Source organism: Astatotilapia calliptera, chromosome 11 (genome assembly GCF_900246225.1).
Source record: "Astatotilapia calliptera chromosome 11, fAstCal1.2, whole genome shotgun sequence".
NCBI lineage: Eukaryota > Metazoa > Chordata > Actinopteri > Cichliformes > Cichlidae > Astatotilapia > Astatotilapia calliptera.
The window spans coordinates 4,613,210-4,757,388 of NC_039312.1; the positions used below are offsets into that span (position 1 = coordinate 4,613,210).

General features: G+C 39.9%; 6 protein-coding genes and 1 pseudogene across 8 annotated transcripts in view; 4 read left to right on the forward strand and 3 right to left on the reverse strand.

The window, feature by feature from the left end:
* The first annotated feature begins 18,560 nt into the window (after positions 1 to 18,560).
* tgfbr2b (transforming growth factor beta receptor 2b) lies at positions 18,561 to 60,915 on the forward strand. Of its 2 annotated transcripts, XM_026183942.1 has the most exons (11): positions 18,561 to 18,842; positions 29,437 to 29,575; positions 29,696 to 29,886; positions 30,522 to 30,548; positions 48,239 to 48,555; positions 48,632 to 48,880; positions 48,974 to 49,087; positions 49,754 to 49,891; positions 51,776 to 51,917; positions 58,231 to 58,358; positions 59,826 to 60,915. In XM_026183942.1, exons 1-11 carry the CDS (start codon positions 18,758 to 18,760, stop codon positions 60,084 to 60,086), a joined length of 1,791 nt encoding a protein of 596 aa, XP_026039727.1. In that variant the 5' UTR covers positions 18,561 to 18,757; the 3' UTR covers positions 60,087 to 60,915. The 2 variants fall into 2 exon arrangements, with proteins under 2 accessions (XP_026039727.1, XP_026039728.1); XM_026183943.1 differs by lacking the exon at positions 30,522 to 30,548.
* A 5,562-nt stretch (positions 60,916 to 66,477) lies between these two features.
* Positions 66,478 to 70,843, reverse strand: LOC113032355 (potassium voltage-gated channel subfamily G member 4-like; annotated as a pseudogene).
* An 8,775-nt stretch (positions 70,844 to 79,618) lies between these two features.
* On the forward strand, positions 79,619 to 83,605 carry LOC113032035 (acidic amino acid decarboxylase GADL1-like). The gene is made up of 5 exons (XM_026184676.1): positions 79,619 to 79,659; positions 79,759 to 79,905; positions 81,343 to 81,521; positions 82,660 to 82,786; positions 83,508 to 83,605. The coding sequence occupies exons 2-5, from the start codon at positions 79,887 to 79,889 to the stop codon at positions 83,603 to 83,605; spliced, it is 423 nt and encodes a 140-aa protein (XP_026040461.1). The 5' UTR covers positions 79,619 to 79,659; positions 79,759 to 79,886.
* A 14,792-nt stretch (positions 83,606 to 98,397) lies between these two features.
* LOC113032324 (potassium voltage-gated channel subfamily G member 4-like) lies at positions 98,398 to 104,837 on the reverse strand. Of its 2 annotated transcripts, XM_026185190.1 has the most exons (3): positions 104,629 to 104,837; positions 101,966 to 102,745; positions 98,398 to 99,419 (listed from the first exon to the last, which is right to left on the reverse strand). In XM_026185190.1, exons 2-3 carry the CDS (start codon positions 102,692 to 102,694, stop codon positions 98,541 to 98,543), a joined length of 1,608 nt encoding a protein of 535 aa, XP_026040975.1. In that variant the 5' UTR covers positions 102,695 to 102,745; positions 104,629 to 104,837; the 3' UTR covers positions 98,398 to 98,540. The 2 variants fall into 2 exon arrangements, with proteins under 2 accessions (XP_026040975.1, XP_026040976.1); XM_026185191.1 differs by lacking the exon at positions 104,629 to 104,837 and having other exon boundaries at positions 101,966 to 102,764.
* A 6,851-nt stretch (positions 104,838 to 111,688) lies between these two features.
* On the forward strand, positions 111,689 to 119,113 carry LOC113032597 (acidic amino acid decarboxylase GADL1-like). Its single transcript, XM_026185589.1, has 15 exons — positions 111,689 to 111,840; positions 113,278 to 113,456; positions 114,598 to 114,724; positions 115,446 to 115,536; positions 115,655 to 115,764; positions 115,880 to 115,995; positions 116,579 to 116,658; positions 116,772 to 116,826; positions 116,920 to 117,036; positions 117,131 to 117,195; positions 117,540 to 117,621; positions 117,870 to 118,069; positions 118,314 to 118,365; positions 118,468 to 118,557; positions 118,758 to 119,113. Exons 1-15 carry the CDS (start codon positions 111,822 to 111,824, stop codon positions 118,929 to 118,931), a joined length of 1,557 nt encoding a protein of 518 aa, XP_026041374.1. The 5' UTR covers positions 111,689 to 111,821; the 3' UTR covers positions 118,932 to 119,113.
* A 2,268-nt stretch (positions 119,114 to 121,381) lies between these two features.
* LOC113031965 (acidic amino acid decarboxylase GADL1) lies at positions 121,382 to 131,106 on the reverse strand. Its single transcript, XM_026184546.1, has 15 exons — positions 131,070 to 131,106; positions 129,270 to 129,460; positions 129,052 to 129,178; positions 127,885 to 127,975; positions 127,673 to 127,782; positions 126,964 to 127,079; positions 126,529 to 126,608; positions 126,295 to 126,349; positions 126,092 to 126,208; positions 125,933 to 125,997; positions 125,745 to 125,826; positions 122,794 to 122,993; positions 121,976 to 122,027; positions 121,765 to 121,854; positions 121,382 to 121,658 (listed from the first exon to the last, which is right to left on the reverse strand). Exons 1-15 carry the CDS (start codon positions 131,086 to 131,088, stop codon positions 121,485 to 121,487), a joined length of 1,569 nt encoding a protein of 522 aa, XP_026040331.1. The 5' UTR covers positions 131,089 to 131,106; the 3' UTR covers positions 121,382 to 121,484.
* Positions 131,107 to 140,098: 8,992 nt separating this feature from the next.
* Positions 140,099 to 144,179, forward strand: part of LOC113032769 (dolichyl-diphosphooligosaccharide--protein glycosyltransferase subunit STT3B-like) — a 78,559-nt gene continuing 74,478 nt past the window's right edge. The window contains exon 1 of the mRNA XM_026185860.1: positions 140,099 to 140,787. Coding sequence (XP_026041645.1) covers positions 140,516 to 140,787 — 272 coding nt within the window. The 5' untranslated portion in view covers positions 140,099 to 140,515. The remainder of the gene's footprint in view (positions 140,788 to 144,179) is intronic.

A 144,179-nucleotide genomic window follows, 5' to 3' on the forward strand; every position in this document is an offset into this window, starting at 1 on the left:
TTCATTAGTACTGTTGAGTGAATTAGTGTTGCTTCCAGCAAGTATAAAATTATGACATCACATCTTGCTCCCTCAATACACTCCTTTGTCCTTCAGGGGTGGCAATAGATTATCGACTAATCAGAAAATTGCTGGTTGCTGGTTCAATCCCTGGCTGCTCCAGTCTGTGTGCCTATGAATTTTGGGGCAAGATACCAAGTTGTTGTCATTGGACTATGAATTTTAGATTGAAAGCACAAAAGAAAAACATGTTTGCATAAACATATGTGGGAATGCCACACATGTCTCGGAAGCTAAACCAACACATGGTGTATTTCTCACAAAGAAAAAAAATCATAGTGTATTAATAAGCTCTCAGAGAAGGAGAACATTGTAAGAAACAGAGGAAGATAAAACAGTGTTTTCAAAGCCAAGGACTGGTCAGTAAGTGACATTTGATCAACTGGAAATTTAAAGCTTACTTGTAATGTTCTATTTTATTTTAGAGCTTTTATTTTGAAATCATATCCTGGCAGTCATGTTTTTTTGTTTTCTTCATATTTTGAAACAAACTTAAGTGTAATAACTTATTCACACTATTCACAGATTAAATTAACAGCTAGGCAATTTTGTGCAGTTTTCTAGAAGAAGTAGTTTGCAGTTTGCTAGAAGAAGTAGTTTGCACTATTGTGGGGAAGTCTAACATAATGCATGTTGGGCTGGTACAGAGCAGACTGGTGTAAGGTTGCATTAAGGTTAACAGACAACTTAAAGAGATGATGCTGATTAGATTCACTTTCATTTTCTTACTATCTTTCTTACTAATGTCTGGCTGTTGGAAATCAGCTATTATAGCTTGTGAAATATCCACTTACATCTCATTGGAGCTCACAGTACAAATTATTGAGCAATTTCTTTCTAAATGGTTATTTTCCCTACGCCTACACCCAGTCTTAGGGTTCCTTCACCTTCCAAATCACCCTTTTACCCCTTGTAGTTAGAAAGCCACATGAGCATGAGCTAAATTCCTGCTCACGAGCTGTTGAGTTTAGAATTGTTTAATATACTTAAACCATGCTTGGATGCTTGCATGCATGTTTGTTTGACTTCCTAGCAAGAGAAGGTTTGAATTCAAGAACTGTTATCTTATATTTTCTGTCATATTCTAAATAAATTAAGCAAAATACTCTGAACACTAGGAACATCACAGAAAAAACATAGCATGATGCAATGGAGTAATATAGTTGAGGGTTTTGGAGCATATTTCTAAACATACTGGACTGATGATTACACATCACAGTTTATAATGATGATATTACAAGGCAGAGACGCGATGGCTGTGACAGTCTAGACTCATTAGACATGATTTACCAACCCAGTCTCGAAGCAGTTTGTGAAATAGTCATGACCTTTAAGTTATTGATTCACACGGACAGACACAAATATTTACCCGTTCTTTTTTATGTTCCTCAATACAAATTTCCCAACATTGTTTTGTGTCCCTGAAAATGAGTTGTCAACAGTACGCTCTCATACCCACATAGCAAGCAGGTCTGGCCCGGATCTGGTATCAAGCCGGCACTGCTGGCTGACTTCTGGCATGATAAGATGTATGTCATCCAGATTTGGGCCGGACCTGGCATAGATGTGATGGCATGCCATATCTGGCTCGATTGTGGTTTGGTTTATGTGGCCCAAGCCCATAGAAAACAGGTCTAGTCCGGATCTAGCATCAAGCTGGTACTTCTGACTGACCACTGTCATGGCAGGGTGCATGTCAACCAGATGTGGGCCAGGTCTGGCAATGATGGCACTATTTATGTTCCTATTTTCCTATTTTAGTTAGAAGACCCAAATGCAATGTTGCAATACTATACTGCTATGGTAGCCAACGTTTCAAAGGCAGGTTTGACAGGTTTGTGAGTGCACACTTTATCCAAAACCTAAAGACGGTTTACTCGTCTTTGCCAGTGAGTGGCTGTAGCTCAGGAGGTGGAGCAGGTCACTTACTGATCGGAAGTTTAGTGGTTTGATCCCTGGCTCCTCCAGTCTGCACGTCAAAAGTATGAATGTTGCTAGGAAGCACTCAGTTTAGAGAAAGTCTGTGATTGGGTGAATGTGGCATGTTCTATAGAGCACTTTGAATAATCCGGGAGACTAGAAAAGCATTATGTAAGAGTCAGTCTTTTCACTGTCTGAATAGAGTGTCGTCATGTTACTTTTGATGTTCTGGCACATGTTGTTATTACATAGCTTGATTAAGGTACACATTAGGCTGACATCTGGGGCCAGAGCTGAAACTGTTCTGGGCCAGCACAGGACCAGCAGTGTGTCTACAACTGGTCCGTGGCTGCACACAAATTACACACGGCCCACATACCACAAAGAATGACGGCCCTTTGGTGGCCGAGATCAGGTTTGTCAGACGTAGTCCACACATGGGCCAGCACAGGACCACCAGTGTGTCTGCACCTTGTGTGTGGTGGAGGAGTAACTGATGTTGACTTTCACACCACAAAGTCAAGTGGTGAGTTAAAGTCATTATTTGGCCATGAAAAACTTCTTGATTAGGTTTGGAGAAATATATTAGGGGCTACTCTTTTAAAACTTTGCTTTTCTGGTTGCCATGGTGACATTTCCCCACTTTTTCTACACTTTTTGTGACATGAAATATATATTGAACTAGACCAATTTTAGTGACTCAGTACGCTAAAAGAACTATTTTTATTCTGTCTCTGGAGGGTGGCCTGGACATCTGCCCATCTTACTGATCCAACACTGAACAGCACAACAGGAAGAGGCTGAGGAAGGCCCAGACCAAAATGCAGTTTTATAAGTTTAAATTAAATTACTGCAATTTTTATATATGTTCTTAACATATTTGAAAGTGGATGCATCAAGTAAAAAAGCCAAACTATTGCTGCATGTTTTGGGAAATTATGCAAGGCCATGGCAATTATTTGGCTTAAACACATGCAATCCTAGGAATGGTCCTTCGAGCAAGTATTATTTTTTTGGTTGATTAACAGAACTGCAGGTTTGTCTGTGTGTCTCAGAAAGCACAAAAACACATCCTGACAAATGCTCACGAGTTCCTGTTTTCTGGTAATTACTATGGTGCTCTAATCCCATCAAAAAAGCAACAGAGGAAGGAAAGACGATCCCTGGATTACTTTTCAGGGCTTCTGTGGAGACAGCTGCAGTGTAACAGTTCACCATGTTTTACCCAGAACTAGAAAATGGGATTAAACCATCTTTTTTCCTTTACGGGACTAAATAAGTTGTAGATAAGTTTTTCTATAAACAAACTAAATCAGAGAAAGTATTCTCTGACTGTTAATATTTTCCTTATTTCTTTTCCTCTTTACCTTCTTCCTCTTCAGTCTTTTGTTTCTTTGCTCTAGGTCTTGCCCTTCCCAGCAGAATTTCATACTGAGTATTCCTCCTGCATATTATGGTTTCTGTGAAGAGAAACAACTTTCTTCCCTGGACAAACACTTCCAGCAAAATGGGGTCAGATTACAAACAAAAATCTGTTTTCCCCTCTGAATGGAAATAAAGCAAGAGAATGTGTGTGAACATGGAATTGTACCAAAACATGATGGTAGGAATAGCATAGCTAGCTTGTAGTTTTTCTGAATTGAAAGAGGTAAAGTCAGAGGGGACATCCTTGACCTTTGACCTATGCCATTTTCTCATTCTGAAACGTTGTGTATTGGCATGTGCTTGCTCTCCTGGCCTTTGTCCAAGCACCACCTCCTCAAAGAAGACTTAGTGTTATGACTGACCTTAATTCGCTCCATGAGATTAGACCAACATGATTTGTCATGTTACTGCCACAGACAGATCATCTACCTGCATTCATCATGTTAATAACAATAAATTAATAAAGAAATAAAGAACATTTTGTCCTCAAATGGGCAAGTGTAAGGATTTAAGCAAGTTTGAAAACAGGCCAAACTGTGATGGCTAGATGACTGGGTCAGAGCATCTTCCAAACTGCAGCTCTTGTGGGGTGTGGGGTGCCTTATGAGAAGAGTCATTTAACTTGTACAATGCTTCGTCCTCAACCCTGCTGGCTGGAGAATACTGCTGGATAGGAGAGGATTTAGGTGTGGGGGTGAAGGGTACTTCCCAAAGCTCTAAGAGCTGCTGAATGAGGGTATAATGAAAGGGTCTTGAGTTTCCACTGAGGCCAATGTGAAGTGAATGACCTCTATATCCTTATGGAGAATGACTCCTTTCTGGACTCAAAACACTGGTATAAACAATGGATAGAGAAGCAAAACATGGGGGAACAGAGCAGCAAGCCTGTGATGGCCAGTGTCAGCTGAATGTAATTGGATGGTAATGACCTTCGATTATGGTGTTCTCCTTCATAACATTGTTCCTTAAAGTCAGCAGAAAGGGTTAAAAGGTTGAAATATGTCTGGGGATGAGCTGTGTCTACAGCTTTATCAGTCATTCATTCTTTTCTTAGCACCTTGTGTTGTGGTTAATTTAATGAACATCTCAGCACAGAGCCATATGCTGAAACATTAGCTCCCTCTCAGTCCAGAGGAGAACAGGTGTACATGCACACATGCACGTTTATCTGCAAAGAGCTGTTTTCAATTAGTATTATGCATGTGTGTGTGTGGTTGTGTTGGTGGGTGCATGCGTGCGTGCATAAGCGAACGCAGACCAGGACTTGTGTACACTCCTATTTTCATAATCTCGTGTCAAAATAATCAGCTCGGGATGTAAACGTCAAAGAGTGACAGAAGTGTGTGTGTGTGTGCGTGTGTGTGTGTGTGTGTGTGTGTGTGTGTGTGTGTGTGTAGTGGATATTGGTGTGTGAGTGTTTTTGTGTGTATGTGTCTGGATGAGTAATGGAGCCGCGGTAGGAAATTCTGGTGGAAACAGAGCTCTAGAGTCTTTTTACACGATCCCACTGAGTTAGGAGAACGTTCATGAATGAACCTGAGCGTGTTCACTTTTCACTGTTTGGTAATGAGATTTTCTATGTCTTTAAGCTGATAGTTAAATTCCTTCAAAACTATCCTAAATTCTTTTTTTGTTCAGAGTGAGATGGGACACTGCACTGCAAGACACAATGGCATGTATGTACATGTCAAAGAGTCAAACTAGGTAAGAAAGAGCTGTGCTTTAAGTTGTTTTGGTATTTTTATTTCTGTTTCCTGTGAAGCTTTTGGTAATTTGCTAGTAGCCCCCAAAGTAATTAGAAATGATGAATCTCTTTGTGTGAACATATTGAATCCAATAATCAGACAAATGCATTTTTTCCATTGCACATTCTACATATGTTGTTTCGATAATAATTTAGATAATAAAACAATCTGAGATAAAGAGGTTGTTGCAAAGTAAAACACAATCTCAATCCACCACTCTTTGCTCGTAAAATGTGAAATAGCAGCACTGATTATAATAAGACTGAAAGTCAATATTTGGGATGAACATGTGATTATTCCACACAGTTTGAACTCTCTGATGCAGCTTTCTTGTGAATTCATTAAGCAGTCTTCAGAAATAGTTCTCCAGGCTTCTCAAAAGACATTTCAAATCTCTTCTTTGGATGTTGCCTGTCTTTTATTACAATCTCTGTCAGGACGATCCCACACTGCGTCAATAATGTTGATTTTCGGGCACTGTGGAGGCAAGTCCATTGCTGATAGTGTTCCACTGTGTGTGTTCCTTTCCAGTAATACTTTCACTGTCCTGGCGGTGTCTTGGGGATCATTGTCATGGCAATTAAGTCATTGCCAATCACACACTTTTCAGATGGTATTGCACTGTAGATCAAAATCTGATGGTACTTTTCCTCAGTATTCATTTTTCTATTACAACACCACTTACTGGCATTCAGCCTGAAACTATGACAGTCTCCACTGTGTTTTACAGGTGGCTGTAAACACTGTACTTCTCTCCTGATCTCCTTCGTACAGCTTGCAGCAAAACGTTTAAATTTGGATTCATTACTCCACAAGAACTGTTCCCACTAGTATAAATTGGCACCTCAGCCTTTCATCCCTATTTTCTTCCTTAAGAGCGGCTTTTTGTCAACCACTCTTCCACTTAGACCATTGTATTATTAGGCTTCAGTGAACAGTAAACGAATCAGATGGAGAACCAGATACATTCCTGAGCCAGGTCTTTGTCACATTTTTTCTTCTGTTTCTTAAGGACATGACTTTCAGATAAAGTTAATTTGCAGACAGTTTTTCTGAAGGAGGGCTGACATTTCTTTTATTCTCCATCTTTCCAATTCCTCAAATTTTTAAGGACACACTCAACATACCAAGTATGTCAATGACTCATTGAGAATCCAGTTATTGGCATGGTTTGGTATTATTATTCTTGAATCATTCATAGGTAGGGATGGAAATCGTTTAAGGTTTTATCCGATACTGGTGCCAAACCGGTACTTTTGAAACGGTGCCGGTGCTTAAACGGTGCTCGAACCTAGGGATGGGTACCGGTGTCCGGTACCATGATGGCACCGGTTCTGACATAAACGGTAGTAACCAGACCGAAAAGCAGCGCACATTTCGGTGCTTTATTTCGGTGCTTTTTTTTCCTGAGCTGTGATACACTTTAGATTCTAGCCAATCATTTTACGTTTCCGAGGATAGTAGGCGGGGCCAGGTACGTACGTTCTTTTAGAGCAGAGCTATAGATTAAAAATGACCAAGGCGAAGCGGTCAAAAGTCATTCATCTGCTTCCTTTAGATATAGTTCTCAGTGAATTAAAATGAATTGAATTGCCTCATTGTGTCTGTATTTCGGTCCATAATTCTTCCCTCTCTAGGGCACAGGGTGCAACATCAGTTTATAGACACATAATTTTCTGTTTCATGTTAGACGTAGATAAGCAACAAATAGACAGATGGTTGTTCCTTTTAAATATTTAAACAGTTGTTTTCAGTCTGTCTGTCTGTGTGTGTGTGTGTGTGTGTGTGTGTGTGTGTGTGTGTGTGTGTGTGTGTGTGTGTGTGTGTGTGTGTGTGTGTGTGTGTGTGTGTGTGTGTGTGTCAGATACCGTTGTGAGCTTAGGTTTCTATGTAAATTCTTTCGATCATGTCCACAGCTGTTCTCAACATTCCAAACTAGAGTCTGGTGGACTTCCTGGAGCTCACATGCACATACACACAAACACATTTCTGCATCATGCTACTGTGAACAAAGGTCATCTGTGTTCTTTGATAGCTTTAGTTAAAGTAGTGTTAATGCTATGAATTATTGTAAGTGTGTGCTGCCTTTTGAGCGAGCAGTGAAACACTGAGCGCCTATGCTCTGAGGGATTACAGCCACAGCTAGCACATACAGGACATTATTCAAAACCAGGGGTCAGTAAGGCACTACTTGTTGAGTAGGTTGCCTAGGTGACAAACGATAACGACCTCAAGGAATGCAAGTGTGTTGATAGAGACTAACACAAAGGGGGGGCTGGTGGATCTGACTCATTTGCAGTCGCTTCTGTAATGAGCAACAAATGTGTGTGAGTATTGGATTGTAGCTGTGAAACTGTCAGTGAGTGCAAGTGTGATGGTTGTAGCATAATGAGTAGCACAAATAGGGACTTTACAAATCAATTTGAAGGCACCCACATCACACCTCACATTTAGTATGAGATTAAAAAACGCTTTTGTAGCACATTTCAGGCAACATGAATACATAAGCTGCAGTTTCCTGTGGGCGGGTTTTTCTTTGAAATGTTGCTCAACTCTACAAACTCTTTTGGCTTCTCTGAAAACAAGTTAATCACCATAGGTATCTATTATATAGTATAGTGTCATATCACTGGTTTGCAAATGGTGTTCCAAGGCAAACTGGTATGCCATGAAGCAAGTACAGATAAACTGTGGAATTTGACATTTGACAATGACAGCTGCTTACTATATTACCATATACAAGTAAAGAGAGTCCAAATTTTCTGTTTGTGCCTCCAGATACTCCAGCTTCCTCCCACAGTCCAAAGACATGCATGTTAGGTTATCTGATCATTCGATCACTTTTTTGTGCAAAGCAAACCACAAACACCACCTACAGAAAAACAAAGAATTGTCACTAAAGTCTGTTAGAAAAGCTACCTGTTTTGGCTTCAGCTGAACCACAGATGCTGCCAGTCTTCGGCCCGAGTACATCATCTGTCAGCAGAGGCTGGGTAAATGGAGCGAACCAAACATTTCTTCCGAGAGAAACCTGCCCTGTTTAAGATCACTAGATCTCCACCAGAGAGAACAAAAATGTTTTTAGATTTTTCTGTAAGTGTCTGGTAAGAGAGTGGAAACAGATCATATGCTTGTGGTGTGACAACACTGCAGAAAAAATGCAAGTACATGCTTGCTACAAATATTTTACCTTGAAAAAGAGGTCAGAGGTCCAAAATAACATATTTCGTTATACTCTCCTTTCAATATGTTGACAATACACACCACACCTGTAAGAATCAGAGTTTCTAAGTTACAAGGCTTTGTGTAAGTTTTCGACCTTGAAGACCTTTGTGGATGTAAGCCAGATTTTAATGGATTGTTAACACAACCCCACTCTAGACCCCGGCAACTTTTTAATGAGAATTCATTCTGAACTTTTCAAGCTATTTTATTTAGAATGAAAGAATGATGCAAATGCTACCAAAGATACAAAGATAGATTTGTGTTTGCTCCCATACGTAACAACAGAGTGAATGATGTGCTTGGCTTGCTGGTGGTGTCTCTGCTGGGGAGTGACTCTAGGCTACAACTGTGCGACTTGGAGGGGCTGATGATGCATTACGGACAAACTTCAGAATGCTATGTTATAGGTGAGCATACTTGGCTCTTGCCTACTCTGGGTCCATTGCCATCTGTCCAAACTTGGACCTAAATCAATAATGCACAACCTGGTTTCAGCTTCTAGAAATTGTTACGAAATCAGTTTCACCCTGGTTCTTTTTATTCCTCTGGCATCCAGAAACGGACCGGACTCAGTAGTCATTTTCACAAAACCTTTATTCATCTTTATTCATCTTCATTTACGCATGCATCTTCTAGAAGGGGAGACGTGCAAGGCCGGTGTTCCTCTGCAGATCTTCACTCCTTTGTCTGTGAAACACAGTTTTGTCGGGCGACCCTATCATTAAACCCCCATGGTGTGCTGCAAACTCTGTGTCTGTGTGTGTATGCACGAGCACGTGAGTGCCTGTATGTGCGCGTACCCGTATGTCTATGTGAGTACACGTGAGTGACTGTATGCGTGTGCCTGTGTGTATGTGTGAGTGCACGTGAGTGACTGTATGCGTGTGCCTGTGTGTATGTGTGAGTGCACGTGAGTGAGTGTGCATGTACGTGTGGGTGCGTCGTAACAGTCAAAGCACTGTGTGTGTGTCTCTGTGTACTCAATCTACACCAAATTCCTTTACACAACAGAGTTAACATATTACAAACACTGAGACCCCCACTCTGCATCCACTGGGCCTCTTGTTGTCTTACATTTACATTTAAGGTGGAAAGTCTCCTGCAAACCTACTTCTAAGTTTATAACAATTATGAGCTTTTATTAAAGGTACAAGCATCAGCATCAGCAATCCCCAACTGTAGCTTCCTGTGTCCTTTTATGACAGGCAGACCCCCAGTGTCCATAAGATTCCTTTCCCTCTAAACAATTACACACACACGCCAAACTAAAACACGCAGACAAATCCTTCCCTATTCCTCTCATCTACTGCTGGACCCTCTTCTCTAAGCAAATTTAACACATTGTATTCTAATAATTGTTTTCTTGTACTCACAAATTACAGGTCTTGATGATGTGCTGCTCAAATAGGATGACATCCACAAAAGCTGTTTAATAAATGGTCAAGTTTCAAATTCTTGATAATCCAAACTGGAACCAACCTAGAAAAGCAACAATATTGTTTTCTCCTTCATTCAAAACCAAATGTCAGGAGTACTTTCAAGTCTTGTGCCAGTGAAATTGGACACTGCTTGGAAGAAAGCTCAGTGTTAAAATGTCAAACTTGCACTTATTTACATGATTGGAGGCCTCAAAGTGGCAGCAGCTGGTTGTGAAAGCATGGAAATCCTGGATTTAAGTACATTTCAAATCAAGTAAAATATTATATATTTTAATGTAAGTTGCTAAAATGTAGTGCAATTTGAAGTGCAAGTAACAATCCCTATCCTTAGAGATTTGACTAGTTTAAGGAAAAACTCTCCCAAATATGCAAAGGTCTAGAAAACACAAGAAGACAAATTTTAATTAACCAGGAAAGAACCTTTTAATATTCACATTCTCTCCTGTGAAAGTACACACTGCATGCCCTCACTGTGGTAAGAAACCAAACTCCCACACAGGCAGAGAGGTAGGGGGTGAATACTTCCTGCAAGGTCTGCACTACAACAGAACATGTAGCATAAAACAAAGCAGAAACAAACCAGATCCTAAAAATATAAATATGTAAGCCCGAATCTTTCAGATAAGCTGAAACATACATACACAATGTTTTTTTCTATTCTGCCTTCACTGGGAAATCCCTTTCCCGGTCGATTTCACCTAATCCATATTTAAGAAAAAGGCCTCCTCTCATAATGTCACCATGAAAGCATTTCGAACACATTCATATGTGAGCAAAGAATGGCTGGATTGGGTTACAAGGATCTAAATCAATGTTGACATTTAGTATAAATAAAAAAGTGTGCTCAAAATTGTTCTGAAAGCTTGCTTGGCAAGCATGCACTTATGGTTGCTCAACAGTCTGATAAGGGAGAGTAGCTGGGACCAACAATTCTGGCCTCTATTACACTGTACAGGGTGGGCCATTTATATGGATACACCGTAATAACATGGGAATGGTTGGTGATATTAAAGTCCTGTTTGTGGCACATTAGTATATGTGAGGGGGCAAACTCCTCAAGATGGGTGGTGACCATGGTGGGCATTTAGAAGTCGACCATCTTGGATACAACTTTTGTTTTTTCAATAGGAAGAGGGTCATGTGACACATCAGACTTATTGGTAATGTCACAAGAAAAACAATGGTGTGGTTTCAACGTAACTTTATTCTTTCATGAGTTATTTACAAGTTTCTGACCACTTATAAAATGTGTTCAATGTGCTGCCCATTGTGTTGGATTGTCAATGCAACCCTGTGCTGCACATCTCGTATCTTCACACCATAGACAATTGCCTTCAGATGACCCCAAAGATAAAAGTCTAAGGGGGTCAGATCGGGAGACCTTGGGGGCCATTCAACTGGCCGACGAAGACCAATCCACTTTCCAGGAAACTGTTCATCTAGGAATGCTCGGACCTGGCACCCATAATGTGGTGGTGCACCATCTTGCTGGAAAAACTCAGGGAACGTGCCAGCTTCAGTGCACAAAGACGGAAACACATCATCATCAAATATCCAGTGGCCTTGAGGTTTCCATTGATGAAGAATGGACCCACTATCGTTGTACCCCATATACCACACCAAACCATCACTTTTGTTGTTCCAACAGTCTTGGAGGGATCCATCCAATGTGGGTTAGTGTCAGACCAATAGCGGTGGTTTTGTTTGTTAACTTCACCATTCACAATATAGTTTGCTTCATCACTGAACAAAATCTTCTGCGTGAACTGGGGGTCCTGTTCCAATTTTTGTTTTGCCCATTCTACTACTAGTGTATATTATGTTATCCAAACTTTGGTAAACTTACAATTTGTTCCTGAAATCTGTTGATTACCAAGCTGTCACATTATGGTGTGATATTTCAAACATTTTAGTTTCTGATACAGAGAAACAGAGTAGGCCAGATTTATTTCAACTCAGTGTTACAACCAAATATGTAATAGACACGATGGTCAACTGTGTCCATTTCATGCTTTGTCTCTCCAAAACACGAACTGGATACATATGCAGAAGTTGCATCACCAGCAAGGGGAAATTATATATTTAAAGCCATGAAGTTGGTAGTGAGCAAAAATTACATGAATTGCATTCCAGAGTGCTTAATCATCAGAAACAATTTAATTACTGCTACCAAATAATTAAACTGAGTCCTTAATCTCCCTCTGCTGTTACAGCAGATTACTCCAACTTAACACTACTTCTGCATACATGTCCTGCATGCACGCTTTCGAGAGGCAAAGCATCAAATGGACACGATGGACCAGCATGTGTATTTCACGCTTTGATAAGAGGTTGTCTGTTTTCACCTTGACTACTGGGATGTGGTTTCTACTCCTCTTACCAGATGTACCACCATGAGTCAATCCAGTTCCAGCATGGCCAAAGGTGAAAGTTGAAAGGTACTTGCCTGCTCATAGGAACATACCAATTTCTTGATAGTTCCTTGCTCTTTGTGCCCGCTTAAACCCCTTTCTATGTATTTTGATTGTATTTGACTGTAAGACCAGAGTCTTTCTTATTTGTTTTATTAGAACGGGGTTGTCAAAACATGAACTCGAACAGGGAACGTGTTAAAACATGGCTGTATTACAAAAACATGGGAAGACTGTGTTTCTGATATTTTCATTAATAGTGTAATTATGCCAGTCAACTCATATAAATATATAGATCTTCAGAAAACAGTACAGTACATACCGGACTGTGTGGAGTTCAACATTTTGATTGCTTTTGTGTAATTTTACTGAGTAAAGCAAAATTAGCATTCAGATCTGGATCCAAATGAACTACAGGGCTAGATTTTGTCCCAGTGCCAGGTCCTTAAACATAGCGTATCTGCTTATAAGTCTCCTGCGGCAAAAGAAACTAAACAGATACCACATGAATCAAAATATTCTTTTAATAGCGCTCCAAAAAGTCTGTCCCATCTGCATCCAAGTTTCCATTGTTGCAAAAATTCCCCAGTCCAGAAAACCGGGAAAACATGATGAATCTGTTCTGTTGGAAACCACATAAGGTTTTAATGTGTTGTCATTTAGTATCACGTACAGCTTGGTATTGAGCTTTTTGGGCCTGTTGTACATGACAGTTGGAATTAATACTGAAGAGATTAAACACACCAACACCTACACATACTGACTCATCCTACACATCACTGTAGTTCTTGGGAATCAATTTACCACAAATAACCTCTTCGCCTGAATGCACTCCTGTGATCTCAGAGGACAAGTTTGCCTTATCTACAGTTAGTTTCCATGGAAATACATTTTTCCTTGTTTTCAGACTCTCTGACTGATAACTGAATTTTAGATATTATACTAGTGTCATGATCCGAGTGAGCGGAGGCCGTATCTCTGGGGCAGCTATGTTTTCCCGTGATATGCTTGTCTATGGAATTTGTGATATATCGTATTAAATCTAGTAGTGCCAGTGATGTTGATCTGCTTGATATGAACCCGTACTGACTCTCTGTGAGTGGTTTATGTTTATCTGTACATTTTTCCAGTCGGTTCTTAAACAGTTTTTCAAGAATTTTTGAGAACTGAGGTCGCAAAGAAGCAGGCCTGTAGTTTGTGAAATGGTGTTTGTTGCCAGACTTGTATGGAGGTACAACGTTTGCTATTTTCATTCTGTCTGGAAATAGAACAGTTTGAAATGATATGGATTATAGATGTATGTAAATGGTTTTAAATAGCCTCAATGATGTTTTTAACCACTATCATATCAACATCTTTACAATCCAAGGATTTCTCACTTTTACATTTATTTTTTGTTTAACAATTTCAAAAGCTTCTATTTTCATCAACAGCTGTGAGGAACACTAAATAAGGATTTCTGTCTATTGAGGTATCCAGTCTTTCCTCTGCTTTCCCAGGATCAGTGATTGTTCCTGCTAAATTTGGTCCAGCAGTTACAAATTCTTTTCTTCATGGTCATTATCAATGAAATTCTCCTGTGGTGCAAACCCACTGCTTCAGTGACTCTCTGCCCCAGCACTGTGACAAGCCAGTCACCTGTGTTCACCTGTAGCCCCAGTGTTCCCCACACTGCTTTGTAAAAACGGTGATTAGCCAAATGTCACCCCAGTGATTTCCCTCGCAAAATTGTGTGGTATTCTTTGTTTAAAATAGTGTGTAGAATAAAGAATTGTGAATCTGATCGCTATTTGCACATTGGCATCTGGATTTGGGTCTTTCTCTTGTGGTGGTCAGAACAAGATGCATTTCTGGAAGTGCTGTAACCAGGTTTAAGAAAGTGATTTCTCAATGCCATGTGCCAACACAATGCAGAACAGCTAACTCAACGCTACTCCCACAGACGTCAATTATCACATTAATAGTCTTACTGTGGTTCCTCTAAAAAAAAGAGGGCAAAGCAGATAACGTGTAATTTAGACTCATTTAAAAAATATTTGTTTGATCTGGAAAAGTAGTGTGTTACGTCTTTTTAAGCCCCCTGTAAAGCTAGGACTATTTCTCATTAATCAGGAAAAACAGGAACAGCCCCAAGTTTCTCTTCAGAGCTGTGTCGAGCAGAGTATTCATTTAACGTTAACTAGCATTGACTTCATGAATCTCTTGACAGATGAAATTTTAACCACTGGAGAAAAAATTAAACTCTTTTATTCTTTCAATCTTTCTGAGTTAACTTTAATAAGGTTTTCCTCTAAACCATCAATTTACCGTTGTCTACAACATGGGGGTAGTTTTTAAAACAGTTAACTAATCATTTGCAGAGGAATGGTTCATTTCAAGTATTTCAGTCAGGTTTTAGGATTTTTTTTGCAAGCTACAAATGATCTGGCTCTGACAGTGGGCTCATTTCTGTTCTTGCTCTGCTAGATCCCAGTGAAGGACTGGATAGCACTGATTTTATTACAGATATTAGTAAACATCATTGTTGTTAAAGGCATTGCTCTACAATAACTGGAAGCATATCTACTTAATATACTTGAATTTGTGCATGTAAATGGGGAGTCTTCCCTGCAGACAAAGGTTAATCAGAGGCCTACAGGCATCCATGCTAGGATCAATACCTTGGACAGTATTATTACCAAACACTGGATACATTTTAATTGCTATGTAGACGACACTCAGCTTTATTTATCCATGAAACCAGATGATATACATCAACTAGTTAAACTATAGGCATGTCTTAAAGAAGTGTCTGCACATAATCAGACTTTTTTCCACTCTTGTGTTCTTAGTGTTAGTTGTAGATCTTTTAGAATGAAAAGTCAGATATATTAATTGATTCGCGTCTAGAATACACACCTTGCTGAGAACAGAGGAAAAAAAGAATCTTCCCATTTAACTTTTTTAGATTTCCTGCCTCTTCTGAGATAAAAGAGGCCACCCAATCACATGAGATATTAATGGAAAGCTCAGGATGTCCTCCATTTAGCACATCAGGATTTAGGGTAGCTAAAATAAGAACAAATGTCCATTACACAGGACATAAATGAATAGTCTGGTTCTCAGGAGGATACAGAGTTAGTATAAATCAAAAGATTCCCCCCCAATCGAGAAAGTTTGCTTAATATTGTTTGGGTCTGCATCAAGCCTTTCTATGATTACTTAAACTATGGAAAATATTGATATTTTTGGAACGAGGTCATAAAGAAAAATTGAGTCCAAAGGTCATATAACATATTTTCGGACTTTTTACAAAGGAATGCGTAAAACACAAACAACTGCAGTTTTGGAGTAGATACCAATGTCTAAAACACATGAAACAATAGTATAGTGTAATAAACAGCAATACAAGAGAAAAGACTGCTGGCCAGAATTATCATACCAAAATAGGATTCTGGTTAAAAACCCAGAAAATTCCCACTAACTAAAAAAAAGAGAGGAAAAAAAATCTATTTTTAGACATTAAGGGAAACTCACTGTATTTGTACCTTCTGCCTATAAAACATATTCTACTATTGCTGTCTCGTGGGATCTCAAAACCAAAGGCTCGCTGGGCCCTGACCTGTGGCTTTAGGAGCAAGACTCTGGAGCACTGGTAGAGAAGAGGGGTCGAGAGGCGGGCTGTGAGACTCTGGAGACTGTAAGGCTCGGTTCCAATGTTGGTAGAGAGCAGCATGTTCAGACTTGAGCAGACAGATGGGCTCAGCTTCATTACCTCTCTGTCACTGGGCTCAGTGTTTGTGCTGCAAACAGTGCCACACGTCTGTCAGCAAGCTCATCAGTCTCACACACACACACACAAACACACACGCACAGACAGCTCAGTGTTCCGGTATTGCCATATGAATACATTCATTTTAAAGTTTCATAGTCAGTCACTTTTGGTTACTTAACTGAAAAATTGTGAAGTGTGTGTGTGTGTGTGTGTGTGTGTGTGTGTGTGTGTGTGTGTGTGTGTGTGTGTGTGTGTGTGTGTGTGTGTGTGTGTGTGTGTGTGTGTGTGTGTGTTAATCTTTCATCTAGTAGCATGAGTTGGACATACAGACATGCAGTTGTGAAATAATCTCAGAACATCTTCTCAATTATTGTGCTTATAATGAGTTTAAAATGCTCGTTTCCAGTTCCATAGTTTTGCTTATGGACTCTAGAAAAGGTCTGCATGACTCACAGTACCAAATACTCCTTGTTTGTATTATGCTGGGCCTTGTTGCAGCTGCTCAACTTGTCACTGTCTGAAACAAGTTGTTTTAGCTCTCAGCAATGGTTTCAGAACCTGGTGCTCTGAAACCATGCAAGGTGTTACCACCTCCTCCACAGGCTAGAGTGAAGGGTCGAAAGGCAAAGTGTAAACCTAACCACCAAAAAAGAATCTCATTCTTTACTGGAAATGGCAACTACACAGTCACTTGTTTCAAAAAGGTGAGATCATTTGAAGTAACTGAACACGATTTATGGGATGACATGAAATACAGAGTTTGAGTGATACACTATTTGATGACTAGATTCTGTTGAAGCTCCATAGCAGAAGATAGAGACTCCAAAAACTTATTTTTTTATTGAACTTATGCATACACACTCCAGCCCTGATGAGAATGGACAACATAAACATCTGCAACAGAGATTACAACTGGAAGTCTCTGTTTAGTAACTATTACCTACTACCTACTGTGGGTCTTACAGCCGGTTTAGTCTTTTTATAACAATCAGTGCACAACAGTGTCAATGCTGTCCCTTTTAATAGCTGCATAAAAAAATGCACTGAAATGCTGACTGGAGTGAAAAACCTCAGCCGACAGGAAATATCTAAGGTAAGGTACACTGTTCACTTCAGAAGACACAGAATTGTTATGTATATTATAGAATTTCTTACTGAATCCCTTGCAAAAAAAATGCTAATCAGATTATTTCCAGGTGATCAAAATCAGACACTGATAAGAAATACTATTCTGTATTCATAATTCCAAGATTTTCAACACCACTAATGCAAAGGTGTAATCTGGGATGGGGTGTAACACAAAGTGAAAAAAAAAACCCTATTAATCACCGCATAGTTAACGTCAGTAAAACGCCATTTATTTTAAGATTAAGGCAAACCAACCAATTAGGATACAAATAAAACACAGGGAAGCGTCAGAGTCTCTGAAGCCAAAACAACAAACAAAACACAACTTTCTAGCTAAAAAAAAAGACCACTCTTTCTGCAAGAATACAATCTAGACAGCATACATACGAGTGGTGTAGATAATGTGATAGCTGATGTACCTTCCTGGTGCAGTGTTGACCTTTCCCGATGAACATGGTGGTACTTCTTAAAGGAGTTTCTGTTTTACTCTGTGTGATGACACAGCCTCCACCATGTAAAAAAAAAAAAAAGGTAAAATGGCCTGCATTTGTATAGCGCTTTACACTACATTCAGTCATTCACCCACACACTGGCAGTGGCAAGCTATATTGTAGCCACAGCTGCCCTGGGGCGCACTGACAGAGGCGAGGCTGCTGGACACTGGCGCCACCGGGCCCTCTGACCACCACCAGTAGGCAACATGGGGTTAGTATCTTGCCCAAGGATATTTGACATGCAGCCTGGGATCGAACCACCGACCTTTTTGCTGCTGTTAAATGAGCATTTTTGTCATTTTTGAAATATAAATTACTATAATCTGTTTCTTAATGTATTTTCTTTTAAAATACAGTGTGTGTATTTTTTAATATTGTAATTATACAAATCTGTAACTATGTGGATATTAGATAGTTTTTAGAAAAATAGAACCCATCTAGAAAGGCAGTGAAAGCCCTGTAACTTACTTTAAAATGAAATATGTTCCTTTAGTCTTATCATAAGGTGGCATAAACAGTGACTGATTTAAATATTCTCATATGCTCATATAATATAAATGGTGTCCCTTACAAAATAGCGATCCAAAAAGAGAGGTCTGTATTTTTTGTATGTTGTAAGAAAGAAGAAAAAAATTTATTTGTGAATGTAAAATATGTAATTTACTGTGTCCTGCAATCTTTAAATGTAAACTTTCTGGCAGTTCTGTATAATTCCAGAACATTTCCTGGCGAAGTTTCACAGATCACACACTATTTAAATATATAATGACTTGTTTACTGTTCCGATTTCCAGTATTTGGGTAGGCGGTTACACGCACACACACACACACACACACACACACACACACACACACACACAGAGAGAGAGAGAGAGAGAGAGAGAGAGAGAGAGAGAGAGAGAGAGAGAGAGAGAGAGAGAGAGCCCCTCCTGCCTCCTCCGGTTTCCTGTCAGAGCAAAGTGAGTGTGCTTGCTTATAAACGGTGTGAGAGAGTGTGTGTGTGAGTGTGTGTGTGTGTGGATGGTTCAGCAGTGACTCTCCAGCTGCTGAGCGGAGTGGAGCGCACAGCGTAGCGGACGCACAAAGCCAACTCCCTGGACTCTCTCGTACTCCGCGGCTCGTGTGACTGAGAATCTCGGGCAGGGGGACACAGAATCATGAAGGCACGGCGCTGCTCTCTAACTTTCCGCGGAGTTGTATCAGCCTTTCTCATATCTGTGCTGCTGGAGCCCGGGGCTGCCGGTGAGTTACACAAACACCGAAGTTTAACAAACTTTCTGCTTGTTCGCTGTCACGCGCTCTGGTGTCACTATATAACGTATTTAACGCGAACTCGGAGTTCTGGAGCTGAAGGGGGCCGGGGGAAAGCTTTCTCTCTGGCGCTGTTCGCGTGGCTCTCCGCAGAGCCGCGAACAGCGAGGTGTAACAGGTGACTCAGAGCGGGCAGAGACGCTTCTCAGCTCTGCTGCCCGTGCAGCCTGAAGCGTACCCACAGAGCGCCTCAGAAAACTTTCCCTCTCGCTGTCAGACCTTTCACTGCTGAGGATCACAGGTTTTAGCAGACCGAACGATTATTTTAAACAGGATTAGGAACAATGATAAAAGGTGTGTGTGTGTGTGTGTGTGTGTGTGTGTGTGTGTGTGTGTGTGTGTGTGTGTGTGTGTGTGTGTGTGTGTGTGTGTGTGTGAAAATAATGGTGCAAAAGTAAGCTGCGTTGTACAGAATCACATTTCTGCCTCTTGCGCATCCATAACGTCAAGACTTTTACTTAAAAGGGTCACTCCACCTATTTTAGGCTTGCATACAGCCTGAACAGGTTTAACGTTTCTTGTAAAACGCACTAAATAGTTATAATAGCATTATGGAATCTGTCAGCTGGAGACCTGTTAGTGCTAAAAGGCAAAAAAATGTGTGCATCTTCTGAGGTGTTCCGGTTCCTCGCTTTGATCAGAGTGAAGAAATGTTTTCATCCATTAGGAGTTTGACTTTTCTCTTTAGCTGTTTGCTATGCAGTAGTGCTTCTTTCCCTCCCAACATGCCAATTAAATAGATCTGGCCACTTTCCATCTGTGACACCATGACAGTTGTCATGTTAGTAAACCACAGAAACTTCCCCTTGTTGACAAGCGGTTAGCTCAACTGTAACAATGTTGACAAGAAGATGAAAACTGGAGTCGTGTATTTTGTTGTCCTCATTACACTTCTCCTTCCCTTCTCCCCCTCTCTCCTGTTTGTTCCTGCCCTCCTCCCACAGCAGGAGCCTATTTTGAACCTGGAAATCCCGCATACCACAAGGACTGTGTGGTCCTGCTGCATTACGTGTCACAAATAGACACACATGCACACAAGAGCAAGAAGACATACAAACTTGTACCCACATGAAGACACAAGCTCACACATAAACTTATTCCATGCCATTCCTCCAGAGCTCCTTGAGCTGCAGGAAGCTCCTCGCTGCTCTTCCACTACTGGACCAGCTTGACATTTTTGGTTATCCAAACAGCAGAGCTGGACTGTTTTTTATCTTCTCCTACTTTTTTTTGCTTCCGACTGATGTCAATAACAATCCGCTCAGCAGGATTTCACAAGGTTTCGTTTTCCTTCATTTCCAGGGAATCTTCATTGTGTTGAGGCAAATGTCGCTGTGCATTTCCTATTTCTTGTGCACAGTACTACGTTTAAGCATGGAAAATATAACTTTAAGCTGCCTGAGTTATGCTCCTTTGATTCCTTTTAACCATATTTGTCAAGTCTTCATTCTCAATACGCTTCACTGGAGCGTTCGGATTCTTAGAGACGAAGGAGGGATGGAGGAAGAGGGGAGGCCGAGAGAGGGAGTTAAACAGGAGGAAGATAAAGACAGGGAGGAATGAGAGGATTAGGGCCAAAGTGGAGTGAGGGGTGGATTAAAAGAGGTGGGAGGATAACTTTCAGGAGCAAAGGGGGAGAGCCCAGCCGCCTGCTGTGGCAGTTATGTGGCCCCGAGCTGCCTTCTGCCAGTTGTCTTTGCACATTTCAGTGACAGCGCTGCAGGGAAAAGAAGAAGGGTTCTTGTTTCAACTCAGATTATTTCACATTTTTATTTCCTGTGTTGCTCCAGAAAAGTGTCAGCAGTAAAATCTCTTTCAGGGTTTTTTTTATAGGATTACTTCTGAAAGCGCTGTAGCTTCACATTGAAATGTGAGCTCATTAGGCCAGGCAATGCTGTCATACCTGAAAGCATAGTTCTAATGTCATTATACTAAATGTCTTAAAATGTTGTTTTTTATTAATTATTTTACAATTTTTTACACATGAAACATTCATAAGTGAGTGTTTGAGCACAGAAATCTTTCACTTCTACTCACAGTAAGAATGCATTTAATTTGGAACAAATTAATTCAGAGCCTTGAAGTGATACAAACCTATTAAATGTTTGCCTGGTTTGCAGATTTTTCCCTTTTTCCAGCAGTCCTTCCTGTATAACGGTGATGAACTGCAGTCAGGTTTCCTGCCTGTCCTCCTATCCACACTAACGTCCTCAGTCCTTTGGAAAAATGGGGAAAAGAGGAAGAGAAGCAGGGAGGAAACAGTTTAGCTGATGTGATAATGTGCTCTATATCCTTTAAGTTAGCATTTCTGTTTCTATATATATTCAATTCAAATTATTTCAGTTTTATTTATATAGTGCCGAATTGCATCAACAGTCACTTTAAGGGTAAAGACCCTAGAATGATATGGAGAAAACCCCCCAACAATCAAACCATCCCCTATGAACAAGGACTTGAACATGGTGGTACTTCTTAAAGGAGTTTCTGTTTTACTCTGTGTGATGACACAGCCTCCATACACAGATTTACTGTTGTCCAGATAATGTTAGAGACCACTGGATGTTATGGGATGCTGGATGTTCTTGCTCTAAGCAAAGAAGAAATATCAGTACTATAAAGTAGTTAAAATGATTTACGTCCATCACACCAGTGTACAAATATGTTTAAAAATGTTCATGACTTGTTAGTATTCCTGCCAAGGCTCACAAGAAGACATATCCTGTATATGCCAGTCTGGATGAAACCTTACACGAACATCATCACACAAATAGCAATTATTAACAGAAGTTAATAACCACTGACTCAGCCACTAACAATTTTACAGATGAAGCTCATTGATTCTTAGTGCTAACATTTTCTTCTGCAACATAACACTATTTAACATGCAAATCTTTAACATGTCAAATTGTTTGCCAAAAGTGAACAGTGATGAAGTGGCTCCTCACTAGCACCAGTGCAGGCACTGACAGGGACAGTGCATTTTTGGAAATGCAGTCTAAGATTATAGGTGGAGCCTTCCGCCACCAATTGATGGTTAGCTCGTCTCAGTACGTAGTACGCCAGTCCTGCCATTAGGCCATTGAAGTTGCTCAGGTCAGTTAGTGGCCGCATTGTGTTGGCTGATTGAAATGGATTTTAAACACCATATCATTTATGCCCTTCTAAATCATTAAGCACAGTTGCTGCTAGAAAAACTGTTTAGCATCCAGAATTTTATAACACTCTTATTAAAAAATGTGTACTTAAGCATACTCCATCTGGATAGTAGATACTTCTCAGTCTTTACTTTCTCTGCCACTAACGAGTAGGTATTTATTGTGGTTATTCATTGGTCTGACTGCCAGATGGAAGTCAGTCACAGTAGCATGATTTCCCTCCTGCAGCACAGAGAGATATTACATTTCAATTACCGCTCCTTCAGAAGCCATCAAGAGCATAGTTAATGACAGCCCACACTTTTCCCCTCCACTTTCTCGAGACGCACTGAGGTCACTTGTGTTTTCATACTATAATCCTTGCACAAGGACTCGCAGCAGGGAAAGAGTGCAGCAGTAATAAAAAAAGACGCTTTAGAAGAGCTTTAGCAGCTGGAACAATGACCCAAATCACAATGCAGACCTTCATGCACAGTTACCCTTTAACTTGCTGCACCAGTCTGCTGAAACTTCAAAGTTAAAGCTCTAAGGCTGCCAACACCACCCATCGAAGATCAGAAGTGCTGGTAACCTAAATTCAGAATTTAAAGTGATTTTTCTTTCCTAATCTTTGTTAAGGATTCTGTTATACCCTGTGCAAAAATAGACCTAAAGTCACTGTTAATGAGCTCTTGATGTGTAGTCAGTATTGCACAAGAGCACAATAAAGATCCATCACCATCGTAAAATATTTGTGCTCAGCGTGTAACTCTAGCTGTGTTACTTATTCGGATTGATGTAGTCTCGGTGGCACTTTGCTGCACTAAATCAGCCACTTTTATTTGTCTCTGAGGTTGTGTGTGGGTGTGAGCGCTCTGCTATTTCACGCTCCCTGTCCTGTTCCAAACTAGGCTCAGTGTGATGGAATGTGCCTTGAAAATATATTAACTGTGCTTCCTGTTAAATGAATAACCCAGTCTGTGCAGACTATGATCGAGTGTCACCCACCCATGTGAACACACACTGCGAGTTGAGGCCTTGCAGTTGGTACTGCATAGGGAAGGTAGCGAGCATCTGTGCATCTGGAAGCCAAATCCCTACTCTGGTCTGGTCGGGTTTTACACTTTGACTTTGCAGAGTTGATCTGACGATAGTGCAGACTGCAGTTGTTTTGTCTGTACCTGAGATTTCAGGCCTGTGAGGGCTGTTGTTGTTTGGAGCTGGGGGCCCCTTTCATCAGATGGAATTGGTTATCTATCATATCAGTCGTCATCTTTCTTTACTCACTCTGTGAAGGAGTCTTTTAAGGATGTGTTTATCTGAAAAGTAAGTAAAGGAAGTAATCTAGGAATTCTTTACAGCAGTGTGGATCATTAGCTCAGGTAGAGAGCTTAAGTGGAATCTCATGACCGGCATAAACTGCTTTATTTGCACTTCTGAGTCAGTGATTGTGAATGATTGACTCAGAAGTAATTGGACAAATACACATGATGTCAAAGTAAATCATGATGCTCTCCCGCTGCGACCACTCTCGTGCCATCCTGTTGTAGCATCCATCTGCTTTTAGTCTGTTTCTCGGTAAGCAGACTGCACTGAGTTCAGAAGACTGACTACCTCATCTGGTGGTCAGATTTTCGAGCTCTTCCTCCCTGAAACCTGCTATTGAGATATATATTTTACATCTTTGACCTGCTGGAGAGCAACCCATTTCCACCAGTAATTCAATTACATTTTCAATTCAATTTTATTTATACAGCACCAAATCACAACAACAGTTGCCTCAAGGTCCTTTATATTGTAAGGCAGACCCTACAATAATAGAGAGAAAACCCCAACAATCATATAAGCAAGCTCTTTGGCAACAGTGGGAAAGAAAAACTCCCTTTTAACAGGAAGAAACCTCCAGCCGAACCAGACTGAGGGAGGTGTAGCCATCTGCTGCGACCAGTTGGAGGTGAATTGATGAAGACAGGACAAAGACATGCTGTGGAAGAGAGCCAGAGATTAATAATAACAAATAATTAAATGCAGAGAGGTGTTTAAAGACATAGTGAGTTACAAAGGTGATTGAAGAAGAAAAACTTAAGCTGAGCACCTGAAAGATGAAGACTCTGCCTCCCATTCTACTTTTGGTCATTGGACTCATTCCTATATAGCGCTTTTCTACTCTCCCGGAGTACTCAAAGCGCTGTATACAACATGCCACCCATTCATACCCACTCATACAAGCACTTTCTTCTATACTTAAGTGCAATCTATGCATTCACACACAGTCAAACTCCAATGGACGCATCAGAGAGCAACTTGGGGTTAGTATCTTGCCCAAGGATACTTGGCATACAGACTGGGGAAGCCAAGGATCAAACCATCAACCTTCCAGTCAGTAGCTGATCTGTTCTACCACATGAGCCACAGCCACCCTTTTCACTAGCTGGGCTCACAACCTCAGGACGGCGCGGCACGAAAACAAGAACAGGTGTCATATATAGACAAGAACCAGAAGGGGAATGTTTGGAGGTGTGGTCCCACTCCTGAAATTCAGATAATTTATGTCTAATCAAATACTCAACAAGTAAGCCCGCAGTCTAAGAGTGAAGTGCTCTAATGGGGTTATATGGTACTATAAGGTCATCAAGATAAGATGGGGCCTGATTATTTAAGACCTTGTATGTGAGGAGCAGGATTTTGAATTCAATTCTGAATTTAACAGGGACCCAGTGAAGGGAAGCCAATATAGGAGAAATATGCTCTCTCTTTCTAGTCCCTGTCAGTACTCTTGCTGCAGCATTTTGGATCAACTGCAGGCTTGATCCTGATATTAATGAATTACATTAGTCCAGCCTAGAAGTAATGAATGCATGAACTAGTTTTTCAGCATCACTCCCATAAGAGTTTTTCTCTCTCACTGTTACCAAAGCACTTGCTCATTGGAGGTCATATGATTGTTAGGACTTTCTCTGTTTTCTTTGCATTATTATAGGGTCTTTACCTTAGCCTCCTAGGACCTGGCGTCCACATATGTGGACATCACAAAATACTCAATTTTACTCTACAAGCGCCCCGATATCCACTTACGAGGACATTATACTGCTACTGTTCTCTCGAAATTTTAAACGAATATCCTCATATGTGGCTCTCATTTTTCTTAGAAACAAAAATTAGGTAAAAAAAAAAATCTGGTAATTCTTTGTTTTTACATTCATCGGGCCCCAATCAGCCCAAATATCAAAGAGAAATTAAAAATGCATGCCGTGGAAGAGTTCGGGTCTTAGGAGGTTAGAGTATAAAGCAAAAAAGGTAGAAAAAAGAGGGAAGAACCCCCCCAATTAAAAAAAAAAACCCAAATAAAACTGAATTGAATTGAAAATTGACTGATAATTCAAAAGAAGGGCACCTTTGTTCAAAGCCGATTAGTTGCCCCTCATTAGCAGCCAATCTCAACAGCAGTGTGTACCTGAGATAACCCAAAGAGCTGTGGATTCATTATAAGTTTAAATGGCAAAATAAGGACAAGTGTAGGAGAGCCACTAAAAGCTTACCAAGGAGCATACCAAGTATCTTGTGCTGAATCCTCTGAGGTTTGAAATATTATCAGTTTTTGACGATTGCTACGTTCCCCCATGCTGAGGCATGATCTGGATTTTCTGCACACTGTTTGTTTACTATGATAAAGCTTTTTTGAGAATCCATAAGACTTTTGCCAAAGGCAAAATGCCTTTGACGTGTCTGTAGTTTGAAGTCTAGTTTCACTATGATCAATACTAGCTACATTGCCCACAAAGTTTTTAGTGATAAAGAAAACATATTCAAATTAGAAACATCAGAAAGGGTCCAGGCTGCAGTAACTTGGGTTTTTTTGAATTTTAGAAAATAAATAATGGGTATTGGGTATTTTATTACGAGTCAGATTCAAGCGGCTCCACTGCAGTTTTTGGTACTTCTGCTCATGAGTTCATTTTTCAGCCCCAAATCTTGGTTTTAACCTGAGGTGTAGGAAAAGATTAAAAGTTCAAAGTTCTGCTCAGTGAAGCTGAACCATGACAGCCTTAGGAGCAGACCTCCCAGCAGAGGAAGGCTTTCAACAACACTAAAACCATCCATGTGTACCACAACACCTGCACACTATACACAGAGCTTCTGTCCCACCCAGAATCTAAAGATTATTTGAACACGAAGCCACACAGAGAACTCTTCCTGCCCTTCCCAGATTTCAAAATACAGCCATAAAGCCTAAAAAGCCCTATGTCGTCTCAGGAACTGTCATATGACATCGTGGCTTAGCTTTGTTTTTTACATTTTCTCCCAGGCCAGCAGTTTGGCAGCTTGGAGCAGACAGGTCTGTTCATGTCACGAAGCAGGGAAAGATCAGAGAGGCGTAGGCGGGTCGAGCCACGCAAAGGAGAACGGCAGACTGTGCTGATTACACGAGCCACCGTACCACATGCAATACTTCTCAGATAACAATCATACAGAGATTAGATCAAACAATATCTGAAAGCTGATTGGGTTTTTTTGTGAAGAAGAAATGAAGACAGAAGAGGCTGCTGTGGACGTTTGTCAAGACGGAACATGAAAACCGATCTCAGCTCAAACTTTGTAAACATGAAAAACACATCTATTAAATGACAAACGACATCACGTGACGTCATTACCACTTCTAAGTCTGTGGCCCTGTTTCTAATGTCGCTACATCATGCGTCAGATTCTTTGAAAACCTTGTGAGTCACTTGCACAGTTTTTAGTCACAAATTGATTCTTTTATCTCTAACTTCCTATAAAACTTAACCGTTTACAACATAAAAGTACAAACTGTTTTTCATTCATGGATTATAATTTAAAAAAGACTTTGATTTATCACTTTTGAGTGCCTTTCTTTTAGTGTACAGTGTCACATGTACCTGGCAACAAAAATGCTCACATGCAAGTTTATGGTTATGTATCTGAAGCATCTAGAGGAAAGAAAATGCTGTCGCTTGATAAAGGCTGACTTTTCATTTAGTTGTGGTTGTCTGTATTGGTGCTTAAGTGTGGTTTTGACCTGTTTCTGTATAGCTTCCTGGTTTCTGTAGGACTCATTTAGCTCATTTGTGGTGGCTGATCCAGGTACAGAGTGTGGCTGTGAGACGGAGATGTTTCCCTGCTAGTGGCTGTCTATGTTGACACTTCATGGTTCAAACCTCATTTAGGTCAGGCAGATGATGCTTTCATGTTGCTCCGCCCTACTGTTTGTGTAACTAAACTTTAAAAAAAAAAAAAGAATAAAGACCTTACATACCAGATGCATAAAATCTGTGCAATTATTTTATGCGTTACAAATGTTTTTCAGACTCACCTATTCTTAATGTAGTACTAGTGTCACAGGACAAATGTAAATAAAAACGTCCACCACTACTGAAGTTGTCAAACTATACTACTACTAGTTGCTGCTCCGGGTCAGTCACCAGTGTGTAAATATATTACATGCCAAGTTCGTGCTCAAAAAATTTGGAAATGCGTGTCGTTTTTTCACAAACATTCAGTGTGTAAAGGTGTTTATTCACCAGCCTCTGATATGTGAAAAGCTCCATTGAGGAACCCACAATATTAGCAGTGCAGAGACCATTACAAACATGAAAGAGGAGTGAATAGTTTAAGTAGCAGGAAAAATAATAATATGAAATAGCTTGCTAACATTTCCCTAATGTGAACTATTCTTTTTTTATGCCTGAGACAAAAAATTACCAGTCAAATACTACTAAAGAACAATATTACCGAATTCTGTTTCAGTACTCATGATATTTAAAAATTTTCAGCTGTAGTTATTCATTTAGATCAGGGGTGGGGGAACCCCAGGCCTCAAGGGCCGGTGTCCTACAGGCTTTCGATGTGTCCTTGATCCAATACAGCTGATTTAAATGGCTAAATTACATCCTCAACATGTGTTGAAGTTCTCCAGAGGCCTGGTAATGAACTAATCACTCAGGCGTGTTGACCCAGGGTGATATCTAAAACCTGCAGGACATCAGCCTTGAGGCCTGGAGTTCCCCTACCCCTGATTTAGATTGTATCAAAGATTCTGAGCACATCTTCTGTGTGCCATTTATGTATATTGTTTTTCCTTTATACTCAGACCTGCTAACCTAGGGAATGCACTCAACTTTACTAAGAACACACTGGTCCCCCTTTGCCTTCAAAACCACCTTATTTCAACCATGATAGAGAGTGAATATACTCTCATTACCTCCATTTTTGTCGTAGCATTTGCTTTCATGTTAGTAAAAACACGATAGCTTAAAAAGTTTTGAATGAATTCTCATAAAACTTTGTTAACAACACAGTAAACTTTGCTACCAAGGTCTTCAAGGTTGACTTAATGAATTATTGGTCAAAAACTGACAAAAAGACTTGTGTGTCATGTGTATTGCGAACGTATAGAAAGTACTGTATAAAGATTTAAAATCGTGTCACGTTTGACCTGTGACCTCTACTTCAATGTCAATAGATATATCTGGTCAAAGTGATAATAATCCTAGAAAGAGCTATTTAAAACAATGTGTCTTACTACCATTGTTTGTAATTACAACATACAGGCATATAAGGGGAATGATATGGGGAATTCTCAATACCACCTTATTTTAAGACCTTGCTGTGTAAATTAGAGTAACAGGTTATAACCTGTTACTCTAATTAGAATACGTGTACAATGTTAATAAATGAGTATTAATTTTTTGGAAGACAGGATAAACTGCACATGTACAATATATACATATTAGTTTTATCAAAATTGGTTTCAACAGGTCAAATAACAAAAACCTGCACTCTGCGATTGTTTTTACTGAACTACAAACTCCTTAAAGTACTTTTCAGTACTGCTCAGACAATGAGCTGCCTTGGCAGAGGTTTGCACTCTCTCAGTGCTTCTTGTTACTAATATATTAATTTGTTTTGTCTTGACTTTTTAAACTGCAGTCTTATTCTATACCTACTTTTCTCATTTGTTAATCATGAGCTCTTGTTTAGTTTTGGTTCACGTGTAGCTTGGTTATGTGGTGCATTTTGTTTCAGTATATCATTATTGTCCTTACACTGTGCTTACAGCACATCAAACATTTTTTTTGTGAATCGATTTTTCAAAAAAGTTTGGCTGAAACTTTAGGTCTTTAGGCAGAACTTTGGTAATGTTTGGAGAGTACAATTCCAGGAATTTGCTCCAGCAGTCATAACAATGTCAATGCTCTGAACATAAAGCCCACAATGTGATTTTGTTCTAATATATATAAAACAATATATCAAATTTGTGATAGTGCTTGTGTTTCTTGTACAGGCAAAAAAAATTTGTGACTTGCTGTATGGGACAGCAGCACTTGATGAAACATGAAACTAATGCGTGTTGTTGTGTGTGTTATTTGCAGGTCTTGTTTTTCAACTACATGAACTTTGTAAGTTCTGTGATGTGGAGCTTACCTCCTGCAATGGCACAGGTATCTGCAAGACCAACTGCAGCATCTCATCCATATGTGAAAAACCAACTGAGGTCTGTGTTTCTATCTGGTAGGTATCCAAGAGAAGTAAGCAATCTTCATCTCTTAGATGTGATTAACTAAGTGGATGGTATCCTGATAGTTCTTAAGGTATACACTGTTAAACATTATACCTCAATGTGTGTTTAAGGAGAAGAAACGAGACAAACTTGTCCATCGAAACTCTCTGCCACAACCCAGCAGAGCCATTGTACGGCATTACCCTGGATGACTACAACAGCACCACCTGTGTGATGAAGGAAAAGAACACAACAACGGGGTTGGCTCATTTCTGCTCCTGTAAAGGAGCAGAGTGCAACGAAGAGCTAATATTCTCCCAAAGTGAGTACCTAAAATTTTGAAGAAGCTTAAAGCTGTAATTAGATTTTCCTGAAGCCAAGGAGAATAATTCCTGGAGTTCCACAGTTTAGAATGTTTCAGCTCTTTGCTTTGGTTTCACAAACTCCAGCTTCAGTGCTCACATCTACTTCTTGCAAAATGCTAGCCAGTAACTGTTAAAAGTAGTGGTTTGCACTTCCATTTATCAGAAAATTCCAAAGGACTGTAGCTTCCGGTAACTGTTTGCTAACACCATTAATTTCACAACATGTGCCTTGAGACAGTTGTTGTTGAGAATTGGGACTGAACTCTGTGTGTGACAGTGTTTACAGCTACCTCAGCTCTTTCCTGAGGCCCAAAACCTAATTACTGCTGCTTTCAAGTCTGATACTACTTCTTAATGATCCAACCCTGCAATGCCTTCCTTACCTGGTCTGTGACACTTATCCCCGCGCGCAGTTATACCTGCAAAAAGATCACCAAAAACTGTTTACAGACATGCAGGCTCAGCAGCTGTAGGGACCAAAATGTATTTTTTCATTATTGTTCTGAGTCACATTTGTCACGATGGTGATATCAGTTTCTAGTAGTTGCTACAATGGGTGTGGTTTCACCTTATTTACCTGGTTGCTCAACAGGTGATAGGATCATTGAGGATGGAGAGGGTAAGTAGGGCTCAGGTATTTTCTGCTGACCGTCTCCTCTGGTCCTGTTTTCATCACTCATTGGCTTATGGCAATGTCTTGTTCACTGCCAATTCATTCATTCATTCATTTATTCTGTTTCCTTCGATAACATCATCATCCGTCAATTCGTAACTTGTTGGAAACTGTTGTGTAGTGCTGTCACAAAAAAGTTTGGTTCCTTCTCTTGGACTTCTTTTTTTGGACAGCAAAAAAGTACAAAGTACAAAAGTACATTCTTTGAAAAATGCGGTGTTTTATATTCTGGTCTCAGTATTTGACTACACAGGAAAAAACACCAGCTTTCAGCTAACCAAATGCAGTTAAGTGTGACACAGTTAAGAGAAAAAGACGCATTTAGCAGATAGATTATTTTATAGTGGCTGCACAGCCCTTCCTGCTGACATGCTTGGCCAGTTCTAAAATGGACCGGCTGTTAGAACAGCACATCTGTATTCCTTTGTCAAGTGTGTCAGTAGCTCTTTGATTCTCCACATTATTTGTTCAGTCATTCGCCCATCCCTGGTACTTTCATTTATTGATACCCGTTCATTCTGTCATCTTATCACCCCCACCTTCTTCTCCTCCTACGCTAAGCTTGTTTCCAACCACTGACAAGGAAACTGCTGTGCGTACCTTGGCATGTACAGTAAAGCTGCTTGCGAAGTTCAAAATGTTGTGGGCCTACTTTTTTTAGGGTCTCATTACGGTTGCTACTGTCTTGTGGAATGATTTGAGAATCCACCGTCACCGCAAACAGGAAGTGGAAACGCAATACTCACACGTAATGATGTTTGGGGAATCCTCAGTGTGGTCATAGAAACACAGCTGGGTTCTGTGTGCCTCTCACAGTGCTGAGAGGAAAAAGTGGGTCTTTCTCAGTGTGTGTGTGCGCGCGCATTGTCGTGTAGGCCAGCCGCACTGTAGAGCTCAGACATATGGTTTCCTGTCTGTGTTTAACTCGAATCAGAAACATCTCTTGCACATGGTGAAAGGCTGCGTAGACTTGCAGCACCTCTGTGATGAAGTACAGCTGTTTACTGTTCTCCTGCGTCAGTCTTCTTCTTCCCACCTTATTGACTAAACCGTATCTTTAAGTTGCTTTGTGCACATGCTTCAGCTAATGTGGGCAGGATGGTTACAAACTGAAACACATCAAAACACCTGCGAGCTGCATTTGCTAAGCCTGAGCTGCTGCTTTGTTTCCTTTAAATTCTCGCTTCATTTGTGTCCCTAACATGTAGCAATACCATGCAGAGGCTTTTGGATTCATGAGCTTTGACAAGTCTCAGCCTCCTGACATTCAGTTGTCTACCTTTGTTGCATTGTGTCTGTATCTAGTCACTTTCAAAATCACAGCTTAGACAGGCTACACATGCCATCTTCATTAGGTAAGACTTGAAAAGTGCTGTACAACATCTGTACCTAAGTGCTTTCGATCTGAGATTCACACTCTCATGAAAAGGTTGGAGACCAACTTGTGCCCAATGATACTTTGATCAATCCATGTTTTTTACTTTCATCTCAACATTTGAGGTTTGGCAGGTATACTGTTAGTTATATAACCATGTTAGACCATTTATTGATTTTTAAACAACACAAGTGGATAAAAACAGGGAAAAAAAGAAGTTAAAATGTGTGCTGCATTTGAAAGTAAACCTAGCTACAGTCTACAGCTAGGTAAAGTAGACTTTCTACTAAAGTTTATTAAATGTCCTGGTGGATTGGCTCATGATAGGAAAAGAAATGACTCTGGGAAGTGTTATGCTGGAATTTTCTCATGCTTAGATAATTTCAGTAAAACATGCAAGTTTATGTTTTGGTCCCTTACAGTACATCAACCATAAGTACCTTCTACCTGGGCCTGTGATGATGAGCTTCACAAATCCAGCAAAAACATACTTGTTGCCACGATTTAGTGGGTTTTTGTTTCTACTCGAGCAAAACATGACGTTCACGGCCTCCTCAACAAACAGCAATTCCCCGGGGACAAAATGAGCTCTCATTTTTCACTCACTGCACACGTTTCATAAACATGCTGAGATGCTCATTTTCTCTTTAGTAAGTGAGAATGTTTTCTTCTTGTGTGCGGTCTGTGTGGGTTATAAAGCTGTCTGAAGTCTGATATCTGAATTCATCAGCTCCTCCTTCTGATTTTGGCAAGTTCAAGTGTTCTGTCAAGGATGTATACAGCACTTTGTGTAAATCGTAATCAATCTTTCTGAAACACACCCGCACACATACACACACACACACACTGAGTTCCCATAGGGTAAGGGTTGTGGTTCCTTCCTCCCATTGAGGATGCATGCAGCAGGAAGTCCTTGTTTGTTTGCTGGACCGCTGCCATGGCTTCCTCCCCTCCAAATACCTCACATTGTTCTGCCCCTGCGTTACATTCTTGTGACATGCTTGCAACAGCATTTGTGCATCTGGTTTATTGCTTGAGAGCAACACATGTGGATTCTCCCGAGTGAGAGTGAGCGTATTTGTGTCACAGTGAGGGAGTGAACATTGTGATCCCACAGCAGCGAACGCAAACAGGGCTCATTGTGTTCAGCGAGAGGCCTGTTAGGAATAAATCAGATGGGGAAGTGTTTGCTGTGTTGTCACTGACACAGTGTGGTAAGATGACAAAATAGATCAGTGCTGCTGTTCATCAAAGCCACTTACAGCGAGATCCACAGCTGTGTCCACTTTAGAGATTTAGCCACGGGGTATTAGCCCTGCTAATCTTTCATGTTGGCTAAATAAAGCTTTAACGCTCCACTAATCATTATTTTTATAATAATAATGGCTCACATAGCTATACTGAGAGGTATTGCCTATAATAAGGAAGCCACAGAAAATTATCACCTAAGGTTACTTAATTTCTCGATTCTGCAGAATTTTATATTCCTCATGATTGTATTTTTTGGGGGGGCTCATATTTTTACACTTCTCTGCATTCTCGCTAACCTTGTGTCCACATTCAACACCCAGCTGAAACAGCATAAAGATGTATGCGAATGCCAAAATCTACCCAACACTGACAAAGGGAAGCATTTAGAGGCAGATATTTTGCTGCTGATGGTGAGGATTCAAGGAGCTTTATTGTCATTTCCTTCCACTTCATGTAAACGTGATGCAAATGACAATAAATAGGGCTGGGCTATATCATACCATTCACGATAATACCGGTGTAATTTTGGGCAACGATAGGAAAATGACATATCGCGATAGAATATGGGTAAAACACGCATGCGCAGTGCCTTTGTTTACATACGCACATGGCGGCGACGCAGAATGAGAAGAGCGAAAGTGGATCGTTAAATGAAACGGATGAACCAGAATTGGTTTGTAAAAATGCTGCAACTTCAGTGGTGTGGGACTGGTTTAGCTTTTGTCCGTCAGATGCACAACAAAGCACTATTTTTGGTAGAGCATGCTAGCGGGCCGTCGTTATTACCGTGTTTTTTGGAAAATACGGCACACTTAAAATCAATCCTTTGATTTTCTGAAAATCGACAGCGCCCCTTATAATCCCGTGTGCCTTATGTATGAACTCTGGTTGTGTTTACTGACCTCGAAACGATTTTATGTGGTACACGGCGCTCAGCAATCTGTCAAATGTTTTAGTGCGACTTTGCTAAGCTACGAAGCCGCACCGCTTGATGGATTGTTGGAGCATTACGGCATCGTAGGCAGGAGCCTCGCGGAGTGATACGTACTGTGCTTCAACATAATATTACCGTATTGTGTGTGTATAACCTCTTTTTAAGTTTTGTGGATATTATACATGGTTATGCTGAGGATATGTCGGCCAATTTCCGCTGGAAATACCTTTTGGTTAGACTGTCAGCAAGGAATTTGCACTGTTACATTTTTATAGAACTTTAATGCACATGAAAAACAGCTGCTTGTTTAAGTGAAAATACATTGATGGGGTTTTTTGCACTAATAAAGTTGTGGAGTTGTAAAGTATTTTGTCTAGTGTCAATTATATCGTCAGTTATATCGTTATTGCAAATTTTCAAATGTATATTGTGATAAATACTTTTGGTCACATCGCTCTGCTCTAACAATAAAGCCCCTTAAATCCTTGAATCAAAACACTAAAAGGAGAGCAGATATTAGAGTACCTAAGTTCAAACAAACCAGACACAAGTCCTAATATAGATAAATGGACATATCCTGTGTCCTGTGTCATTGGCCACCCACTGTACAACCAACAAACCAAACAGAAATGTAGCACTTTGGTCGGACACCAAACAGGATTTAAGATTCAAGACTTCTTATTGTCATTATGCAACCATAACACTGTATTATTGTAGGGTATTTACCTCACAATATAAAGTGCCTTAAGGCAGCTATAAGTATAAATACAAAACATGACATATTCAATTCAATTCAACTCAATTTTATTTATACAGTGCCAAATCACAACAACAGTTGCCTCAAGGTGCTTTATATTGTAAGGTAGACCCTACAATAATACAACAAAGAAAAACCGAACAAAAAAAAAAAAAAACTGTGGCGACAGTGGGAAGGAAAAACTCGCTTTTAACAGGAAGAAACCTCCGGCAGAACTAGGCTCAGGGAGGGGCGGGGCCATCTGCTGCGACCAGTTGGGGTGAGAGAAGGAAAACAGGATAAAGACATGCTGTGGAAGAGAGACAGAGATTAATAACAGATATGATTCAGTGCTGAGTGAGTGAGAAAGGTGACTGAAAAAGAAACACTCAATGCATCACGGAAATCTCCCAGCAGCTCACACCTATTGCAGCATAACTAAGGGAGGATTCATGGTCTCCTCTCTCTCACACACACATACATATACATATATATATAATGTGTGTATATACACACATTATATATATATGTATATGTATGTGTGTGTGAGAGAGAGGAGACCATGCAAACGACACACACAAAATCCCTGGCTGGACGGTGGATTTGAATCCAGGTTCTTCTTCCTGTAAAGCAGTAGTGCTAACCACCACACCACCACCCTCTTTGATTTCTATGATTCAATAGCACTTGGGAAAAAAGACACATAGTAGGTAACTGTCCTCTTTGGTAAATCTTAAAGCACGTTTACAACTTTTCTATTCTTCGCATTAACATTTCTGTAATAATTTCACCCACTCATTTTTTTTTAAATAAATCAGCCACATTACACCATTTTTAACATTTACGTGTGGGGTAGATGTCACAATTTTCAAACAGATTTAAATGACAGTGTCTCCTCAGATTCAGTGTTACAGCAACAGTGGTTTGAGCATGACTGATCACACTCTACCATCCAATAAGTCTGACTGTTTTTAACAAAGCCCAGAGAGAAAGCCTATTTAAAACCAACTCAGTTTAATTGGTTATTAATAAGTGTATATTAAAGACTGGCTTCCAGAAAACAATAGCCTTATGTCTGGTGCATTTTATTGACCTGTAGTAGCCTGGTAAAAAAACAACAACAACAACAACAAAAAAAACGCATCAGTTGTTTCAGGAATTGGCCCAAAGCTATTGCAAATCGTACCAAATCTCACTTTTGAATCCTCATTTTGACTCCCTGCATTTTCTCAGTCACTGTGTCAAGAGCATAAAAAGTGGTCAGAGATGATCCCTTGCACCCTGACAAGGCTGAACTTCTTTATCTGAAGTGACAGTTGCTTTTAATTAGGAGCCTTGTAAAAACGATTCGGCATGGACTAACGCCGCCCTCCAGTCAGTATCAGCTGCACATGTGTTTTGACGCTTGTGGATTCTTTTGAGTGAGAGGCGAGGATAGTAAATACTGCCTTGCCATAATAACGTGCTATTTTTTATGCTGTATTCACAGCTGTGTTCTTGTGAAGCTACAATCAATTGATTTTTTTACTTACGGTATATTTTTGCACAGATGTCGCCTGGTCTCTTCCAAGTAATCTCTTCCTTTATTTTGGCATCGCTCATGATAAACACTATTTCCTCATGACATGGAGAGGGGATTTTTGGTGCCAGTGAGGTCTCTATTTTGATGACAACGAATAACAATAGATAACAGTGGGAAATGGAAAAAATAATGATAATTACAACGGCTTCTTTATCCAGCTTGAAAAAAAAGGAAAGAGAAGACTGACCTTTTTTCCAAGATGTACTTTTTAAAATCCTTCCTCCTTAACTATGGAATCTTGGCTTGTCATCAGTGAGTACATCAGTCATTCAGTTACACAGCAGAGCGCTTTATAGAGAAATGACTCAAGCAGGCCAACTCTTAGACCCATAAAAAGAAGGAAATGGGAAGGACAGTGTGAGACTAAAAGAATGGTAGCCAGAACAGACACTGAGATGGGAAGATGAGATGGAAACAGAGCAAGTTGGAGGAAGGGGATGTTGGAGCTAAAGAGATATGAACCATGTTTATGGTGTAGTCTGAGCTTTGGAGCCTGCTGTTACCATAACAAGTAAATAGTAAGTATGATACTCGGTTTTAGTTGGTGTTACCAGCCTGTCTGCGGCTGGTGAAGCATGGCCACAATCACACACACACATAATATGATACCAGCCTGGATAAAGCCAGGTTATTTTTACACATTTGGGAGGATTCAGACTCCACCAACAGTTTAAGTCTCAAATCAAATATTCTGACGTGAATATTTATTTATTAAATGGACATGTGACTCTAACGCCAAAGCTACAGTTACTTCTTTTTTTGGTTTGTTTGTTTTATTCTGTTGAGGAAGCAGACGTCCATATCAAAAGACAAATTATCACTGTACAGGCTGAGCCATTTATATGGATACACCGTAATAAAATGGGAATGGTTGTTGATATTAAAGTCCTGTTTGTGGCACATTAATATATGTGAGGGGGCAAACTCCTCAAGATGGGTGATGACCATGGTGGGCATTTAGAAGTCGGCCATCTTGGATACAACTTTTGTTTTTTCAATAGGAAGAGGGCCATGTGACACATCAAACTTATTGGTAATGTCACAAGAAAAACAATGGTGTGGTTTCAACGTAACTTTATTCTTTCATGAGTTATTTACAAGTTTCTCTTTGTTCACAGCCATTGGCATGTCGAAGAGGTTAACACGTGAGGAGCGGATCGAAATTGTGTTGATATCTGGTGAACGCAGTAACCGGGTCATTGCAGCAGATTTCAATGCAAGACACCCTACGAGACCACCCATCTCCCATGCTACAGTTAGCAAACTGCTTGCTAAGTTTCGTGAAACTGGTTCAGTTTTGGATTTGCCAAAATGTGGACGCAAGAAAACTGTCACTAATTAAGAAACATCAGTGGCTGTCCTAGCTTCATTCAGCAAGAGCCCACAGCGTAGAACTCGCTGCATGTCACTGGAGAGTGGCATTAGTCAGTACAACTAATGGACCCACTATCGTTGTACAACGATAGTGGGTCCATTCTTCATCAATGGAAACCTCAAGGCCACTGGATATTTGAAATTGCTACATGATGATGTGTTTCTCTCTTTATGCACTGAAGCTGGCACATTCCCTGAGTTTTTCCAGCAAGATGGTGCACCGCCACATTATGGATGCCAGGTCCGAGCATTCCTAGATAAACAGTTTCCTGGAAAGTGGATTGGTCTTCGTCGGCCAGTTGAATGGCCCACAAGGTCTCCCAATCTGACCCCCTTAGACTTTTATCTTTGAGATCATCTGAAGGCAATTGTCTATGGTGTGAAGATACGAAATGTGCAGCACCTGAAACTACGGATACTGGATGCCTGTGCTGGCATTTCTCCTGTGTGAAGAGTGGGAGAAGAGGGTTGCACTGACAATCCAACACAATGGGCAGCACAATAAACACATTTTATAAGTGGTCAGAAACTTGTAAATAACTCATGAAAGAATAAAGTTACGTTGAAACCAAGCACACCATTGTTTTTCTTGTGACATTACCAATAAGTTTGATGTGTCACATGGTCCTCTTCCTATTGAAAAAACAAAAGTTGTATCCAAGATGGCCGACTTCTAAATGGCCACCATGGTCACCACCAATCTTGAGGAGTTTGCCCCCTCACATATACTAATGTGCCACAAACAGGACTTTAATATCACCAACCATTCCCATTTTATTGCGGTGTATCCATATAAATGGCCCACCCTTATAACACAATGCAAGTGTATTGTAATATTGAGTATTTTTAATCTGATAAATATTGCATACAGCTGGAAATGTTGGTCTCTATTATAATGTGTTATAAATATTTGACTAATGACATTGTATCATTTCAGGATATCAACCATATTTTCTTTTTAACCCTTTAAGACCTACCATAGAACCAAGTCCGCCAGAGCTTATATTATATTTTTACATGTTGTAGTGCCATTTTTGGGAGCATTTCAAGTTGCTATACATCAATACAACCACTATAGCCCAAATTTTAATAATATGTATGCATTAAGTGCATAGTAATTACATAAATTGCAAAAAAGTGAAATAAACTACAAAAAAATTGAAAATAGTTTTGTCTTTTTAACATATATTTCTAGTTAGAGAAATTTAAGAGGCTTATCCCTCAAAACTGTAAATACAAAAAAGTTGCACAAAATAGTTTCCCACCACAGGAAATTTATTTTGAGTGCCTTCATAGTTTTATTTTTGAAATACACCAATTTTTATATACTGCAGAAAAAACGAAAATAAATATTATAATGCAAATTTGCAAAAAAACAGCATTTGCATCAAAATAAACTACTTCCAGCAGTGCAATTTGACTTCTAAGCATCCCAGAAACGACACAGAAAGTCATAAAGTCAAACACAACCTTTAAAAACACTAGTAGTAACACTACTAGTAAATAACACTAGTATATGCTTGTATCGGCCCTGGAGGTAAAAAAACAAAAACAAAAACAACTACATTTCCGTGAAAATGACGTCACTTCCGGTTTCGGACGGGTAATGGCGGACATGTGATAGTTCGCGCTGACGTAGCGCTGACGAAAATAAAGTGACAATTATGAATCACTTAATATGATAAGGAGATTCTGCAGGTCATTAATCAATGTATAAAACTAAAATAAAATGTATTTTTAGTGACACAAGATACAAATATGGAAGCAAGATGTATAATTAGAATTATTTATAATAAATATGAATAAATCATTGCAATTTCTTTAACATAAAGAATAACTAAATCCTTCAGGACAATGTCACATCAATGCACTGAACTCACTATGTTATCCACCTAACAGTCTCCACATGTTCTCACTGTAATTTCCCCTCATGAATGAATTTATGCTGCACTAATGTGAATGTTTGCAGGGAAATCAAACGCATTTCACACGCAGTACTCGAGCTGACTTACCTTTGTTTAAATGACGACTTGTACGCGCTGATTCCACAGATAAGGTACGAAAATATGTCAGGCTACGTCAATAGCGGTTGGTCTTCAGGGTTTATACTCCACGGCCGTATTTCATACGGGTCCACATTTCCAATGCACGCTATTTTTTGCAAGTACCGCTGCTTCACCTCTGAACGAAATCGGTCTCTATACAGTCCATTCTCTTCTGAGTTGCTTTTAAGCATCTTGTAATCGTCGTTCCAACACAGTGTGTTTGTTTTGATTCGTAGACCCCGAAAATGGTGCCGCACTCCAACAATGCATTGCGGCGTGACGTCAACTCCAAAGCCCTATCCGGTTGTTAAGTGATGACGTGACGAATCCTACTTCCGGTCCTAAAGTAGTCTGCGTTTAATATGGCTTTTGTGTTGTTAACATGTTTAATGTTTTGTATTTTCTATTTAATCTCAAAAAGCTCCTAAAACAGTCGGTGATCACTGTTGACCTCCCTCGGCTTTTATTACCGCTAATCATTTATATAAGCTCAGTTTTTAAAACCTTAGGATGTAACTACAGCCCAGCCCATGCAGCAGTATATGAATGACTAACCTCGTATTGTGGATGGATTATCTCAGTTGTTCTCCTGGCTGAAGTTTGGTCCTTTTACAGCATCCTGCCATGCGATTACATTTGTTCCTGACCACCGAGAACATTCACGTTAACTTTTATCGAGTGGAAAAAAAGTTAGCTTGTTTATATTATGCTAACTTAGCTGTGTCACTAGCAGTCATGTAGCACATCATTATATACCAGCTAGCCAAACTTCAGTAACCCTACAAACGTCACTGCTGTTTAGTTTTCTGTCTTCATTTATGTCGGAAGTGATAACAGAGCTGTACGTTTTAATTTGTTTCCAAAACCCCGCAGTCAGGACATGCTATATTGTATTTAGATAGAAGCTAGCGACCTAACTTCCTGCTAACTTCTAACTCTGTTAAATGTCATAAATTCCCTTTTCATGGATGCCTGGATGTTAAACTCAATTGTTACACCTGGTAGAGCAGAACGCTGATCATTTTATTAAAGATGATAATAAAATGATCAGCGTTCTCATTACTCTCAGTAATGCCATAGTGATCGTTTGATATATGGACCTGCAGCGGAGTTTAGGCCCAGACACGGCTAGTGACGTCAGACTTAACGACCGGATTCCAACGTAGGAAGTGTTATGAACAGCTGATCAGATCGGCAAAGTGTGTTTCTGGAATATTATGTTTTTGTTGCTGCAAGCGCTTTTTATGCAATTTTTGCAAAGCTATATGTGGAAGGAAACCATGACCTAGGACAAGCTAATGGCTTGGTTTCATATGCAAAAAAATTATTGCGCTAGCTCATGTGGTTGCAGTGCTACCGGGATTTAAAAATAGTTACGCAAAACGGAGCGTCCCTGCTCCGACTGGCTTTAAAGTTAACCCTTTAAATAAGACAGAATAATACTTTGTTAATAAGCATTTCATAAGGATTTGTAACTAGCATCTTACCTTTTGACATTTTAACACAACATATATATATATACTCATTATTCACATAATAGCATAAACTCTTTAATAATAACAAAAAACTTAATGTTACAAAGCACTCAACCAAACAATAATGAAAATAGATTTTCGTATGATATAATGACATAACACAGATATTGTGGCTTAATGCTGACCCAGACAAACTCTGCCTAATGAGGTAGAGCAAAACAGCAACGCTGAGCATTGTAAACCTAGTCCTGGAATTAAAAGATGCGAAAATGGTTGGCAGTTAAGTGGGTAACTACCTAAAACAAGGTAGTTGCAGTAGGCTAACGCTAGATTTTAAAAAAGAACTTACTTCCTTATGTTTCTTTCGGTTGGAGGTGGAATTGTTTGACGCTGAGAGCAGCTTGGTTTGCATTGCACGGTCAGATTTCGTCCATCCCTTACTTCTTTAAATAAGAAGTAGTGTCAGAATTTCCAAGTAAGAAATGTATTCCTTTCCGTGCACTGGTGGTTCTGTTGTGCTGGCTCCGGGTCCATTGTGTAGCTGACTCCACCAACATTTGACAGGACGCTTACATTAGAGCCTCTTATTTCGTGTTTTGTTACGGTTTCCAGCAATGAGTGGAAATGCCAACATGAGAGAGGGGATAGCCTAACATATGAAAAAACCACCATGTAATCCATTAATTTCAACAAAGCAACTGTATTCTAATTATCACCTATTTAAGCATTAACTGTAATGGCATACAGCGGGCAGGGATAGCTCAGTAGGTAAAGCGGTTGCCCCATGTTAGGAAGGTCAGGGGTTCGAATCCCCTGAACGGCTACCCTGAGGTACCCTTGAGCAAGGCACCATCCCCACACGCTGCTCCCCGGGCGCTGCACTGGTGGCTGCCCACTGCTTCACTGAGTGAATGGGTTAAATGCAGCGAAGAATTTCCCCACGGGGATCAATAAAAGTGTTCATTATTATTATACGGTTACTCATATTTTGTATTTTAAATACGTCACAGTTACTCCCCAACACTGGTGCTACAGTATCAATCATAAACCTACTGGAGCACTCTCTTATCAGTTTCCGGCCAAAACTCCCTTGTCTAGACATCATAAAGCTATCACTTGTTAAACATTACATCATCCCTCACTCGATACCTGTTATAGGCTCCATACCTGTGTTATGCTTGGTTCAGCAAATGCATTAGGAACAGGCAAAGCTGGGAGCTTTCTTTCAGAGAGCGGTGAGGAGAATTTACACCACATTTACTTTTAAATCTGAACCCTCAGCTTTCCATTACGTGACCAGATAATTACCAAAATCAGGGGCTATGAATGGAAATGTTCAAACAAATCAGGATGAATACTGATATTTAAAGTGTTTTGCTGGCACAGTAAACAATCTGGCACAGTGGAAGCCCTGTTGGAAGTGTGCTTCTGCTTACACTCTGTTTATAATGGCTGCCATCTATCCACCCATCACCTGTTTTAAACATGAAATCATGTCTGGCTCTGTCTTTTTTCCAGTGAAAATAGTTCCTCTTTAAAATCCAGCTCGTAACTTCACTAAGCGTAGTAAGCAAGTAAGTAATTAGCAATTGGTCAAAGCATTAAAAGTGTGATTCAGAGATGGCAGGTTCAGTAATCCCAGAATTCACTTCCTGACACATGAATACACACTGATGATGTGAGTAATTACAGGCCGGAGGCAGGGATGCCTGCATTTGGCCAAATTATGTGTCAAACCTCTTTAAACGCCGCCTGAGAACACTTTGGCATCCTGATTGGAAAAGGCAACATGATTGTAATTGCCAGTTTGTCTTGGCACTGCGTGATTGGCTGTTTCTACCTGAAACACACACCCTTACACACTCCAAACATGGCTGCAAGACAACAAGGAAATAAACTTAAAACCCCAAAAACCTCTAAGCAGTCTTAAAACCCTTAAAGCATACACACATGTACAGACACTAGGAATTTGAGTAGAAATGCCATGTCTGACTGGCTGGTTGGCTTATTTTGCAACTAACTTTACTACTGGTCTTTTGAAGTTGTCTCAAGCCTAAAAAAAAACCACTGCATGAGCTTGTGTTGGGTATTTTTGATTCACTGCATCTGCGGTTTTGCCCGAAGTGATCTCAAAAAGTTTTAGTGCTGTATGCCCACATACACAAATACACACCTACATGCTCACAACCACAAAAATGAACACAATACTCGTTCCTCTTTTACTTTGCTGAAGAGAAAGCACATCAGGCAGTTTAAATCGGACAGTTAATGACGCTCTGTGATGTGGGCCCAGCAGTTCGTAAGTCACAAAGATCAGAGTGAGCGTTGACATGACAAATACAGTCTTACATTTTTATCTAATGTAATGGTTTCATTTTTGCTAGGCGACATCACAAATAATATGTGTGTTTATGCAGCTCTAAAGCTGACAAAATACAGAAGTGTAGGCTATCAGATCAGTGTCTGTCTGAACTGAACTGAAACCAAACCAGACATTCCAGCAGACAGCTGTAATCTACTATCTGTAGCTAACAAAGTGAGCTCGTTAAGACTAACTACAGGTTCACAGATGGCAAGCTTGCATTTTTGTAGCATTATTATTGTCTTTGTCTTCTTTGGCAAGTTCCCTCTTCAATGCTTGGGACAAAGACAAGGGTTTTATACACTGTTACAAAAAACATCGTAAAACAACGGTAATCTTCCGGCAGCTGGGGCGCCAAAATATGACCGTGAAATAACAGAAAATAACTGTCCCATAAAAATACGGTTATTTCCAGTAATGAAAATACAATTAGTTGCGCTAATTTGACATGGGATCTCGCCTTTTTCAAGTGCCGCTAAACATTAAATCAGGAATATGTTAATGTGATTAAACAATGAAATCATCTATAAATAGGAAAAAAAACATCTTAAAAAAAACGGTAATATTCCGGCAGCTGGGGCGCCAAAATATGACCGTAAAATAACAGAAAATAACTGTCCCATAAAAATACGGTTATTTTCAGTAATGAAAATAGAGTTTGTTGAGCTAATTTGACATGGGATTCTGCCTTTTCCAAGTGCTTTTAGACATTAAATTAGGAACATTTTTACGCGATCAAACGATGAAATTACCTATAAACAAGGTGAATGAATGTGGAAATATGAATCATAATACGTAAATGTACAGAAATATACAGTTAACAGTTGGTTTAAATAATAATTGATTGCATGCCCTGGGACAGAGGCGAGGCTGCCATATCGCACCATCGGCCCCTTTGGCCATCACTAGTAGGCGGTAGGTGAAGAGTCTTGACCACGGACACAACGACGGAGAGCGTCCGAGCCGGGGCGCGAACCGGCAACCTTCTGATCAGAAGGCAAACTGCCAACTCTTGAGCCACGAACGGCCTAACTAGCAGCGATAATAATACTTATGTGCTGTAACACAAGCTTATAGGGATCATGTTATATACTTTTCCATAGCATTACATTTGAATTCAACAGTTCAATCTTTCAAATAACGGACAGATATTTGTGAGATCATGATACATTTGTGAATGTATTTTAACAATCTAAATATGCATATGTACAGACAGATACATTTAATAATCATGACAATCATGTTGTATTACATTACAGTGATTTAACATTTTACATTCAAAATGTGAAGTCAAAGTCTATTTACGTAACTTTAATGATATTCTAGAAGAACAGAACATTACTGTAAAATGCATTAAAATACCTTCATATTAGGGTTTTTTTCCTCTGGTCGCAGCGTTACCCGCGACCTTGTTGTTAGTTCACATTCATTGGCCGATGCTTAGCGTCATGTTATTTATATTAATTGCAATTCCTACCTCTACATTTCTTTTTCAAAATATATAATTAGCACAGCGTGTCCGTTCAATGTTTTACATTGTGGCATGCAGAGAAATCTTAACAAAGAAGCTCACAGAGAGAGATTGAGCTTGTTATTTAACCCCAAGCTGGTAGGGGGAGCTCCTTATTAAAACACTTGCTGTGCTACAATGTGCCTCAAGGATCAACAACTGCACAACAGAAGTCACTCATGGTACAGCACTCTCTCTACAAAACAACAACTGTCAGTGACGCTGCACCACGGCGTAAACACAACATTCAAGATAACAGTTAAAAGTAACGTAACCATAAACAATAGAACAAGAACATCTAAACAGCAGCACATGTCCCAAGGCATGATGGGAGACATTCCTGGATGTATTTTTACGATCTAAATATGCATATGTACAACAAAATATATTTAACAAACAAGTAAATTGTGTTTTATTACATTTACAGTGATGTTATGTTATTTTACATTTGACGTGTCAGATCACAGTCTACTTATGTAAATGTAATGATATTCTAGAAAAACAGTACACAACTGTAAACTACACAGTAAAGTACTTTGACATTACTATTTTTTGGAACAGTGTAGTTTTGCCTTTGTGCACCACCACAGTGGCTCTTAGGTCAAACTATTAATGTGTGATTGAAGTGGCTTTGTGCACTTGGCTTTAATTCAGTTAATTACAAAAAATTACATAAACTCCTTAAGGCTAGCATTTTTAGAGTTTCAACATTCATAACATAAATTTAAAGAAACTTGAATGGAAAATGTTTGGAGCCTAAAGTCTAGAACCCATAGACATCACTAAATGCTCAAAAGTCCAGCAACTGGTTCAATTCAATACATTTCTATTTATATGTCACAAAATCACAATGCCAGTCACTTCAGGGCACTTTATAGAGATAGAGGAAACCCCAAGAATCAGACAACTTGGCGACAGTGAGGGAAAAAAAACATACTTTGAAGAAACTTCCAGCAGAACCAGGCTCAGTGAGGTGCAGCCAAACAAGACGGGATGCTACAGAGTGGTCAACATGGGCAATTCCTAACTTTTTTGAGACATTAGTAAAAAAAAATGGTTAATTTTCTCATTTTGAACATTTGATATGTGAATAAATGTTTTCAAATAATTGCATTTTCTTTCTATTTACATTTATACAGCATCCCAACTTTTTTGGAATTTGGATTGTAATAAACAATAGTTGTAGCTAGGTAGCTTGCTAAAAAGGCCATTGCATAGTGCATTTAACTGTATTTAAATGGACAACAGTTCTCTGCTTTCCAGATGTGGAACCATTCTTATTCATGGCCAGTAGGGGTAGTCAGTTAGTGTCTGGTTTAACAGAAGTTTCAGCTCCCTTGTTCTATGACCTCAGTACATACTTTCCTGATAAGTTTATTACCCAGTTTCAAGTATTACTGAACACAACAGTGCGTTCTGTGTGTAAATGATGGTCCCCAGTAGAGCCTAAAAGGGCAATAAAGTTTATGCTTAGATGGACATGCAGTATCTTCGAAATCTTGGTTGTCAGACAAAACACTGAGCAGACTTCACAACAGTTAGATTCAGTCATGTGTGGCTGAGTCTACATTTTATACATAGTCAGTGATTACATTCAGTCTATGATATACAGAAGAATTCACAGAGTATCAAAGCTCGAAGTTTTTATTTTTGCTCTATATGCTGATGTTTGCTTTGTATACTTTGAGCCTCTATAGTGCTCACTAATACATGTACTGTAAGTGGAAAATCTTACTGCAAAGTAGATGTAGGGTGGAGCATTTTCTTCAATGGTCAGTCCTTGGCCTGACCTCCTTCAGCTCGCCAATGTGGCAGCTTTGCTCAGGAGGGTAATGTTCCCTTGGGACTATGAGTGAGACACTCTTTGAAAAGGTGCCCGGCTAGAGCAGATCAGTCCAGGCCAGGCCAACGCAAGACAGACAAGCGTTTGACTGTTCTTTCACTGCCGCTGGAGCTCCGAGGCTTGGCTGCCATTCTGTCCCAGCTGGCAGTCAGAGTCAGTGGATGGAGTTAATGCTATAGCTCACAAAGCTATAAAGCCTGCTCAAACTGTGAACCTTCTGACTGCACAGTTAGGTCCCTGAAAAGATCAGAAACCAAAAGGTTCAAACTTGCACTTCTTGTTATGATGGACAGTAAAAGATTTCAAGCTGTCTGTGGAGTGGGGAACACAATGATGTTTTTATAGTGCAGGGTGAATGATTTCCCTGTGGTGTCCTCAGTGTGGTGGCAGTGGGAGGAAACTGACGTGTGCTGCTGTTGCATCCACCGCACAGAGCACAGAAACTAGCCTGCGTGTCCTTTTCAGCAAAGGTCGACCCCGGCTTCATTTTAAAGAAAGATCTACTAATTAGTAATAGGTGCCGAAAAAGTTGTGTGAAACTAACATGAGCTGTAAGTACAAGCTGTTCAAATGCAAAAGTTACTTTTCCAGAATCCACTGATCACTGTAGGTTGTTAATGCATCTCACCAAATCAACAATACCAACTAGAATCACATCAGCATCATAAAACAGTCTACTGAAAAACTGACTTTGCATTAATAGCTTCATGACAGTCCCGAGAAGACTATTATGCTCATTCTTTAACAGAGCTCTGACTCACGTTGGCGGTTTCAAAAATATCTACATCTTCCCACCTTAGCTTCAGATAGCTAAGGAAAACTCTGAGCAAACCTGAAGGCGTTTTGTGCAGCAGGGAGAATTTTTTTTTGTTTTAATAACATGACAGCAAATGATGGTGAGTCATTTTTTAACAATATTCTTAACGTATCCTCATAGCTGACTTTCATGATTCAGTTCAAAGTCCACCCACGAGCAGTTTAGCTCTTACATGGGGAATTTTTGCGTTCTGCTACTATCTCGATACATTTCCATTTCTGATGTCACACAACCTTATGTTATCGTTGTGCGTCTTCTTTCTCAGTTGGGACTCATTAGCTTACGCATCTCATGCTCACACTTTTTTCATGTTTTTCATCTTCTCTCCCCAGCTGTGGATCCAACTCCAGATCCACTGGAGTCCAACCACTCTTTGATATCTGCAGTTCTGGTGAGCATGCTGCCCCTGCTGGTGATGGTGATCGCGTTTTTTGGAATGTTCTACTGGTGCAGAATCCATCGGCAGAGGCGTCCCAACCGCCAATGGGAGAGCAGCTTTAACTTTAAGCGTAAGCCAATAGCCGGTGGGCTGGACTGCAGTGACGCCTGCGCCATCATGACAGATGACGATAAGTCCGACAGCAGCTCGACTCATGCCAACAGTCTGAACCACAACACAGAGCCGCTGCCTATAGAGCTGGATCTGCTGGTATGCAAACATATTTGATACATATGTGGAGCTGTGCTGCTTCAAACTCTAATCTTAACTTTTGCTTGTGTCCCAGGTGGGAAAGGGTCGCTTTGCTCAGGTATACAAGGCTAAATTGAAGCAGACTACGTGGAATCAGTTTGAAACAGTAGCTGTAAAGATCTTCCCCTACGAAGAGTACGCCTCCTGGAAGAACGAGAAGGACATTTTCTCCAACACAGACCTCCGACATGAGAATATCCTCCACTTCCTGACAGCTGAGGAGCGGAAGGTGGAGAAACAGTACTGGCTGATCACGGCCTTCCACCCCAAAGGAAACCTACAGGTGAGTGCACAAGTGTCCGGAATATGAAAGTGGTATTACTTAGGTTTGTAACTTCTCAAAATGCTAATACACTGTCACATCTCTGTCTTCTAGGAGTACCTGACACATCACGTGATCAGCTGGCAGGAGCTGCAGGTGTTCAGCAGCTCTCTGGCACGGGGTGTTGCCCACCTCCACAGTGATCGCCTCCCCTGTGGAAGCCCTAAGGTTAAAGATCACAAGTCATATTTAGCAGTAGGGCAGCAATCCATCCATGTGACTGCTATTAGCCACGTTAGCAGCATTCAGATGACACTTGTTCCAATAAAAACACTTCAGCCTGTATTCACCTGTTATGAGTACTGCTGTCCATCAAGTTTTTAGCAAATATTAACTGGATACATCGAATTGTTATAGTGAGACGATGGCATTAATTCAGTTCAGTTAAATTTAGTTTATGCAGTGTAGAAAGTACAGATCCTACACGGTACAAAAAAAACTCATAATCTCTGACAGGAAGAACTCCCTTTAAACAAACAGAAAAAAAATACAAAGTACAGGAGGGAGCAAATAACAGTGAATAACATGCAGGGAGTGAGATGAAGGGAGGTCCTCACAGCAGCCCAAACCTGTAGCACTCTTAGAATTAAGTAAAAATGTCAAATGTAAAGCCAAGAGGGACTTTCTCAGCAACAAATTACAGCTAGATTAAGGTTTTCTAAAAGACACAGGACACAATGCTTAATGCCTGGTGACACTAGGGGAAAAGTCAACAGATCAACATCCTGTAACTCAGGCTACATACATCGTATTATCTCTTTACCATTTTGATCTCTGCTTTCATGCTTATTATTTTTATTCATTTGGACGATCAAGTGTCTGTTATTCTCCTAGGTGCCGATAGTCCACCGAGACCTGAAGAGCTCCAACATCCTGGTGAAAAACGACGGGACGTGCTGTGTTTGTGACTTTGGCCTGGGACTCTGTCTGGACAGCAGCCTGTCAGTGGATGAACTTGCCAACAGTGGACAGGTTAAATATCATTATGGATTCCTCTTTTTAACAAATGGTCTTTAAACACAACTGCCAAGAGATATCAAAAGCATAACCTGCAAATATCTGCGGTAATAGATTTGTAGCTGTCATATCTCACCATATCTGATGAGCGGGTTGTGTTTGTTTTGCCTTCCTCCTACTTCTCCTGAGAATGTGTTTGATTGTTTGCTGACAAAAGAAAACTGACAGACTGATCAGTAATCAAGTGATGAAGGAAGAGGTGCAGTGAGTGCAACCACAACAAAATCCTGGCTGTTCAATCTTTTCTTCCTTTTTGGGGGGGTTTTAACCTCAGCTCATGCGTAGGCCGAAGTATGATTGTTCAATGTCACTATTGGTTCCACTCACAATTAAAAGTTGGAAATTCCCAGCTAGTAGGTTGTAATTATAACTTCCGTGACTGTGTGTGTGTGTCTCTGTCAGATATTATCCTGAGCTTAGGTTTCGGTGTAAATTCTTTTCAATCATGTGTGCGCGTGTGGTCGAACTTTTCTTTGCATAAAAATGCAACTCGTGCAACCACTCGCAAAACCATGTCAGCAGTATTTTTGCATATACAGCACATGGGAAATTTGATGTTATGTAAATCTCAGATGTTTTATGGTTATTAAAGCAGCAGTGAAAAGACAGATTTGGAAAATGCTCATGGTAAGCACTAATGGAACAAATGCATGTAAATGCACTACAAAGCTGTTGAACTGACAGAGTACCTGTGGTGGAAAGGACATAAGTCTTGCATTAGCATTGCAAGAATGAATTTGCATATACAGTCAGCTAGCTTATTTGACCAGTTTGCACATCTAAACTCAAAGCCATTTGGATTACTGCTTGGGTTACTGTGGAACAGTACAAGCCACCGTTTTACTCGTGGGAAAGTAGATGGAATGCAAAACGGTTATGCTAATTGACTTTGATTGACGCACAAACGTCACTTTTAAAGGCAGAAAACTGTTCCACTTTCACTTTCAGCTTATACGTTTCCATTACAGTCCATGATGACTCCAAACTCTACTTTACAAAATCAAAAGAGTCCCAAGATTTGCAAGCATACAGTTGCAAAGACGTGCAAACTATTAGATTTGACGTGCAGCGACTTGATGAGAATGGTATCCCTCTACTTTCAGTAAAAACTGGGAGAGAGTATGTTCTAAATATTCACCTAAGCCACTGAGTTTAAGCTGAGACTTGAAATAATACTTAAATAATTCAACATTGGACTTTAATCTTGTTTGGTTTGAACTCAAACTGATTTCTCCTGACAGGAATTTGTGATTTTGACTTGGAAGTCATTGATTGTCTTGACTTGTGATTTAACGTGAGGCTAAAGATCTTTATTCTGGACGTGACCTTGAATTGAGTTTGTCTTCAGCTGAGACTTAATTTTCTATATCTGCTTTTAGTTAAAACTTTGACAACTTGTTGATCTTGGCTTGGAGGTTGACTATTAAATGTAGGACTCTGCAGACTTGCAAAAAATATATATTGTTCCATGTCTGGCTGTGAAGAAATGCATCTGGAGTATACAGAAACACTGCAGCATAACAGCAACATTGAAAGTTGTCTGGAGCAAACAGTGCAGTAGCTACTATGTGTAATTTAACAGCGCACATCAAACAGATGAATGGCTAGACTAGAATCTCTCTGTTTTATGATGTCAAATGTCATTTCTTTTTCTTACCTGTTTCTGAATGAAGCGAGGAGTGAGTCAGGTCTTCTGCCACTGAGCCAGTGCTTTGATTTATTGCACCAGCACCATTAATCAGGCTTTGAGAGACAGTGTAGTGATAAGGTGATAATCTGTTTAATGCTTGGGTGTGCCTGTTTGTGTGTTAACCCCTGTTTGCTGCCTTTGTTGGGCAGGTGGGCACTGCGCGCTATATGGCACCAGAGGTGCTGGAGGCCCGACTAAATCTGGAGAACATCGAGTCTTTCAAGCAGACTGACATTTACTCCATGGCTCTGGTCCTGTGGGAGATGACGTCAAGGTGTGAAGCTATTGGAGGTCAGTGCACACAGTGCACACTGCACACACATGTAAACACACAAACGTGTTCAGTAATTACCAAGCTGTGGGAAGTATGATGTAATGTAACACATAAGCGCACACTCACTCTCAGAATAAAACAAATCTGCTCAGGTGAAGTGTCTCAGCAACTGAGATGACTCTACAGTGACAGCATGCTCTGTGAGTTTTGGCCTGTCAGATCAAGCTCAGCAGGAGAAGCAGTTGGGCAGAATGATGTTAACATGTCACATAATGAAGGTGTGTGTGAGGTCTAACTCAGTTTGTGCCGTGTGTAATGCAATGTCATAAAAATGACTGCTTATCTTCTACCTTCCTTTCTTTCCGGTCATGTCCCTTCAGTCATGAAACAACTGGAAGTATTTGGCTATTTCCTATACGTCACAATTACTAAAAGAAAAGGAAAAGGTCACTTTAATCAGCTGACTTCACGCAATACGTTTGAAGGCCAATGTGTTGAAAGCTGCTTGAAACTGCTACCGTGTGTGTGTGAGACCTACATAGTGTAGACAGTAGTTTCAGGACTACTGTTTACTGTTAGGCTTTTGTTTTTGATGGGGGCAGCAAGGAGGCTGATGGCCTCATCTGTTGCACTGCACCTCAACCTTCAGCTTTAGCAGCAGGAATTTGAGGAATGTCTGATGTGTGAGGGAGACAATCTGAACCGTGCGGTTGCCCTTCTTTGGGCAGGAAATCAGGGGGAGAGAGCTGGAGTGGTTACTGTACCTGCTTCAGCTGTGTGTGTGTGTGTGTGTGTGTGTGTGTGTGTGTGTGTGTGTGTGTGTGTGTGTGTGTGTGTGTGTGTGTGTGTGTGTGTGTGTGTGTGTGTGTGTTTTAATTTATTTTTGAGGCTCAGAATGTGGTTTTAGTGTAAGGGTTACAGTTAGATCCCTGAAACTTGTTCTGGTCTTGTCTTGCTTTTTCTGCCAGTTGAAAAAAATAGAAATAGAAACTCCTAATCCACCAAGCAATGAACTGCAGTCCAAGCAATCAGATATTCGTGGCCTAAACAGGGAACCGGTGACACACAACCGAGCTGTTTCACATTTGGCTGCATGCTGTATAATGAATAGTACCAAATCATCAGTAAAGAACAGAAAGGCAATTCTTAAGCCACCAATTCAAATGTCAGTGGAAGATCACGAGAATCGAGGACAAGGAACAATCTGTAGGGCAACAACACAACAACACACTACTACCTTACAGTAGCTAAACACGCACACAATTAGGAAAGGGAGTTTTGATACCACCAGTTTTGTTTCAGTGCTGGAAGGGAATCATTTCGCTCTTATGCACATGAGGGTGTGTGAGTCCGGTATTAATGCCACTTTGATCAAAAATCTTTCTATCAGTAATTCTCACCTTGCAAAATTAGATTGTACTATAGACTTTAAATCTTAGAGAGGACCTTTTAATGAAGTACAGCTCACACAAATTTGTTTTTGTGTGTTTTATTCCAGTCTCCTTAGAGTAGAGAGGGACTCTCTGTGGTTTATGTTGTTCCCTCTGTCTCTTGGGCTTTTCTAGACAGTCTGAGATATTTAGAATGAGACAGTCACATTCCAGTGTGTGTGTGTGTGTTTATTTCCTCTGTCTACACAGAGTGTGTGTATGTGTGTGTGTGTGTGTGTTTATTTCCTCTGTCTACACAGAGTGTGTGTGTTTCTTCAGAGTAAAGAGAGTCACCTGGAGACAGTGGAACAGAAATGGAGGTCTTAGACAGATGCCCTCATCTCATCCTGTTTCCATGTCTCAATCTGGGAGTGTGTGTGTGAGCGTGTGTGTGTGTGTGTGTGTGTGTGTATTTCCTCTGTCTCCACCGCAACAACAGGGGTCAGAATGGTGGATCGAAATACTACCCTGCTCTGGCATTGTTGTTGTGGTCACTTATAGTACATTCTCCGTGGGTCTCTGAGCATTTTATTTACTTATCCTGAATTAGCCTGCAGGGCGCAGCAGGGCCCGCATGTTCAGTCTGAGCTGAGGGTTATGCAGAGTAAATGGAGCAGGGAGAAAGGTTTGCACCATGCCAAGCAAAAGCCTTGTGGGCCATGTAGGGACACTGCCATTAGCAGCAGCTGGTGAGGGGTTGATAAAAAGCTAAAAGAACACAGAAGTTAATGATCAACATTTTGGAAATACGCTCACTTTTTACCTTAGACAAGACTGAGACCACTCTCTGTAATTACTGTAGGGTTATTGTAATCTCAGTTGCCAGTTCATTCGACCCGTTTAGCTAAAAGTAACGTGGTTAGCCCTTAAGAACAATCCTGCCCTGATGATGTTTAGATTGAAGAATTTCTCGACACTGAGTGTGTAGGACTTAGTTTGTGACTAATTTTAAAATTATTACACGTACGGTGAAGAATATTTACAATTTTATTACAATGCAATTTTCTACTGGGAAATCTTGGATACATGTGTGCTGCTTTCTTTAACAGTTAACACCCCTCTAACTGTTGCTGTACCTCTGGCAACAACAGGGGTACGCCATGTTCCCTAGCAGGATATTTTCTTCAACATTTCCACAGGAAGTGGAAATCTTAAGATATACCCCTTTTCTCATTTCTTAGTTTGCACGTCCTCCCTTTCCTCTCATCCTCTTCTCATGTCTTACTCCCTCTTATCAGAGATGCAAAGTAAGGAGGGGGAGAGAGACACACAAGAAGAGAAGAGTTGAAGCAACAGGTGTTTAATTCAATGAAGCATCCTTGCATTGGAATCTCATTTTAAACGGATGTATAATCAGTAGGAAATGGATGGTTGGGTGAACAATAAATGCACCAGGTGCAGGAGAATGAGCTTGACCCACTTAAGCCTTACAACCAACAGACTCCCACAGGACACCCTCAAAGGACCCAGGTCCATGCGCCACATAATTTTGATGTCATAGCTGTGCAATATACTATTTTATATTACTATAACATCTCTGTTGGTGGCTTTTTTTCTTTTGTTTTTCTCTAAATTCTCTAAATAGCTTTTAGTTATTTTTAGCTAAGTGTATCTTACATAAACTGGCAGCTGAGTGTAAACATTTCAAGATAACTAAGTGTGTCATCTCCGGTCAGATACTAAATTACCCATTAAAATAAAAATAACGCAGATAAAGAGCAATAACAGTAAAAGACAAGTCAAATAAGACTAAACAGACAAAGAGCTGAAGAATACAGTAATTCCAAACAAACCAATCAAATGAGAACAGACATGAAGATAGGACTGACTGCTTCTTTCTTTTAAGTTTCAGGTATTCATTTGGAGGGAATCTGCTATTTCAACTTGTAACACCCCCCCCCCAATCAAAGTACTACTAACAGCACTGACATTAAACTTCACAGCACCCCAAGTGCTAGCCACAAACCTGCCACAGGAATTCAGCCCACAACTTTCTCTAGAGATGGGCGGATTCTTTGTTTCTGTGGAGAGGAGATTTTGTTTCGATGACAGTGTGGTTCATTAGAGTTTACACAGGTTCATTTCTTGCAATGTAGTTTGTTTTGCATCAGTGTGGGATCAGTTTCATGTTATACTTCTCTCGAGAGTCTGAAATCTCTCAAACGCCAAACATGGAGATGTTTGTCTGGAGATAGCAGATCCCAGACAGCGTAGCCAGCCACGGGGTTTCTGCTAACCTTCAGGCCACAAAGGTTTCAGACAGATAATCTGAAAAGGAAACTGTCGTAAACCACTTTCCAGCACTTAGATTGAATATATCGGGATTTTAACTGCGGGCCCCAGACAGCAAGAGGAAAGTGAGACTGAAGCTCTGGTTGCAGTCTCTTTTGAAATCTCCTCTCAGATGAAATTCTTCTCATAGCTTTTCAAAGGTCCAGAGAAGGAAAACAGGCCCCGCCTCATGTAGACCGCACGTGTAGTCCCCATGTATCATTCACAGAAAAAGGACAAGTGTACAAGAGCCAAATCAGTAATGGAGCATGAAATAGGACCTTTTCCACTCTGTGATGTCTTGATGTTTAGAAGGTACTCCACCTCTTTTTATTTCTGTTTTCAACTCTGTGCTTCAGCTGTATGCAGTCCAGGAAAATGTGTGGTATTTATACCAGCTCCACAGCAGGAGATCTAAACAGCAGAAAGCTGAGGACAATACCAGGCCTGGCATAAATAGCCCTGCAGGGAATGGGCCATGCCCGGCTGGGTCCTGTTTTAAAATACTAAAACTGAGGGAACTTCCACATGTCAAAACAGGAAGTGTGGGTCTGTAGAGTCAGCGTTTCTGCACATAGTCCCAATCCTAGCCCTCCAGTTTCCTGTCTGCGGGATTTTACCCCAACCTCCTAACTTCCTGTATTTGAGGATAAGCAGCAGGGCTGCACGTGGTTATATGAGACTGCATCACTTATCATATATTTCACCGCATCATTCTGCTAACCACTACATCAAAGCATCTAGTTGATATGGAAATATACATAGCTATGTAGACATTTACTAAGTGCTTTGAGATTAAATGGGAATTTGAACAGCTACAAGTGCCGCTTTCTTCAACTCTGGTCTTTCTGAATTCGTGTTTCCACTCTCTCACTGTACATAAATAAATTTAAAATGGGGAATTGACACTCATCACCTAAAGCTTATTCAGATAATAGGTCCTTTATTAAAGATACATGCAGAAAAAAACACTGGTTAGCTTGAGTGACAGCTGTGTGTTAGCCTAGCTTGCTCTGGTAGTGCTTCATAATGCAGCCCTTGACTTCCAATGTAATCTCCCATCATTTCTAGTGTCATTTTAAACAAACAAGGGAGTAACATTTGTAGCTGTAGTTTTAACGGTAATAGCAAATTATAGTATAGCATAATTTATACTGTACCAAAAATGTTTAGGTAGTGAAAATATAGAAAAATGTATGTAGATGGTAAATATTGAGAAATGACTTCTGTATCTCATAAAGGATATTGAGTTTGGAAATTTAGGATTTTACTATAGGTAGTGACATACCAATGACTGCATCTTTGGTCAAAGGTGGTAAATACACTTTAAGTTTAGAAAAATTTCCAAGTTCTTAAAGTGCTGTTGCAGACAATGTGAGATGATTTGAAGGTTCAGAGGTGCCAGTTAAATGGTTGTGAGGCTGTTGAAAGTTCACGAACGAACATTGAGCAGCAGGCGTTTAAGAATTGCAATCCAAACTAGTGAAACTTAACCAAACATGACTAATATTTTGGAAAACGAGAGACCGAATGTAAAGGGAAACCGAGTACTTAGCCCAAATAGAGTCAAGGATATTTAGACCTGGTCTAAAATGTGGTCAGCCTCAACTGACTAAAACACCCAGAGATCCACCCAGACACTGGACTGAGTGTGACCTGTGTGACTCACCAGGTCAGGATTTAGTTCCCTTTAGAATCAAATGGACTTCCAAAGACCATTGGTTTGGAGGCAGCAGAACAGAGAAAAGCAAACTGCAGCAAAATGTAGCACAAATGACAGTTTATTAGAGAATAATACCCAGTGTTTGACAGGTTGGGAAGAACACTTTGTTATTAAGCATAAGAACACTGACGTCCAGGGATAGATTATTTGCTAATTATTTGTGCATCATTTCCGGTGTCAGATGGGCAAACAGAAATGAGTTTGCAGTGATTAGTATCTCATTACACAGCAACTGTGAGATCCTGGGAGCCTTCCTTTCCGGGGTTGGAGGCAGACTGCAGCTGTTGTGAGTTCGGTTTCATGAGGTTTGGACCCAATCCCAGAGCCTTGTTTTTCATTTTTCATGGTTTCAACATGATGCCCTTCCACCCCCTGCACCCCAGCTATTTTTTGAGCATAAAAGAGTAAAAAAAATAACCGATTGTTATTTTGGTGTTCTTTGCTCTGAGGTTGCAAATAATGGCTTGTTAGCGGAAGCTGATTTGTTTGTTTTTAGACACGATCGTCATTTGAGTGCCAAAGTGGGCATTTTTCCTCCCGCCAAGGCTTCATAAAAGCAATTCTTTCCCACTGTCAGCATTATTGGTGCCAGCGTACAAGGCTCAAAGCTCGGGTGGAAATTCAAGCTCAGTGGTTTTGGGGTGTAATGACCTCATACCAGGATGCTTTTGCACTTTCTAGTAAGGTTAACTCAGCCACCTGTCACACTCAGTCTCCCTCTCCCTCTCTTTCCTTTTCTTCTTTATCTTAAAATTTTCACATATCATCATACGCACCTTTCAAGATTTTGAAAATGACAAATACTGGTACATACAAGTGGCTGTAAAGAAGGATGTGGTTTACTTGCAGCTCAGTTTAGGGTCTGCAGTCCATGTCTGATCTGTGAGTTGTGCTTGTGTTTTGCAGAAGTAAAGGATTACGAGCCGGCGTACGGCTCTAAAGTGCGAGAGCACCCCTGTGTGGAGAGCATGAAGGATAATGTGCTGAGAGACAGAGGGAGGCCTGAGATCCCCGACAGCTGGCTCAGGCACCAGGTGAGTGCATTAGACTGCAGTACTAATCAAAATTGTAGATGCAGCTTTCTACAATGTAGAACAAAAGTTAGGATGAAAATTAAAATAACACAATCAATCAATTGAGTGTGAACACTCAAATAAGTTTCATATTTTACATTAGTAAATATGTATCTATTGTCACGATTTTTTGCACACATAATTTTATATAACACAAGTGTACATTTTGAATGTAATAGTATGTTTAACTAATTTATATGATAATGTATCCCCTTTTGTACATTGTACTTGTTGTAGTTTATTTATTTTTCTATGCTTATTATTATTTTTCTTTGGTTTAGTTTAGTTAGTTTACCTGTGTGATGGACTCATAGCTAATAAGCACAATGGAGTGAGAACAAGTTTAAATAACTAATTTTTGCAGTAAAAGAGTAAAAGCCGGCCTTTGACACTTGAAAACATTTTTCAGCATAGGCTGTGGCTCGTCTCTTTGCTCTTTAAACAGTTTTGCATTTAACACTTTCCCTATATTCAATCAATCTTTTTGGTAAATCCTAATCATAAATTGCTTTGCTTGTTTGTGTGAAGACAGCAGAGACAGAGAGACATGTTAATGCTGACATAAATGCCAGTCACATAAGTGGAAGATTCAATTCAGCGCCAAATCACAATAACAGTTGCCACAGGATCTTTATATTGTAAGGTAGACCCTACAATAATACATACAGGGAAAAATCCAACAATCATATGACCCCTGTGAGCAAACACTTTGGCAACAGTTGGAAGGAAAAACTCCCTTTTAACAGGAAGAAACCTCCGGCAGAATCAGGCGCAGGGAGGGGCGGGGCCATCTGCTGTGACCGGTTGGGGTGAGAGAAGGAAAAAAAGAGCATTGCTCTCTAACAAATGTGATGCATTAAAGTTGAAGTACAATAAATACTACAACCATTTTAGTCACAGCGGTTCCAGGCAGCCTCTTTGCTGACTGTGCTACAGTCAGCCACCTTCTAAATACGGAGACAGGTTTGGTTTTAATAACAGTTTAGTCTCAGTAGAGGTGCCTCCAACTTTACTCTGCTCACTGTAAAATGGCAATTAGCTAAACTTTGGTTTAATGAGGTGAAAGCTGCCTTATGCATTTGTAACATCTAAAACCGACTGAGTTCACTGCTTCCAAATAATGAAAGTGTTGCTTTTAATTTGCTTTTTAACTTCAGTGCTTGTACATTTATAACTTCTCTTAGAACCACTATAACCGGTTTGATTTCATATGTAAGAAGTTTTAACTAAACTAACCAAGTCTCAGCATTCCGTGACTATCTTGGAATTATCTGACTTTTATTTCAGTGGTCACTGGGATATAAAAACTACATATATAGAATAGTTTTATTTCTGCACTCATCTTTGCTTTTGTAGAATTCTCCTAGCACTCTCTCTCTTTTAAAAAGTTTCTATCTGATAACACATGCTCTCTGCCTCCCTCTACAGGGCATGGCAGTGATGTGCGCCACCATTAAGGAATGCTGGGACCACGATCCCGAGGCCCGCCTCACTGCACACTGCATTGCCGAACGCATCTCTGAGCTGGAAGACGAGATGGGCAAGCTGTCCAGCCGGAGCTCCTCGGCGGAGAAGATTGTAGAGGAACTAAAGATCCCAGTAGAGGTGGAGATCCCAGAGGAGGAAGTGAAAATTACAGAAATACAAAACATCATAGCTGTGGACTGCTCCATTAGCGACAAGAAGTGAGAAAAATGCCACTTCCTGGGATGGGACTGAGGACTAAACTCTGAATAGTGTCCTGGAGCTCAGCTCTTGTAGGACTTTGAGCCAAGCCGAGTGTGAGTCGCAGCGTCATCTGTCATTGTAGCCCAGCAAAGATCAACTTTTGGATGCTTTTGGTCTTCGCCACATTTAAGATGTGGCTCGACATAATCAGCTGGTAGCTACAGAACCAAAAAAGATAACTGGAAGCTTCTCGAGATACGCTGAGCGTGGCGAGTCTGACGGGCTTCTCTTCAAGGTCTCTCCACGAGAAACAAACTGGGCAATACATCCTATACCAAAGATATTCAGTGTGCGCTTTACCACCTACTACTTATTACAGATGTTTTTATGTACTCTAACGTGCCTTTTGCCTGAAAGTGCCTTTGTGTGTTCAACTTTGAGCCAAACTGTCAGCAGCGCCTTAACACTAATGATGCTACAGATTCCATCCTCACCAGCAGGAAATTAAAGGAATACGTGTCTGTGGGTGTGTGAATGTATGTGTGTGTTCTTTTTCTTTCTACCAAGCTATGCCTTAACTTTGTTTTCCAGATAAGCAAGCACGTTGTACACAGAGACATAAACTGTAATACAGATGACAAATCAAAGCTAAAAGGGAAAGTCTTCCTTCTACAGCGCTTATGCAGAGATCAAAAGACTATATAAAGATGCATTTTTTACAACTGTGTATGTTTTCTGTCTGTATCACCAGGAAACTGAGTGTGCCAAAGATCGTTTATCCCGCTTTTCAATATGTACCATATGTAAGATATTGTAAATCTTTTAAGAATTAAATATATCTGTATGCTGATTCTGTTGACACTGATTTTTTTTTTTCAAAACTGTTAATTAAAACTGTGTCATGTTTCCTTTTTATGACTGTTTTGTTCACATCTAACTCCAACTGTATCATTAGTTTATGAGACTTCTACATCATCAGTGTCCTTTCTCTGGCCATAACACACTTATATGTTTTTGTTTGCTTAAGATCAAAAGCTGTAAGCAATAAACTACACAAAACATGCCAGATGTAGCAAAAAACTATAAATCAAATATGTAAATTTATGTTAAATTTTTTGGGGTCAGAAGTACAATAAATGTAATTTTAGTGGTTTAGGCTTTAATATATTTGGATCAGGTAAGTGAAACTAAAATGATTTAAAAGTGAAAGCTGGATTTATTCATGTTTGACCAGTTAGAGGCAGCAGAGCAATCCCCACCTCACAAAGTTATGGTAACTACATTAGTTATCAGCTGACCTATTTAGATGCAGAGCTACTTATCTGTTTGTTTCACTTTCAGCTTGACTTTGTCCTCCACAACTGAGGAAATATCTGCTCTTTAGTTGCTAACTGCAAAGGCTGCAAAGCTTTATCATTTATATATGCATGCAATGCCGAGATGTTGAGGTTTTCTGCAATTGACAATACAAGGATTCCCTTTCATATACTATAAAGAAATCTAATCCACTGCAGATGCATCAGTATAAACAAATGGATTAACAGTGGTCAGTGTTGGGGAGTAACGGAATACATGTACTGACGTTACGTATTTAAAATACAAAAACTGTTTTCCGTTACAGTTACCATTTAAAAAGGTGGTATTTAGAATACAGTTACTTTGTTGAAATAAATGGATTACACGGCGGTATTTTCCTGTTTCACATTGTTGCAGGTCAGGACTGTTTGGGTTTTGTTTGACAGCTATGTTCTGTTGTTCCAGGCAGCAGCGTTACGGTTACCATGGTTACAGGATGACGCGCGCTACTGTGTGTTTCCTGGGTGAGAGAGCGCCTTTTTGTTGTTGTTGTTGTTGTTGTTGTTGTGCTAAGCTAATAGGCAGAATGCTACAGGCATAGCGCTAAAAAATGTAGCCTGATGGGCAGTGTAGTCCGTGCTGCAGGGAGAATGGACTGCCATACCCGTTATGTGTCTGTGAGCGAGGGAGGGAGAAAAAGGAAAAGTACGAGCTGTCATCAAGCAGAAACGGGAGCTGGAAGCATGTAAATAATAACCACTGCAGCCAAAAAGAGTGCCTGACGAGTCCAGTTTTAAGTAAGCTATTAAGACTCGACTGTACGCTGTGTTCGTGTTTTCGTCCGAAACAATAAGTTCCGTTGGAGCAACAGATTCCCATGATGCATAAGTATTTTATCCAGTCTTCCTTCTCTCTCCCCAGCTGGTCCTGGCAGATGGCCCCGCCCCTCCCTGAGCCTGGTTCTGCCAGAGGTTTCATCCTGTTAAAAGGGAGTTTTTCCTTCCCACTGTCGCCAAAGTGTTTGCTCGTAGGGGGTCATATGATTGTTGGGTTTTTCTCTGTATGTACTGTATTATTGTAGGGTCTAGCTGATATAAAGCACTTTGAGGCGACTGTTGTTGTGATGTGGCACTGTAAAAATAACATTGAATTGAATTGAATAGGATAGAAACACTGTTGGGAAAAATTCCATAGGAATTTAACAGGCTATATTAAATTTCCTCATTTATTTCAGGATTTTTAATCACACAATGGGCCTACATATGATATTGTTCTGAAGTTGTGTTTTTTAATTTAGTGAAACAACCTGCAGAACAAACAGATGTCTTACAATTTTGTGTTATTCAAAGGTTACATCAAATTACCAGGAAGTGTACCGCTAAAGTGTTTAGTTTGTATTACTGTGGTAACGTTAACAGTGATGTAATATATTGGACTAGTGCTGAGCAGCAGCGGTGTTCATGTCAGTGTCACAGAGTCATTAAATTCCACCTTTATATACACTTTGTCATCTGTAGGGCTTGGAGAATCGCCACGATAGCTCTTGTAACATCGATTGAATTTGGTTCGCTAAATCCACAAAGAGCAGCAGCACACTGGTCAGCCTTGTATACAAAGAAAACATCCTGGAGCTCACAGTAGAAATTATTGTGACTTGTATAGAAGTTTTCATCACCTAATCTGTCTTTGTCACTTAGTCACATCTTGTTTTTGTGTCACTCTGTTTTCTATTCTTGAGAGAAATTTGTGTGAAAAGAAATCAAGCATAATTTAAAATTGCATGCTAAGAATTCTTTTCCATTCACTTCATAAGACTTTATAATGTCCCTTTCCAGACTATTCGTAGCAGTACTACATTTCATTTTTTTGTGCTGTAATGCTGCTGTGGTTACTGCTCCTGACACCTTGTCAGGAGCTGAGAAAAAAGCAGTTTTCACATGCAAATGCAGAGTAGGTCCAGTGTTAATCCACTTTTAGCTCTAGTTTTGATCTTCACCCCGTCTTATTTGACTCTTTAACTTCTAAATGCTCCACTAGATCCATAGTAGAATCTAACTATGTCTGTATGTTTGCTTATTAGAGGCTTTCACTGAAAACAGGTGAAAGAATCAAAGAATTTTGGATGGAAAAACAGCAAAATATACTTCCCAGAACACAAAATGAATGAACTGAAAGATGCTATCAAGTTCTGCAAACTTAATTCAAACTAAAGAGCTGTGTGATCATTTCCTTTTCCTATTTACATTTAAACTACTCATTTGATCCATTTTTATTATAAAATTAGAATAAGTAGTGGTTCAGGTTCTGTTTTTTTACGTTTGACTTGAATTCAGGCCCCAGAGCTGTAGCTTAAGATCTATTTTGTGATTATTTTAAATAGCACACTCTGATTTGGAGCACAGCTGCTGTTGCTGTTACTGGAACTTTGTTTTTTGTAGTGCAAGCCCTGCTTTACCTTTAAATACACAGTTACAGTGACTGAGAGCAGTCAGCAGCTTCCAAGCAGCCGAGGGTTGAGGGTCAGTTGAGCAGACAAGCTGTTTTTAGTGCAAGAGGCTTTTAGGGGCAGTGTGGAAATGGTTTTAGTGGGATGTCAGACACAAAGTGTGTGAGTGTGGTGCAGACATTCCTCTGGTTATTTTATATCAGGAAAAAAAGTAATGACAGGCTTGCGATTCCCATGAACCAGAGAACAGAGGGTACCACATCACAAGTAGTCATATAAACACACGTGCTTACATGTTTCTGTCCCTCCAAAGGACCTAACCAAAACGTCACCCCAACCTAAACATAAATCTTCTAAGCCCCCAAAGATTACGTCATTTACGATTTTCTTTTTGCCCTCAATATAATGCTATGTAAACAGATTCATGTTGAGGCGACAAGTGTACAAAGAAACACATGTACATGCCTACAAAAATTCGGGTAACCTGGGGTTATTAAATATTTTAAAATTATAACTTGCATAAAATAATGGCATTAATCTGTCTTACAGGTTCCTATATCTTTAACTCTTTGCCTCTTGAAGCATGTATTTGCATCAGACATTAGTGGAGGTGATCTCTACTGATATATACTGAGGTGTCAGATCTCATCATTAAGGATACAGGGGAGATCGTCAAATGTCACCTTTATGAAGGAAAAAGTTTGGGTTTTCATTCACGTTCCAGTGGCTCAGCCGAGAAGCTTTAGTGTATTTTTGCCTCACTATATAATATCTGTCTGGACAGCTTCCAAGCTACTCATTGATACACAACCTGAGAAACCTGAGAAGACAATAGGTCAACTTCCATGTTTAACAGCTGGTGAGGTGTTATTAATTGTTTTTTGTTTTTTTTACCCCCATTTTAAACCCAACATACCGTTACTGATTATGGCTTATTTTAAAGCAATCTGAGTCATCCAAATGTTGCTCCACAGACTTTAGGCCTTTGTGATTAAAAAAGGTCCTTTTGATCTCTTTTGGTAATGAGATGTGGTTTCTGTTTGTGCAAAACTGCTGCTCATTGGAGTGGACAACTACTCAAGTGTCAGCAACTACTTCCTGCAGCTCCTCTGCAGTCAGGTTAGGTTGCCATGCTTTTCCACCTTGCAGACATGCAGTTTGATCTTCAAGCTTTTTGATCATGATTTTTTTTTTAATGACATTTATTACTGACATTTTAGTCGGTGCGAATGTTGACCTGGAAGTACTATGACTAGACAGCTGCCCCAGAACCATTCCCAATGATCAAGAGTCCTTGGTAGCCATTCATTGTCTGTTTCAATGCAATGATACTCTGCAGGCCAAACTATTCTGAAAGAAAAAAAAAAAGCAAAGTTAGTTTTATTTGTTCAAGGTTGGCCAAACTTTTAAATCCAACTGGCCTTCATTCCCTCCTCCGCCTCTGTTTCCCCTCCTTCTCCCTGGCTCACTCCTGTTCTCTCCATCTTAAACCTCATGCCACTCTTTGTTGGTGAACTCCTGGCATCCCTGTCTCTCATCAGAGGCAAACATTCTGCATCCAGAATTAACTTTTTTCCATTCTTTTACAGGCCTCTGTAGTAATCCAGGGTTTTGTGCATATCCCAGAAGCCCAACTCTGCCTTCCTGTTGCACTCAAATCACCAGACCGGATCAGTCGCTGTCAGATCATTTCCAGGCGTGATGCACCTGCGTGGCACAGACTTTAGTGATAACAGCTTCAAGAGTCCACCTTGTATTAAGACTATAAACTAATGTGGGCATATCTTAGATTTATGTCTCCCTTCAGGGTATAATCACTGAAACAATTACTATGTAATTATTGTACTGCAGTCTGCAGCAGAGAAAATCCTTTCCACAGTGACATGCTGTAGTTTTCTTCAGGGCTTGTTTAATGAACATGTCTGCCCTTTGTTGGACAAAAAGTGGTTTCTGGTTAATAGCATTAAAGCATTAAAACACACTGATTTTCAACAAACAGTGTTGCATCAGCATTTTGTCAGTAACTATTGTTAAAGGAGTTGTCTGCCTCTAATTCCCACTATCAAATGTAGGTCTATCCCCTTTTTGACCAAGAAACTAATGAATTTGTGGATCGTTTTGTCAGAAGGCTGAAAGGCCGAAGCGAAAAGGCGCACCCAAACACAGACTGAACAGATAGGAAGTTTCACAGAAATTCAAGGTTTAACATAACACTTCCCCGGACCGTGACATGTTTCACAGCACATATAAATATGCATACCCAAAGTCTATATAAGTTTAGGTAATGTATATTACAGTAAATGTTCACAGTACTCAAATAATAAATCAGTTATACACTACATTTACATTTAAGCAGACGCGACAAAGGTAGGTGAACAATGTTGGGATGATTACTCAAAAAGTAATGTATTACACACTGTTAATATAAACCTTAAGCTACAGTCCCACACACCAACACAAATCCCTGTCCTACTTAGGACACATGATTTTTTTTGTACCATTTACATATGAACACTACTGTAGGAACTTGAAGAGAAAAAAATAAAGGCTGCATTGCAACAACCCTTACTGCTCATCACTGCCTTAACATTAGTTTCGGTTCTTGGCTAGCTTTGTGTTAGCATCTGTCTGTGCAGATGCTTCCTGAGAACGGAAGTTTTGTTATCAGTATAATGCAGCTGTTTCTGTTCTAGGTGCAGTTTCCAGTTTGCTATCACAATCATCACAAAAATAATGTCCATATCCATATTTTCTACCTCCTACAGCTTTTCTGAGTGTACACCAAGTCCCATCAGGAATGTATTTTCATATAATCAAAATGTAGCAGGAGCAATAAGTGGTTGATGGCTTGTGTTCTTATCCAGCATTTGAATGTCTTTCATGGAGAGGTAATAATGATCATCTAGATCAGGCAGAAAATCAGTTTCAGGCCAATTATCAGGCCATGTTTCTCTTTCTTTCATGCTTTCTTCAGCCCCAGTGGCAAGCTCAGCACCCCTCTCTTCCTTCCACAGCCTCTTGTGCTCTTCTTTAAGTTCATTGTAAGTGCGGTTAAAAGTGTGGAAGATAGATGTGGAAGGGAAGGACAGGATGAGGATCCCTGCTAAGATGATGATTAGCGCCCCCACTTGGCCGGGAATGCTGCGTGGCACCATGTCTCCATACCCCACGGTGGTCACGGAGATGATGGACCACCAGTATGATGCTGGGATGCTGCTGAACATTAGCTGGGGGGTTCTAGCAGCATTTGGAGCCAGCTCACTTTCAGCAAGGTGGACAAGTGGAGAAAAGAGGGCCACGGCGACACAGATGAAGAGCAGCAGCAGGCCAAAGTCAGTCACGCTTCGCTGCATGGTCAGCCCCAGAGTCTGCAGACCCATAGAGTGACGGGCCAGCTTCATGACATACATGATACGCAAGGCCCTCATCACACGCAGGATTAGACCCAGTTTATCTAGAGTGCTCTTCCCTGCACCAGCAACAATATCGTGCACTGTTTCGTCCTTAAACTCAAGAAACAGGGAAACATAGTAGGGCAAGATGGCGGCTATATCAGTGATGTTGAGTGGTCCCTGAATGAACTCCAGCTTGCTCTGTGCATGGAAAAATCGCACCAGAAACTCCAAAGTGAACCAAGCCACGCAAATCGACTCTACCAAGAACATGTTTCGGCACTTCTGAGAGCATTCACCCTGCAAGAGTAACAAAAGACAGAAATCCATTGGTAAATTTAATTGATCTAAATGTACACAATTTAATAATTATCTTGTAGGCTGATAACCAGCATTGGTGCAAAACACTAGTTTAGTACCTTTCTTCCACCAAGGTTATGATGATGGTTGTGCTAATATGTAGCCTGTTTTCCCTTTGAAAACCAGACCACATTTTGACCGGTTTGAGAGCTAATTGTTACATAGTGTTGGTCAAGGTAATTTCCATCTGTAAAAAATTGCCACAAAATTGCTGATGCCAGTGGTTCCAACTGTGAGCCGAGCAATTTTGTGGTGCCATACACGTGGCAGATTGCAGCTATATAAATTCTTTTTATATCTACCTAGTAGCAACAAATAAATACATGAGCAACTAAACAAGGATAAAACTAAAAACTTATAAATACTGTCAGAAACTACAGAATCTAATTCATTGGGTCAAATTTGAAGTTCCACACATGGTTCAACTTAGAAACATAACGAAAGTACAGTAAGTACTGACTGATCAAAGAGGTCTAACTGAATTTATTTATCAACTCTCTAAAGGTTGTTCCAAATTTTAAAGTCACATTAAATTGACTGGTGGTTAAATAGCACTTTTCTACTCTGACTGATCAATCAAAGCACTTTTTACTCAAAGCCTCATTCACACAATCATACATCTATTCATGTAAGAGATTTTTTTTATACCTAAGCACCATCGCAGTCTGATGGATGCACCGGGGGCGGTAGGTTCAGTATTTTGCTCTTGGATACTTTGACATTCTGGCTGGAGAAGACAGAGTAAACCACCAACATCTAGTGATGTGCGATACCACTGATTTGCTTTCTGATCAGATACCAAGTAAAATTCATGGTATCGATGATACTGATGCTGTGTACAAAAACTTAATGTTTCATTGTACAGTATTTCATAATACAATATATAATTGTATTATGTAATTGTAATAATATAGCTTCATAATGATTACAGGACATCAGACTACTTGTTTTTATTGCTTAATAATGCAGAATTATCATATAGAAATAAAAAAAACTGAAGTTGTGCGCTATTTGAACACATTGCCTGCCTGCAGCACTAAAGGACTCTGCGAGAGATGTCTGTCTTGCCCCAGCTGCACCTGTCCCTCTCCTCCTCTTCAGTTCGCCTCAACATAAGCTCATCATATTCTGTGATAGGATTTACCCTGAGGTGTTTAACAACACCTCACTGTCTTGCCACATGTATGGCAAACTGCGTCTTGGCTTTATGTGGAGGTAAAATACGTCCACACATGACTCCGTTTACACTCAGCCATTGTTGTGAGTGTGCACGCCAGGGGCCGCGACACATTTATACAGGCATATTACGCATATGACCATGAAAGGCGTAAGCGGAAGTAGTTCCATCCAATTTAGACGACCTGAATGATATAGTTTCTTTCCAATTCAATTCAATTCAATTTTATTTATATAGCGCCAAATCACAACAAAAGTCGCCTCGAGGCGCTTCATAGATACAGAGAAAAACCCAACAATCATATGACCCCCTATGAGCAAGCACTTTGGTGACAGTGGGAAGGAAAAACTCCCTTTTAACAGGAAGAAACCTCCGGCAGAAAGACATGCTGTGGAAGAGAGCCAGAGATTAATAACAGATATGATTCGATGCAGAGAGGTCTGTTAACACATAGTGAGTGAGAAAGGTGACTAGAAAGGAAAAACTCAATGCATCATGGGAATCCCCGGCAGCCTACGTCTATTGCAGCATAACTAAGGGAGGATTCAGGGTCCCCTAATCCAGCCCTAACTATATGCTTTAGCAAAAAGGAAAGTTTTAAGCCTAATCTTAAAAGTCTCCCGAATCCAAACTGGAAGTTGGTTCCACAGAAGAGGGGCCTGAAAATTGAAGGCTCTGCCTCCCATTCTACTTTTAAATACTCTAGGAACAACAAGTAAGCCTGCAGAGCGAGAGCGAAGTGCTCTAATAGGGTGATATGGCACTACACTGTGTTCCTGTTAATGATAAACTACAAATTTACCAGAAAGTACTAAAATATTGATATTTTAATATGAGAATCAATTCTAGAACATAAATTACTAGTATCAGAAGAATCGATATTTCAATATCGATCTGCACACCACTACCAACATCCCAATTTGTAGACAATTCAAACTACGTCCTGAGTCACAGCTGCACATTAAGACATTTTCCCTTAAAATGACCCCACTGGCCAAAGTGGCCAATACTAACAAAAAAATATGCTTCCACTCCGACTGAAGCATTAAGCTATAGTATTGCAATACAAGCAATACACTAGAATATTGCAGTTCAAACTTAATATCTAGTGTACCAGGGCTGGTAAAATGCAGATAATACCAATACGTACTGTGAGCTTTAAATGGGACTTTAAAGAGTAGCTTTGCATGATTCACAGTTCAAAATGACCCTTATTTATCATAAACTGTGCCACAGTGCAAACTCTCATTTCATATTTGGAGTTAAAAAAAAACATGGTCGTGCACACCATTGCTTTGGTTGGTACATACCATAGATTCTTGCTGCTGCTGGTCTGGCATGGTGCTGATGCACAGGCTGACTACAGTGACCACAACCATCATGACAGACATGAAGGCAAACACTTTGCCTGCAAAACCAGAGTGGGGGTTCTCCACTGCTTCTCCCAGCTTGTGGAAGAAGCTTCCCTGCTCTGCATTTGCTCTCATCACTCTTCTCCTCTCCCTCCACTCTTCCTCCTTGCGCTGGTGCTGCACCACCTCATCCACTGAGCACATCATGCGGTGGTGGCAGCAGGGTGCCATCTGTCCTACATCAATGCCCCAGTACAGCAGCTCAGTATGCAGAGCTACATTGCAGACATCCTGCAGCACGCGGAGCTTCCCACGGCCCAGGAAGTTGAAGATCATCTGAAAGGCTAAAGGGTCTCGATCAAAGAGAATTCATGACACAAGGGGTCGTAGTCATCACAAAACTCTGCTATCTCTCTCAGGGTGGTGCAGGAGTGGAGGTGACTCAGGCGACTCTGGGGGAAATCTTCCAAAGTACTCCAGGGAAAAGCATACCGGATACCTCCCACATTGATGAGGGCCCGCAAGGAAGATCCACAAACCAAGAGGCATCACGTCCACGGAGCAGCTGACCACGCTGGAAGTACAAGCCTTTGACTTCAGTGTTCTCTGTATCTATGAAGAGGTGGTTGTAACTCTCATCACTGCTAAAGGAATGGTCATCAAAGCCAGCGCCGATGATAGCCATGGTGGTACGTGGGTATTTGGCTGAAGAGCTGGACTGTAGTTATGGTAAAGTCTGAAAAGATTGATTACATTAAAAATTCATACATGGTGATCGATGAGTGGCCTACCCTCTTATATTAGCTGTATATTAACCATCATACACTTCAATGCCAGTATGTAACTGAAACTGCTCTTTTAAAGGTCTACAATGATCTTCTAATGGCGCCTAATGTAGGAAATTGTTCTGTACTCATACCGCTTGAATTTAGTGGTGTCTTTGATACTATTGATTACTATTCAAGATTTTGGCTTCTATCTCTGAATAATCAGTAGATTCATCATCCTCCTTTTCTTCTAGATCAGGGATGGGGAACTCCAGGCCTCAAGGGTTGGTGTCCTGCAGGTTTTAGATATCACCCTGGGTCAACACATCTGAATTAAATGACAGGGCTCTGGAGAACTTCAACACATGTTGAGGAGGTAATTTAGCTATTTAAATCAGCTGTGGTGGATCAAGGACACATCTAAAACCTGCAGGACATCGGCCCTTTAGGCCTGGAGTTCCCCACCCCTGCTCTAGAAGGACATTTTGTTCGCGCGTACACCTTCTCCTCTTAGATTGCTTGTTTAACCTCCACAAGGTTCAATCCTGGGTCCACCGTTATTCTGATTTTACATGCTTTCTTAAGTAGGTATCATTTAATCTTTGTGCCTGCCGTTTTTTAGCATTTCTATGCTAATGACATTCAACTGTATGTGTCTTTTAAGCCTCACCAGCTGCATAGGCTATACACCCTAATTGACTGTTTATCCCGAACCAGTGAGTTTTCACTTTTCTGTTTCTTTTAATTTAAGGAATATTTCAAAAATTGTGAATTATAGTCTACTCTTCTGAAATGTTAAGGCTTTTGTGTCACTGCACCTAGATTATAGCAGATAAATCTCAGCCATGTCTCCAAGCAACACAAAATGCTACGGTCAGACTCTAACAGACTCTAGCAAGCAAGCTGACATTTTATTCTCTTTATTGACTCCCAGTTTATTTTAGAATTAATTTTAATATTCTCACCCTTGCATGGGACAACCTCCAGACTACATGACTCATCTTCTTGTAAACACAATGCTGTTTACTGTCTTCGCTCACAAGCTCAAAATCTATTAGCTGTCCCTCATAAGACTGAAGACCAGGGGAGACAGGGGAGCTTTCAGTCTGTGGGCTCCAAATGTTTTGGAACAGTTTAGCTCCTTTTAGCTGAATCTGTGGAGTTGTTGGAAAAAAACTGTTAAATCTTTTCCGGTTAACCAGGTTAATCTGCTGTTATTTTGTATAGGCTTATTTTTATTCTGTTTTTAATAATAATAATAATAATAATAAATGCATGCAGATTTAAAATCTATTTATTTCTGTTATTTTCTTTCTCTTTTTGACCTTTGAGTTTGATGTAGCTATTGATGTAGCTGGTAATCATTCTAACATCAGACGCAACAACAATGGTGACAGACATTAAGTAGCCAAGTCAGACATTTTTTTTTCCATTACTCACTTAAACTTTACATCTTGAAACCGTCCCTTATAGAAGTCTGCTACAAGGAAGGTGTTTCAGATTCATACACTACTGTCAAATTTAATTATTGGACAGTTTTTGTTGTAGCCCATACAAATTCCAACAGGTGGTTGTGTTGTTTAAATAATAAAAGAAATTATTTTTAGAAAATCTGCTAGAAAAATTGCTTTTACTGGGTATAACCAGTTTCTAAGAAGGGTGTTGTAGGATGGCCACTATTGGCCCTCTCTTTGGCTCTGTGCCTGCAGTTATTTCCCTACTTAAATATCATTCAAACACTTGGGTTTTTTTCTCACATAACTACAATTTGCTTAACCAACATCTCTTAGCAAAAGCACAACACGTTTTCTGGTAAAATCCACCACTTTAGTCATGATAGGATACGAAACTTACCTTAAATCTGTGTTGTGATACCAGTCCGTTCAAAATGCCTCTAAATATTCCAAATATTGCTGCTGTGTGTGAAACATTTAGCACTGAATTTCATAAAAGTAATGTCCAATTACTGCACGGAAATTTGTCATTAATTCTTACACGTCTCAAGTGTAAGAGAAGCTCAAGCCCAGAATGAACAAAGCCGTCCCAGATGATCCATCTGTTTATCTTTTCCTCCCTCTCTCTCCTCTCAATGGTCCACCGTTTGGGTGACTAATGCATGACCTGTAATCAGCCTGAACATAATCACGACTCTTTGAGTCTGATCCAAACATCATCCATTAACTTCTGTCACACTGCATCTCTAAGCTTTGGGCTTAAATGTCGAAATGCCAACTCATCTACAGAAAGTGGGATTAATGAGATATATCAAGAGGATATAAAGAGAATAAAGAGCCAAACATGCATTAAGTGTCATCATAATACCAACTGTAGTCAGATTGTGCAGTTGAGTTTATGCTGTATACATGTGTGTATGGCATGAATGTGCACAACAAACTCATCATTTACAGATACATACAGTTGGAGAAATAAGTATGTTGAATTTGTAAGTCTGCTTAGTTACAAAGAAAAGAACAGTCTCTCTCAGTGTTCATTTTAATGGGAGGAGATAAACCAAAATTCCACAAAAAAACTCAAAGTTATGAATTGAGTATTTGATCCCTTACAACCCAGCCAGAATTCTGGCTCAGACAGATTGGCTGTGTCCTAAGTTGTCACGGTCCTGGGTCTCCTGACCCAGCGTTTTTAGTTCTTTGTGATGTTTGTATTATTGTACTTGTGTAGTTATTCTATGGATTCTAGTTTCGATCCCTTGCCCTTCATGTTTCTCTGTGTCCTCTCTGTTCTGTGTAAGTCTGTGTCTGCATGTTTGAGTTCCCCTCTGTGTCTCTCGGTTCTTAGAGTCCTCTGCCTTATGGTTTATGTCTCTGTTTCTTAGTTGCTGTCTCCACTGTGTCAAGTTCGCGTCTCTGTGTGATCCTTCCTGTTTTACTTTGAAGGTCCGTGTCTTATGTGAATGTGTCCTGCTTTGCTTGTCTCTCAGTCCTGATTTCTCCCAGCTGTGCCCTGCTTCTGTGTCTCATTCCCCTCGTTACTCCCCAGTGTATTTAAACCCTGTGTTTCTCTGAGTCAGTGTTGTGTCGTCCCTCATGCTGTGTGTGAGATTCTCCCCGTGTCTTCTTGTATGTGTTATAATTAGCTTTTCCCAGTTTAGTTTTGTATTGCTTGTGTTCTATTTTCCAGCAATAAAGCTGTGCTTTTGAGTTCAAGTTCTGTCCCCGTGAGTTTGCGTTTGGGTCCAATCCCTGCCTGCCACACAGCCGAAACATGACAAAGGTGGCATGTCTGGGACAAGACTGTAGACCTGCACAAGGCTGCATCAGCAAGAAGCTTGGTGAGAAGGTGACAACTGTTGGGGCAGTTATTCAGAAATGGAAGAAATATCAGTCGTTGTCTGTCTAGAACTCCATGCCTCATGGGTAAATGATGAAAGAACTGGTTCTTATACAGCACTTTACTACACTTCCGGAGCACTCAAACAGCTTTCTGTCACACACATTCATATTTCAATTAATCCATTGGAGAGCAACTTAGGGTTAGTATCTCGCCCAAGGATGTTTGGAACGGAGACTGGAGCACACAGGGATCAAACCACCGCTACAGCGATGAGGTGCAAACGGTCACAAGAAAGCTGGTGGGTCAGCTCAAAATGGGAGGAGCATGTTATTAATATCAAGGTATCTGGGGCCACAGTCAGTAGGAACACCATTGCTAACACACTACACCGTAATGGGTTGAAATCTTGCAGATCCGCAAGCAACAATTTGATAGATAGTTTCATCCCACTGCAACAGTCAAACCTGCAGCTACAGTTTATCCAAGCTGCATCCTCTGCAGCAGAAATGCAAGAACTGCATTACCTCTGAAAGAGTCATCTCCATGGATTCCCACACTTTAAATATCCAGCAGAACCAAGAGTATTTGCAGCCTCATACAAAAATAGCTGTTTTCCTCTTTAAACAAATTTACAGTGGGTGAAATCTAATGACTTACTTAAACTTCATTAAGGCTTAATTTTAGGAACATAAGCACGCTGATATACAGGTGGATGCCTGCTATAGCCAGCAGTTGTCTTCTAGGCTTTAACTATATTATTTTGAGACACTTATGATGATGGTGATGCAAATGGATTGTGTGACAGATAGAAAGGTTTGTGCTCCAGTTTTAGTGAGTAAAATTCTGCCCTTTAATCTGTCTATTGCTCAGCATAACTAGCAACTAGCTGTGCTTTTGGGATGTACCCAGATCTGTGGATACACCTCGTTATCCAAGATTGCCAATGAAACTCCACCCTCTTTGTCAAAGCTTGTCACCTGTGGCTCTAAATACCAACATGGCAGTGATCAAACACTGAAACCTTAAAATGCGTTCCACCAGAGTCAATTAAAGGAGACACGTTCAAATTCCTATTTATACCATTGCACGGCACAGAGGTTGCTCACAGGATAATCCTGTAGGAGTAAGCTGAGAAAAACAACTAAAATAATTATTAACACTAGCATCTAGACAAAAAATGACAACGTTTAAATGTGAACTTTGGGGGACGCCTTAGCCCCTAGCTTACTTGAGTCCCTGTGAAAGTGGTATTCTAGAGAGTGGCTTCACAGTGGCTAGTTCATGAGTCTGTCTCGGTGAGAAAGCTGGTTTACCCGACTGGACATATGACCTGCAGTCATAATTCTAAGTAAAAGCAAGGAAGTATTATTACCTTAATGATGTGCAAGTAATAACAGAAAATAGCAATAAACATAGCAGTTCTTGCGTTGTGTCTGACAAAGAAAGGTAAAAGAAAGAAAGACCTCCAAGTAAATAACTTGCCGCTCCAGCTCCTCTCCCACAGGAAAAGGGCTGCATTTATTTTTACATTAAACATAAAGGATGAACTTACATGGAACATATTTGACATAAGATTAAAAGAAAAACACCAACACAAATCCGACATACCTGACAAAGAAAGGTAAAAGAAAGAAAGACCTCCAAATAAATAACTTGCTCGCTCCAGCTCCTACGACCAAATACAAACAGTGGGGAAGAGGGTTAGCTCAACCCATCACAGCTTCCAAGCTAGCCAGAATTATATATTCATCCTAGCATTAATGGCCCCTAAAACACATTTGTGGCACACACATACTGCACATTTCTAGCATCTAACAAAAACAGGCACAATGATGACAATAACTGAACTAAAATCACAATCAGAAACAGGGTGGATAAATATACATTATATGAGCATTTTACAGTGTTGGGAAAGAAATGACACCAACCTCTCCTACAGGGGAATTGTAGAAAAGGGCCAAAGGGGTACACTGTATTTATATGGTTGCACCGAAGAAGAAGAAGAAGAAGAAGAAGAAGAAGAAGAAGAAAAAAAGATGAGGAGGAGCTCTAACTGATAATGAATCCGGTCTTTAAGTGATGACCTGATGAATCCTGCTTCCGGGCCCAAAGTAGTCTGCATGTTGTGTGTTGTGTTTTTAACATGTTTTAATGCTTTGTATCTTGTTCTATTTAATCTCAACAAGCCCCTAAAAACAGTCAGTGATCACTGTCGGCTTCTCTCGGTTTTTATTACCACTAATCATTTTAAAGCTCAGTTTTTAAACCCTTATATGTAACTACAACCCAGCCCATGCAGCAGTATATTAATGACTAACCTCGTATTGTGGATGGATTATCTCTGTGGTTCTCCTGACTGACATTTGGTCTGTTTACAGCATCCTGCATTTGCCCCTAACCATTGGGAACCCTCACATTAACTTTTAACGAGTGGAAAAAAGTCCTCCGTTCATTAGTGTTTGTCCTTCAGCTTTACTGTTTATGTTATGCTAACATAGCTTTGTCACGCTAGCGATCATGTAGCACATCATTTTAAACCAGCTAGCCCAACTTCAGTAACCCTACAAACGTCGCTGCTGTTTACTTTCCTGTCTTCATTTATGTTGGAAGTGATAGCAGAGCTGTACGTTTAAATTTTTTCAGAATCCCTCAGTCAGAACATGGTATATTATATTTAGATGGAAGCTAGCGAGCTAACTCCCTGCTAACTTCTAACTCCGTTAAATGTCATAAATTCAGTTTTCATGGATGCCTGGATGTTAAATTTAATCCGGTCGTTAAGTGATGACGTGAGGAATCCTACTTCCGGGCCTAAAGTAGTCTGCGTTTAATATGGCTTTTGTGTTGTTAACATGTTTAATGTTTTGTATTTTCTTCTATTTGATCTCAAAAAGCTCCTAAAACAGTCAGTGATCACTGTTGACCTCCCTCGGCTTTTATTACCGCTAATCATTTATTTAAGCTCAGTTTTTAAAACCTTAGGATGTAACTACAGCCCAGCCCATGCAGCAGTATATGAATGACTAACCTCGTATTGTGGATGGATTATCTCAGTTGTTCTCCTGGCTGAAGTTTGGTCCTTTTACAGCATCCTGCCATGCGATTACATTTGTTCCTGACCACCGAGAACACTCACGTTAACTTTTATCGAGTGGAAAAACAGTTAGCTTGTTTATATTATGCTAACATAGCTGTGTCACTAGCGGTCACGTAGCACATCATTATATATCAGCTACCCAAACTTCAGTAACCCTACAACATCACTGCTGTTTAGCTTTCTGTTTTCATTTATGTTGGAAGTGATAACAGAGCTGTACGTTTTAATTTCCAAAACCCCGCAGTCAGGACATGCTATATTGTATTTAGATAGAAGCTAGCGAGCTAACTTCCTGCTAACTTCTAACTCCGTTAAATGTCATAAATTCCGTTTTCATGGATGCCTGAATGTTAAACTCAATTGTTACACCTGGTAGAGCAGAACGCTGATCATTTTATTAAAGATGGAAGACTTTAGACAGTTTTTCAACTCTCAGTAATGCCATAGTGATCGTTTGATATATGGACCTGCAGCGGAGTTTAGGCCCAGACGCGGCTAGTGACGTCAGACTTTACGACCGGATTGTTACACCTGGTAGAGCAGCCACACTGATCATTTTGTTACAGATGAAAGAATTTAGACAGTTTTTCAACTCTCAGTAATGCTGCAATGATCATTTGACTTAGGGACCTGCAGCGGAGTTTGGGCCCAGACATGGCTAATGATGTCAGACTTAAAGACATAACTACAGGCTTGGAGGTCCTAACAGTCATGAAGACAAAGAAGTGCAAAACGAAAAAAGATGAAAAATAGATGAGACTGCAGCCAACAAAGTGGCAAAACAGCTGTGGACACTTTTTTAACAGGATCAGTGTGTTTGGAAACATTTTTTAACCCTCTCAAGGCAGGCGTTGCAGATTTGCAACAATTAAAAACTAACAACCTGACTACCCCACATACATATTTTATGAGTTTTTTTACTCAGAAGTACCACTGCAGGACTTGGTTGTGCATGAGAGGGTTAAAAGTAAATGGCATTTTACATTTTTGCATGAGCTCCCAGGACTATAATTAATAGTTAATGATAAATCAATCTTTTCCATTTAAAACTTTGTCTCTGGATTGCGTTAAGGGATATTGATGCCGCTTATTTCTTATCTTATCTCTAAGATGAAGGCTCCAGTTTCTAAGAAGCCCCTCCTTCTCTCTAGGAAGGCAATAAATCAGTAGCAGAGGATTTAGGATGGTTGTGGGTCTGCAGCAGCATAAACCTGTTACAGTGCTGTACTAAAGCTGCAGGGCTTTATTGCTCAACTGCTCCACGTTGCATGTAGGTTCAATAATGGGTAAGGGTTACAAACTGTATGAACTTTATCATTCTTTAATGATTTTTTTCCCCAAATCAGCTGTCTGATAAAGGCAAGAGGTTAAAGGGAAAAAAACTGCTACTGGACTTTTGCTATGCATGGATCCAACTCAATGCATGCCCGGCAGGATATAATGCTAAGTAACAGACTAATAAAATACTAGAATGCTGCTCACCAAAACTCCCATTAAAAATTATCCAAAAGGCGCCAACGCCACAAACATGGTTGAGACGTCCACATCAGTGACTTGATTTAGAAGGAGTGAAACACCATGGGTTACAACTGCCAGTGCTGGAACACCTGTCAATCAAAGGAGCCGCAGGCTTAACTGAAGGCCTTATCAGTATAACTCTGTGATGATTTCTTTTCACCCGCCTTACAGTTTCTATGAAGGAGAGGTTGTCCATACACGCTGTAAACGTGCTGTTTAATGCTGTAAAGTTGGCCATTGTGTGAGTCCACACTCATTGGAGCAATCCTCAAGTGGCAGCTTGAGGAAGTGCAGTTTTTGGCTTCATTTGTCAACCCAGTTGAAGCGAATGCATTCTGTAACTGTCATTATCATCCTAGTTATAATCATCGCTGTTTCTGCCACTTCTGAGCATCCTTGTAATGCACACGCCACCTTGGCCAGAAATGTGTTTTCATTATATTTTAAGCTAAAGATTAACCACTTGGAGTCCTTTTCCAACACACACAAAAAATACTCCTTCTCATGTCCTGTCTAGGACTTTTTGTGCACATCATTTTGCTTTTTTTGCTGTTGCTAATTGCTGAAGCTCATGCATTTAATTATGTTTTTTGTTTTGTTTTTTAGCTATCAATAAAATACACCACATAACCGAAATTGAGAGATTCTGTAACTTTCCACAGTAAGGGCAGTTTCAGTAATTTTCCACAACAGGGGTAAAAGGACAATGTTCAGTCCAGCAGTTTGGTGGTGCTCAGCTGCATGCAGCTACCTAAACGTTTGTTACACAACCTTGAGATCAATTGCACTTCTCTTTGATGCACTTTTGCACGTCTATTTCTGTGTTTCACGGCCATAACTGTACAGCTGCATTGTGCAGGGTTTCTTTTTTAACCTCCAATCAAAGAACAGTAAGGTACAGTAAAAACATAAGTCAGCATAACTATCAGTGGTATTAGCTGGTAAGTTTGTGTAGTGGTGCAGATGTTACTGATTACTGTGCATCCAAACCCAGATCTGGGAAATTCCATGACATCAGAAGAGTCCGTCCTTCTGTGTATAAATAGGACGGCTTAGTGGTAATGTGCAATAAAGAAGAGGCACAAAATAAGGCAGCATCACAGCTGGGAAATTTCATCAAATATGGAGAGACACATTAATGGTAAGACTTTTTCAGTGGAACTTTTAGTTTAGTTTGCAAAAGATCACTTATAACACTTATGTTATATGCACTTCACTTAGCACAAACTAGCACATGCTGCATCTTTTTAGGCGCTATAAATTATATTCTTTCATAAATGTAATGCTCTGATATGTTTAAAGTCATTTTGTATTTTTATTCTTTATATTTTATTCATGCACAGTAGAAATCAATCAGTATTCCTGCAAGAATAACAACTAAAAATGATGTTTTGAGCTTGATAACCTCATCAAATTTTGGAACAACACTCAGAGGGAAGGAAAAACATTTTAAAAAGTAAAAAAGTATTTTGAATTCTTTAACTCAGTTCCTCAGAAAGGCTTCCACACATCTAAACTTGTCGCTTTAAAGACCTTTAAATATTCTATTTGTTATCTCTCTGCACTGCTCTGTATCTGCTGGAAATAGCCCGGCCTTGAGATAACGCTAAAAGGAAAAAAACTGAATTTGAAATTGTTCTTTTCAAATTGAAAAGTAACATTTGTCTTTAATTGAATTACTGGAATGGAGTTCAAAAGATAAGCAGCAGTTTGTTTTGAGGGTGACTGAGTTCATTAAGTCCTACAATTTGGACTGTTGCCATAACTGACAAGGCCAGAGGTCAGTCAGCTCAGAGGTCAGGTGACAACTTGGACAATCATGCCAAAGGAGTGCAAGAAAGATATGACAAGACATGAGAGGGCATAGCACAGTGAGATTTTAAAGTTACACTTACACAGGGAAAAGGTAACGTAAAGTACAGTTAAGTGGCAGGTGACGCTTGAGCACAGGGTTAGTTCAAGCAATCCGCAGAGTCAGGAAGGGCTGCAATCAGCCTATCAGCTCATCTCAGTGCCAGCCCACATTATCTGATGACTCGGCTGATATGTTATGTGCATCCTATTGGCAAATTAGACATGGTGTGTGCTATTTATGCTGCTCCAACCTGCATGGAGTCGCTGCTGCCTCGACATGCTGCTTTGCAAACCCACCTCCCTCCACTGTTCCTTCTTTTCATGTTTTCTGTGCTCTCTCTGCCTTTTTGGTTCCCCACATGTGCATTTAGAAGGGCAGAGCAGATGGATCCTGCCAAATATGTGCATTTATGCAGCTGCTTTATTTTTTTATGATAATTATGCAACATTAAACTGGAAGTAACATTTGTGTAAAATCACAAATGTATAAAGCTGCCATCACATGAAAGCTGTTTCTTTCATTCATGATCTTAATGCCTCGAAATGAATTTGAAGTGAATCAAGAAATCGTTGGAATCAGAGGGAAAATTAAGAAACTAGAAGCAGGACTGGGTAATGAAGTGACATGTGTTGTTCCTTTCTTTTATTTTATGCAACAAGGGGACAAAAAAATGTTGTACTTATGAGACAGAGTAAGGCCCATTTTTTTCTTTTTTCTTTTAAGGTGTGAAGTCCTGCGAAAGCCAGGCCCCTGTGACACAACCTGAAAAATGTTCTCCAGCTGGCAGCTTTGATGTGAGCAGCTCCACTGCAGATGAACAAATAGCAGAGTCCTTTATCAGACAAGCAATGGAAATCATTGTGGACGAGGCAGTGAAGAAAGCCACCAACGTCCAAGAGAAGGTAACGCATTGTTGTATTTATTTATTATTTGAAATCCAGGGTATTTAAAATGGATTTAAAACATGGAATTCCAACTACTTTCTTTGAAAGTACAGTGCAATTATATTTACCTATAAATATTTAAAAGTTGGCACTCTAGAATAAGGGGATAACAAGTTTGTTTTTTACAAGAAACAGTTATAGTGTAAGTAATTTTACACAGATGGCAGCACGGTGGTGTGGTGATTAGCACTGTTGTCTCACAGCAAACATTTGAATTTCAAAAGGAGTTTACAGGAAAGTGCAGCGCACTTACAATGCATGATGTTATTCCAAAAAATTACCAAAAATTAGCTTGGCAGTACTTAAAACGATTATAATAATTTGTTACACTTGCTGTAACACACCTGAAGTTATGCAAGACTTAAAATTACACATGTACCACCTAAAATTAATTATGACTATTTAAAGACTACATACACTTACTTACAGTTTAAATATTCTTTGTTTCGTGTAGCAACCTGACATATTTATTATAGTGTACCTACATTTAAGTATTTGCGAATTTGCATGAAAATATAATTACATTTTAATTATTCATTCAAATTCCATTTAATTGCAGGGGATTATAAAATCCTTGATTATTTTATCTTACACCGTGCTTTGGCACAGCCCTTAAGTTTGAGCTGTATTAGCTTGTTTTTGTTTACTTGTTAAACCATATATATTATAGACCAACTTACCTGTGATTGGCTGGCCCTCCCTAACAAAGGTTGGTGTTCTCACATTTTAAAGACATCGACCCGTCATACAGAACAAAGACAAAGCTGTGAGCTGACACTGTAGTTATATTTAATATAAACATCCATCACTGTAACAGTATGTAAATGACCAATAAGGAAAAGCACTGGTTAGTGGTTGCATTTAAAATCAGCAGCATTTAAAAAACATTAACAACAGAACTGAATCTTAAAGTTATAATTATATTGTTTGTTTCTGTCTAAAGTAATCAAATTATATGTATATATATTTATATTTAATTTATATTTAACATGCTTTTTTTTAGTTTTGTCTCTTTAGATGGTGGATAGTGTAAAATATGCTTCAAGTATGGTTATTGGTTGACCTTGACAGTGACACCTCTGTGCCTGTTTTCCAGGTTTGTGAGTGGCACTCCCCCGAGCAGCTGAAGAAGCTGCTGGACCTCGAGCTGAGAGACAGAGGAGAGCCGGAGTCTGAGATCTTGCAGAGATGCAGAGATGCCATCAGATATAGTGTCAAGACCAGTGAGTGTTCATAACTTTCAGCGACTGCCTACAGTATATAACGGTGTGTATTTATGTTATGTGCATTTTTAAGCACCTGCTTTGGAGGAAAAACAACTAACATGATGTGCCCAAACCAAAAAGAAACAAACCAGAACTCTTATTGTAAACTTAAACTGAACATAAATTTGAACTAAACATTTTCTTGCCTTTACAATTTGTCATACTGATTTCTAATGATGACAGCTTCACTTTTGGTGCTTCTTCTGTTTCCCACAAGCCATATGCCATGCAATATATACCTGATTGTGTAATAATAAGCATCAGTGCTCAATGAAGCAATCTGTTCAATGCCCCAGTTTACAGGACATGAAAAAGCACAATCAGTCAGTAACTGAAGACAAAATGAATATCTCTGGGCTCTACAGACAGATTTGATGTAAGCTGTCTATATGCAATGCTCTTGGATTTAAAATTTAAGAGGAGAAAGTGTTAAGATCTGACAAATTTGACGACTTCCCAAATTTCAAGATCAGAGGAGCCTCTAAGTAGGTCTCCTGACAGCCAGATACATAATTGTTCATCGATGTGCTTGCATACTGAGTGACTGTGACACAAATTTGCATTGCACCAATATGAAGTGTATGATTCAGCACAAATGTTATCAAATTAAAAGGAAAGCCACACTAATAGTTAGTATATGATCCTAGCTGTGTACTGTATTTCTGTCCCATCTCTGTAGGTCATCCCCGTTTCTTCAATCAGCTGTACGCAGGGATGGAGCCCTACTCTATGGTGGCAAGCTTCATTGCTGAAGCAGTCAAAACCAATCTGGGCTAATTTATTTGTTTTACTTGAATCAAATGTATTGGTTTATATACCTGAAATAAAACTTTTTTTTGGGAAACCCGTTACATTCAAATAAAACTTTCTTGGAAAAGCATTGCAAGAATCAATCGAGTTATTTGTTTTACCCCATTCAAATCTATTGGTTTCATTACATCAAATTAAATAATTTTGGAAACCCGTTACATCAAATAAAACTTTCTTGGAAAAACTTACAAGAATCAATGTAATTATTTGTTTACTTGAATCAAATGTAATGGTTTATATACCTGAAATAAAACTTTTTTGGAAACCCTGTACATGAAGTAAAAGGTTTTTGATCTTGTAAGTTCTGGCTTTAATATTTTCAGCTGATAAAGTGAACTTCATTACAAACTCTGTGTTAGAAAAATCAAACTGTGTCTCGTGCGGGTGTATTGTGACTGCTCCATCACAATGTTAATTTGACTTGTGAGGTACACACAACAAGGCCAACAAGAAAATAGTGAATTAGAGATATCATTAAAAAAAAATAAAATAAATAGTGCACAAATTTAAAACAAGCAAAACACCTATGCAAGAGTAACTACTAATGATTTACAAATACTTGTCATATACAACCAATACACTCAGAGAATTTTACCATATCAGTATAAAGCGCTCTGTAATTCCTGGGACAGTTCGTGAAATAATTTAAAATTAAATCTGCACTTCAGTTTAACTATTCTTTTTTAACAACAGGTTTATGTCTTAGATCTACGGATACAGCTAAAACACTCTGCTTGTATAATGCTGTATTCTCTCCCAGCTTATCCTTTTCTCACACAGGGTGATTCCCAAGTACGAGTCAATAAAACAATCACTCTAAAAACCAGAACAGAAAGATAAAGTTGCAAAATAAAAGATTAAGGATTGTGTTTTTATAGCATGTAGTAAACTATCCCCTTTTTCTAACACAGAGTTTGTATGAAGTCACTTTATCAGCTGAAATATTAAAGCCAGAACTTACAAGATCAAAAACCTTTTACTTCATGTACAGGGTTTCCAAAAAAGTTTTATTTCAGGTATATAAACCATTACATTTGATTCAAGTAAAACAAATAATTACATTGATTCTTGTAAAGTTTTTCCAAGAAAGTTTTATTTGATGTAACGGGTTTCCAAAATTATTTAATTTGATGTAATGAAACCAATAGATTTGAATGGGGTAAAACAAATAACTCGATTGATTCTTGCAATGCTTTTCCAAGAAAGTTTTATTTGATGTAACGGGTTTCCAAAAAAAAGTTTTATTTCAGGTATATAAACCAATACATTTGATTCAAGTAAAACAAATAATTACATTGATTCTTGTAAAGAGTTTCCAAAAAGGTTTTGACTGGCAACAACGCTCACCTGCTAAATCCAACAGAACACCACTGGGACATTATGTTTCACTCCATCTGACTGTGCAGGAGCTCAGTGTTGGGTATGGTAAATGGTCTGTTTCATATTTAGTGCTTTTAGACTCTTCCTGGTTGTTGATGTTTGTTTCTAAAGATGTTGTTGATGAGACTTTGCAGAAAGCAGCTTCACCTCTGATCACACACACACACTCACTCACTCACTCACTCACTCACTCACTCACTCACCTGGAGGATCAACACTCAGGCTAATGATGCTGATGTGGTTATTGCTCTGGGGATTTAGCAGGTGAGCTAAATCATGTGTAACATGTGAATTTCCTGAGTGTGGCATTAATAAAGTCTGTGTCTATGTCAAAGCTGACGTTTAAATTCCTTTTTAAATTTACCAACATTTCTGATTTGCGGTTAAGACTGTGACATGTTTTCACCATTTGAAAGCCAGAAGAGTGATCACTCTTGAAGCCTGGTTGCTGCAGAATACTAGGACTACTAGTACTAGTTCTAGTACTACTGCTACTCCACAAAGCACATTGTTCAGGAATTTCACAAATTTGCTTACGTCTAATGTGTTGGCTTACAGGTAAACTTGTTTGCAGGTGGATAGGATGAAAACTTCCAGCATCACATAATGTTTTCCGATCAGTAGGTTTGGAGTAAAAAAGAACTGGACATATATTTGTCTTCTTTGGGCTACTTTTATGTCAAGAAAGTTAACTTATTTAGAACTGTGATCAAGGATAACACATAAACCCTTGCAAATGTGATGGTAAAAGAGTCTAACATCTAGGTGTTACATGGTGTTGCAGGTGATAAAGATCCATAAACTACTTCCATTTGTTTAGAGGTGATTGCCAGTTTTGTTGGGATTTTTAGAGATACAGAGATCCTGTTCTGCTTTACTTAAAAAAAAAAAGGATTTTCAGAGCTGTTGATATATTAATCAGTGTTCATAGAAACATGGATCAACCATGTTTTGACAGTGAGAGTGTTACATTGTGACAGTTTCCATAAAAGTCTGCAATTTCTCTGAACAGGTAGCCATGAAGCAGCCTTTTTTTTTTAAGATTAATTAAACTTAATATTATTTGTATGGCCATATCACAACAACAGCATAGCCTTAAACCAGGTTTGGAGTAAAGAGAACTGGACATATAGTTTCTTTTTTGGGTTACTTTGAAGTGAAGAAAGTTAACTTGTTTAGAACTGTGATCAAGGAGAACACGTAAAACGTTGAACGTTTCAATATAAAAAGTGTACAAACTCCAGAAAAGTGGCAACTGAGGTGGCAAAATTGCAGGCAATTTTCACTTAAGTAGAAGTACAGCTGCTAGTGTCAAAAACACTCGAGTAAAAGCTTGATAAAGTATCGGGTCAGAAATGTGCTCAAATTGAGGAAGTCAAAGTAGTAACCTAACTGAACCTTGTGCTATAATAAAAAAATAAAATAATATTAGTAGATAGGAGTACAAACTTAGTCTGGTGGTAAAAGGCACAAAGGCCTCAGGGGGACATTTGGCAGCCAGGGTTAGAGCTCAGATACCTGGAGCCTGGGGGTTGGGGCTAACAACACTGACTGGTAAAAGAATCTAACATCCAAGTGTTACATGGTGTTGCAGGTGACAAAAAGCCATAAACCACTGTTTAGAGGTTGTTGTGGAAGTTTTCCATTTAATAAAGCCTGCAGACAAGCGATGAGCGGTAGCTAACATTCTTTAATCAAGACAAAGAACAGAAATCAAGCTTGGTGAGGGACTGCCATCGCTGGGGCAGAGGGTGAGCAGAGTCTCTCACTGAGCCTAGCATGGCTCTCAGTTTTGTCTTTCCCGCAAAGAAAGTTTCACACTGCCTTGCTATCTTTTACAGTGGAGAAAAGACAAAAAGACTCTTCCTGTGGAGTTGTCTGCTTCCCCCCAACTTCCTTACCAGACCCCACTATCTGTTAAACTGTTTAAATGGAGTGTGAGGCAGACATGCTAAAACAGTGACCTAAAAGCATTACCAATAAACAATGGGATCAATACATAAATGAAAGAAATGCAGCTGATAAAAAAGCCATAAACTACTTTCATTTGTTTAGTGGTGATTGCCAGTTTAGTTGGGTTTTTTTGAGACACAGAGAGTGAGAGATCCTGTCCTACATTACTTTAAAAAAGAAGATATTTTCAGAGCTGTTGATATATGAAGCTCTGAGCATTGAGTGTTGCATTGTGAGAGTTTCAGTAAAAAGCCTGCAAATTATTGCATTTATACTGGAGAGCAAAGAAAAATTAAATTCTACTTGTACTATGGAAAATCAGTTTCATAAAAGCTACATAAACAGAGCTGAAGAAGACTGCGTTTGTAAAACTAGCGGTAACGTGTGAGAATTATAAGTTATAAGACTGTTTCTGCTATCGATACAATTTGTGTTGTTAATCCTAAATGATTCACGGTGACAACATCATAAGAACAAGGTCATTTTACTCCACACACACACACATTTGGAAAATCACATAGTTTGACCATAAAAATTCCCAGAATAATTAGTATTTGAGATTGCTGAAGCAACATCACTAAAGAAAAATATCCTTGCATGTCACTTTCGTTTAAAAATATAAAAAATGTGAAGTTTTTTTTTGTAAAACATAAAAACAACAAAACTTAAGACCTTAAGAATCTCCTTATGAATTTTGTGAATATCTAGATCATTGGTGTTTGGATTTGAGGGTCAACAGGGCGAACACTGAGGCTGGGTATTAGAAATACAACATGGCAACATGAGACATGTTAACTCTGAGAACACTAACATCTAGATTAAGGTGTGAGAGGTAAATACATAACAGAAGCTAAAAAGGAGTTGCTTGTCTCTAGATTAGTTAAAATAAATTGAAAATAAACTGATTTGAACACGTTTGATGCATTATACAAAAAAAGGTTCATGATATAGTTCACATGATCTAAGCAAGAGTGACTCGGAATCTCAAATGTTAAAGTACACTTACTGATTGTACTTTTACTACATGAGCTAATGTAGATGCTCTAAAAGCACGCTGGCTGAAAAAGAACCACACGTTTGGAGAAACTGTGCTGTAACTTCTCATACTGTGAAGTTTTCTGACAAAAGTGAATTGAAAACTTATGCTGTACAGCTTACTAAGGGGTCCTTTGCTGGGCCATGTGCAATTACACAAAAGAACAAGTTAAATTTCACCATAACACTGACTGGAGAAAAGCCAAATTGGGATTCTAATTGAGATTACAACTGAAATCAGTGCTGTGATAGTTAGTTTAAGATCACAACCTGATTCAAAACACAGTCTAACATCAACATTCTTGCCCCTGAAAATAGGTCAGGGTGGCCGAAAAATGTACTTTAAAAATGAGATTTTCTTTTTGTTTCATTGGAACAGTAAAGTACCATTACAAAGAAATGAGTACACCTTTGTAGATATCACTGATATGGAGTTTTTCATGTTTTACATACAGACTTTCTCATTTAAACTGGTGACTTAAAAGTTTAGCAGCAAGACACTTGTTTCCTTTGTTCCATCAAACATTTCTTTCAGCCATCTGTGTTTATCAGAGCGATATGTGACTAATTTTTTATTGAATCACCAGAAAGTACACAAATACAAGATTAAATATTTTATTTATTTATCAAAAGATACATAATTACACATTGATACAATGAATAAGGTGTCTATAAAAATTACACATGGTGTAAGAAAAACATTATAACATACAAATAAGTGTTTTAAGATAATCTGACATACTTTAAAAGCATAAGAATAAAAGTTTTTTTTTTAAAAAAATCATGTTCTTTGATGATCACATTACATGTATCACATTTTTTAAAGCATAACGTAGGGTGTTCACAAAAACAGTTTTATGATTACTTTTTCCACAGTGCTTGTATGCCTCTTGCAAAACTATGTACTTATCACCATATGACATAATAACTCACGATTATGCAAGACCAGCCATGAAATGTCCGTCGCTTCATTACAATCATTTGTCCCCGCTGCTGCCCTCAGACCCAGTCTGTGGGGTAAAATTGCTTTTTTTGGTGGTTCATAAAAAATATCTCAAAAAGCGATGTTAGTGAGGGGACCAGAAACACTGGGTTGCAGAGCAGTTGGTAAGGACTTGTATATTTCTGGAGAGTCTGCAAAAGCTGTCTTGCTCGTGCTCCTGATTGGATATGTGGAGCCCGGCTCTGATATCTCACTGGTGGCAGCTAAAGGTAGGCATGCCTTGGAGGCGGAGTTGGTCTCGGGCGCAATCTTTCAAACGAGCCTCACGGCATTTCAGGCAACCTCAGGCCGGAAACAACATCCGGTCACTCGCGGTCAAAATCCACGCAGAGCTGGTGTTTCGCAGGGATCAGGTTAACACATCTGGGTCTAAAAATATAAAGAAAAACAAAAAGAGTTTTAAAACACGCAAACTAGCAAAATATCAAATAACATAACAATAACAAGATGATATGAGATACCTGATGAGGCCATGATAGGTGATGTAGACATGTAATGTATAAACTTTTACGGGAGTTAAAAGTGGAGCTTATATATATTTTAAAGTGTATTGTACGTGGGATAGGCTCCAGCGCACCGCGCGAGCCTAAGAAAAGGATAAGTGGAGGCGAATGGATGGATGGATGGTGTATTGTACCTGTTACAAACCATTGTGATATTTATTTATTTTTTTAAATGAAAGGATTGACAGAATGGTAAAAAGGAAAATGCAAAAATGTAGTTAGAGAGGAAGATTAACACTTACCGAATGATATGCGGATAAGGAAAGAGACGCAAGTTGCTGTTGAAATCGGCCGCTCCCTATGCGAACTCGCAAGCAGTCTGAGCGGTTCCAGTTGTTGATATGGCTGAAGGCAGGGGTCTTCTGGGAGCTCGGGGGTAGTCTTAACCTCAGCGGGAGAGCGAGTAATCGAGCCTGGAGCGGATTGGCTAACCGGGGTGCGAAGGGAGCGGTGCAAGGGTTATGTGATTGGCAGCGGGGCGCAGTGAGGCGGAGTTGGTCTAAGGGGGGAATTTTCAAACGAGCTTGTTCGCTCCCCGCTCTGGTCCCGAATGCGCAGCGCATTCGGGACCAGAGCGGGGAGCGAACAAGCAGGAAAAAATTGTGCTCTGGAAGCTGTTGCGGGATCGGTGCGATTAAGAGCGAGGTAGAACTTAGACTCTGCGTAGAATTTTAGAGGTAGCTAGCAAGAGGCAAGTTTTTGAAGAAAAAAAAAAGAGTAAGGAGCTTTCCCAATGTTTTTGGATTATAGCGCTTTTTTTGGGGGAATAGAGGGGTAGCTAACAAGTTATTCTAGGGGTTTTTGAGAAATCGCGGAGAAATTTTTAAAAGGAGTTTTGGCTTTGTTTGGCTGAGCATGAAGGGAGCCGCGGGGCGCTGAATTTGAGAAAAAAGACTAAGGATTTTTTCAGGATTTTCCCTGTTATCGAATATAAGGTTTTGGGAATAGAGGGGGTACCCTAACAAGTTATTGTAGGGTTTTGGAGAAATAGCGGAGGGTTTTTTAAGGAGTTTTCCCTGCTTATGTATCTAAGGATTAGGTTAAGGGGGCTGCGGGGATCGCGAGTTGTTTTTTCTGAGTATGAGTTTTATTCTAAATCTACAAATGCATATAAATCTAAATAAAGTTTTCCCCCAAGGCATGCAGCATGTGTTTGTGGCCATACTGAACGTTACAAAAGCACAAGTTTAACTAAACAATTTTAATATGGTTTAATACATTTTTAAACACATGAGCACGGAGCCCGAGAGAGCACGGTCCGGAGACACGGGCGCGCCCCCGCGCGCCCAGACACACAGCCTCGGGCGCGCGTGGGCGCGCGCACACACTGACCCACCACCAGATGGCGTTTTTTGAGCATAAAAAAATAAATAAATTTTTTAATTGCTTAAAGAAATAAAAGAATGCTATTTTTTGATATATAAGAAACTTTCTAAATAATCAATTATATTTTTATGAATATCATATTTTTATGAATATCATATTTTTATGAATATCATTTTTTTATGAATATCATATTTTTATGAATATCATATTTTTATTATTTAATTACTTCCTACTTCCGGACTTCCGGAGCTAATTTAATTAGGGGCTAATTTAATTAGGGGATAATTTAATTACTTCCTACTTCCGGACTTCCGGAGCTCATGAATAATTAATGAGCTCCGGAAGCAACCTGTCACTTTTTTTGACGAGAGGGGTATAATATCACTCTCTAGCCTCTTTGCTGACTGTGCTACAGTCAGCCACCTTCTAAATACGGAGACAGGTTTGGTTTTAATAACAGTTTAGTCTCAGTAGAGGTGCCTCCAACTTTACTCTGCTCACTGTAAAATGGCAATTAGCTAAACTTTGGTTTAATGAGGTGAAAGCTGCCTTATGCATTTGTAACATCTAAAACCGACTGAGTTCACTGCTTCCAAATAATGAAAGTGTTGCTTTTAATTTGCTTTTTAACTTCAGTGCTTGTACATTTATAACTTCTCTTAGAACCACTATAACCGGTTTGATTTCATATGTAAGAAGTTTTAACTAAACTAACCAAGTCTCAGCATTCCGTGACTATCTTGGAATTATCTGACTTTTATTTCAGTGGTCACTGGGATATAAAAACTACATATATAGAATAGTTTTATTTCTGCACTCATCTTTGCTTTTGTAGAATTCTCCTAGCACTCTCTCTCTTTTAAAAAGTTTCTATCTGATAACACATGCTCTCTGCCTCCCTCTACAGGGCATGGCAGTGATGTGCGCCACCATTAAGGAATGCTGGGACCACGATCCCGAGGCCCGCCTCACTGCACACTGCATTGCCGAACGCATCTCTGAGCTGGAAGACGAGATGGGCAAGCTGTCCAGCCGGAGCTCCTCGGCGGAGAAGATTGTAGAGGAACTAAAGATCCCAGTAGAGGTGGAGATCCCAGAGGAGGAAGTGAAAATTACAGAAATACAAAACATCATAGCTGTGGACTGCTCCATTAGCGACAAGAAGTGAGAAAAATGCCACTTCCTGGGATGGGACTGAGGACTAAACTCTGAATAGTGTCCTGGAGCTCAGCTCTTGTAGGACTTTGAGCCAAGCCGAGTGTGAGTCGCAGCGTCATCTGTCATTGTAGCCCAGCAAAGATCAACTTTTGGATGCTTTTGGTCTTCGCCACATTTAAGATGTGGCTCGACATAATCAGCTGGTAGCTACAGAACCAAAAAAGATAACTGGAAGCTTCTCGAGATACGCTGAGCGTGGCGAGTCTGACGGGCTTCTCTTCAAGGTCTCTCCACGAGAAACAAACTGGGCAATACATCCTATACCAAAGATATTCAGTGTGCGCTTTACCACCTACTACTTATTACAGATGTTTTTATGTACTCTAACGTGCCTTTTGCCTGAAAGTGCCTTTGTGTGTTCAACTTTGAGCCAAACTGTCAGCAGCGCCTTAACACTAATGATGCTACAGATTCCATCCTCACCAGCAGGAAATTAAAGGAATACGTGTCTGTGGGTGTGTGAATGTATGTGTGTGTTCTTTTTCTTTCTACCAAGCTATGCCTTAACTTTGTTTTCCAGATAAGCAAGCACGTTGTACACAGAGACATAAACTGTAATACAGATGACAAATCAAAGCTAAAAGGGAAAGTCTTCCTTCTACAGCGCTTATGCAGAGATCAAAAGACTATATAAAGATGCATTTTTTACAACTGTGTATGTTTTCTGTCTGTATCACCAGGAAACTGAGTGTGCCAAAGATCGTTTATCCCGCTTTTCAATATGTACCATATGTAAGATATTGTAAATCTTTTAAGAATTAAATATATCTGTATGCTGATTCTGTTGACACTGATTTTTTTTTTTCAAAACTGTTAATTAAAACTGTGTCATGTTTCCTTTTTATGACTGTTTTGTTCACATCTAACTCCAACTGTATCATTAGTTTATGAGACTTCTACATCATCAGTGTCCTTTCTCTGGCCATAACACACTTATATGTTTTTGTTTGCTTAAGATCAAAAGCTGTAAGCAATAAACTACACAAAACATGCCAGATGTAGCAAAAAACTATAAATCAAATATGTAAATTTATGTTAAATTTTTTGGGGTCAGAAGTACAATAAATGTAATTTTAGTGGTTTAGGCTTTAATATATTTGGATCAGGTAAGTGAAACTAAAATGATTTAAAAGTGAAAGCTGGATTTATTCATGTTTGACCAGTTAGAGGCAGCAGAGCAATCCCCACCTCACAAAGTTATGGTAACTACATTAGTTATCAGCTGACCTATTTAGATGCAGAGCTACTTATCTGTTTGTTTCACTTTCAGCTTGACTTTGTCCTCCACAACTGAGGAAATATCTGCTCTTTAGTTGCTAACTGCAAAGGCTGCAAAGCTTTATCATTTATATATGCATGCAATGCCGAGATGTTGAGGTTTTCTGCAATTGACAATACAAGGATTCCCTTTCATATACTATAAAGAAATCTAATCCACTGCAGATGCATCAGTATAAACAAATGGATTAACAGTGGTCAGTGTTGGGGAGTAACGGAATACATGTACTGACGTTACGTATTTAAAATACAAAAACTGTTTTCCGTTACAGTTACCATTTAAAAAGGTGGTATTTAGAATACAGTTACTTTGTTGAAATAAATGGATTACACGGCGGTATTTTCCTGTTTCACATTGTTGCAGGTCAGGACTGTTTGGGTTTTGTTTGACAGCTATGTTCTGTTGTTCCAGGCAGCAGCGTTACGGTTACCATGGTTACAGGATGACGCGCGCTACTGTGTGTTTCCTGGGTGAGAGAGCGCCTTTTTGTTGTTGTTGTTGTTGTTGTTGTTGTGCTAAGCTAATAGGCAGAATGCTACAGGCATAGCGCTAAAAAATGTAGCCTGATGGGCAGTGTAGTCCGTGCTGCAGGGAGAATGGACTGCCATACCCGTTATGTGTCTGTGAGCGAGGGAGGGAGAAAAAGGAAAAGTACGAGCTGTCATCAAGCAGAAACGGGAGCTGGAAGCATGTAAATAATAACCACTGCAGCCAAAAAGAGTGCCTGACGAGTCCAGTTTTAAGTAAGCTATTAAGACTCGACTGTACGCTGTGTTCGTGTTTTCGTCCGAAACAATAAGTTCCGTTGGAGCAACAGATTCCCATGATGCATAAGTATTTTATCCAGTCTTCCTTCTCTCTCCCCAGCTGGTCCTGGCAGATGGCCCCGCCCCTCCCTGAGCCTGGTTCTGCCAGAGGTTTCATCCTGTTAAAAGGGAGTTTTTCCTTCCCACTGTCGCCAAAGTGTTTGCTCGTAGGGGGTCATATGATTGTTGGGTTTTTCTCTGTATGTACTGTATTATTGTAGGGTCTAGCTGATATAAAGCACTTTGAGGCGACTGTTGTTGTGATGTGGCACTGTAAAAATAACATTGAATTGAATTGAATAGGATAGAAACACTGTTGGGAAAAATTCCATAGGAATTTAACAGGCTATATTAAATTTCCTCATTTATTTCAGGATTTTTAATCACACAATGGGCCTACATATGATATTGTTCTGAAGTTGTGTTTTTTAATTTAGTGAAACAACCTGCAGAACAAACAGATGTCTTACAATTTTGTGTTATTCAAAGGTTACATCAAATTACCAGGAAGTGTACCGCTAAAGTGTTTAGTTTGTATTACTGTGGTAACGTTAACAGTGATGTAATATATTGGACTAGTGCTGAGCAGCAGCGGTGTTCATGTCAGTGTCACAGAGTCATTAAATTCCACCTTTATATACACTTTGTCATCTGTAGGGCTTGGAGAATCGCCACGATAGCTCTTGTAACATCGATTGAATTTGGTTCGCTAAATCCACAAAGAGCAGCAGCACACTGGTCAGCCTTGTATACAAAGAAAACATCCTGGAGCTCACAGTAGAAATTATTGTGACTTGTATAGAAGTTTTCATCACCTAATCTGTCTTTGTCACTTAGTCACATCTTGTTTTTGTGTCACTCTGTTTTCTATTCTTGAGAGAAATTTGTGTGAAAAGAAATCAAGCATAATTTAAAATTGCATGCTAAGAATTCTTTTCCATTCACTTCATAAGACTTTATAATGTCCCTTTCCAGACTATTCGTAGCAGTACTACATTTCATTTTTTTGTGCTGTAATGCTGCTGTGGTTACTGCTCCTGACACCTTGTCAGGAGCTGAGAAAAAAGCAGTTTTCACATGCAAATGCAGAGTAGGTCCAGTGTTAATCCACTTTTAGCTCTAGTTTTGATCTTCACCCCGTCTTATTTGACTCTTTAACTTCTAAATGCTCCACTAGATCCATAGTAGAATCTAACTATGTCTGTATGTTTGCTTATTAGAGGCTTTCACTGAAAACAGGTGAAAGAATCAAAGAATTTTGGATGGAAAAACAGCAAAATATACTTCCCAGAACACAAAATGAATGAACTGAAAGATGCTATCAAGTTCTGCAAACTTAATTCAAACTAAAGAGCTGTGTGATCATTTCCTTTTCCTATTTACATTTAAACTACTCATTTGATCCATTTTTATTATAAAATTAGAATAAGTAGTGGTTCAGGTTCTGTTTTTTTACGTTTGACTTGAATTCAGGCCCCAGAGCTGTAGCTTAAGATCTATTTTGTGATTATTTTAAATAGCACACTCTGATTTGGAGCACAGCTGCTGTTGCTGTTACTGGAACTTTGTTTTTTGTAGTGCAAGCCCTGCTTTACCTTTAAATACACAGTTACAGTGACTGAGAGCAGTCAGCAGCTTCCAAGCAGCCGAGGGTTGAGGGTCAGTTGAGCAGACAAGCTGTTTTTAGTGCAAGAGGCTTTTAGGGGCAGTGTGGAAATGGTTTTAGTGGGATGTCAGACACAAAGTGTGTGAGTGTGGTGCAGACATTCCTCTGGTTATTTTATATCAGGAAAAAAAGTAATGACAGGCTTGCGATTCCCATGAACCAGAGAACAGAGGGTACCACATCACAAGTAGTCATATAAACACACGTGCTTACATGTTTCTGTCCCTCCAAAGGACCTAACCAAAACGTCACCCCAACCTAAACATAAATCTTCTAAGCCCCCAAAGATTACGTCATTTACGATTTTCTTTTTGCCCTCAATATAATGCTATGTAAACAGATTCATGTTGAGGCGACAAGTGTACAAAGAAACACATGTACATGCCTACAAAAATTCGGGTAACCTGGGGTTATTAAATATTTTAAAATTATAACTTGCATAAAATAATGGCATTAATCTGTCTTACAGGTTCCTATATCTTTAACTCTTTGCCTCTTGAAGCATGTATTTGCATCAGACATTAGTGGAGGTGATCTCTACTGATATATACTGAGGTGTCAGATCTCATCATTAAGGATACAGGGGAGATCGTCAAATGTCACCTTTATGAAGGAAAAAGTTTGGGTTTTCATTCACGTTCCAGTGGCTCAGCCGAGAAGCTTTAGTGTATTTTTGCCTCACTATATAATATCTGTCTGGACAGCTTCCAAGCTACTCATTGATACACAACCTGAGAAACCTGAGAAGACAATAGGTCAACTTCCATGTTTAACAGCTGGTGAGGTGTTATTAATTGTTTTTTGTTTTTTTTACCCCCATTTTAAACCCAACATACCGTTACTGATTATGGCTTATTTTAAAGCAATCTGAGTCATCCAAATGTTGCTCCACAGACTTTAGGCCTTTGTGATTAAAAAAGGTCCTTTTGATCTCTTTTGGTAATGAGATGTGGTTTCTGTTTGTGCAAAACTGCTGCTCATTGGAGTGGACAACTACTCAAGTGTCAGCAACTACTTCCTGCAGCTCCTCTGCAGTCAGGTTAGGTTGCCATGCTTTTCCACCTTGCAGACATGCAGTTTGATCTTCAAGCTTTTTGATCATGATTTTTTTTTTAATGACATTTATTACTGACATTTTAGTCGGTGCGAATGTTGACCTGGAAGTACTATGACTAGACAGCTGCCCCAGAACCATTCCCAATGATCAAGAGTCCTTGGTAGCCATTCATTGTCTGTTTCAATGCAATGATACTCTGCAGGCCAAACTATTCTGAAAGAAAAAAAAAAAGCAAAGTTAGTTTTATTTGTTCAAGGTTGGCCAAACTTTTAAATCCAACTGGCCTTCATTCCCTCCTCCGCCTCTGTTTCCCCTCCTTCTCCCTGGCTCACTCCTGTTCTCTCCATCTTAAACCTCATGCCACTCTTTGTTGGTGAACTCCTGGCATCCCTGTCTCTCATCAGAGGCAAACATTCTGCATCCAGAATTAACTTTTTTCCATTCTTTTACAGGCCTCTGTAGTAATCCAGGGTTTTGTGCATATCCCAGAAGCCCAACTCTGCCTTCCTGTTGCACTCAAATCACCAGACCGGATCAGTCGCTGTCAGATCATTTCCAGGCGTGATGCACCTGCGTGGCACAGACTTTAGTGATAACAGCTTCAAGAGTCCACCTTGTATTAAGACTATAAACTAATGTGGGCATATCTTAGATTTATGTCTCCCTTCAGGGTATAATCACTGAAACAATTACTATGTAATTATTGTACTGCAGTCTGCAGCAGAGAAAATCCTTTCCACAGTGACATGCTGTAGTTTTCTTCAGGGCTTGTTTAATGAACATGTCTGCCCTTTGTTGGACAAAAAGTGGTTTCTGGTTAATAGCATTAAAGCATTAAAACACACTGATTTTCAACAAACAGTGTTGCATCAGCATTTTGTCAGTAACTATTGTTAAAGGAGTTGTCTGCCTCTAATTCCCACTATCAAATGTAGGTCTATCCCCTTTTTGACCAAGAAACTAATGAATTTGTGGATCGTTTTGTCAGAAGGCTGAAAGGCCGAAGCGAAAAGGCGCACCCAAACACAGACTGAACAGATAGGAAGTTTCACAGAAATTCAAGGTTTAACATAACACTTCCCCGGACCGTGACATGTTTCACAGCACATATAAATATGCATACCCAAAGTCTATATAAGTTTAGGTAATGTATATTACAGTAAATGTTCACAGTACTCAAATAATAAATCAGTTATACACTACATTTACATTTAAGCAGACGCGACAAAGGTAGGTGAACAATGTTGGGATGATTACTCAAAAAGTAATGTATTACACACTGTTAATATAAACCTTAAGCTACAGTCCCACACACCAACACAAATCCCTGTCCTACTTAGGACACATGATTTTTTTTGTACCATTTACATATGAACACTACTGTAGGAACTTGAAGAGAAAAAAATAAAGGCTGCATTGCAACAACCCTTACTGCTCATCACTGCCTTAACATTAGTTTCGGTTCTTGGCTAGCTTTGTGTTAGCATCTGTCTGTGCAGATGCTTCCTGAGAACGGAAGTTTTGTTATCAGTATAATGCAGCTGTTTCTGTTCTAGGTGCAGTTTCCAGTTTGCTATCACAATCATCACAAAAATAATGTCCATATCCATATTTTCTACCTCCTACAGCTTTTCTGAGTGTACACCAAGTCCCATCAGGAATGTATTTTCATATAATCAAAATGTAGCAGGAGCAATAAGTGGTTGATGGCTTGTGTTCTTATCCAGCATTTGAATGTCTTTCATGGAGAGGTAATAATGATCATCTAGATCAGGCAGAAAATCAGTTTCAGGCCAATTATCAGGCCATGTTTCTCTTTCTTTCATGCTTTCTTCAGCCCCAGTGGCAAGCTCAGCACCCCTCTCTTCCTTCCACAGCCTCTTGTGCTCTTCTTTAAGTTCATTGTAAGTGCGGTTAAAAGTGTGGAAGATAGATGTGGAAGGGAAGGACAGGATGAGGATCCCTGCTAAGATGATGATTAGCGCCCCCACTTGGCCGGGAATGCTGCGTGGCACCATGTCTCCATACCCCACGGTGGTCACGGAGATGATGGACCACCAGTATGATGCTGGGATGCTGCTGAACATTAGCTGGGGGGTTCTAGCAGCATTTGGAGCCAGCTCACTTTCAGCAAGGTGGACAAGTGGAGAAAAGAGGGCCACGGCGACACAGATGAAGAGCAGCAGCAGGCCAAAGTCAGTCACGCTTCGCTGCATGGTCAGCCCCAGAGTCTGCAGACCCATAGAGTGACGGGCCAGCTTCATGACATACATGATACGCAAGGCCCTCATCACACGCAGGATTAGACCCAGTTTATCTAGAGTGCTCTTCCCTGCACCAGCAACAATATCGTGCACTGTTTCGTCCTTAAACTCAAGAAACAGGGAAACATAGTAGGGCAAGATGGCGGCTATATCAGTGATGTTGAGTGGTCCCTGAATGAACTCCAGCTTGCTCTGTGCATGGAAAAATCGCACCAGAAACTCCAAAGTGAACCAAGCCACGCAAATCGACTCTACCAAGAACATGTTTCGGCACTTCTGAGAGCATTCACCCTGCAAGAGTAACAAAAGACAGAAATCCATTGGTAAATTTAATTGATCTAAATGTACACAATTTAATAATTATCTTGTAGGCTGATAACCAGCATTGGTGCAAAACACTAGTTTAGTACCTTTCTTCCACCAAGGTTATGATGATGGTTGTGCTAATATGTAGCCTGTTTTCCCTTTGAAAACCAGACCACATTTTGACCGGTTTGAGAGCTAATTGTTACATAGTGTTGGTCAAGGTAATTTCCATCTGTAAAAAATTGCCACAAAATTGCTGATGCCAGTGGTTCCAACTGTGAGCCGAGCAATTTTGTGGTGCCATACACGTGGCAGATTGCAGCTATATAAATTCTTTTTATATCTACCTAGTAGCAACAAATAAATACATGAGCAACTAAACAAGGATAAAACTAAAAACTTATAAATACTGTCAGAAACTACAGAATCTAATTCATTGGGTCAAATTTGAAGTTCCACACATGGTTCAACTTAGAAACATAACGAAAGTACAGTAAGTACTGACTGATCAAAGAGGTCTAACTGAATTTATTTATCAACTCTCTAAAGGTTGTTCCAAATTTTAAAGTCACATTAAATTGACTGGTGGTTAAATAGCACTTTTCTACTCTGACTGATCAATCAAAGCACTTTTTACTCAAAGCCTCATTCACACAATCATACATCTATTCATGTAAGAGATTTTTTTATACCTAAGCACCATCGCAGTCTGATGGATGCACCGGGGGCGGTAGGTTCAGTATTTTGCTCTTGGATACTTTGACATTCTGGCTGGAGAAGACAGAGTAAACCACCAACATCTAGTGATGTGCGATACCACTGATTTGCTTTCTGATCAGATACCAAGTAAAATTCATGGTATCGATGATACTGATGCTGTGTACAAAAACTTAATGTTTCATTGTACAGTATTTCATAATACAATATATAATTGTATTATGTAATTGTAATAATATAGCTTCATAATGATTACAGGACATCAGACTACTTGTTTTTATTGCTTAATAATGCAGAATTATCATATAGAAATAAAAAAAACTGAAGTTGTGCGCTATTTGAACACATTGCCTGCCTGCAGCACTAAAGGACTCTGCGAGAGATGTCTGTCTTGCCCCAGCTGCACCTGTCCCTCTCCTCCTCTTCAGTTCGCCTCAACATAAGCTCATCATATTCTGTGATAGGATTTACCCTGAGGTGTTTAACAACACCTCACTGTCTTGCCACATGTATGGCAAACTGCGTCTTGGCTTTATGTGGAGGTAAAATACGTCCACACATGACTCCGTTTACACTCAGCCATTGTTGTGAGTGTGCACGCCAGGGGCCGCGACACATTTATACAGGCATATTACGCATATGACCATGAAAGGCGTAAGCGGAAGTAGTTCCATCCAATTTAGACGACCTGAATGATATAGTTTCTTTCCAATTCAATTCAATTCAATTTTATTTATATAGCGCCAAATCACAACAAAAGTCGCCTCGAGGCGCTTCATAGATACAGAGAAAAACCCAACAATCATATGACCCCCTATGAGCAAGCACTTTGGTGACAGTGGGAAGGAAAAACTCCCTTTTAACAGGAAGAAACCTCCGGCAGAAAGACATGCTGTGGAAGAGAGCCAGAGATTAATAACAGATATGATTCGATGCAGAGAGGTCTGTTAACACATAGTGAGTGAGAAAGGTGACTAGAAAGGAAAAACTCAATGCATCATGGGAATCCCCGGCAGCCTACGTCTATTGCAGCATAACTAAGGGAGGATTCAGGGTCCCCTAATCCAGCCCTAACTATATGCTTTAGCAAAAAGGAAAGTTTTAAGCCTAATCTTAAAAGTCTCCCGAATCCAAACTGGAAGTTGGTTCCACAGAAGAGGGGCCTGAAAATTGAAGGCTCTGCCTCCCATTCTACTTTTAAATACTCTAGGAACAACAAGTAAGCCTGCAGAGCGAGAGCGAAGTGCTCTAATAGGGTGATATGGCACTACACTGTGTTCCTGTTAATGATAAACTACAAATTTACCAGAAAGTACTAAAATATTGATATTTTAATATGAGAATCAATTCTAGAACATAAATTACTAGTATCAGAAGAATCGATATTTCAATATCGATCTGCACACCACTACCAACATCCCAATTTGTAGACAATTCAAACTACGTCCTGAGTCACAGCTGCACATTAAGACATTTTCCCTTAAAATGACCCCACTGGCCAAAGTGGCCAATACTAACAAAAAAATATGCTTCCACTCCGACTGAAGCATTAAGCTATAGTATTGCAATACAAGCAATACACTAGAATATTGCAGTTCAAACTTAATATCTAGTGTACCAGGGCTGGTAAAATGCAGATAATACCAATACGTACTGTGAGCTTTAAATGGGACTTTAAAGAGTAGCTTTGCATGATTCACAGTTCAAAATGACCCTTATTTATCATAAACTGTGCCACAGTGCAAACTCTCATTTCATATTTGGAGTTAAAAAAAAACATGGTCGTGCACACCATTGCTTTGGTTGGTACATACCATAGATTCTTGCTGCTGCTGGTCTGGCATGGTGCTGATGCACAGGCTGACTACAGTGACCACAACCATCATGACAGACATGAAGGCAAACACTTTGCCTGCAAAACCAGAGTGGGGGTTCTCCACTGCTTCTCCCAGCTTGTGGAAGAAGCTTCCCTGCTCTGCATTTGCTCTCATCACTCTTCTCCTCTCCCTCCACTCTTCCTCCTTGCGCTGGTGCTGCACCACCTCATCCACTGAGCACATCATGCGGTGGTGGCAGCAGGGTGCCATCTGTCCTACATCAATGCCCCAGTACAGCAGCTCAGTATGCAGAGCTACATTGCAGACATCCTGCAGCACGCGGAGCTTCCCACGGCCCAGGAAGTTGAAGATCATCTGAAAGGCTAAAGGGTCTCGATCAAAGAAGAATTCATGACACAAGGGGTCGTAGTCATCACAAAACTCTGCTATCTCTCTCAGGGTGGTGCAGGAGTGGAGGTGACTCAGGCGACTCTGGGGGAAATCTTCCAAAGTACTCCAGGGAAAAGCATACCGGATACCTCCCACATTGATGAGGGCCCGCAAGGAAGGATCCACAAACCAAGAGGCATCACGTCCACGGAGCAGCTGACCACGCTGGAAGTACAAGCCTTTGACTTCAGTGTTCTCTGTATCTATGAAGAGGTGGTTGTAACTCTCATCACTGCTAAAGGAATGGTCATCAAAGCCAGCGCCGATGATAGCCATGGTGGTACGTGGGTATTTGGCTGAAGAGCTGGACTGTAGTTATGGTAAAGTCTGAAAAGATTGATTACATTAAAAATTCATACATGGTGATCGATGAGTGGCCTACCCTCTTATATTAGCTGTATATTAACCATCATACACTTCAATGCCAGTATGTAACTGAAACTGCTCTTTTAAAGGTCTACAATGATCTTCTAATGGCGCCTAATGTAGGAAATTGTTCTGTACTCATACCGCTTGAATTTAGTGGTGTCTTTGATACTATTGATTACTATTCAAGATTTTGGCTTCTATCTCTGAATAATCAGTAGATTCATCATCCTCCTTTTCTTCTAGATCAGGGATGGGGAACTCCAGGCCTCAAGGGTTGGTGTCCTGCAGGTTTTAGATATCACCCTGGGTCAACACATCTGAATTAAATGACAGGGCTCTGGAGAACTTCAACACATGTTGAGGAGGTAATTTAGCTATTTAAATCAGCTGTGGTGGATCAAGGACACATCTAAAACCTGCAGGACATCGGCCCTTTAGGCCTGGAGTTCCCCACCCCTGCTCTAGAAGGACATTTTGTTCGCGCGTACACCTTCTCCTCTTAGATTGCTTGTTTAACCTCCACAAGGTTCAATCCTGGGTCCACCGTTATTCTGATTTTACATGCTTTCTTAAGTAGGTATCATTTAATCTTTGTGCCTGCCGTTTTTTAGCATTTCTATGCTAATGACATTCAACTGTATGTGTCTTTTAAGCCTCACCAGCTGCATAGGCTATACACCCTAATTGACTGTTTATCCCGAACCAGTGAGTTTTCACTTTTCTGTTTCTTTTATTTAAGGAATATTTCAAAATTGTGAATTATAGTCTACTCTTCTGAAATGTTAAGGCTTTTGTGTCACTGCACCTAGATTATAGCAGATAAATCTCAGCCATGTCTCCAAGCAACACAAAATGCTACGGTCAGACTCTTAACAGACTCTAGCAAGCAAGCTGACATTTTATTCTCTTTATTGACTCCCAGTTTATTTTAGAATTAATTTTAATATTCTCACCCTTGCATGGACAACCTCCAGACTACATGACTCATCTTCTTGTTAAACACAATGCTGTTTACTGTCTTCGCTCACAAGCTCAAAATCTATTAGCTGTCCCTCATAAGACTGAAGACCAGGGGAGACAGGGGAGCTTTTCAGTCTGTGGCTCCAATGTTTTGGAACAGTTTAGCTCCTTTTAGCTGAATCTGTGGAGTTGTTGGAAAAAAAACTGTTTAAATCTTTTCCGGTTAACCAGGTTAATCTGCTGTTATTTTGTATAGGCTTATTTTTATTCTGTTTTTAATAATAATAATAATAATAATAAATGCATGCAGATTTAAAATCTATTTATTTCTGTTATTTTCTTTCTCTTTTTGACTTTGAGTTTGATGTAGCTATTGATGTAGCTGGTAATCATTCTAACATCAGACGCACAACAATGGTGACAGACATTAAGTAGCCAAGTCAGACATTTTTTTTTTCCATTACTCACTTAAACTTTACATCTTGAAAACCGTCCCTTATAGAAGTCTGCTACAAGGAAGGTGTTTCAGATCATACACTACTGTCAAATTTAATTATGTGGACAGTTTTTGTTGTAGCCCATACAAATTCCAACAGGTGGTTGTGTTGTTTAAATAATAAAGAAATTATTTTTAGAAAATCTGCTAGAAAAATTGCTTTTACTGGGTATAACCAGTTCTAAGAAGGGTGTATGTAGGATGGCCACTATTGGCCTCTCTTTGGCTCTGTGCCTGCAGTTATTTTCCCTACTTAAATATCATTCAAACACTTGGGTTTTTTTCTCACATAACTACAATTTGCTTAACCAACATCTCTTAGCAAAAGCACAACACGTTTTCTGGTAAATCCACCACTTTAGTCATGATAGGATACGAAACTTACCTTAAATCTGTGTTGTGATACCAGTCCGTTCAAAATGCCTCTAAATATTCCAAATATTGCTGCTGTGTGTGAAACATTTAGCACTGAATTTCATAAAAAGTAATGTCCAATTACTGCACGGAAATTTGTCATTAATTCTTACACGTCTCAAGTGTAAGAGAAGCTCAAGCCCAGAATGAACAAAGCCGTCCCAGATGATCCATCTGTTTATCTTTTCCTCCCTCTCTCTCCTCTCAATGGTCCACCGTTTGGGTGACTAATGCATGACCCTGTAATCAGCCTGAACATAATCACGACTCTTTGAGTCTGATCCAAACATCATCCATTAACTTCTGTCACACTGCATCTCTAAGCTTTGGGCTTAAATGTCGAAATGCCAACTCATCTACAGAAAGTGGGATTAATGAGATATATCAAGAGGATATAAAGAGAATAAAGAGCCAAACATGCATTAAGTGTCATCATAATACCAACTGTAGTCAGATTGTGCAGTTGGAGTTTATGCTGTATACATGTGTGTATGGCATGAATGTGCACAACAGAACTCATCATTTACAGATACATACAGTTGGAGAAATAAGTATGTTGAATTTGTAAGTCTGCTTAGTTACAAAGAAAAGAACAGTCTCTCTCAGTGTTCATTTTAATGGGAGGAGATAAACCAAAATTCCACAAAAAAACTCAAAGTTATGAATTGAGTATTTGATCCCTTACAACCCAGCCAGAATTCTGGCTCAGACAGATTGGCTGTGTCCTAAGGTTGTCACGGTCCTGGGTCTCCTGACCCAGCGTTTTTAGTTCTTTGTGATGTTTGTATTATTGTACTTGTGTGAGTTATTCTATGGATTCTAGTTTCGATCCCTTGCCCTTCATGTTTCTCTGTGTCCTCTCTGTTCTGTGTAAGTCTGTGTCTGCATGTTTGAGTTCCCCTCTGTGTCTCTCGGTTCTTAGAGTCCTCTGCCTTATGGTTTATGTCTCTGTTTCTTAGTTGCTGTCTCCACTGTGTCAAGTTCGCGTCTCTGTGTGATCCTTCCTGTTTTACTTTGAAGGTCCGTGTCTTATGTGAATGTGTCCTGCTTTGCTTGTCTCGTCAGTCCTGATTTCTCCCAGCTGTGCCCTGCTTCTGTGTCTCATTCCCCTCGTTACTCCCCAGTGTATTTAAACCCTGTGTTTCTCTGAGTCAGTGTTGTGTCGTCCCTCATGCTGTGTGTGAGATTCTCCCCGTGTCTTCTTGTATGTGTTATAATTAGCTTTTCCCAGTTTAGTTTTGTATTGCTTGTGTTCTATTTTCCAGCAATAAAGCTGTGCTTTTGAGTTCAAGTTCTGTCCCCGTGAGTTTGCGTTTGGGTCCAATCCCTGCCTGCCACACAGCCGAAACATGACAAAGGTGGCATGTCTGGGACAAGACTGTAGACCTGCACAAGGCTGCATCAGCAAGAAGCTTGGTGAGAAGGTGACAACTGTTGGGGCAGTTATTCAGAAATGGAAGAAATATCAGTCGTTGTCTGTCTAGAACTCCATGCCTCATGGGTAAATGATGAAAGAACTGGTTCTTATACAGCACTTTACTACACTTCCGGAGCACTCAAACAGCTTTCTGTCACACACATTCATATTTCAATTAATCCATTGGAGAGCAACTTAGGGTTAGTATCTCGCCCAAGGATGTTTGGAACGGAGACTGGAGCACACAGGGATCAAACCACCGCTACAGCGATGAGGTGCAAACGGTCACAAGAAAGCTGGTGGGTCAGCTCAAAATGGGAGGAGCATGTTATTAATATCAAGGTATCTGGGGCCACAGTCAGTAGGAACACCATTGCTAACACACTACACCGTAATGGGTTGAAATCTTGCAGATCCGCAAGCAACAATTTGATAGATAGTTTCATCCCACTGCAACAGTCAAACCTGCAGCTACAGTTTATCCAAGCTGCATCCTCTGCAGCAGAAATGCAAGAACTGCATTACCTCTGAAAGAGTCATCTCCATGGATTCCCACACTTTAAATATCCAGCAGAACCAAGAGTATTTGCAGCCTCATACAAAAATAGCTGTTTTCCTCTTTAAACAAATTTACAGTGGGTGAAATCTAATGACTTACTTAAACTTCATTAAGGCTTAATTTTAGGAACATAAGCACGCTGATATACAGGTGGATGCCTGCTATAGCCAGCAGTTGTCTTCTAGGCTTTAACTATATTATTTTGAGACACTTATGATGATGGTGATGCAAATGGATTGTGTGACAGATAGAAAGGTTTGTGCTCCAGTTTTAGTGAGTAAAATTCTGCCCTTTAATCTGTCTATTGCTCAGCATAACTAGCAACTAGCTGTGCTTTTGGGATGTACCCAGATCTGTGGATACACCTCGTTATCCAAGATTGCCAATGAAACTCCACCCTCTTTGTCAAAGCTTGTCACCTGTGGCTCTAAATACCAACATGGCAGTGATCAAACACTGAAACCTTAAAATGCGTTCCACCAGAGTCAATTAAAGGAGACACGTTCAAATTCCTATTTATACCATTGCACGGCACAGAGGTTGCTCACAGGATAATCCTGTAGGAGTAAGCTGAGAAAAACAACTAAAATAATTATTAACACTAGCATCTAGACAAAAAATGACAACGTTTAAATGTGAACTTTGGGGGACGCCTTAGCCCCTAGCTTACTTGAGTCCCTGTGAAAGTGGTATTCTAGAGAGTGGCTTCACAGTGGCTAGTTCATGAGTCTGTCTCGGTGAGAAAGCTGGTTTACCCGACTGGACATATGACCTGCAGTCATAATTCTAAGTAAAAGCAAGGAAGTATTATTACCTTAATGATGTGCAAGTAATAACAGAAAATAGCAATAAACATAGCAGTTCTTGCGTTGTGTCTGACAAAGAAAGGTAAAAGAAAGAAAGACCTCCAAGTAAATAACTTGCCGCTCCAGCTCCTCTCCCACAGGAAAAGGGCTGCATTTATTTTTACATTAAACATAAAGGATGAACTTACATGGAACATATTTGACATAAGATTAAAAGAAAAACACCAACACAAATCCGACATACCTGACAAAGAAAGGTAAAAGAAAGAAAGACCTCCAAATAAATAACTTGCTCGCTCCAGCTCCTACGACCAAATACAAACAGTGGGGAAGAGGGTTAGCTCAACCCATCACAGCTTCCAAGCTAGCCAGAATTATATATTCATCCTAGCATTAATGGCCCCTAAAACACATTTGTGGCACACACATACTGCACATTTCTAGCATCTAACAAAAACAGGCACAATGATGACAATAACTGAACTAAAATCACAATCAGAAACAGGGTGGATAAATATACATTATATGAGCATTTTACAGTGTTGGGAAAGAAATGACACCAACCTCTCCTACAGGGGAATTGTAGAAAAGGGCCAAAGGGGTACACTGTATTTATATGGTTGCACCGAAGAAGAAGAAGAAGAAGAAGAAGAAGAAGAAGAAGAAGAAGAAGAAAAAAAGATGAGGAGGAGCTCTAACTGATAATGAATCCGGTCTTTAAGTGATGACCTGATGAATCCTGCTTCCGGGCCCAAAGTAGTCTGCATGTTGTGTGTTGTGTTTTTAACATGTTTTAATGCTTTGTATCTTGTTCTATTTAATCTCAACAAGCCCCTAAAAACAGTCAGTGATCACTGTCGGCTTCTCTCGGTTTTTATTACCACTAATCATTTTAAAGCTCAGTTTTTAAACCCTTATATGTAACTACAACCCAGCCCATGCAGCAGTATATTAATGACTAACCTCGTATTGTGGATGGATTATCTCTGTGGTTCTCCTGACTGACATTTGGTCTGTTTACAGCATCCTGCATTTGCCCCTAACCATTGGGAACCCTCACATTAACTTTTAACGAGTGGAAAAAAGTCCTCCGTTCATTAGTGTTTGTCCTTCAGCTTTACTGTTTATGTTATGCTAACATAGCTTTGTCACGCTAGCGATCATGTAGCACATCATTTTAAACCAGCTAGCCCAACTTCAGTAACCCTACAAACGTCGCTGCTGTTTACTTTCCTGTCTTCATTTATGTTGGAAGTGATAGCAGAGCTGTACGTTTAAATTTTTTCAGAATCCCTCAGTCAGAACATGGTATATTATATTTAGATGGAAGCTAGCGAGCTAACTCCCTGCTAACTTCTAACTCCGTTAAATGTCATAAATTCAGTTTTCATGGATGCCTGGATGTTAAATTTAATCCGGTCGTTAAGTGATGACGTGAGGAATCCTACTTCCGGGCCTAAAGTAGTCTGCGTTTAATATGGCTTTTGTGTTGTTAACATGTTTAATGTTTTGTATTTTCTTCTATTTGATCTCAAAAAGCTCCTAAAACAGTCAGTGATCACTGTTGACCTCCCTCGGCTTTTATTACCGCTAATCATTTATTTAAGCTCAGTTTTTAAAACCTTAGGATGTAACTACAGCCCAGCCCATGCAGCAGTATATGAATGACTAACCTCGTATTGTGGATGGATTATCTCAGTTGTTCTCCTGGCTGAAGTTTGGTCCTTTTACAGCATCCTGCCATGCGATTACATTTGTTCCTGACCACCGAGAACACTCACGTTAACTTTTATCGAGTGGAAAAACAGTTAGCTTGTTTATATTATGCTAACATAGCTGTGTCACTAGCGGTCACGTAGCACATCATTATATATCAGCTACCCAAACTTCAGTAACCCTACAACATCACTGCTGTTTAGCTTTCTGTTTTCATTTATGTTGGAAGTGATAACAGAGCTGTACGTTTTAATTTCCAAAACCCCGCAGTCAGGACATGCTATATTGTATTTAGATAGAAGCTAGCGAGCTAACTTCCTGCTAACTTCTAACTCCGTTAAATGTCATAAATTCCGTTTTCATGGATGCCTGAATGTTAAACTCAATTGTTACACCTGGTAGAGCAGAACGCTGATCATTTTATTAAAGATGGAAGACTTTAGACAGTTTTTCAACTCTCAGTAATGCCATAGTGATCGTTTGATATATGGACCTGCAGCGGAGTTTAGGCCCAGACGCGGCTAGTGACGTCAGACTTTACGACCGGATTGTTACACCTGGTAGAGCAGCCACACTGATCATTTTGTTACAGATGAAAGAATTTAGACAGTTTTTCAACTCTCAGTAATGCTGCAATGATCATTTGACTTAGGGACCTGCAGCGGAGTTTGGGCCCAGACATGGCTAATGATGTCAGACTTAAAGACATAACTACAGGCTTGGAGGTCCTAACAGTCATGAAGACAAAGAAGTGCAAAACGAAAAAAGATGAAAAATAGATGAGACTGCAGCCAACAAAGTGGCAAAACAGCTGTGGACACTTTTTTAACAGGATCAGTGTGTTTGGAAACATTTTTTAACCCTCTCAAGGCAGGCGTTGCAGATTTGCAACAATTAAAAACTAACAACCTGACTACCCCACATACATATTTTATGAGTTTTTTTACTCAGAAGTACCACTGCAGGACTTGGTTGTGCATGAGAGGGTTAAAAGTAAATGGCATTTTACATTTTTGCATGAGCTCCCAGGACTATAATTAATAGTTAATGATAAATCAATCTTTTCCATTTAAAACTTTGTCTCTGGATTGCGTTAAGGGATATTGATGCCGCTTATTTCTTATCTTATCTCTAAGATGAAGGCTCCAGTTTCTAAGAAGCCCCTCCTTCTCTCTAGGAAGGCAATAAATCAGTAGCAGAGGATTTAGGATGGTTGTGGGTCTGCAGCAGCATAAACCTGTTACAGTGCTGTACTAAAGCTGCAGGGCTTTATTGCTCAACTGCTCCACGTTGCATGTAGGTTCAATAATGGGTAAGGGTTACAAACTGTATGAACTTTATCATTCTTTAATGATTTTTTTCCCCAAATCAGCTGTCTGATAAAGGCAAGAGGTTAAAGGGAAAAAAACTGCTACTGGACTTTTGCTATGCATGGATCCAACTCAATGCATGCCCGGCAGGATATAATGCTAAGTAACAGACTAATAAAATACTAGAATGCTGCTCACCAAAACTCCCATTAAAAATTATCCAAAAGGCGCCAACGCCACAAACATGGTTGAGACGTCCACATCAGTGACTTGATTTAGAAGGAGTGAAACACCATGGGTTACAACTGCCAGTGCTGGAACACCTGTCAATCAAAGGAGCCGCAGGCTTAACTGAAGGCCTTATCAGTATAACTCTGTGATGATTTCTTTTCACCCGCCTTACAGTTTCTATGAAGGAGAGGTTGTCCATACACGCTGTAAACGTGCTGTTTAATGCTGTAAAGTTGGCCATTGTGTGAGTCCACACTCATTGGAGCAATCCTCAAGTGGCAGCTTGAGGAAGTGCAGTTTTTGGCTTCATTTGTCAACCCAGTTGAAGCGAATGCATTCTGTAACTGTCATTATCATCCTAGTTATAATCATCGCTGTTTCTGCCACTTCTGAGCATCCTTGTAATGCACACGCCACCTTGGCCAGAAATGTGTTTTCATTATATTTTAAGCTAAAGATTAACCACTTGGAGTCCTTTTCCAACACACACAAAAAATACTCCTTCTCATGTCCTGTCTAGGACTTTTTGTGCACATCATTTTGCTTTTTTTGCTGTTGCTAATTGCTGAAGCTCATGCATTTAATTATGTTTTTTGTTTTGTTTTTTAGCTATCAATAAAATACACCACATAACCGAAATTGAGAGATTCTGTAACTTTCCACAGTAAGGGCAGTTTCAGTAATTTTCCACAACAGGGGTAAAAGGACAATGTTCAGTCCAGCAGTTTGGTGGTGCTCAGCTGCATGCAGCTACCTAAACGTTTGTTACACAACCTTGAGATCAATTGCACTTCTCTTTGATGCACTTTTGCACGTCTATTTCTGTGTTTCACGGCCATAACTGTACAGCTGCATTGTGCAGGGTTTCTTTTTTAACCTCCAATCAAAGAACAGTAAGGTACAGTAAAAACATAAGTCAGCATAACTATCAGTGGTATTAGCTGGTAAGTTTGTGTAGTGGTGCAGATGTTACTGATTACTGTGCATCCAAACCCAGATCTGGGAAATTCCATGACATCAGAAGAGTCCGTCCTTCTGTGTATAAATAGGACGGCTTAGTGGTAATGTGCAATAAAGAAGAGGCACAAAATAAGGCAGCATCACAGCTGGGAAATTTCATCAAATATGGAGAGACACATTAATGGTAAGACTTTTTCAGTGGAACTTTTAGTTTAGTTTGCAAAAGATCACTTATAACACTTATGTTATATGCACTTCACTTAGCACAAACTAGCACATGCTGCATCTTTTTAGGCGCTATAAATTATATTCTTTCATAAATGTAATGCTCTGATATGTTTAAAGTCATTTTGTATTTTTATTCTTTATATTTTATTCATGCACAGTAGAAATCAATCAGTATTCCTGCAAGAATAACAACTAAAAATGATGTTTTGAGCTTGATAACCTCATCAAATTTTGGAACAACACTCAGAGGGAAGGAAAAACATTTTAAAAAGTAAAAAAGTATTTTGAATTCTTTAACTCAGTTCCTCAGAAAGGCTTCCACACATCTAAACTTGTCGCTTTAAAGACCTTTAAATATTCTATTTGTTATCTCTCTGCACTGCTCTGTATCTGCTGGAAATAGCCCGGCCTTGAGATAACGCTAAAAGGAAAAAAACTGAATTTGAAATTGTTCTTTTCAAATTGAAAAGTAACATTTGTCTTTAATTGAATTACTGGAATGGAGTTCAAAAGATAAGCAGCAGTTTGTTTTGAGGGTGACTGAGTTCATTAAGTCCTACAATTTGGACTGTTGCCATAACTGACAAGGCCAGAGGTCAGTCAGCTCAGAGGTCAGGTGACAACTTGGACAATCATGCCAAAGGAGTGCAAGAAAGATATGACAAGACATGAGAGGGCATAGCACAGTGAGATTTTAAAGTTACACTTACACAGGGAAAAGGTAACGTAAAGTACAGTTAAGTGGCAGGTGACGCTTGAGCACAGGGTTAGTTCAAGCAATCCGCAGAGTCAGGAAGGGCTGCAATCAGCCTATCAGCTCATCTCAGTGCCAGCCCACATTATCTGATGACTCGGCTGATATGTTATGTGCATCCTATTGGCAAATTAGACATGGTGTGTGCTATTTATGCTGCTCCAACCTGCATGGAGTCGCTGCTGCCTCGACATGCTGCTTTGCAAACCCACCTCCCTCCACTGTTCCTTCTTTTCATGTTTTCTGTGCTCTCTCTGCCTTTTTGGTTCCCCACATGTGCATTTAGAAGGGCAGAGCAGATGGATCCTGCCAAATATGTGCATTTATGCAGCTGCTTTATTTTTTTATGATAATTATGCAACATTAAACTGGAAGTAACATTTGTGTAAAATCACAAATGTATAAAGCTGCCATCACATGAAAGCTGTTTCTTTCATTCATGATCTTAATGCCTCGAAATGAATTTGAAGTGAATCAAGAAATCGTTGGAATCAGAGGGAAAATTAAGAAACTAGAAGCAGGACTGGGTAATGAAGTGACATGTGTTGTTCCTTTCTTTTATTTTATGCAACAAGGGGACAAAAAAATGTTGTACTTATGAGACAGAGTAAGGCCCATTTTTTTCTTTTTTCTTTTAAGGTGTGAAGTCCTGCGAAAGCCAGGCCCCTGTGACACAACCTGAAAAATGTTCTCCAGCTGGCAGCTTTGATGTGAGCAGCTCCACTGCAGATGAACAAATAGCAGAGTCCTTTATCAGACAAGCAATGGAAATCATTGTGGACGAGGCAGTGAAGAAAGCCACCAACGTCCAAGAGAAGGTAACGCATTGTTGTATTTATTTATTATTTGAAATCCAGGGTATTTAAAATGGATTTAAAACATGGAATTCCAACTACTTTCTTTGAAAGTACAGTGCAATTATATTTACCTATAAATATTTAAAAGTTGGCACTCTAGAATAAGGGGATAACAAGTTTGTTTTTTACAAGAAACAGTTATAGTGTAAGTAATTTTACACAGATGGCAGCACGGTGGTGTGGTGATTAGCACTGTTGTCTCACAGCAAACATTTGAATTTCAAAAGGAGTTTACAGGAAAGTGCAGCGCACTTACAATGCATGATGTTATTCCAAAAAATTACCAAAAATTAGCTTGGCAGTACTTAAAACGATTATAATAATTTGTTACACTTGCTGTAACACACCTGAAGTTATGCAAGACTTAAAATTACACATGTACCACCTAAAATTAATTATGACTATTTAAAGACTACATACACTTACTTACAGTTTAAATATTCTTTGTTTCGTGTAGCAACCTGACATATTTATTATAGTGTACCTACATTTAAGTATTTGCGAATTTGCATGAAAATATAATTACATTTTAATTATTCATTCAAATTCCATTTAATTGCAGGGGATTATAAAATCCTTGATTATTTTATCTTACACCGTGCTTTGGCACAGCCCTTAAGTTTGAGCTGTATTAGCTTGTTTTTGTTTACTTGTTAAACCATATATATTATAGACCAACTTACCTGTGATTGGCTGGCCCTCCCTAACAAAGGTTGGTGTTCTCACATTTTAAAGACATCGACCCGTCATACAGAACAAAGACAAAGCTGTGAGCTGACACTGTAGTTATATTTAATATAAACATCCATCACTGTAACAGTATGTAAATGACCAACAATAAGGAAAAGCACTGGTTAGTGGTTGCATTTAAAATCAGCAGCATTTAAAAAACATTAACAACAGAACTGAATCTTAAAGTTATAATTATATTGTTTGTTTCTGTCTAAAGTAATCAAATTATATGTATATATATTTATATTTAATTTATATTTAACATGCTTTTTTTTAGTTTTGTCTCTTTAGATGGTGGATAGTGTAAAATATGCTTCAAGTATGGTTATTGGTTGACCTTGACAGTGACACCTCTGTGCCTGTTTTCCAGGTTTGTGAGTGGCACTCCCCCGAGCAGCTGAAGAAGCTGCTGGACCTCGAGCTGAGAGACAGAGGAGAGCCGGAGTCTGAGATCTTGCAGAGATGCAGAGATGCCATCAGATATAGTGTCAAGACCAGTGAGTGTTCATAACTTTCAGCGACTGCCTACAGTATATAACGGTGTGTATTTATGTTATGTGCATTTTTAAGCACCTGCTTTGGAGGAAAAACAACTAACATGATGTGCCCAAACCAAAAAGAAACAAACCAGAACTCTTATTGTAAACTTAAACTGAACATAAATTTGAACTAAACATTTTCTTGCCTTTACAATTTGTCATACTGATTTCTAATGATGACAGCTTCACTTTTGGTGCTTCTTCTGTTTCCCACAAGCCATATGCCATGCAATATATACCTGATTGTGTAATAATAAGCATCAGTGCTCAATGAAGCAATCTGTTCAATGCCCCAGTTTACAGGACATGAAAAAGCACAATCAGTCAGTAACTGAAGACAAAATGAATATCTCTGGGCTCTACAGACAGATTTGATGTAAGCTGTCTATATGCAATGCTCTTGGATTTAAAATTTAAGAGGAGAAAGTGTTAAGATCTGACAAATTTGACGACTTCCCAAATTTCAAGATCAGAGGAGCCTCTAAGTAGGTCTCCTGACAGCCAGATACATAATTGTTCATCGATGTGCTTGCATACTGAGTGACTGTGACACAAATTTGCATTGCACCAATATGAAGTGTATGATTCAGCACAAATGTTATCAAATTAAAAGGAAAGCCACACTAATAGTTAGTATATGATCCTAGCTGTGTACTGTATTTCTGTCCCATCTCTGTAGGTCATCCCCGTTTCTTCAATCAGCTGTACGCAGGGATGGAGCCCTACTCTATGGTGGCAAGCTTCATTGCTGAAGCAGTCAAAACCAATCTGTGAGTCATACAACTTACTGTAAACCTGTAAGTCACACATGGAGATATTTATGCTGTCCACTGCTCTGTCAGGAACTACACTACACATTAAATCATACGCATATGTGGTTTCCGTCAGGTACACATATGAGGTGGCTCCAGTGTTTACCTTAATGGAGGATGCTGTGCTCAGAAAGATGATCAAGGTGATTGGCTGGGAAGAAGGAGGTGATGGAATCTTTAACCCAGGTACACTCAACTTTATACTTGTGTGTCCAACTGGACATCAATAAATGGGATGTTTGAAATCAAGAAAGATCTTTATCTTAACAAGTAAAGTCATCTTGGGACAATTACCTTTCAGGTGGCTCATTGTCCAACATATATGCTGTGAACTTGGCCAGGTACCGCTACTGCCCAGATTTCAAAGAGGTTGGCATGTTTTCTGCTCCGCGACTGGTCATATTAACGTCCCAGGAGGTAAGTGTGGATAAGAATTAGGGTAAGCCTAGAGTGTTATTAGCTGGTTTTCCAGAAAAGATGTCACTGCCTGCATAAGATTCACTACAAACAAGCAATATAATAATACTCAGTATAACTTACCTCCAACACATAGATCACATAGATGACCACCCCTCCCTTAACCTGAACCTGGTTCTTTCTGAGGTTTCTTCCTGTTAAAAGGGAGTTTTTCTTTGCCTTGCTCATAGGGGGTCATATGATTGTTGGGGTTTTCTCTGAAATATTGTAGGGACTTTACCTTAGAATGTACATGTAAAGCACCTTGAAGCAACTATTGTGATTCGGTCCTTTAGAAATACAAACGAACTGAGCTGAATGCACAAGTTTAATGCTGGAAAGCAGTGATACTGTAGCCTGTTTCATACAAATATTAACTGAAGTAAACGGTTTCCTTGCTTCATTCAAGATTAAAGAGTAATTCATTAGGAAACATTAAAATAAAACCCATGAGTTATCTGGAAGTATTTGGTGTGGTTGTGGAAGCCGGCAACCAGCACAGGCATGCATATTTACTGACAAACTCTTGCTTAATCTCTTTCAGTGTCATTACTCCATTTCCAAAGGAGCAGCTTTAATGGGGATCGGCACGAAGAATGTTTATACTGTCCCAACTGATGAGAGGTGCACTGTCTGTTTCATGCACTTTCCTTTTTTCTTTAAAATTCCTGATAATCTATGAATGCAGAGAGACAGAGTAGAGTGACTGAATTGAGGTTGTCTCGTGTCTTTTTCAGAGGAAGGATGATTCCCTCAGCCCTTGAGGAGAAAATAAAGTTGGCAAAAAGTGAGGTTAGTCAACCATCTTATTTTCCTGAGCTACCATACAAAGAGTCTTGAAATGGGAAATGAGCCAAAGGATAATATCTCATTCTGTGTGCACAGGGTGCAGTTCCCTTCATGGTAAACGCCACCGCAGGAACCACGGTGCTCGGAGCCTTCGATCCCATCGACGAAATTGCTGACATCTGTGAGAAGCACAACTTGTGGCTACATGTGGATGTGAGCTCATTATTTAATCAAGTCGTTCATTTAATCCCTCCTGTCGCTCAGCGTTGCTCATCAGTACTTTCCTCTTCTGTCTGTCTGTGCTCAGGCATGTTGGGGAGGAGCAGCTATCATGTCTAAGAAGCATAAACACTTGTTAAAGGGCATCCACAGGTAAACACTACGTACAAATCCCCCTAAGCATACAATGTAGTAGCTGATTTTTTTCAGCGTGACACACAACTGCAACTCTCTGTATAATACATAGAAATATATTTTAATTTCTACAAGTAAGCGTTGTCATTTAATCGTGCAGATTTTTATTGTAGTCCCTATAATTTTATCTTGTGATTTTCATTCTTTATCAAAAGATCAAGACATACTATCTATACATCTGCAAACCAACTTTTCTGTTACTGGTAAATTTGGGCTTCAAAGAAGAACGTAAACTTGTAGAACTGCATCCTACTGAGGTGGAATGTAACCTCGCTCTGTCATCTTTCATTTGTTTGATAAAGAGTTGACTCTGTTGCTTGGAACCCTCACAAGATGCTGATGGCCTCTCTGCAGTGCTCTGCTTTCCTGGTCAGAGACAAAACGGTGAGTCTGATAAGTCTGATAAGTCATATTTGCTGAATGAAAAAACGAATACCACCAGTAAAACCAGCAAGAGTGACAGCAATGTCACAATGATCCACAATGATGTGCCACATCAACAGAATGTGAGTCAGGTGTTCAGCTGGGACAGATGCCCTTTACATCCTCTATCCTGTGTTTTCATTTCAGTATAATCATAAGAGATTAAATTTCTTTTTTCTTGTTAAGTCTTCCTCACTCTGCTCCCTCAGAGTCTCCTGCAGCGCTGCCACTCTGCTCGGGCCTCCTATCTCTTCCAGCAGGACAAGTTCTACGATGTCAGCTACGACACGGGGGACAAGTCGGTGCAGTGCAGCAGGAAGCCAGACGCCTTCAAGTTCTGGCTCATGTGGAAGGCTTTGGGAAGCAGAGAGCTGGAGCAGAGGGTGGACAGAGCCCTCGCCATGGCAAGGTCAGTGTGGGCAAATAGAAATTATCAGTTGTCCTTCACAGTAAAGTTATATTTAACTTTTACGTTTACTGTCTCACAGCCATGACTGCTGATAACAAGTACAGTTTTCCCAGTTTCCTTAATGTAGAAGGCAGTGCAACCACGTTTCATTGTAATATTAAAATTTCAGATCAATCAAGAAGACATTTTGATTTCTGTCTCTTTTTTAAACTGAACACTGAAACCTGACGTGATGCAATTGTAGGTATCTTGCAGAGGAGATCAAGAAAAGAGAAGGATTCCGTCTTGTGCTGGAAGTACGTACTTGCATATTCATACATGACTTGAAACTAAACCCCTAAAGCTAACCTTCATTTCCATCTTTAAGGCAGTATTATTTAAACTGTTTTTCTCTGCAGCCTGAATTTGCAAACGTTTGCTTCTGGTACCTTCCGCCAAGCCTGAGGAACCTTCCCGAGAGTCCTGAGCTCTGGAAGAAGCTCCACACTGTAAGGAGTTCATCACTGCAGAGGGTTATTTTAATGTATTCTAATGCTGACATGAAGAGATTATTCAGTTTTAGTTTGGCAAATGCATGAATTCTATTGTGATAAACAAGAAAAGTGTGACCCTCTCACACACTGCTGCCGGCTTTTGGTACATTAATATGGAGTAAAAAGTCACTGCAGTTTCTACCCTGCTCCTCTAGGTGGCCCCAGTGGTGAAACAGCGAATGATGAAGACAGGCAGCATGATGACAGGCTACCAGCCTCTTGGAGAAAAAGCCAACTTCTTCAGGATGGTTGTGATCAGTCCTCAGGTCAGCAGGCAGGACCTGGACTTTGTCCTGGATGAGATCCATAATCTGGGAAAGGACTTGTGATTAATGATCGGCGTATGCAAAGAGCCTTCCTATGACACAGATGGATCTGTCAGGAATTTTCACAGCACTATCAGACAAGTGATGCAACTTAATAACAAAGATGTCTGATTATCTGTAAATATTTCATCTGTAAATACCAACCAGACAACTAAAATAAATGTCAGAATTCCACACGCTGTATAACATTTGTGTTTTGTTTTGTTTTATCTAAATATATATTTGTCTTTCAGTAATGCCCATGTGTTTTCGCTCCCTGAATAATTATGTTATGCATTGTTATGCAGGCCAGTAACAGCCAAACCGGTCTTCATGTTTTCCATCCCATTCTTGTAAACATGACATGGTGTCAAAGATACTTTGAGGGAAATTTCTTTTAGCATGAAACATCAGGGTCACTGTAAACCCACAAAGTGCAGCTTTGGTCATAAAACAAGATCAACCTACGTAGTAATTATTCACACAAATATTTAGTAGAATAAAATGAGGAAACACTGATATTTCTTAGAAGGTGAAAAGTCAATGTGAATTTAATTCAATTCAATTTTATTTATACGGCACCAAATCACAACAGCAGTCGCCTCAAGGTGCTTTATATTGTAAGGTAGACCCTACAATAATGCATACAGAGAAAAAAACAACAATTATATGACCCCCTATGAACAAGCACTTTGGCAACAGTGGGAAGGAAAAACTCCCTTTTAACAGGAAGAAACCTCCAGCAGAACCAGGCTCAGGGAGGGGCGGGGCCATCTGCTGCGACCGGTTAGGGTTAAGTTAGAAAGAAAGGAAGACAGAATGGCTGTGGAAGAGAGCCGGAGATTAATAACAAGTGTAATTCATTGCAGAGAGGTCATAGTGAGTGAGAAAGGCGACTGAAGAAGAAACACTCAGTGCATCATGGGAATCCCCCAGCAGCTCACACCTATTGCAGCATAACTAAGGGAGGATTCAGGGTCACCTGGTCCAGCCCTAACTATATGCTTTAGCGAAAAGCAAAGTGTTAAGCCTAATCTTTAAAGTAGAGATAGTGTCTGTCTCCTGAATTCAAACTGGAAGCTGGTTCCACAGAAGAGGGGCCTGAAAACTGAAGGCTCTGCCTCCAATTCTACTTTTAAATACTCTGGGGGGACAGGGGAAACAAGTAAGCCTGCAGTGCGAGAGCGAAGTGCTCTAATGGGGTGATATGGTACTATAAGGCCATCAAGATAAGATGCGGCCTGATTATTCAAGACCTTGTATGTGAGGAGCAAGATTTTGAATTCAATTCTGGATTTAACAGGAAGCCAATGAAGGGAAGCCAGTATAGGAGAAATATGCTCTCTATTCTAGTCCCTGTCAGTACTCTTGCTGCAGCATTTTGGATCAACTGAAGGCTTCAGGGAGTTTTGAGGACATCCTGATAATAATGAATTGCAGTAGTCCAGCCTGGAAGTAATAAATGCATGAACTAGCTTTTCAGCGTCACTCTGAGACAGAATATTTCTAACTTTAGAGATGTTGCACAAATGGAAGAAAGTAGTCTTACATATTTGTTTAACTTGTGCATTGAAGGAGATATCCTGGTCAAAAATGACTCCAAGGTTCCTCGCAGTGTTACTGGAGGCCAAGGTAATGCCATCCAGTGTAAGAATCTGGTTACATCAATGTGTGTGATGCATTTACTGTAAGAGTCTGGAAAAGGCATGGATGTGATACTTGACCAGTTGTTAGTGGCACATTACCACAGAGACTGAAGTTTTCTTTTAATAATTATTCTATTATCTGTCGTTTTTGTGGCTTTGGTTGCATTTGTTTGTGGATGTTTTTCACACACCACCACCAGCATGTCATAAATTCTACATACAATACATACATATATGTGTAGATATATTTTGTCTGCTATCTCTGTTTGCTTTTGTCTTCCTTTCATTCTGGGCCCTCATTTATTTGTGAAAAGAAGCCAGCTAAGATACTTTATTTCAAGTTCGCTGGGGTATTTCTCTGATGTTGACTTAAATACCCTGCTGCCAGCTGCTGCTTCCATTATGAACTTCTGCAGAGTCACAAAGGATTTTAGGTCACTGGCATCTACAAAGATATGCTCACTTAGCGAGATAAACATGAATGCATGCTGTGGCTGTCAAGCCACAGTGATTGTGTGGGGCCTCTGCTGACCAGCTGCTGTGTTCTGGTAAAACATTAACACATCTTTGTTGGATTATGTGAGCACTCTTAGTGCAAGCTAGCGGATTAATGAGCCATTCACAAATTGATCAGTGAAATCAGTTTTGGGACTTTAATAAAAAGACAAACAGCATGTCACTCTCACATATAAAAACTGTGGCATAAAAATAAATCAAGAGGAAATCAGGTAGCAGGCAAACAAACATACATCTCTGCCCCTGTCGTTACATCACTTCCCTGCCTTACTTACATTTAAATAGATTAAATAAATTTATTGTAAACAACAAAAGGAAGTGAAAACTGAAAGGTGGAGGGGGCTCCATAATGGTGGTGGTAAAACCGGCCCTGTTCTCAACAAGCCTGCCCCTGATGTGCAAAGCTGGGGAGTCATCACAAGTCCTTTCCCAGATTGTTGATCTCATCCAGGACAAAGTCCATGTCCTGCCTGCTGACCTGAGGACTGATGATGATCATCCTGAAGAAGTTGGCCTTTTCTCCGTGTGGCTGGTAGCCCACCATCATGCTGCCCTTCTTCATCATGCGCTCTTTGATCACAGGTGCCACCTGCAGGAGGAGGGAGGAAACACTGCAATGACTGGCACAAAACACACGGGAGGATTTGGTCATCGTCAAATTTTAGAATGTCACTTTTAGGTGGTTAACGACTTACTTTGTGGAGCTTTTCCCAGAGCTCAGGGCCATCTGGAAGGGTTTGCAAGCTGGGTGGAATGTACCAGAAGCAAATATTTGCATATTCAGGCTGTAGAGATATAAAATTGAGATGTATGCACTTCTATAAATAAATAAAAACATGAATGAAATGCTTCTTTTCATAGTTCGTAATGACATGAAATTTAGTGGTTTAGTGTGAATTAACTTACTTCCATCAGCAGACGGAATCCTTCTCTTTTCTTGATCTCTTCTGCCAGATATCTGTGATGAAGAAAATTTAGCTTCAGATCGCAGCACAGATTTATATCATCATTTCCACCGCTCAACATACAAGCCATAATAATACTTAGTCTTAGGAGTGGAGCCCGTCCCAGCTGTCAGGGAAAGTCTTTGCATTTATCACAATATTTTCAGAATTGGGGTTAATAATAAAGTAACTGTTTTTTTAATTCAATCATTAGTCTTTCATATGGATAATTAACTAGATATTTTTGATTTACTAAAGCAAATATATCTGTAAAATGCATTGAGAATGCACTATATAGCCTAGGGGTTGTATAGTGTGCTAGCCAATCATTTTAAAAAGAGTAATATTTTTCATTAATTAAGTAATTTATTATAATGTTACTGCATATTTTGCATTTTTATTATTTTTATTTTATTGAAATTAAACATAAATGATAATAATGCCATTCCACATTTTTGCTTATTACTGAGGTCATTCACAGAAATGGCCACTAGAGTGCACTGTGCACCAGCTTAGTCCCCACAGTCGTGCACATAGTTTCATATTGTCAGTTAAAGTTAGAGCAGTTAGTTCACAGCAGTCCTCAGTCTCTGTGCATGAAGCACTGCTGGGTCTATTCTTCTGTAATTTATGCTGCAAAGCCTGTATTCCATGAATGAGCAATACTTCTGTGGTGTGAAGGACCACTACATAAATTTTTGGTTCCTATTTCTGATTTAGTAAATATTGCCATGCGGTCACTGTGATATTTATCTGCAGCCCATGGTTCCTCAGACTGACCTTGCCATGGCGAGGGCTCTGTCCACCCTCTGCTCCAGCTCTTTGCTTCCCAAAGCCTTCCACATGAGCCAGATTTTGAAAGCATCTGGCTTCCTGCTGCACTGCACCGACTTGTCCCCCGTGTCGTAGCTGACATCGTAGAACTTGTCCTGCTGGAAGAGATAAGAGGCCCGTGCAGAGTGGCAGCGCTGCAGGAGACTCTGAGGGAGCACAAGGACACAGATGAGTTATATAGAGTGATTTTATATTTTAACAGGAGGTAATAGACTCTGGTATATCAGTCGGAGAACCTTTTTTTATTTATGTCAGCACAAGAAACACAGGAAACCAGGACTTGTAGTCTGCACAAGGCTAGATAATGATGGGTATTTCGCACTGTACTGAATGTTACCTTTTACTCTGTTTATAGTTGTTTTTCCTTCAGTGATTCTTAATCAGTTTGGAAAAAGTGTAAACCTACACATGTTGACACCATAATGCAACTAGGCCTTTATGCGAGCATTTAGCATTATATATAAATCCAAAATGTGGAACTACAAGAGAACTAGTCTGCAGTGAACTGTACTGGCAGGTCCACCCCAGGCCCAAAGCTCTGCTGAATGACTGTGCTGAAGCACATAGCTGTCTAATGCTCCACTGTTTATATACAGGGAGTGCAGAATTATTAGGCAAATGAGTATTTTGTCCACATCATCCTCTTCATGCACGTTGTCTTACTCCAAGCTGTATAGGCTCGAAAGCCTACTACCAATTAAGCATATTAGGTGATGTGCATCTCTGTAATGAGAAGGGGTGTGGTCTAATGACATCAACACCCTATATCAGGTGTGCATAATTATTAGGCAACATCCTTTCCTTTGGCAAAATGGGTCAAAAGAAGGACTTGACAGGCTCAGAAAAGTCAAAAATAGTGAGATATCTTGCAGAGGGATGCAGCAGTCTCAAAATTGCAAAGCTTCTGAAGCGTGATCATCGAACAATCAAGCGTTTCATTCAAAATAGTCAACAGGGTCGCAAGAAGCGTGTGGAAAAACCAAGGCGCAAAATAACTGCCCATGAACTGAGAAAAGTCAAGCGTGCAGCTGCCAAGATGCCACTTGCCACCAGTTTGGCCATATTTCAGAGCTGCAACATCACTGGAGTGCCCAAAAGCACAAGGTGTGCAATACTCAGAGACATGGCCAAGGTAAGAAAGGCTGAAAGACGACCACCACTGAACAAGACACACAAGCTGAAACATCAAGACTGGGCCAAGAAATATCTCAAGACTGGTTTTTCTAAGGTTTTATGGACTGATGAAATGAGAGTGAGTCTTGATGGGCCAGATGGATGGGCCCGTGGCTGGATTGGTAAAGGGCAGAGAGCTCCAGTCCGACTCAGATGCCAGCAAGGTGGAGGTGGAGTACTGGTTTGGGCTGGTATCATCAAAGATGAGCTTGTGGGGCCTTTTCGGGTTGAGGATGGAGTCAAGCTCAACTCCCAGTCCTACTGCCAGTTTCTGGAAGACACCTTCTTCAAGCAGTGGTACAGGAAGAAGTCTGCATCCTTCAAGAAAAACATGATTTCCATGCAGGACAATGCTCCATCACACGTGTCCAAGTACTCCACAGCGTGGCTGGCAAGAAAGGGTATAAAAGAAGAAAAACTAATGACATGGCCTCCTTGTTCACCTGATCTGGACCCCATTGAGAACCTGTGGTCCATCATCAAATGTGAGATTTACAAGGAGGGAAAACAGTACACCTCTCTGAACAGTGTCTGGGAGGCTGTGGTTGCTGCTGCACGCAATGTTGATGGTGAACAGATCAAAACACTGACAGAATCCATGGATGGCAGGCTTTTGAGTGTCCTTGCAAAGAAAGGTGGCTATATTGGTCGCTGATTTGTTTTTGTTTTGTTTTTGAATGTCAGAAATGTATATTTGTGAATGTGGAGATGTTATATTGGTTTCACTGGTAAAAATAAATAATTGAAATGGGTATATATTTGTTTTTTGTTAAGTTGCCTAATAATTATGCACAGTAATAGTCACCTGCACACACAGATATCCCCCTAAAATAGCTAAAACTAAAAACAAACTAAAAACTACTTCCGAAAACATTCAGCTTTGATATTAATGAGTTTTTTGGGTTCATTGAGAACATGGTTGTTGTTCAATAATAAAATTATTCCTCAAAAATACAACTTGCCTAATAATTCTGCACTCCCTATAGACAGATAGACTGGTGATCTGTCCTAGCCCCAACTTGTTAATTAAGCGCATGTGGCTGGTCATATTTCTCTGATGTACATTCATATTCCAGTCATGTCTGCTGAGTTGTGTGAGCTGGACTGTAACACTAAACTTTTCAGCAAGAATTTCAACAACCACTGATGGACCGACATAAAACAGGCCTCACCTTTATGTTAACCTTTAAGTATTCATTAAGGTATGTGTCACATAGATATAATTACATATGAAGCAATGTCCAAACATAACTCAGTTAAAACAACAACAACAACAACAACCAATATATACGTATGTATGTATATAGGGTGTATGGCTTATGTAAAAATGAAGATGGGTCCGGACACATAAAGAGTACAATTATTGTCTAGAATGGTAAACTCTACATTTCCAGTTTGAATTTCTGTTAACAGAAAGAGCACAAGAGCCCAGTGAGAGATTAACAATGGTGTGAATTTGCAGGCCTTGAGAGAAGTGAGTGGGAGCCAAACCTAACATTCAACTGACCTTTTGTGTAGTTGAATGTTAAAGTTTTCTTTCTAACTTGTGTAGCTAACACACAAGTAGTGACAAGCTTGTTATAATTTATAACTTTTTTCCTGTCAAACATTTAGCCTGACTATATGGAGCCGTAAAGAGGCTGAAAATGTAAGAAGCCACAGTCACATGTGCTGTTTCTGGACCACAGATGAGGAGTCTGTTGATGAGGATTATTCATGCTTACCGTTTTGTCTCTGACCATGAAAGCCGAGCACTGCAGACATGCCATCAGCATCTTATGAGGGTTCCAGGCAACAGAGTCGGCTCTGATGAAAAACCACAAAGCAGGAGGAGAGGTTACAACAGGAAACGATCAGCATTTCACTTTACTAAGAGGCAATGATGCCTTCATCCGTACAGCTGCCTGTTTACCTGTGGATGCCCTTTAACAGGTGTTTATGCTTGCTGGACACCAGAGCTGCTCCTCCCCAACATGCCTGAGGAAAAAAGAGAATATTATAATAAGAAGAGCTGATTGTCAGACATGGTTACAGGAAATAAATAAATTGATTAATTAATCATAGGGCTCACATCCACATGCAGCCACAGGTTGTGCTTCTCACAGATGTCGGCAATTACATCGATGGGATCAAACGCTCCGAGCACTGTGGTTCCTGCGGTGGCGTTTACCATGAAGGGAACTGCACCCTGAACACACGCACATGAACATTTTGTTCAATAATTCTGTAACTTTAATTAAAGCCCATCACAACAGCCAGCGACTGCTCGCTCACCTCACTTTTGGCAGACAGTATTTGCTCCTCCAGAGCAGAAGGAATCATCTTCCCTCTGAAAAACACACACAGCAACTCATCATTCAGTCAGCTTACTAACTCATTTTTACCCCAGCAGACTAAGCGTCATTTTCACTGAAACACAATGAGGTATTCCCACACCAAGTCTGGACCGTGCAATGCCAGGTCCCTCTGTAGGTGTAAACAGACGGGAGTGTGCGAGTGGCTCTTTACCTCTCATCAGATGGTATCGCGTAAACATTCTTTGTGCCAATCCCCAGCAAAGCTGCTGCTTTGGAAATGGAGTAATGACACTGAAAGAGATAAAGGAAGAATTATGCAACAATTACGGTCGTACAAAGCAGATCTAATTTCACCTCACGACCCGTTCTTCAAAGAATCTGGTAGATTTGCAAGGCGAGCATCCCCTCAAGAGATGCAAGATTTGTCTGCTTAATCAAGCAAGTAAAACATTCATGCCAACATTCATTTGTGTTAAAGAGGCCAGAAAAGAATGTTTTGCTTATTAAGAGGGTTAGACAAAAGACAGAGAAGAGCTTCTTCTGAGACAAATTATATTTAGGATTTACTTTTAGGAAGTAAGAAAATGTGGCCAAAAAAAACAATCGGTCAAAGAATTTTTTTTGTAATGACTTTTAGAAAACGTACCTCCTGTGACGTGAACATGACCAAGCGTGGAGCTGCAGAGAGGCCGTTCTCCTTTATGTCAGGGCAGCAACGGTACCTGGCTAAGTTCACAGCATACATGTTGGACATTGAACCGCCTGGAAGGGAAAAACGTAGGAGATGTTTATTTTCTTAAGAAAAAGATATTAACATTCTACTGTGTGTCCAAAAAGGTTGTGACAAAGTGCAATGATGCACAAATCAAAGCCTTTATTTTGCTGAAATATGGTGCACACAGTTCAAAACACATAATCTGTGGCGGTGTGGAAGCTTTTGTGTACACGGCATGGGCAACCTTAACAATTGTAGAGGCAGCGTAATCAGAGACATATACTACCACCAAGATTATCCTTATTTCTCAAAGAATCGTAATATAACACAACTGATTGACTCATTACAAGAAGTTGCTAAACTGGCTTTTCTGTAATACGAACCTGTCACCCTCCCCGGATGCATTATCATGCAGCTTTTAAGCTGTTGAGCAGTTAAATTCCTGTATCAGCCAGTATAGTATAAGCATTTGGTTTTCATCACTACAATAATTGGCTATCTTCTAAAAAATGTGCAAGGTGTTGTTAAAAGAAGAGGTGATGTCATAGTCTCATTTTTTTTTCAGTTTCATGACTTGATATGTTGACGTTCTTTCTCCAACTCTGGTATACCTGCTGTTATTATCTGTCGGCGATTATACCTGCATTGAAGATTCCATCTCCGCCATCCTTCCAGCCAATCAACTCCATCATCTTCTTCAACACAGCTTCCTCCGCCAGTGTGAAGACTGGAGCCACCTCGTATGTGTACCTGATTAAAAACCAAACCAAATCTTACAACAGTACTGAATATTGAATGATCCTGTAAGATTTCTCTACAAAGTATTTAGCTGTAAATAAGTGCAGTACTCACAGACTGGGCTTGAGAGCCTCAATAATGAAGCTTGCCACCATAGAGTAGGGCTCCATCCCACCATACAGTTGGTTGAAGAAACGAGGATGAGCTAAAAAATATTAAAAGCTGAATCAGGCCAGGTAAGAATCAGATGAGGGCTAATAAAACATCCTGAAGTAAGTAAGTAAAATACATCAAAGTGTCATTTCTTCATTCAGAATTTACATCTTCAAGAGTTCAACACAACTCTGCATCTTTTTTAAGTTGACTCAAAAATGGAATAACAGTATAAAGAGACACAAAGGGAGTTAAAAAAAAATTACAAAAAAAACGAGTTTTAAAGAGACTAAAGAACAAGCAAAATTACTACAAAGACAACCAAAGAAACTACAAAAAAATCCAGTGAAATAAAAAACCTCGCCCAACACAAAACAGCTACAGAGACATTAAAAACTCCAGCAGACTGATGTCAGAAATATAAAAGAAAAGAGGTGTCAACAGTAGAAGAGGTGCTAAATTACATTAAAGGCATGACGGACCACTAAACGACATATAGCTTCTTATGCCTGAGGCGTAACATCCCGACGACTTGTCACGTCCCGCGGATTTCCTGAGGAGCGTGAAAGGTGACCTTCCGCTTTCTTATGCAACGCACAGTGTTATGGATGACATCAGTAGAATTATGGTCCCCCAGTAATACACGTTCCAGCCATGTATTCCAGCCATAACTCTATCCTTATCCCTAACCCTATACCCATAACCTTCTCCCTAACTTTAACCAGCACTTTAATGACGTTAAATAGTGTTTTCGAAAGTTTAAATTTAAGTAAAATGAACGAACATGTGTAGATTGAAACGGCACTCACGTTTCCTTATTTTTCCGATCTCGTCATTTAGGGACGTGTTGGGTGCCCAGAGGTGTAATATGTTGACGATTTGTCACCTAGCATCAAATATTACGCTTTGGGAGTGAGAACATATTGTTTGTGCCTGTTTATGCCCAGGGGCCATTATCTCCTGATCTACCCATAGTTCTGATGATTGTCTGCAGGGTATTTGGCATCTGGTAGCCTGGGTTCATTAAATGTCCCTCCACATCACTGCTACAGAAACACTCAGGAAGCCACTTTCCTAAAGTGGTGTCTCTGTGTTCGGATCTCAGTTCATTAAATTTCAAACACTCACTAGTCTTGACGCTGTATCTGATGGCATCTTTGAAGCGCTGCAGGATCTCAGACTCTGACTCTCCCCCATCTCTCAGCTCGAGGTCCAGCAGCTCTTTCAGCTGCTCGGGAGAGCGCCACTCACAAACCTGATCAGCAGGAACAAACATGTCACTGTCGAAGTCAAACAGAGCAGAATTTGCTGTCGTATAGTTACATATCCATACATTCATTGTTTACCTTTTCTCTGACGTCTGTGGCCTTTTTTATTGCATTTTCCACAATGATGGACATGGACTGGTGAATGAAGTTCTCTGATGCGAGTACATTCACAGTGGGTCCATTCAGAGGAATATTGTCAATGATGACTGGAGAACATTTCACTGGATGACCTGGATCTGCCGGGCTTTGGACATCACTGGTTTTCTCCTCTGAATAAAGACAAATTAAATCATATGAGTTCTGACATCAGTGGCTTTCTCAAAAACTAGATACATTTTGAAAAGCTCAGCCGATGCAAATTACGTTCAAACATGACAGAAGATAAAGATAAAGGAGGCTCTCCAAAGCTTTCCTCAAAGCTGGCTGAAGTAAAAGATTGTTTGGCAAGAAAGTGCTTAACGAATGATTTAGCAATTCATCTTTTTCTTCCAATTTCCCATTTTTTTTTATTCTTAGTGTGGAACACTTCCTCGTTCAGTTGACACAGACCTTCTTCTGTAATCTGCTTTGCTGTAAGATTTTTTCTCTCTTAAAGCTGATTTCACTTCGGCACTTTACCTTCAACACTGACTTACTGAGAGAAATTTGGATAAGAGTGTTTTATCTTTCAAACACAGAAAAGAGGAGTCAGGTATCAGCCCACATTAAAACAGTATGACACCTTGGTATAACCATAATAGCATAATTATAACATCAACATGGTGAATACACTAAAGGAAAGGTTATAAAAGCTCTAAATCCAGTTAAGAGAACATTTTTATTTTTACATTTCTAAATTCCAGTTAGAGTTCAATGCCCACTGCTCTGCAGGGTAGTGAAGTATGGGGTCCACCCAGTCATCACAGCTGTGGCTGTTGGGGTAAACACCCAACAGAAACTCTGCCGACAGACTTTACGCAAACACAGAAAAACACCAACAATTGCCGGTCAGCCAGAGTTGTGTTCACATTTTTTAGTCAAGTTTTAAATCCAGTTCTTAAACCACGCCCCATTCCAAAGCCCTCCAAAGCCCAAAAAGGGTCCCAGAAAACAGTCACCTACGTCAGCTGGTGCTGAGACTGACCGCTTTCAAACACACCCTAAACAGTCTCCCAACAACCCTGTTTCCCAACAACCCTGTTTCCCTGACACCAGTAGGAGACGAATCAAAGCCGCCTCTCTGGAACACGGCAAAGAGGAAACTAAAAGCCAAAACAGATCAGAACATTATTGCACCTCAAAGTGAGATTAGTAATTGGCAGAATATCTCTTAACTATAGTGGATATGACACAAATTAAAACTCATATATTTTCTTTTTTTTCTCTCATTTGTCAGAATAAAAAATCCAGTATCAAAAAAAGTAACTTTCCTGGCACTTATTTCATAGTTCAGGCGTTAAAGGGTTAACTATCAGAGACAGAAAGCAGAGAGCAGAAAGCACTGGCTTGATACTTTAATTTTACTATCTGTAATGCCAACAAAGACCCAGAACTGTAATAGCTGGCCTCAGAGTACTCAAAGAGTCCAACACTACAGAGCACATTGAAGAAGCTGCCTGTAGCAACATGATATTTGACATGAAATTTCATTAAGAAAGACATTAGTTAAGCATGATTGCCTTTTGCACACCTATTTGAACCAAATAGCTGGATTCTCACCACTAACACAAAGCTACCACAACCCATTAACCCTGCTATGAGTTTTATACAGTAATTTGAAAGCATTGTTATTATCATCATCATCATTATTATTATTAGAGTGCTTGGTGATTTAACACTCTTCCTGGTTGTGAAATTTAGCTCTCAATCTAAATAAAGAATAACTTCCTAAAGTCTTACCTTTGTGGTGTCCTTCCATGTTGTTCTCATACAGGTGTACTGTGATGCTGTGTAATTACCGCATCGTGCCTCGTATTTATATCATTCACTGCCACCTACTGACGCTACGCCCACAGGTTGCACCATGTCTGATGATTACTTCTGGTACGTTTCCATTAAGACTCCACAGGTCTGTGTTCAGAGAGGAAAATTCCACCAATTCGTTTTCTCCAAGTGCTCGAGGAAGCTTGCGAAACCTGCAACATCCACAGAACGTATCCTAACATTTCCAGCCGTTTTATGCTTTCATTTTTGTTATTCATGCTCCACAGTCCCGAGGTTTGGGGCATTTTCCTGTTGGAGCACCCGACCAGCATCCACTGGAGTCAGCCACTGTTTCTAAAAGTGGGCTAGTACCCACTGCTTTATTAGTCCACGTTGATAAAGCAGAGTATAGAGCAGGGACTCTACTCCAGCTGTTCTAGCAGTGGTGAAGCCACTTCCTTCTTTTCAAGCTCTTATGACTCAACTGGATAACTGAGAACTTACACGGAGATAGGAGGTTTTTGACATGCATTTAGCATATTTAAGCATAATTTAGTCATGGAAGGATTTACTCTACTGTATTTTTAGTTTATTTTTACTTCTTTTTTTTAATTGTTTACACGTTCAGCTCTATCGGATGAATACATCAGTAGGAGTGTTGAAGTAATATTGAGACTTGAGCTGAGTCAGTTTGTACAGTTTGTGCACTGGAGTCAAATTTCTGTTTTGTAATTGTCTTCTCAGAAGCCTCGAGTTACATGACTCACCTCTCGAAGAACAGAATGTATATGGAGATCGTCATGTTGTGGAAAAATCTACTGTGCAAAATCCAGGACAATTAAAAGCAATTCCTTCAAATGTCAGCACAAAAGACAGTGTTATGTAATGAAAGTGTAACTAACATGCAAATCAGTTGTTTAAACCATGTCCATAATTTACTTCTTAACCATAAATTTTGTGACAGATTGTGCATTGTTGTTTACAGGAATATGCTGATTGTCACATGCTATCTCAAATGTTATGGTTTCTTAGGGTGTTTTGACAGAGCAGTAAAACATTTGTCTGTCAAAAAGGAGAACATGCGTTCTACACAAAGCAATCAAAAGATTCTTATCAGAAGCGTTATTAATCCACTCAGTTTTACAGGAATCACTCCTGATTCATTAGAATTGACTTTGCACTTCCTGCTAAATTATGTCACCTCATGAGTCCCATTCTGTCGAAACTGGAGGATTTAAGCAAAGCTGCCCATCCATGAATTCTCTTTTTTCAGTGTCTTTTTATTGCATAAGCAACATTTGCATTTTTTCCAGCTGCTGTGAGTGGGTGGGACCATCACTGTACAGCGCCCAGGCATCATGCGCTGGACAGAAAGGAGGCTTCCATATTTACACATCTTAGATTGAGGCCTAGCAGAGTATCTGACCATTACCTTACTTAAAAAATGACACTCATACACAAACACACATTTTCCCTAAAAACATCATATCATATGGAAATTTCTCCTTTTTTTTACCACACAGATTGAAATGTGAAAACAGAAGAACTGTAGATTAGAAACTTGATTTAAAGAAAGACATCTGCTAGTTTCTAAAACTCTGTTTATTTAGAATGTGGCTAAAATGGTGATTTGCCAGTTACTTGGTGCATGTTAAAAGATTATGAAATAATGAAAGTTGTTGCAAAATTTAGATGCTGCTTCCTCCAAAATGTGGTCACATCTAGGTTTAAATTAAGATCAGGGAAACAATGAAAAAAAGCACCAATCAGATGATCAGAGAGGCCGACTGCTACAGTGAGAGTCAACAGTTCACCTATGATGCACTCTAATATGATTTTACATGACTTACTTATCTGGATGCTGAGAGGCAAAACAACAGTGAACAGAGGTGTTGTTAGGATCTTGATATGCTGATAGATGTTTTCCTGATAGTGGCAACAGTTTTAGGCTCTTCAGAGTGAAATAAAATTTCACAGCATGAAATTATAACAAACTTTTTTTTTTTTAAAAAAGGATCCAAGTTAAATGTAACTGAACGAGAGTCGTCGCAATAGCATCAGGAAACACTGTCTTTCGCTGGTTTGTCACTCAGGTTAGTTTTGCAGCTTATTTTTCACCCACCTGCTTGTCGGCACCTCACCTGCACTGGCTCCACCCCACAGTTGGAGACAGTTAGGTCTTTGTCTATGTCAGTGGGTCTGTTCAGGAGAGTGACACACTCGCACTGTATCAGTTGGCCTCTGATCATCTGATTGGTACAGGTGTTTCCTGATCTTAATTTAAATACAGATGTGATAACATTTTGGAGGAAACAGCATCTAAATTTTGTAGCAGTATCTTTTAATAAGCACAAGGTCACCAACAAACCATCAATATAGCCATATGCTAAATAAACAGAGTTCTTCTTTTAAATCAAATTTCTAATCTGCACTTGGTCTTGCAGATCTTCTGTTTTAACATTTAGATCTGGATGCTAAAAAAGAAAAAGAAAAATCCTTATTAGAGGTAAGAAGTACAAAGCTACTGTTAAATCTAAATGGCAGCTAAACCAAAAAATTATTTTAGGTTTGTCTTTCCATAAATGCTCTACAAATCTTAATTCTGCTCATGTCGTGGCTACATTTCAGATACATTCCAATACATCAGGTATTATTACTTATTTTTATTTTATTTATTTCTTTTGGATTTTATCCTTAAAGCTCTTTTTGTACCTGTGTATTTTTTAATTGCTGTTTTATGGTACAGCTTTACTCTTGCCATGAAAGTTTTTCAGGAATGATCTTGTCTGGAGAATCCTAAAGGCACAAATCAGATTTAGATCCCCGTCAAGTGGCTAAATTTGGTACTGCACTATATAGCTACACTGTATTAACCCTGTAAAGCATGTCAATACCGCCCACCCCCCACACTCTAAAACCTCCCATGAGCAATCATTGTAATATTTAATTAGTAAAAGACAAACAGGTTGTTTATTTTTCTTAATTTATGTTTCTTACTCATATTGAAATATATATTTATCTTTTGTCCCATACTGAGGAGTATAGTTTTGGTTATACTTAATTCTTTTAATGTTATCAGCACTTCCGCAGCTAGTGGAGTGCTGATTTTGGCTTGTTTTGCAGTCACGTGACCTGAGCACCCACTGTCATGAGTTCCTCTGTATATCAAAGTCAAATGTGAGGCCATCTGTCTGGCAGATAAAGCTTGCCCAGAACTGGGTCATGTAACACAACAATGAGCCCAATGATCCCACAGCAGCAAATCTAACAAAAACTAAGCTCATTGTCTCTTAACTGATAATTTAAATACCTTAAACAAGCTCTCCTAACTTTCATTTATAAAGTCCATTCATAATGACTTCTATCACTGGCAATGACACTTATTTATTCAGGAATTGGACTGCCTGGGCGAGCTCTGTAGGATCCAGGTATTGCCTCATGCTGCCAGTAGTGACACTGACCCTAGCCAAATGCAGAAAGCATTCCTATTTTAAGGGTTGTCTCGTTGTTGCCCCTCTAGTGGACCTGTTGTTAATTTAATTAACACCAAAGCAGCTAAAACTGATTAACAGCCCCCTCTGCTACTTCACTGACCCCATCAATATCCCACAGTTTTAACTGACCTGATGCTGAACTCTGATTAGAAAGTTTTCTATTCATTTTTTGGAGCAGTGTATAAAGTGCAATTCAAATTTACTTCAGTAAAGTTTACTGAGTTCACGTGACTTATCCAAATGCAAAATAAACAAATTAGGATAGATCATTAATAAAAATTAACTTTTTAAACCACCTGTTCATGTCGTGTTTCAAAGAAAACAAAATAATACCATTTTACATGGTGAATAATTTGGTTAATGATTCATGTTCACCATATTAATCTTGCATCCCAGTTTAATAAGAAACAGGACATCACCATAGACAAAAAGTATTTCCTCTGTTTTATATTCATGTTTATTCTGAGTCGAGTTTCTGCCAGTTTGTCAATAGTTTGTGATATCATGCAACTGAAACCATAAAAGCCTGATCACACCTTCACTTAACTGTACATCTTTAGCGCCTGAAACTGAACTAGAAAGGAGGGAAGCAGCTCACCACAAACTGCTTCCTGTGTTTCGATAGTAAGATTTTCACAGATTCCGCAGAGTGCAACTGCACAGCGCCCAAATGTGGCAAATGAATGAATATGGCTCATTAGTTGTAAAGGTCACTCTCCATCACTTCATTAATTACCCTAATAGCTGTTAAAACATGTAATGTGGGATTAGTACAATGAATAATGGCATGCTCATTTAAGCATGTGATCACTCGTTTCATATGAGAGACTATTCACAGTGTTCCTGCGAGCTCTAATACGCTAGATCATATTTTAGGACCTGGCTATCTTATGGTTATAGTGAAATGCAAAACTTAAAGATAGTGGAAGCAAGACATAATTTAATGAACAAATGCTGAGGGTTAAAGCCTACTCTTGCCTATAAGTTTATGAACCTGATGTATCTTTGGTATTTTTCCACATGCATTATATTCCAGATCACAAAACGTTCCCTACCCTCCATAATGTTTCAGACAAAGACACGAGTTTTGTAGTCTTGCCCCCTGTTCACCACCACAATGAACTATTAATCAAACAATCAGCATGCGATTGAAGTGCAGACTTCCAGCTTTAATTCAATAGGTTTTACAAAAAATTTAGCATGAAAAATTGCAGTCCTCAATTTTGAGAAGTTCAGCATCAATGGTAAAGACTAATATAAATTGGTATAAACTGGTAAAGACCAGTCTGATCAGTTTTGCAGCATTTGGCTGATGCTTCACAATTCCTCCTGTCACTTCTATCAGCAGCCACATGCAGACACAGGTGCCCATGCTATAATGCTTCCTCCACCAGGTTAGACAGATGATGTGCATGCTTTGGATCATGAGCTCCTTCTCTTCCCATCATTCTGGTACAGGTTAATTTTGCTTCAAAGATTTCTTTTTTTACACACCTGTGCAGCTCTTCTTTCTGGCAAAGTCTAAACTGACCCTCCCAGGCTTGGTGTAACCAGGGGTTTGCACCTTGTTATAAACCCTCTGTATTAACATTGACAAAGACACCTCTTGATTATAGACTATTACAGTTATATACCTGCTTCCTCAAGAGTGTTCTTGACTTGGTTAGATGGTATGAAATTCATTCAACATCCACATTAATTGTCTTCTGTGGTCTTTTGGGCCCTTTGGTTCTGCTGAGCTGGTCAGTGCATTCATTCTTTTAAAGAATGTACCAGATTGTGAATTTGGCCACTTCTAAAGTTTTCTCTCTGATAGGTTTATTTGAGTCTTTCAGTCTAATTACAGCCTCTCTCCTACACACAAACATCTCTTCTAGGTTTCACCTTTAAAATTACGATCAAATTACAGTGAAAAGCTATAAAATATAAATGTAACACTTTAAATCAACATCAGATAAAATGTCCACTTCATTTGTCATTAAACAACAAGAGAGCAGTGCTCATCTGGCCATGAAACTGTCACTAATTTTAAACCTCTGGGACTGAGAGATGGTGTAGAAATGTGGCTGTAATTCTTAAATCATTGCATGTAAAACATTTTTGTCAACCCCTTGAATTAAAGCTGCAAGTCTGCACTCGCATATTGATTGTTTGATTTACAACCCACTGTGGTGGTGCACAGAGGCCAAACTACAAAGCTTGTGTCTTTGTCCCAAACATTATGGAGGGCATTATACACATTGAAGACACACTGTGTTGCACTCTCAGTCCACACGGCCTTTACAATCACTGGGCTAGAATTTTCTACCTCATTTCTCTGGTACATTTCACTCATGTTAATGCATTGTATTGAATTCTGCAGAAGACTCCATTTTAAATTCTGCAAAGCACAATTTTAATCTCACAAATCCTTTACAGTAGAATGAACTCATACAAGGTACAAGTCAATATTAACATTTCTAGCTCATCTCTTCGACGGCTTATTTGCATGTGCACTATTTGCATGTGAAACTGATAAAAAAAAAAAGGGAAGTAATTTCTGTGAGAGACTTTATTATAAAAGATCGATTCTACTCTCAGGTGGAGGCCTTCCACCTACTGGCTTCACCTGGAAATTCTGCCCACAAAAATTATGAACACAATCAGTGGCAAAGGGCAGGACTTATTGTCATCAATGCAGACTAAGCTCCCATTGCAGTTGTGCAGAGGACAAATGCATCGTAACAGCCCATGCTCACAAAGCATCTGCAGATGCTTTCTTCAAGTCCAGTACTGGTTCTGGAGCCCAGGCCATGCACTGAGGTGAGCCCAACTATACCTAGCCAGTATCTCTCAATCTCAGAGGGGAAATGTTTCATGGTCTAATGGATGACCTCAGCAGGCAGGGATCAGAAAATCTACAGGAAATCTCTCTTTTGAGAAAAGCAACGCTGTTGAGAACCAGACTGAGCAAATATGTTGATAATTGTTCAACACAAATACTATGATCAGCTGTCTTAAAGTAAGATTAGTTTAAATAAAACTGAAATGAACCCTCACCTCTCAAATGTTGTGCCATCCTTTCTTAGTTCTCCAAATGAAATAAAGTCCCCACATTGTGAAAAACTAACAGAATTATCACTAATTTACATTTCAGATACCTGAATATAAAAGATACAATAACACACAAATGCTCAGACCTGCTCAGGGTTAATTTGTGGAGGAACCTTGAAACAATGGCTAGACTGTCACAGGGAGACATGCTGCTCTCAGGGTTAAGTCTTTATTCTCTCTTCCGTAATTCTTCTTGAGATAGCTGACTCTGTTAAATGTGATGGTGAAACTCATTACAGGGTCCGAAGATGCCTTTTTGTTCAGGAAGATTCCCTTTGCCTCAGTAGATAAATTATCAAGCTTGAGGTCTTCTCAAAGCAGCACAGCTCTTTCATCTCAGGACTATTGCTCTGCTTTTCTTTTTGTAAGGATTGGTTTTAAAACAATCTCTTTATCTGTCAACTTGTATCCAAGACACACGGATTTAATGGTCTCAGATTCCCCAAACTGCTGCAGGGATCCAGCTTTGTTTTATAGGCCAGTGAAGATGTTTCCTGGTAGAGAAACAGCTATTGTAGATCTGTTGGCTCACTGCTCCACCAAGACACATGACTTGTTTCAGAGCGGAGACAAGACTGAAGGAGAAATGTGAACAGAACTGAATATTGAGCCTCTCCCGCAGAATAATATAATACCACTGTGACTGGTTATTTATTCATTCATTTGTAACGTTTGTTTTTGCAGGTAGCACAATGAAAAATGGTTTCTGTGGCTGTCATGAAGCCATTCTTCAATGGCTGGGAAACAAAGAAAAAAGGCTGAGATGCACCAAATTATACAAGAACTGGACTGAAAAACAGTGGCAACAGATCTGATGGAGTAATGAATCCAAATAGGATTGTTTTGGTTCAAATCAATGTTGATATGTATGGCAAAGAGACAGTGAGTGTGTGTCTACAGCCATCTGTGAAACATGGTGGAGGTTCTGCCGTGGTTTTGGGCTGTATTTTAAAACCATTGGAATTATAAACATACTAAGCACAGTCAGTCACAGTCCTCTATGCCTAAAACAAGGAGGAAATATTGTTAATCTCTCTCTTGGATTTTTGCTCATTTGGGCAACAGAATTTGAATAAACAAAATAAAGGCAAATAGAATCCACAAATAAATGTGGAGAAATAAGTTCAGCCCCATGCAGTATGGTTTTACACTTTCTCAGTATCACCCTAAAACTGTCAAAGTATTGATTTTAAACACTAACCTTGATTTTTATTCATTTAAAAAATGTGTTTATTTATGAGCACACACCACACCACCACCAGTCTCCTTCATTTTTCCCCCTCATCCAGATCCAAATGTATTTTTGAGACCAATATCCAAGCTAGTTTATGAAAAACACGCTCTTGACACACATGCACGTGCTTTAATTTAAATGGGCCTATTGTGAGTCTCCCAGCTTCAACTAAGTGCGCTTTAATTAACCTCCCAACATTCAACCCCCCACCCCATAGGTAGCTATTGACCCTATAGGTCATTAAGACGCTATAAAACTTGACTGCATGCTGAGGTGGCAATTCAGACATTTGATTCATGTTACAGCACCTCATGAATGAATGAACATGGTGCAACAAAAGTACTTTTAGAAGTACATTTTTCCAAAAACTTACATTTATTTGAATTTACTTGAGTAAAGTTAGGGGTTGCCACCGGAGCATGCTGTCAAGTCTTGCTAATGACCTACTAATTTTATTCAGGTGTGTTGCAGCAGGGACACATGTACGTTTCAGGACACCGGCCCTTGAGGACTGGAGTTTGACACCCCTGCCCCACACAAGCGTTTTTATGTAACCTCAGGTTTGCTAAAGTCCCCCCATTTATCCGTGTTACATAGTATGAATTTGTTTAATTAAAAGGACAAGATTATTCTTTGAACTTGTAAAATTTAAAATTACTTTTACATTCATGTTGAAGGTCTATATTTTTCAATGTTTTGAAATATAAAATTGCTTTTATTCTCTTTGTGTAGTCAAATCATAAGCTTATGGCGATAGGAGGTCTCTGTCACTTCACTTAATCATTAATATAGCCGGTAGTTGTAACTGAGACCTTATCACATAGTGGTAGCGGCATGTACTGGTTGATCTGACACAACTGTCTTTCATCTTGATGTCTTCATCAGAAACAGCTCATTACTTCCGGTGTGAATGGGTAGACCGGCTTCTACCACACAGAAAGTTGGCACAGAGCCCTTCTTCTGGCACATCGGTCCTTGTTCTGTCAGTTTCTTTACTATTTTCCGTGAGATTCATTTATTTCATTGGCTGGAGAGAAAGCCTGCCGCGTGCCATAGGCTTTTCCCGCTGTCTGTCAGCCCCCCTCCAACACCATCTTTCACTTCGCTTCTCACGCTGGAGCGTCTTCACCGGTCAGGTTGCTCTTTTGTCATTGGTCGTATTGGCCGTCTGTCAAATGCGCTTGGTCGTGGATTGGGTTTCTTCTGGAACCGCGTCCTCCTCAGCTGTACCTGTCTCGTTGTGAGAGGCTGACAGCGCTTCCTGTTCCACGCGCTGCTCCCGCCCCCTTTCATCCAGCTCCAAGGAAGGAAGGAAGAGCTGCTCGAGCCGCGTGTGTGTGTCATTTCCAGTGTGCTGCAAAACCGCGCTGCTATGTAACTCCCTGGGATTATTGAACTGGTTTAGCGGTCGGTGGGAAGTAAGGTTAGAAAGTTTGGAGATACGGCCGGTGATTTTGGGGGGTCCGGGGCCCGCAGGGAAGGTGGTGCGAGTGGGTTTGGAAGTGGAGCGTGGCAGAGAAAAGGAAGAAAGGGGGGTTCTTTCCTGTGCGCGAACTGATAGCTCGCTTCGCTTGCTTGCCACGACAGGACTGACGTAGAATATGGCGGAGCATCACCCGGTTTCTGAAAAACACAAATCCTCGCTGAACTCCGGGGTGGCGTACTCTGGGAACGGGCGCAGCAGCACGGCGGTGGCGGAGAGAGGCAACAGCGCAGGAGGAGGAGGCGGGCTGTCCGGCGGCCTGTCGCAGCCGGCCGGGTGGCAGTCCCTGCTGTCGTTCACCATCCTGTTCCTGGCTTGGCTGGCTGGGTTCAGCTCCAGGCTCTTCGCTGTCATTCGTTTCGAGAGCATCATCCACGAGTTTGACCCCTGGTAAGTTAGTTTCTCCGCAGCCCTGGCGGGTTTAGGCGGTTCGCCGAGATTAGCCTGTTCTGTCAAGAAGTTTCTGTGAGAACATGGCAGGTTAACTGTGACACATTTCGTAACGATCCTTCGTGAAAATAAAAATGATAAAATGACGGCCTGCACAGTTTATAAAAAGCAGCTTCTTATTGTGCTCAGTTATTAGACGGTCATTTAGGACAGAGCTCCATTGTGCCGACGCAGTGCTTTAAAATTATACGGCTTTCCCCCCCTCACTGTCCTGTTTGGGGGAAAAAAGGTGAGCCTGAATGACTTTGGTGAGGCTTTTAGAGTCATGTGACGCCTGCTTTGATACTGTAGTTCCTAGTAAAAGTGCAATATCAGAGCAGGCGGTGGGGAGAAGGGGGTCAGAGGAGTGACCGAGGACAATAGTGACAGCTTCATCTGACGCTGGGTGAAAACGGAAAGAAGCGGCCATGAATGAGCGTAGTGGCTCCGGTCCTTCTGACACAGATTTGTCCTGTTTACCCGCTGATAAGCACCAGCACAGGTTATGGAGGCTAATATAGTTGGTGTGCCAGCAATGTGCCTCATGCATATTACAGTAAAAGGCTTCCAGTGAGCAAAATGTACCCAGTTTTCTTTCTTTTAAAAATATTGTTGCGATTTTCAGTGGAAACCATTGTTTCTCCTTCTGAAACTCCCTGCCTCTGCAGGGCACCTTTGGTTTTCCATACGAGTACATTTTCTAAAGTTTCATTTTCAGGTGGGGTCTGAGTACAAACTGCTGTGGTGCGAAAAGGGCTTCCTTACACTCTGAGACATTTAGTGCAGCTGACGGCTGGGATACCGAGTCCACAGTTAAGACTTTGATATAAGAGAGTGTTTTTTAAAAAAAAGAAGGGCTTCTGGCCAAACTTTGAACTTTTTCCCGTGTTTGTGTGCCTTTCTGAGATTCTGCAAAACTTTCCTCGGACATAGTGAAGCCCCTCACAGGCTGGCTCTCTGCTAACCAGCCGTGACACGTCTGTCATGCCTTTTTTGTGTTTCATTTTGAACTGTGTGCGTGGGTTCTGCCAGGAATAGTCCAGGTTTTTTTGGGGGGGTCCAATGTATTTTATTTGTACTCTGAGGGACGATTGCCTGGTCCAACCCTGCGTTGCATCACTGAAAGCATTTAATGATTACTCTGAGACCAGCAGCGTGGATTAAACTGCCAGCTCCATGTCTGTCTGCTGAATAAAAGAGGAGGCTTGAAAGCTTTGGCTGGGTGAGAATCCCTCAGTTTCTTGTGTGTCACTGTCTGAAAGTGTAACATGGTGTGACATGGAGTGAAATTTATTCATGCACTGCTTTATTGTTCTATCACTCTCCCTTTGCTATTAGAACAGCAGCCTTAAGTAAAGTACATGTTTGGATGGCGGAGGGGGTGTGCATGCACCTGTTGTTTTTTTTGTTTGTTTTTTGTAATTTATTTATATTAAAAAATGTGATTAGTGATTACAATAAATGAGGCAGGTGGCACAATCTGCCTCACCGCGTGCATTGAAGGGGAATCCCTGGTGTGCATGCGTGAATGTATAAAGGAAGTAACAGAGCGAGAGTTTGAATCCTCTCTGCATGTGCACCTTGTGTGATAGAAGAAACCTTGAGGTTGCCCAGCATTCAGGAGAACAGGAGTGAGCGGGATTTACAGACGTGTGCGATTGTTGTCTGATGACACTTCTGTCTTGCACAGCCCTGTGACCTCACTGCAAGGTTGTTTGCTGTTCATGAGCTTATCTTTGAAACAAGAATGGAGGAGTATCAACCCTCCGCAACCCTGTTTGTTCTCCACCTCCCTCGCTCGCGCCCCCTCTCTCTGATGCATCCCTTTGATGTGGCTGGCTAATAGTGCGTTCCCCTCAGAAGTTCTAGATCGAGCTATTAGATTTGACAGGAAAGGGAGCTGTGGCTGACATTAGGTAGCCAGCCTGTACGTGGTTAGTTCTGCTTTAAGTTTGGACTGCGTTAATATGCACAGTGCAGCATCAGAAAGAAGAAAAACCAGCTTCATTAGTACTTATGTCTTTGTCTGATGGACTAAAAGTTGCTTGCTTGTGAGCTGGACCTCCCTCACAGCAGCAAGGTCTGGCAAGGAGAGCGCGTCTGATCCACCTGTCATCTTTTTTCCTAAAGCGCCATCTCTCTGTATTAAAGCTTGTGGGCAATTTAAGGGAATTAGTGTCACTTGGTGTCCGGTTCTCTGATATCGGTGCAGGCATCAAAACCATTCATAGGTCGTCCTATCAAAGTCATCCAGTTTTATTTTTTGAAATGTTGTCGTTGTCATGGCTGTTTCAATGCCTCTCTTTGGGTAACTGAGGGTTAATGTTTAACCTCATCGTATTTTTGACTGACTGTAGTTCGTAGTGAAACTGAATACTGAAATTGTTCAGTACTGAAAGCACCGAAGCATGTCTAGTCAAATGTTTAATCTTGTTTCCTAACCCTTGAAGTGGATAATCCCAGAATAAAATGAAAACTGTGACTGTTTCAGATGCTTTGTTTTTTTTGATATTTTAACTGACAGAAGATGAAATCGGCTGCAAGTAACAAACACAAATGCTGTAAGTAACTTACAAAACACATTATGTGCTCTTAGTGGGAGAGCCTCTGTGTGCATACTGACAGGATGTGATGCATAACTAAAATTACAAGTGAATGCTTTAGTTCAAGGCCAACAGGAGTGAGAGTCATCGCTGGAGAAACGATCTCACCGACTGCATCACAGTCGATTTCGAGAAGTGTTCTGCTTTAGTTTTCATTCATCAGGGCCTTGTGGTTCGCTGGTACTTGATGTCCAGATATATTTGTCTGAAGATCTGCTTTTCAAGTTGAAGCTACATGTTGAGAACAGTGAATATGCTTATACCCAAACTTGTGCTGTTTTTCACTTCTCACCCAAGGGAAGTTGCAGCTTTTGCACAGATCTTTTAAATGCTGGGATTAGGGCTGCACGGTTAATTGTGAGAGAATTGTGATCTCAATTCTAAGCCAAAAAAAATCGTGATTCTCATTTTATGCAAAAGCGTGCAGCCCTAGCTGGGATGTGCAGTTTGAGGAAAAAGATGTTGGAAGCTAATTGAGATCGGGATTTCACCTCGGTGGCTTCGACTGGCAGGAGGAGGTGGTGGTTAATGTTAGTCATTGTATTTTTGCCCTAGATAACAGGGAAACTCATTCATCTCTGAAAGACTTTCGGTGATGCCGCTATCCGGTCACGCTGCTGTAAGCAAAAAAAATTATTTGCTTGCTTTAGTAAAACAGAAGTTCAATTTTACAGCCTATAAAGAAACTCACTGATGTACTTTTAATCCAAGGATGCTGCTCGTGGATTTGCATCTGCAGACGGGGTCGTT

What these genes read in the sequence shown, in the direction of transcription:
- tgfbr2b (XM_026183942.1), top strand. Translation starts at nt 18,758, where the DNA reads ATGAAGGCACGGCGCTGCTCTCTAACTTTCCGCGGAGTTGTATCAGCC. An exon ending in GCTGGAGCCCGGGGCTGCCG is followed by an intron (nt 18,843 to 29,436) that starts GTGAGTTACACA and finishes TGTTATTTGCAG; the next exon opens with GTCTTGTTTTTCAACTACAT. An exon ending in GATCATTGAGGATGGAGAGG is followed by an intron (nt 30,549 to 48,238) that starts GTAAGTAGGGCT and finishes TTCTCTCCCCAG; the next exon opens with CTGTGGATCCAACTCCAGAT.
- LOC113032035 (XM_026184676.1), top strand. An exon ending in CCACCAACGTCCAAGAGAAG is followed by an intron (nt 81,522 to 82,659) that starts GTAACGCATTGT and finishes CCTGTTTTCCAG; the next exon opens with GTTTGTGAGTGGCACTCCCC. An exon ending in CAGATATAGTGTCAAGACCA is followed by an intron (nt 82,787 to 83,507) that starts GTGAGTGTTCAT and finishes CCATCTCTGTAG; the next exon opens with GTCATCCCCGTTTCTTCAAT.
- LOC113032324 (XM_026185190.1), bottom strand. Translation starts at nt 102,694, where the DNA reads ATGGCTATCATCGGCGCTGGCTTTGATGACCATTCCTTTAGCAGTGAT. An exon ending in AGCAGCAGCAAGAATCTATG is followed by an intron (nt 99,420 to 101,965) that starts GTATGTACCAAC and finishes TTACTCTTGCAG; the next exon opens with GGTGAATGCTCTCAGAAGTG.
- LOC113032597 (XM_026185589.1), top strand. An exon ending in CCACCAACGTCCAAGAGAAG is followed by an intron (nt 113,457 to 114,597) that starts GTAACGCATTGT and finishes CCTGTTTTCCAG; the next exon opens with GTTTGTGAGTGGCACTCCCC. An exon ending in CAGATATAGTGTCAAGACCA is followed by an intron (nt 114,725 to 115,445) that starts GTGAGTGTTCAT and finishes CCATCTCTGTAG; the next exon opens with GTCATCCCCGTTTCTTCAAT.
- LOC113031965 (XM_026184546.1), bottom strand. An exon ending in TCATGTTCACGTCACAGGAG is followed by an intron (nt 126,609 to 126,963) that starts GTACGTTTTCTA and finishes TATCTCTTTCAG; the next exon opens with TGTCATTACTCCATTTCCAA. An exon ending in TCTGGGAAAAGCTCCACAAA is followed by an intron (nt 121,659 to 121,764) that starts GTAAGTCGTTAA and finishes CTCCTCCTGCAG; the next exon opens with GTGGCACCTGTGATCAAAGA.